The 127,254-nt window shown below is 33.4% G+C and overlaps 2 protein-coding genes and 2 pseudogenes across 2 annotated transcripts; 3 read left to right on the top strand and 1 right to left on the bottom strand.

The window, feature by feature from the left end:
• The first annotated feature begins 5,164 nt into the window (after positions 1–5,164).
• Positions 5,165–7,226, top strand: LOC134261695 (uncharacterized; annotated as a pseudogene).
• A 343-nt stretch (positions 7,227–7,569) lies between these two features.
• LOC134261692 (uncharacterized) lies at positions 7,570–9,602 on the top strand (annotated as a pseudogene).
• Positions 9,603–15,075: 5,473 nt separating this feature from the next.
• LOC134261693 (uncharacterized) lies at positions 15,076–114,704 on the top strand. Its single transcript, XM_062744104.1, has 16 exons — positions 15,076–15,112; positions 23,956–24,000; positions 43,796–44,020; positions 79,211–79,231; positions 84,014–84,181; positions 85,066–85,542; positions 85,653–85,901; positions 88,465–88,719; positions 104,291–104,509; positions 104,681–104,772; positions 105,374–106,699; positions 106,950–107,027; positions 108,623–108,683; positions 113,339–113,572; positions 113,951–114,195; positions 114,509–114,704. Exons 3-16 carry the CDS (start codon positions 43,807–43,809, stop codon positions 114,578–114,580), a joined length of 3,711 nt encoding a protein of 1,236 aa, XP_062600088.1. The 5' UTR covers positions 15,076–15,112; positions 23,956–24,000; positions 43,796–43,806; the 3' UTR covers positions 114,581–114,704.
• LOC134261694 (uncharacterized) lies at positions 58,566–60,409 on the bottom strand. The gene is made up of 2 exons (XM_062744105.1): positions 60,047–60,409; positions 58,566–59,656 (listed from the first exon to the last, which is right to left on the bottom strand). The coding sequence occupies exons 1-2, from the start codon at positions 60,395–60,397 to the stop codon at positions 58,709–58,711; spliced, it is 1,299 nt and encodes a 432-aa protein (XP_062600089.1). The 5' UTR covers positions 60,398–60,409; the 3' UTR covers positions 58,566–58,708.
• Positions 114,705–127,254: the final 12,550 nt, after the last annotated feature.

Here is a 127,254-nt window from a genome sequence, read left to right as displayed (position 1 = left end):
ATGGAGTACGTCAGAACTTAATCTTTTTTAATATTGTGAAGAAAAAGCAATACCAAGTTAAAAACAAATATTTATTGACGAAACATAAAAACAGTGGTATATACGAGAGTTTGTGTGCGTACAAATTATCTGGTATGTAAATGAGGTTTTTCTTTTATTTAAAAAATATACTTAATTTTGTTGTTTTTAATCGCGATTTTACGAAAACATCGGTGTCCGTTTTTGGTTTTAATATTTATAACAAAGTACTAGTTTTACCGCTTTTTGCAGGTAATACTGCTGATTAAGTAATAAATACGCATGTTTCCTAAAGTTTTTATGCATTAACGAATTCAATTAAACCAAGAAAATGTTCATGAAAAGTTTGAATATGACTAAATTTAACGTTTGCCGTAAGTATGTAGAGTTGTGCTTCGCATCTCTTTCAGTGTATATGACGCTACACTAAAAATGAGTTCCGTTACGAAAAACTTTCATGGTTCTTTATAATTTAGTTTTACATATGCACTTTGAACGAATTCTTATATCCAAAATAAGATTACTTTATCATTACATTTACTTACATTATGGAAATAAGATTAATTCAGGAGAAAATGACATGAACTATTTGTCGCGGATGTTTATGCATGTTTTCTGTTGAATATCATCGGAGTAAATCAGCTGACACAGTAGCCTCGCTTTCGTCTCTATGTAATCAACACAAATTACTGTGCATGTTAAATACGTGATAACCATGGGAGATTGAACATAGTTCAACTCCCAAAAATACGTTGACACCTTGTCAGATTGAAATAATTGTATCAGATTCACGTTAAAGTCGCGTATTGAAAGATTGAGGAGCACTATGAAAACTATTTATCCTTCTGTATTCAATTATCCAGAAATGAAAAAGAATAAAGATTCGTTACATGATCAGTACGTACTGGTCCCTACCAACAAAGCAGGTTACAACATTGTCTTCGTTAATGTAAGGTTCATTATACCAGATCAGATCAGAAAACTTTAGTTAAAGTCGGAGTTTTACAACAATTAACAAAAGCTCTATAGAGCTTTTGACCGACATAATATTAGTACTACAAAAATATATGCATAGATACATAAATGACTTTATACACATAAAACATAATTAAGATTACATTGTCATGCATCACAACAGACATATTTACACATACACATACAAAATAACACAGAACAGCACATATAGCATCATGCATAAAAATAAGACAAAACACAGGAATTGACTATAAATGAATGTCAAAATCGCACTTATGGTCTAAAAGAATAGTCTATGATTTATATATTTTGATAAAAATATAGCAAATTTGTTGAGTAAAAGGTATATGTCTAATATATTAAATTAGATTTATGGTAACTAAGTTTACTCATTATTAAAACAAAAAAGCAAACAGAACTTAAAACAGATTAAAAATACCCTTATAAAAAGAACTAAATAAAAAAATGAATCTAAAAAGAAATTGATCAAAAAGCTGACGATTAAAATATGAAGATTAAGATCTGCAGGAGCCGCACTTACAGGAATCTCAATTCCAATTATTCACTTGACTTTTGAATTGATTAATTGTGGTTGCATTTCTAATTGTTTCAGAGAGTTCATTCCATAGTTCGGCTCGTGCATATCTAAAAGAATGTAGTCCATGTTTTGTAGTTCATACCCTAGGTACCTGTACTGCGTTACTTTTCCTAAAATGATATGGTAAAAGTGAAAAGATCAGATAAATAAGCAGGACTTTCATTCTTTAAAATTTTAAAATCTTCTCTGGCCATAGTCCTTAAGGATATCCGATCCTCAGCCAGGAAGGATAGCCGCAAAAATTAATATTTAATTTGAAATGAATCAAAATGAAGCTTAAAAATGAAATTTTCTCATGCACAAATTTTCATTTTATTCATGGTTATCAGATTCAAGGTTTTTGAAGTCTAAGAAAAGATCGTATCAAAGTTGACACCTGTACCCTATAAAAGGAAAACAATAAATACAGTTTTAGAAAAATAAGATTTTCTTGGATCTAGCCTTAGATTCCAATGCTTAATAACATGATATAAAATAAGAAGTGATTTGTCGTGTCTTGCAATGCTAGCAAAAGCCTTTTATACCATGTATTATAGAAAACATGACGGAAAAAGAAAACAAAAAATAATAAATAAGTATGAAAATTATAGCAATTTCTCTGAATGAATGGATACTTATCGTTTTTTAACCTAGAATACATTTGTTGATCAATTTGTAATTAGAAAATGCATTGCTTATATATTGGAGATTTTACAATTTTCATTATATAATATGATTAACTTTAAACTTAAACTTTAAAAAATACTGTGGATAAGTATACATATCTTTGTTGATTTAGAGATACTTTTATGAGTACTATGAAATACTTAACTGCTTATTCTATAACCCTGAAGATCAGACTACCTTAAGAAGGATATGGAGATAACGAACAGTATTCAGTCTCAATGTCCATGAAACAGTACAAAATAAGAGCAGAGCAAACACGGACCCCGAAACATTGCTGCATAAGTAAGGGAAGTTGATGATAGAAAAGTTAAAGTCATCATGTTTATCATATAGCTTGGTTGTTAGATTACCATTAGAGTCTTTTTCAAGTAAAATATCCAAGAATGAAACAGAAATGTCAGACTCATATGAATATAAAAATAAGTCTGATTATAAAGAAGCACAATTTGTACCCATGGGAATTCCAATAGATTGTTGGAATACCTTGTCTCCAAAAACCACATAGATTATGTCAATCAGAAACTCAAGCATCTTCTTGATGTCGACTTCAGTGTACTTATGTGTGCAATCAAAATCTGTTATAACAAAATAATTTTACAAATGACCATTGACGAGGTAAGTAAATTTACGAGTTCCATTTTTATTGAAGAAGCAGCTATCAATGATATCAAAAGGCCTAGATTTTAATTTTTTGTGGGGAAATGTTGTGTGTAAAGTTCTAATTAAAAAATATGGATTTCAATATCAATATCAATAACAAAAAATAAACTGATTTATTCTGGTGAAAAAATAATATACCGCGCAACTGTGTTAAATAAAGTCATCTTAATAGGTATGAACATCTCCGTCTTTTAATAATCTTTATTTGTTTCTATACATGTACTGTGATTTTCTTCACAGTTCAGAAATGACTGTAGCGGAAGAATTGAAAATATATTTGTTGGAACTACTCAGAAAAGAAAAATTGGGTTAAGAAAAGTAAACGGATATGTAATTTCTGTGAATTCACTCATATTGTAACAGGAGTGAATAGTCCTCTTAATTTTCATAATAATTATCAATCAAAGAACTCTTTAATATTATTTTATAATATTTATTATATGCATATAACAACATTTTTTCATCGATAAATATTCATATATTGAAACATAAAAAATTACAGACTGGCATGAATACATGTATATAATATATATTATATCCAACGGAAGTATATCAAGTCTACAGGTCGACAAATCTACTGGTCTACAGGTCTACTTTTCAACAGTTTGACAGGTCTACGGGTCGACAGGTCTACAGGTTAATAAAGTCGCCGTTAATATATATGGTATGTGGCAACGCACTTTGAAAAAATTACACACTTTGAAAAAACTTTTCAAAGTGCGTTAAAATTGGGACAAAATCAACGCACTTTGAAAATTTTTTTTAAAATTGCGTTGAGAGTCTACATCAAAATATTTTACCATGGAGACACTTAAAGCACTTTAAATCATATTTTAGTAATGGAAAGATTTTATTTGTTATTTATCTTTCAAAAAAAATGTGAATTGATTTTCTCCCGCCGAAAAGAGGAGAAGACGGGTATAAGATCCCTCAGTCCAAATCTTTATCTTTCCAAAACATAGGTGTCGGTAACAAACGGGGGAGGGGAGCAATAAACCCAAAAAGGGTAAGCTGCATTTTCAATGCTTATCCGATATATATCTTTCCAAAGTAGTGGTGGGCTCTTCGCCCGGTCTCGAAGTCTATGTCATAGTTAAAGTACATGTAAATTTTATCGAGTGTATCATGGATAATCAAGGGGGCGGTGACGAGTTTGCGAAGCAAACGAGTCCCCGCCCCCTTGATTATCCATGATTCACGAGATAAAATGTAATTAAACTGACTTGTATCAATGAACCAATAAGAAAGCTTAAAAATTAGGGCGAAAATTTTCCATGAAACAGCGTGGAAATTTATTCCGGAAAATAACCAGCGAAAATATCGGGGGTTTTCGTAATAGGGGAGCGAAAGTATCTTCAGCATTCGATAGATTTCGTTATCATTTCCCGCGCTGCAACCGGCATATTACTGGTTCTATAGACTCTCGGGACATTCCGTAGTTATTTACCGCTAATTCTTCGTGATATTCTACACATTTAGTCATTTACGTTGATTAAGTTGAGGAGGATGGACGTGTTAGGCTTAGACGATTTGCATTTGTCGACTATTAACCTAGGCGATTTAGGCGATTTAGACTTTTTTAACATGTGTGGAGCTACCGACGAAGATATCGAACTCTTGCAGGTATGTGATGAAATTGAAGAAGAAAATGCCATATCCGAGGGTCTATGTGAAGTGCTGAATTTAAATCGTGTCGAAAATATGGACAGTGAAATTGGTACCGAATTTGGGTCTTTCAACCTAGATACAGTGGACCTAGCTGATATTTCCGATGCAAAGCCTCGACCAGTAAATCAGAACCCGGTGATGATAACAGTGAACGGTTCGGAAGACCGGTGACAGATGATGGAATTTCAAAATTGATTGCGTCGAACGAGAATGCTAACACCAAGAAAAATACCACCTGGGCTCTCAAGGTTTTGGAGGAATGGCGAGAAAAACGTAATGGTAATTCCGTTGATGAAATACCACTCTTACATTTAATGACGGCAGAACAGTTGAATTTCTTCCTTGGGCGCTTTATTGTGGAAACTCGGAGAAAAGATGGCATTGAATACCCTCCCCAAACTCTGTACCTTATATCGTGTGGGATATTGCGCCACCTCAAAAATAAAAAAACTTTTCTACAAAAACAATTTGGACAATAATGACCCAAGGTTTAGTGAATTCCGGAAAATTCTTGACAGCAAAATGAAAGACCTTCTGAAGCGCGGGTTTGGAACGGCGATTAAGCAAGCTGAGCCCATTATGCCACAGGATGAGGAAAGCATGTACGCAGTACAGTTAAGGTGCGCAATGGAAATATCGGCTAAATTTTGTATTTAAAAATGTATTCGTAATCGGGATGGCGATTGTTTTAGTACATTATTTATATCGGATAATTGTAATTATAATTAATAACTGCATATCGAGGACAATTATATTTTATATTAAGACTAGTCACGTGATGCGGCAGCCACGCGATTTTAGCACATTGACTTGAAGTATTGATGTTACATATAAATATCACTAGTGCAAGGGCATAACAAAGTTAAATTTCCAAGTTTAGTATATAAATATTTTTAAAATGTATCGTAGTTTCTAAAAAGTGCTGCGATCCTATCTAAATTCTGCAATTTCATTGTTAAAATTGTACTTGTATGACCGAATGCTATATTTTTTGCTGGTCAGCGGCATGAGATACTGATATAATTAAATTGTTTTTAAGATTTCATTAAGATCGCAGCACTTTTCAGATACCTTATTAGTTCTATAGTTGAAATGTAAAAGCTTACTTTGATTTATAGAGTGTATGCCCTTGCACTAGATCGATTTATTAAGACCCCCCACATTACCCTCCGATGAACTTGCATACAAATATACGGCAGTGTCAATTAAATACGTAATGTACAGAAAATATATTAATAAAATAGCAAAGAAGACATTAAATTCAAGTTATTGTCCCATAGAATATCTGTAAATAATATTTTATTTAATTAGAGAATACATATTTTGTTGAGAAAATATTACTTGATCTGTCTCTCACTGCATACAAACTACGTCACGTTGTAAGAAATGACGTCATATTGACAAGTGTATTTCGATCAGTGCCTTGTTTATAACTTGTTATGTGGGATTTAACTAACGACAAAACAACACGCTGTAGTAAGTTTTTATGTAGTTTGATGATTTCTTACTTGTTAAATTAGCAGATAAACTCATTTTGTGGTATTTTAAAGAAATGTTGTGTGACGTATATTGTGTATGATGTCATAGTCAAGTTTTCCCGTACAAATTAGGCTCCGCCTCCTTTTTGTAACCTTAACTGTGCTGCGTAGGAGAAAGGTGTATTTGGGGATGGCAGTTCTGAAAGTCTTCAACATACCATGTCTCTCTATAACTGTAAATTCTTTGGTTTAAGGGGGCAAGACGAGCATCACGAACTTGAGTGTAGTCAGTTTGTTCTTGGGGAGGACAGCTCTGGAAAACACGTGGAATTCATTGACGTGCCAGCAAGACTTACAAGGGTGGGTTGGCCCAAATGCAGCTGACAAACAAGCAGATTCGACATTATAGTCCACCTGGTAAGATACGATTCCATTTAGTATATAATCTTATTTTAATTTCAGAATTATATGTGCATGACTAATTACGTAACGACTCGGAAATATTCATGAATAACATAACCCATAGGGCACCTCAAGTTATTTATAACTATTAATATTAATCATTCAATTTAGATGAACGTTGCATCGTCGACTTTTACAAGACTTATTTGGCTGGCCTTGGCAATGAGGGACCATTTTATCGACGTCCGCTGCAGGGACATCCGCCGAAATACGGAAACCAGGTTGTAGGTGTAAACAAGCTCAAGACCCTGATGAAAACGATCTGCGCAAAAGCTGGACTGTCTGGACAATGCAGTAACCATTCTGGAAAACGCACGTGTGCCACTCAATTATATATGGCGGACGAGCAAGAAATAATGAGGAAAACTGGGCATCGATCTGAGAAAGCAGTCCGTAGATATAAAAAACCTTGTGACGAAATTTCCAGAAAGGTGTCGGAAGTACTCGATCCCGGAGTGCCGCAGTCGCGAGAGAAAAGAAAGCGCGAGGAGTCCGACATGGAAAGTGAAAATGAAGGCCATCTAAAGACAACGGAAGTACTCGATCCCGGAGTGCCACAGTCGTGAGAGAAAAGAAAGAGTGTGGAGTCCGATATGGAAAGTGAAAATGAAGGCCATCTAAAGAAAACACACCGAGTTTTTGGTTCCGATATCACAAATGGGCAACACTTTCATAACTGTAATATTTCTTTCAATTTTTAAGAATTGAGACTTGCTAAAAGAAAGTATGTAAATGCAAGTTTTTGGGCAAAAAAGTTCAGTTGACCGATTAATGTTACAAGAAGTAATAAAAAATGATGTTAAAATTGTTTTCCTATTTTCGAAAGGAGGTGGGGATTCCTAAGACTTGGTATTAAAAGAAGTTATTGTACAGTTTTGAACCTTTTCTGTACAATAACTTCCTGATATTGTAAGTTATTTTATGTTTGGAAGCTCCACCCCCTTGGTGTATCGAGATTTAATGTACTACTGCCAGTAAAGGACAATAAACAGGTTCGTGATACATGTACAAGTTAAAGTTAAAGTACATTTTATCGAGTGTATCATGGATAATCAAGGGGGCGGTGCGTAGCAAACGAGTCTCCACCCCCTTGATTATCCATGATTCACGAGATTAAATGTAATTAAACTGACTTGTATCAATGAACCAATCAGAAAGCTTAAATATTAGGACAAAAATTTTCCATGAAACAGCATGGAAATTTATTCTGGGAAATAACCCGCGAAAATATCGGGGGTTTTGGTAATAGAGGCGCGAAGGTATCGGCAGCATTCGATAGATTTCGTTATCATTTCCCGCGCTGCAATTGGCATATTACTGGTTCTATAGACTCTCGGGACATTCCGTAGTTATTTCCCGCTAATTCTTCGTGATATTCTACACATTTAGTCATTTACGTAGATTAAGTTGAGGTGGATGGACGTGTTAGGCTTAGACGATTTGCATTTGTCGACTATCAACCTGGTCGATTTAGGTTATTTAGACTTTTTTAACATGTGTGGAGTTACCGACGAAGATATCGAACTCTTGCAGGTATGTGATGAAATTGAAGAAGAAAATGCCATATCCGAGGTCTATGTGAAGTGCTGAATTTAAATCGTGTCGAAAATATGGACAGTGAAATTGGTACCGAATTTGGGTCTTTCAACCTAGATACAGTGGACCTAGCTGATATTTTTGATGCAAAGCCTCGACCAGTAAATCAGAACCCGGTGATGATAACAGTGAACGGTTCGGAAGACCGGTGACAGATGATGAAATTTCAAAATTGATTGCGTCGAACGAGAATGCTAACACCAAGAAAAATACCACCTGGGCTCTCAAGGTTTTGGAGGAATGGCAAGAAAAACGTAATGGTAATTCCGTTGATGAAATACCACTCTTACATTTAATGACGGCAGAACAGTTGAATTTCTACTTGGGGCGCTTTATTGCGGAAACTCGGAGAAAAGATGGCATTGAATACCCTCCCCAATCTCTGTACCTTATATCGTGTGGGATATTGCGCCACCTCAGAAATAAAAACGTTTTCGACAAAAACATTTTGGACAATAATGACCCAAGGTTTAGTGAATTCCGGAAAATTCTTGACTGCAAAATGAAAACCTTCTGAAGCGCGGGATTGGTACAGGGATTAAGCAAGCTGAGCCCATTATTCCACGGGATGAGGAAAGCATGTAGGAGAAAGGTGTATTTGGGGATGGCAGTTCCGAAAGTCTTCAACATACCATGTTTTTCTATAACTGTCAACTCTTTGGTTTAAGGGGGCATTACAAACATCACAAACTTGAGTCTAGTCAGTTTGTTCTTGGGGAGGACAGCTCTGGAAAATACGTGGAATTCATTGGACGTGCCAGCAAGACTTACAAGGGTGGGTTGGCCCAAATACAGCTGACAAACAAGCAGATTCGACATTATAGTCCACCTGGTAAGATACGATTTCATTTAGTCTATAATCTAATTTTAATTTCAGAATTATATGTGCATGACTAATAACGTAACGACTCGGAAATATTCATGAATAACATAACCCATATGGCACCTCATGTTATTTATTACTATTAATATTAATCATTCAGCTTAGGTGAACGTTGCATCGTCGACTTTTACAAGACTTATTTGGCTGGCCTTGGCAATGAGGGACCATTTTATCGACGTCCGCTGCAGGGGCATCCGCCGAAATACGGAAACCAGGTTGTAGGTGTAAATAAGCTAAAGACCCTGATGAAAACGATCTGCACAAAAGCTGGACTGTCTGGACAATACAGTAACCATTCTGGAAAACGCACGTGTGCCACTCAATTATATATGGCAGGGGTGGACGAGCAAGAAATAATGAGGAGAACAGGGCATCGATCTGAGAAAGCAGTCCGTAAATATAAAAAGAAACCTTGTGACGAAATTTCCAGAAAGGTGTCGGAAGTACTCGATCCCACAGTCGCGAGAGAAAAGAAAGCGAGGAGTCCGACATGGAAAGTGAAAATGAAGGCAATCTATAGAAAACACTCCGAGTTTTTGGTTCCGATATAACAAATAGACAACACTTTCATAACTGTAATATTTCTTTCAATTTTTGAGAATTGAGACTTGCCTAAAGAAAGTATGTAAATGCAAGTTTTTGGGCAAAAAAGGTTCAGTTGACTGATTAATGTTACAAGAAGTAATAAAATATGTTGTTAAAATTGTTTTCCTATTTTCAAAAGAAGGTGGGGCTTCCTAAAACTTGGTAAGAAGTTATTGTACAGTTTTGAACCTTTTCTGTACAATAACTTCCTGATATTGGAAGTAATTGTATGTTTGGAAGCTCCACCCCCTTGGTGTATCGAGATTTAATGAACTGCTGCCAGTAAAGGAAAATATACAGGTTCGTGATACAAGCTATACTCAAAACATTAATACATGTATAATTATGTATTTACCTAAGTTGTATGACGTTGGAAACTTTCAATATTAAATGAGTTAACTAAAACAGATGAAAGCTAAAAAAAATATGTATAGTAAAACGTATGAGAGAGAAAGAATTTTCATAGATTTGAACAATCAAATTGCCCCTTTTTAATTATGATAAATGCTAAGTTGCTTAAATTTGTCCACTGTTAGTGTCCCTTTACACATTTACATCTACTGACATGTATCAAATTCTAGAATTTAAAAAACGAAACGAATTAATGATCTTAAACAATTGTCACTATTTTTTCAATACTTTTCCCTTTTATTTTATCAAAACCTCAAATATTTAAAACGTCAATATCTCAGGTCCTGAGGTGACTTTATCATAAAAAAAAGTTATCCAACCAGGATCTGTTATTTTTCATACCGATTATTTGTTAGAATATTTATTAATCTTCACATTTTTTTCAAAGTGCGTTAATATGGTCGATATCAACGCACTTTGGAAAAAAATATACTTTTTCAAAGTGCGTTAGCTTAGTCCCAAATTTAACGCACTTTGAATTTTTTTTCAAAGTGCGTTGTAACATATATGGTATTTATAAAATAAACAACTTCACATTCTAGCCAATCACCACAGGAACTTAATCAGGGTTTCTGCATTAGAAACGCCTTAACATGTGGTCCAAGTGTTGAGTCATCATTGAAATTGCTTTAAAAATCTATATTTTTTTTAACTGATGGCAGGCAATAATGGTCAGCTTCCTTTGATGTTCCCCAATGTCTGCGTCAATGCCGTTTGGGCGAATCTTCATAATAAAAGCTCTTTTTCCATTTCTTTCCTTAAATAATTCTAATTTTCGAAATCTAAACCTTTCGAGATACTGTAATTCAACTAAAACTAATTACTGTAATTTTTATTTTTGAAACATATGCATTACCACATACATACATGGGGATATCACTGATAATCTTTTTTTTTTGTAAACTTCAAACGATTCTAAGAAAAATATATTCTTTTAAAAATCTGCCTAGAAAGACAATATAAAAGAGATATACAGGTACTTATTATTTTTCTGAATGAAAAACAGAAGCAATCTAATATTATTTAATTTAAGTCATAAAACTTAACAATTAACTTAGTTTTCATTGTAGTACTAACAAATCTTTGAGTTTTCATGATTGTCTTCCATTTTTTATGTGACATTATGTTCATGGATGTCACAACAGTATCATTATGTCACAATTAATCAAACTAACAATCAGATTCAAAATCAATGATCAAAATCAAATATGGGAAAGAAGCTCTATGTTATTCGATAGTTACAATAACCTGACCGTGAATATTTTCTAAACTTGTGACATGATATTTAATCTTTTTCAAAGAAAAAATTTGTTTGTATCATCTGTCCTTAATTAAAATTTTCACTTTTATCTGATTAAAAAAGTATTAATATTTTAATGTAAATTTTAGTGAATTTATATTTTATCAACTTTTTTGTATTCCGCCTCTCAAAGTCAAAATTTTGCCTCAATGTAGATTAAATATTGAACTTAAAAATCGTATCTCAGATTTTTGATAAATCTTCTTATTCAAAAGTTACATCCATTTGTCTTTCAATGTTACCAATTTATTAGCCCAATTCTACATTTCCCCAATAATTCACGGACTGAGCAAGATATCAAAAATATGAGATACGGTTTTGTGAACACATATTTGAGACGCATTTTGGCCAGTTTTCAGAGAATTTGGTCAATAAATAAGGGAGCTGAATCCTTTGAAATAATACATTACAGTAGAGGGCAAAAACCCATTACACAACAAATTCTGCCAAAGCTAGAAATATATGACACCTTGGAGATTCAGCTTTGGATACCTGTCACTTATCCATATTTCCTATGCATATTAACAAGAATGGGAGGTTCTATTCTTTATTTAGGTGCTTTTAATGAAGTAAAATAGGTTCAATTCTGAATCAGGAAGATTTCCCGGCAAAATGGCAAGAGCTAAGCTCCACCTCCTATTTCATGGTCATTAGTGACCTGTTAGATCTACTTCCCTTAATCTAGAGTCCCTGTAGTTTAATACTGATAACCTCTGAGTGGCTAGTGAAGAATTCCCCAAGTGGTCACAGTGATTTATTGCGCCTTTCAGAAGCAGGCAGTTACAGACCAAATCAGAAGCTCCAATAACGGCACATTCACATGTGTTAGTGTTTATGTTTGATTATTGTTAAATAATTAGAAAATCATTTAATAATCAGCAAGAATTTTTCATGCATTATAAAGCAGTGCTTAGCCTTGTTTTCTATGCCAAAAATCTCCAAATTGGCAAAAATCTTGAAAAAAGCTTTGGTGTATCCTTAAGATGCCGCTGCAAATATGTGATTGACATACAGGTGTTCTTTGACTTGCATAATGACTTAAAGACTCTTTCTCTGAAGGACATAACCGATTCTATTTTTACGTACTTCTTCCTCGAATGCTTTCACTGACTGAAATAACGTTAATTTTACCTGTAGATCTGTCCACCTGTAGACCTATCGATCTGTAGACCTATCGATCTGTCAACCTGCAGACATGCAGATCTGTCGATCTGTAGACCTATCAACCTGCGAACCTGTGCACCTATGATTCTGTCCATATGTAGACCTGTCAATCAGTAGACACGTCGACTCGTAGACCTGTGAACCTCTAGTCTTGTCGAGCTGCATACAAGTCGAACTGCAGACCTGTACATCTGTCAAACTGTAGATCTGTCAGACTATAAATCTGTCGTCTTGTAGACCTGTTGTTCTGTAGACTAGTTAACCCATCTTGATTATCTTGTAAGCTTCTATACTTTTTTGAATATAAATTTATTATAAAACTGTCGTATAATTGCAAATTCCATTGTTTGTAAGGACGTTTGGCATGTACTACAGACACATTCATAATCATATTCATGTTTGATTATTAATAAAATAATTTGTTATGATACATACGTATTTATATACACATTAAATAATTCATAAAATGTACATATAAAATAAAGATTAATTTTGATTTCATTTTTAATTTATAAAAATGAATATTGCTCATTAATGTACACATTTTTTTCTAAATAGTTTTTCGTAAAAACAACTTGGGTCGAAATATTATCATTTTCAACTTTGATAGTAACATAGTTTATTGGTTTTCTCATTTCTCAGTAGGCTCCACCCATTAAATTAATAAACCCCGCTTACTGGGACTGCTTTGACTGATTTCTGGGACAGCTGGAACTGCTTTAGAACCGCTGTTGGGCTGGACTGGTACGTTGGACTGCTTTAGCAGTCACAAAAAGCAGTCACTGGGAATTTATTGTTTCAGGTTGTGTCTGGTTGGTATTGTACGTGATAAGTAATGTTGTGGTCTCTAATTCTTTAAAAGTTTCCTTGACTTATTGCCTTTTTGAATAGAGGTTATTCCAATTTATCTGGGTATAAGCTTACTGACCAACTTTACTGTATTATTAATTTAAGAATATATGAATTAATATTTGTCCAATAAATAGAAAAATTCTGCTGTAAAACATCATTTTCTTTTTTTTATGATTGTTTCAAGATAAAGAACTTGAAATTCTTTCATTATGGTGATTTACGCATCTTGAAATCTTTTCATGCTATTAATTATTTTGGAAACATCATACTTTTAAAGTAAGGGTTTATGTCATCGAGTTCTTGATCTGTATATTTTCGTATAGTTTTTTTTAAATTTTGTTTTGCTTCTTCCAAGAAGTCTTGCTGTTTGTTTCCAAATACACCATCAATATTGATTTAGTAGTTGAAATTTCTATTGGCGTAATTTCTAATTCGAGTGTTTGAAAATATTTTATAGGTTTTTCCACATCTTTTATCCACTTACAATGACCACTTAACAAAAATTAAAGCATACTTTCTAATGTCCTCTAAATCTGTCTCATGATTATTTATCATATCGAAGTACATTAATATGTAGATTGACAAATGGTTATAGGCAAACATACATAATGTATCATGTAAAGATTTAATTGATCCTTGATTTGTCATATCTCCTTTCTCTAGTGCTTTTGCAGACAACTGTACTACCATATCTCTTGTTTTTATCAATAGAATATAAAGAAACAGATAATGGAAAATACGGTTTTCATCATCCATAAACATTAAACTTTTTAACATTAATTGCTTAATAATTTCTGTTGTTTTCAAAAAGAAATAATTAAAAGAATTCTTTTCCACTTTTAAATTAATAGTGATTTCTTATTCTGGAATAGAAATCATTTTTAGCCTGGCTTCTTATAAACATCATTACAATAAATTACAATTGACAGGGTTTTCTCTTATACTAAACAAAGTAAAGTCTAGCTTGTTTACTGGATTGTTCATACTCCATATCTGTAAATGTATATATTGATTTTACATTTGGATTTTTGTTTCTCCAGGAATCTACTAAATTAAATTTTGACTTTTTTTATTTCAAAGTTTGTTCATAGGATTAGTTTCTCTAACATATTATTAGATTTTTTTTCACAATTTGACTGGTAATCTTGTATTGCATTCATTTCAAATAACATGATAATAAAATTGTCTAAAATTTTCTTTAAAAGACTGATTTTAACCATAACAATTAAGCACAGTTTTTTTTATGTTATGCACCCATATATATGATATGATGAAATTTCCTTAACCATCACTATAATCTAGAAATTTTGATTTCATTTACGTTATAAAAAAGGATTAATGTCCCTCTTGCATTTGATTTTCCTGAGCTGATAAGTATATCATTTGCCCATAAGGAAAAGACTGAATTTTTCTCTGATTCTTGTAAACAATAGACAGATGGTTTAAAGTTTCTTTTTAAAACATGTATCCTAAAGAATCATGCAAATCTTTGTATTTAAAAAAATTGCAAATGCATTTTAAAAATTTATTTTCGGTTTGCACACTCTTTTTTTTGCTGCTTTTACTCTACATTCACCGATCACTAACCAGCACGAATATGCGTCTCACCTACCCTCGCCATTTACTCATCGGTCGATCACCGTTCAATTTTGAATACTGAACGATTTAGAGACTGTTTAATTCAAAATATGCGATTTCTTTTTTAGTAAATTGATAATAATAATTTTCTATTGATTTCAACAGAGTCGCCCTAGGGGTGGTAGCGACGGGAGTAGTGTTGATTATACTGTGCACAGGTAAGTGAATTAATCTATTCCCAAAAATGACAAAGTATCCACCACAAGAACTTACTTGATTGAAGAGTGCACGAAAAAAATCACATACGTTGTTATTGGCGTTTACCCCACAACATTGAATGTTTTTTACAATCAATATTTTATGCAATAGAAAGAATGTAGATTTAATAATAAAAAATTACGGGAATTTTTTGGGGGAAACATCATGGGAAAACGGGGTTTTTGAAAATTCGTGCTAGCGGCTATATGTACTAAATCAAACAAATCTTGTAGCCCTGTAACTAGTACAATTAAATATATACATTTTCTAGTATTCAAACAGTCACTTTTTGTACTAAAATGTTCTCTTTGGACGCATTAAAAACGATTTAAAATAAATCATCTTTGGACTGTATTACAAAGACACTAAGCACATTGCTAATAAAAATGTTTAAGTATAACGACATGGAAACAAGTTCATTGCTATATTATTTATTGATTGTCTTTTGTTTCCCATCTGATACTAGAATTTTTTACTCGTCATATATTACATGTACCCATGACGAACTTTAATTTTTTTGCCTCCGTTTTTTTCTTTCGCCATTTTCGCCCTAATATGGTTGGGCGAATTTTTAAAAGGGGCGAATTTAAAGAGTATAATTTCTGAAACAAAACTGTGACTGGACAAATTTAAAACGGGTTTAAACTGTTTTCAAAGGTGAAAAGATGAAAATAAAGCGGCAGCGAAGGTAACCTTGTATACAATAATAAAATAAAAGTATCTTCATCAGGTAGCATACATTCAAGTTCGTACAAATCCTGACCCCTGGGAGTAGGGTGGGGCCACAACTGAGGATCAAAGTTTTACATAGGAATGCATAGGATAACTTTTTAAAACATCTTCTCAAGATCAGCAAAGCCAAGATTGGCCAAAGTTATATTGAAGCATCTTCGTATAGTGTGGATTCAATTTTGTTCAAATCATGACCCATTGGACAAGGGTGGGGCCATAATAGCTGATCAAGTTTTAAGTAGGATTGGAAAGAAAATTTCATCGAAATTATTCTTCTCGAGAATAGAAAAGCTTCAATTGTTTATATATTATTGATATGAAAGCATCCTCGGGTAATGTAGATTCAAGTTTGTTCAAATCATGACCTGCGCGGTTAAGTGTTGCCACAATGGGTGATCAATAATTATGTAGGAATACATAGAAAAAATCGTGAAAATTCTTCACAAGAACAAGAAAGCCATTATGATCATAGATATAAAGCATTGAAAAAGGTAATGAAGACTTAAATTTGTTCCAATCATGTCCAATCAGGAGAATAGCAGAGAAAATAATGTGGATCATAGTTAAACAACGGAAATCAATATAAAGGATATATCAATAAAGAATTAAATCTTATAAATAATAAAAATAAACATTATGTATCACCTCTTGTCCTTGGAGTTTGACTCGCAATTGAAAAACTTTAACCTTCGCTAAGAGCTGACATAGTGGGGGGGAGCATCATTATTTCACATTCAAATCCGTCGCAGCCACAGATGGAACTCACGACCTTCCAAACACAATGAGCTATGGTTACAGTGCTGTTATTGAAGTAGGAAGCAATGATGCACTGTATAGTTTTAGAATTAAAATTTTCTAGGGAATAGACAAGGTTAAAAGGTCATAAAAGAACAAAAAAAAAATTAAAACGAAAACGTCTAGTACTGCGTACAGAACAACACTACAAACTGTAAATTTAATGAATAATTAATAAATTTAAAACAATACAAGAGGATCAGGAAAAGGTGATTGTGCAAAGGCCTATTAACGCGGGGTGGTGGTTACTGTTTTACTCGGTTTAGTTTCTATTAATAGTAAATGTTTATTTAGGTGCCCCCCATACCCCATTTTTATTGTTGTAAGTTGAAACACTTGCAAGTATTTGTTTTTTATTTTGGAAAAGCTAAATAAAAAGTAAGACAACCCCTTTTGTGTTCGGAACATCGAACCAATTTAGGTTTATTCGAGCATTTGCTAATATGCAAGATCTACGATTTAAATATGTATTAAAATGTAAGGGTAAATATATGCATCTTTTTCAAGTCCGACTTAATTTCAATGCTGAATCACGAAAACCTGCAAGTACTTAATTATGCATATGTTTTAATTACACTGCATTCGTAAATTTTTTAAACTTTATTCGTTTTCGTTAGTTATGTGCATTATATATATGAACCACAGGTACTTGACATTACATATAAAATCATATTTCTTATTTTTAAAAAAACAAACCAGAAACCCCATCCTTATCTACATTGCTAAAAAAAAAATAGTTTTAGCATATATTTTGTATGTTGTGTAAATGTATTTTTTCAAAGGATCCTGTCGATGTAGAATTTATTCTTTATTGTAATTATTTTAACCATTTTCTGCAAAAAGTATTTATACCTTCATTTACTTTGATTGTGACGTCACAGTTACGTTACATCATATATTAAACGTAATAGAAAACTGTCACTGCACTGTATGTAATTTGAAATTGAAATCTGGATGGCAGTGAAAAGGTTAAACAAGAAAACATATTAACAACACATGAAACTCATCATACTGTAGGTAAATAATAAATCACTTTTGGACATAAAAAAGCATGAAAAATTCAAGATGTGCTTGTGAAACACTTGTGCCCCCGTATTGCAACTTTTAGGGTAGGTTAAACTTTCTCAAAAAAACTTGTGAAAAATAAAAGCCTTAGCACAGTCTGTTGAAAAGTTATGAACAAGGTGAAAGTTTTTTAAGTAGGTCAGGGTCAAAGGGTCAAAATTATTGGTTTCAAAAGGAGGGTCTTGTCACAAGGATTGCATAGGTGAATATGAAAATTCTAGCCTTAACCGTTCAAAAGTCATTCACAAGGATAAAGTATTTATAAAAAAAAGTATGTCCAACTTCTTGGTCAAGGTCGAAGGATCAAAGTTATTAATAATAAAGGTCTTGTGACAAGGATTGTATGTGTATAGAATAAAAGCCCAAGCACTAACTGTTAAAGTTATGGCTAAGATTAATTAAAATTGGGTAAAATTTTGTAAAACTTGATCAGATAGCAAGGCCAATGTCAAAATTGATGGTATCCGAAGAAAGGTCTTTTTACAAGGAATACTCATGTGAAATATGAATGCTATAGCCTCAAAAAATCAAATGTTTTGGCCTAGGTTTTTGTGGACAAACAGACAGATAGGCAGACAAAACTACAGGGCAAAAACTATATACAAATACTTGAAATATTTCGACCGTGCTACCGGCATCATCAGTCGTGTTTATTTGAATGCATAGCAACTCAACAACGGACAACGTATTATGACGTCACAAAGAACATGAAAATTAAGAGGCAACGTCATGTCATGAAATTGCGCTAAAACATCTGAAAATATTGCGAGACAATAAATTGTTCATGTGAAATCACAATTTTTATAATACAAATCAAAATACTAACAAACGGGGTATATTTAAAAAGATGATATTTAAGTAAATATAAATGTATATCTATAAAAATAAGTATCACGATATCACACAAATGTTCATAAATGCAAATTAAAGACAGAAGTGTTTCCTCTTGTTGATACCAAATGGTTCATAAGACTTAAACTTTCTCTTCTTAAGATTTTCTCTATATTTACATTAAAATGTCATTCTTATACAGTTTTTAATGCCGATTATATTATAATCTTCTACTTAATGTACATCTGAATTGAAATGGGCAGCCACAGGTACATTCGTGTGCCTTCTAATTAAAGATGTATTCAAAACATGTCTTTGATATAACTTTCACCCGTTTCTTCGACATACATTATTTTGTCACATTTGTTACAAAAAAACATAAAAAACATTCCAAGATTTACAATTAATATAATTCTTTATTTGAAAGATGTTTCCGTTATTATCTTCAAACTGGCTGGTGTTCACAACAAATTAACATAAAATACATTTGTTAGCCCCACGTGGCTCACATGAATTTCCTTTCTTAGAAAATAAATTATGTTTTTTTTTTATACACTAAAATGTCTTTCAATTTTTTCTCTCTTCTGTACGCTACGATTGGGGTCTATTCGAAAGCATAGATCAGGCGATCAGAATTTTCAAGAATTGTTACCTTTAATTTAAAATGTTATGAAAATTCGGTATTCCTTTCGAATAGGTCAACACTATGGGACTAAGGTCACATCTCGATTTTTTCCTATAATTTAGTAGATCTGAGCGATTGAGTTTGTCGACCTTTGTAATTTTTTTTTACTTCATTACTTGAAAATCCTCGTTTTTGCAAGTTCTTTTTTTTTATTTTATCACGTTGGTTTTGATAGTTTTCCTCTGTAGAGAAAATAGACGTGCTTTTAGACCAAGGCCATACGAATTTGAACTTTTTTGTAGATTCGGGATGGCTGGAGGTTTTGTTAAAGTATAAATGTTTGTCAGTTGGTTTGTAGTAAAGATGTGTTGTAAGATATTTGTTTTCCAGAGAAAAAGAAACATGAAGGAGCTCTGTTTTTATTTTTGAAAAACGCAGCTCAAGGTGGATTCTGGGGTGAATATTATTTGCAGTCATATGGAAATAATGTAGTTCATATTCTGTCCCCATCCAGATACAAAAAATGTCGTCAATATATCTTAGACAAAAAGGAAGTTGTTGTGTGCAATTCACCAAAAGGACATTTTTCCCTTTCTCCATCAATAAACAGGCATAGATTCGTTAAAGGTTTGACCCAATAGCGGTGCCTTCAGTTTGTATATAAGGTTTATTGTTGAAACTAAAAAAAATTGGGGGGGGGGGCAATTTCATTGCATGACATTCAATTGTAAAGAATATGTTGCAGGATAAACAAAATGCATGATAACAATCTTAAAATATAAGCGATAGTTGGGCGAGGGTAAGAAAACGTGATAGAGGGCGAGACTTACGTTTTCGACTCGAGTGTATGCATATGAATATCTGCATTTTATTAAGAACTTGAAAATTTCCCGTAATTTTACCTGTACGCAATGAGCTGTTAACTTTGACGTCATAGTTCATTTGACTTCATAATTATGACGTCATATACTCAACCAATTATTGTGTAACATAACTATGTTACTACAGTTGTTTATTTTGTAAAGTTTCCGAAGATAGAATGAAAGGCCTAAAGCTTTACTGGAGTTTTTTTTTTGTTCTTCTTCTTTATTTTAAGTGTATATATATATATATATATATATATATATATATATATATATATATATATATATATATATAAGCGTAAGCGCTTTCTTCATTATTTCTTCAGGCGTTTTACATTTCAAAACAATTCAAAAATGTGTACAATTTAGCTAGAAGAGTCTGCACAATAGTAAGCGACGAAAAAACAAGAGATGAACGTCTAGATGAATTGAAAAAGTATTTTCTTGAACAATGTTATCCTTCCGGAATCATTGAGGACGGGATAAAAAAGGCCACATAAATCGACAGAGAAACACTTCTTAATTCCTCAAAAAGTGACAATCCGGATGCCTCAATATTAACCGCTTTTAAATACCTACAATCCGAAGAACAGAAATATAACCTTAACAACCTTCTACAGACCGATGAGAAAATGTCCAAAGTGCTGGAAAAATATAAATTCATCAACAGTAAAAGACAACCAAAAACCCTCAGGAGAATATTGTGCAAATCTTTATTTCAACAACGAAATTCATACACGGTCAATACATGCTCCGATTCACGTTGTGGAACTTGCCGATATATTAAAGAGGGAAGTACATGTACTTTTACACTTGGAAATAAGAAATTCACCGTAAATGCAGAAATGACCTGTGCATCAAAAAACCTGATTTATTGTATAACATGCGCTGGATGCGGAGAATTATACATAGGAGAAACCGGAACCGCCCTTCGCACTCGTATACGAATACGAATCAACCTACCCGAGTACAGAAAAATAAAACTCAGTGAACATCTTGATATTTGTGGACAGGGACAGTTCATAGTTTATCCCTTATATAAACTCAAAACAGAAAATGTTTTAGAAAGACGGGAAAAAGAAAAACATTTTATAAAGATTTTTAAACCAGTGGTTAGAGCGTCTGCTCTAGAGTCGCGAAGTAAGGAGTCAATCCTTACGTCGCGGGTTCGAATCCCACTGCGGGACGTGGAGACCAGTCCTTCGGATGAGACCGTATAAACCGAGGCCCGGGTCGCAGTAGGTGTTGGCACGAAAAAGATCCTTCACTGCTCAAAGGCCTTGAGCGCCGAGCATAGGACAAAATTTGTAGCCCTCCACCGGCAAGTGGGGGCGTCTCCATATGAGTGAAAAATTCTCGAGAGGGACGTTAAACAATATACAATCAATCAATCAATCAATCAACAGTTTAATATAGACTGTCTCATGACTTAATTATTTATTACGCTATGAATTATGTTATTTTACTTTGACTTTATAATTGTTTCCTCTATAAGCCTTGTGACGTCATTGTATTGTTGTTGGCGTTATCAACAGGTAACGTTTTTACGTCAAATTTTTAATTGTTTTGAAATGTAAAACGTCTGAAGAAATAATGAAGAAAGCGCTTACGTTTTACTAACATTGTTGCCTTATCATTTTTTTCTAATATTTATTACCGGACACTGTGCTATTTCTTTTCATTTTTGGATATATATATATTGTAATGGTTCGGGGCCGTGGATATCGGCCTGGATAGCTCAGTGGTTAGAGCACCTGACCGGAGTTTCAGGGGGCCCGGGTTCGAGTCCCGGTCTGGTCCGCTGCATTTTCTCCTCCCCAGTTACATTTGGGGCCGTGATCGTATAGTGGTAAGTATCCCCGCCTGTCACGCGGGAGACCGGGGTTCGATTCCCGGTCCAGCCATGCATTTTCTCCTTTCCTGTTACAGATTTGGTGCCGTGCCATGCCCTGGAATTGACAGGTGAAAGACCTGCCAGGGATGAGCCTGGGTTGGGGTCTTTGGAGGGCCAAAGACCTTTAAGGAGGGAGGAATGTAATGGTTAGGGCCGTGGATATCGGCCTGGATAGCTCAGTTGGTAGAGCACCTGACTAGAGATGCAGGGGTCCCGGGTTCGATTCCCGGTCCAGCCATGCATTTTCTCCTTTCCTGTTACAGATTTGGTGCCGTTGACCACCCCTGGAATTGCAGGTGAAAGTCCTGCCAGGGGCAATAAGAACTTGGGTTGTGTCTTCGAGGGCGAAGACCATTTAAGGAGGGAGGAATGTAATGGTTAGGGCCGTGGATATCGGCCTGGATAGCTCAATCGGTAGAGCACCTGACTAGAGATACAGGGGTCCCGGGTTCGATTCCCGGTCCAGCCATGCATTTTCTCCTTTCCTGTTACATATATATATATATATATATATATATATATATATATATATATATATATATATATATATATATATATATATATATATCAAAAAATTATTTTTCCTTGGTATAGGGATAAAATAAAATCCAAATTCAAATGATAAACTCAAACTTTTATCTAAAGCGCTTTCGCCCCATGCGGGCTCATCAGTAGATTTGAAATTGTAAACAAGTTACATTATGACGTCATTCTCGTGACGTTATGTAGGCAACGTTAAACATTATGATTGTGACGTAATAATAATCACAGTTAAATGAGGCGCACAGATAAAGTTTTACAGTTCCTCTGATCAAAGTTAAGCGCCTATTATAAATGTACAATAATGGAGACATTTTATATGAAATGTACATAATAAAATAATTTGATATAAATTCCTTTTAACAGTTCAATTTTGGTTTAAACAGATTTATAAAATATTGTTCTTTGGGTTTCCGTAATTGTTCATTTTCCTCTTTTATTTTGTAAAAAGGAAATATATAAAAATGTCCTTTGCAACAAGAATCAAACTGTTCACTATATGGCGTGTTTCGTATGGTCGGATCCTTAATCTGTTGTTTGTGCACGCGAACACGGTCGGCTAATTTGGTTCCTGTTTACATTGTAAGCTTCTGAAGATTGAAAAATGAAAGCGCTAAAGCTTAGCTGAGGATTTTTGTGTTTTCTTTTTTACCTTTTTTTAAATATTGTTATCCGATTACTGAGACATTATTTAAATTTTGGATATATATATATATATATAGATAGATATATATATATATATATATATATATATATATATATATATATATATATATATATATATATATATATATATATATATATATATATATATATATATATATATATATATATATATATATATATATATATATATATATATATATATATATATATATATATATATATATATATATATATATATATATATATATATATATATATACATATCTATATATAATTCTATTAGCAAAAATATAACATTTCAGAAGGAAAATGAATGGGATGTACGTTTGATTTCACCAGGGTTTAATATCTTCAACGCAAACTCCTCTTTTCTTACTTTATTTTAACGGCTGAAATTCACATAACACCAAAGGGCTGTCAGTCCTGTTCCCCATTGCAATTTCAGATATTGATTGGAATGATTTAACAAAAATGAAAATCTGCTTTCGGACTGTCTTCTATAGTAATGACACAGGACGGATTTTGCTATAACCTCACCTGTAAATTCATGACAACGAGCTATTTTCAGTGCTCAACTTTAAAGATTTCTGAAAACGTTACTGTATTGGAACTAAACGTGTTTCTGGCCGTGCGTCAGAATTCCTGCATTATTATCTACTGGTGTTTTTGAAATATTTCCCTAATATTTTTATATGTTTATGAGTGAGAGAGAGAGAGAGAGAGAGAGAGAGCGAGAGCTGTGTAGGACAAATATTTCTTTTAATCTTATCTGTTGGTTTTCTTTTATTGCAGCTCTGGTTTATAGGCAGATTGGCGTAAAAAAAGAAATTAAAATAGGTGAGTTATATATGTGGTATTGTCAACGAGTAGCCGGTCAAATTTCGAACGATACGAGTATTTGTTAATAAAACTGGTGTTACTCGGATAAAATACATTTTACATAGTAAATACACAAATAATAAATGTTATATTGATTATAAACTCATAAAGGTATACTAACACATTACCTTCATGTAAGGTACCGTCAAACTTGATCTTGTTGTTCTAGTGGATCAAATTATTACATATATAATGTTCAAGCATTCAAGTTTCCAAAGTGGATGTGTTTCAGGGGAATTTATATATAAATTTGTACGATGTTTCGACTATACGATTCTACCATAAGTTTTTAACAATTGTAAAAACAAGCTTTCCTAGATTCTATGTAGTTGAAGTTTTTAAATTTTCTTCTTAAAGGTGAGTAGATTTGAAAATTCTTTGTTCATTTACCATACTCCTCTTGGATTTGTCGAAATGTAGCGCCGAAAAAGGATAACATTGCAAAAGGAAACCACACTAAAGGGTATTATAATGAAGTACTGTTAATTTTTTAATAGTAAAGTCCTTTTATGAAAAAGAAAATTCTGCTGCATTTACGGTTTGAAAGGTTGGAATTTTGCAGTGGGGTGAATCTCTCACGAGTCCAGATTTCAGAAGTTGATTCTGAAAAATCCCACCTTATTATCATATAAGACAGTCAAACAGATGAAGTTACAGTAGCTAAAATGTACCCATGTCTACGTTGCTGCAAAGAGCTATTGCTTTCAAAAAACGGATAAAAAGACAGTTGCAATTGGCAAAAAACCACAAGAATTCAAATGAGAGTAGTTGTTATTTTTTCAGCCATGAAAATATCAAAGTTCTATACAAATTGATATGTGTGAATTATGTTTAAGTAAATGTAATACCCCTGGTAAAATTCAAATAATGTAAACAAATACTTTTAAAATGTATTTTGATGCCTCGATACACAATATTACATCATAACAATGTTACCTTAATTTGTGAGAAAAACCATGTGAGCTTAAAAGTGCGTTGAGCTGTACAGCTTCAAATGACACAAAAATATATTTTACATTTTTGCACCGCGGCTTGCAGCATAGCTTATACTGTAACTGTTATTGGCATTTTCACATTAACAAGATCTAGGGTATTATCACGTGGTTCATTTTTAGAGGCCTACATCTTCATTTTAATAACAATACATTCTTATCATTCTTCAATGGTCATTAGTTTTTGTTTTTTTTTTTGACATCGATGAATATATGAGCAAACGCGGTAAAACGTTTTTTTTTCTTTAAAATATTTTGTTTAACTTTGAAAACAGCCTGAAATAAATGATTCAACTAGTCACCTTTGAATATCTTACCGTTCTTTCCTTGTATGGACGCTTTTAAAATTGTAAAGAATTTTTTTTTTTATGTTAAATTTTGTTTGCGGCCGATTTAATGTCTAGTATCAATTTTCTTGTTGCATTTTAATTTAGTATTGACACTTTTTAAGCGGTTGACGTATTCGCTAATCGTTTTATGGCACGTAACCAACACCGGAAACTACCACAAGGCGCTACCAATCGACAACGAAAACTGCGACAAAGCGCTACCTATAATTTGTTTAATGAAATTTTGAGCAGTATTGAAAAATTAAAATCGAAACCTTTAAATCAACATGATATAGATAAAATTACCAGCGATTTTTGTAACATTTTATTGCCTCAGCGGGGAAGACTTTTAGACGAAAAAATCAACCATCCATGAATTCATATAACAAAATTAAACCATGGTTTAATAATACCTGGCGCACAACAAGAGGAAATTTTCATTTGGCCAAACGCTATAATTGATAAAAAAAAATTCAATTGAATCTCATGAGAATCTAAAGAATAATAGTAAAGAGTATTAAAAAAAATATGGAAAAATGTATTAAAGAATTAAATAATGGGATTTTATATAAACTTAAATCATTACAAAAAGGAAAATTGAAAGAATATCAGGATATAATATAATTTTATATAACTTAAATCCAAGAAATAAAACGGGTGTTGATATAGATTCTATATTTGAATTTTAAAGAAAACAAATGAAGGTATTGTCCCAGATAATGACATAGATATTAATGTAGACTTAAGTAAAGATAGTATTCATAATCAGTCTATCACAGGTGAAGAAATAAAGAATGCAGTAAATAAGTTTAAAACAATAAAACCTCAGATGGTGATTTTGTTTTGAATGAGTATATGAAAGCAACTATTTCAAGCTTTCTGCAGCTATATGTAGAATTATTCAACGTGATTTTGATAGTGGCATAATACCAGAAAATTGGTCAATAGGGTTAATTAAACCTATTTATAAGGGTAAAGGTGACAGAAACCATCCTGAAAATTACAGACCAATTACGTTACTTTAGTTAGTTGTTTAGGAAAACTTCTCACCCGTATACTTTGTGAGCTTTTAAATACTTTTGCTGATGAGGAAGAATTAATCAATGAATCTGAAGCAGTCTTTAGAAAAGGTTTTTCCACTTTTGATAATATATTTGTTATTGATTTTCTGAGCAAAATGATCTGAATAATAAAAAAGAAGTTATTTTGTGCAAGCCTTTGATACGGTCTGGAGACATGGTTTATGGACTAAAATTTTACAGAGTGGAATTGATGGAAAATGTTTTAGCACTAGTCTTATCAAATTATTTTATTAGCTCACCTGAACCTAAGGCTCAAGTTAACTTTTCTGATTGAAATGTGTCCGTCGTCTGTCGTTGTCGTTGTTGTCGTTAACTTTTCACATTTTTGACTTCTTCTCAAAAACCACTGGGCCAATTTCAACCAAACTTGGCACAAAGTATCCTTAGATGAAGGGGATTCCAGTTTGTTTAATTGAAGGGCCACGCCCTTCAAGGGGAGATAATTCAGAAATAGTGAAAATTTGATGGTATGTTTTAAAAATCTTCTTCTCAAGAACCACTTGGCCAGGAAAATTGAAACTCATATGGTATCATCCTCAGGTAGTGTAGATTCAAATTTGTTCAAATCATGACCCCCCTGGGTAGGGTGGGGCCAAAATGGCCACCCAAAGTTTTACATAGGAATATATAGGAAAAATCTTTAAAAATCTTCTTCTCAAGAACCACTGTGCCAGGAAAGTTGAATCTCATGTGGAACCATCCTTAGGTATTGAAAGTTCAAGTTAAATCAAATCATAACCCCCCCTGGGTAGGGTGGGGCCAAAATGGCCACCCAAAATTTTACATAGGAATATATAGGAAAAATCTTTAAAAATCTTCTTCTCAAGAACCATTGAGACAGGAAAGATGAAACTCATGTGAAATTATCCTCAGGTAGTGTAGATTCACGTTTGTTCAAATCTTGATCCCCCTGGGCTAGGATGGGGCCAAAATGGCCGACCAAAGTTTTACATAGGAATATATACTCACCGTCAATAGAAACGCAACACCCTAATTTTAGGGGTGAAAATTATATACTGGATATAACTATGTACCAAAAAAGTTAGGACATCTTTTACTTTGCCAAATCAGTTATTCAACGGTTGAATGATTTTCATTCCATTACCAGAAGTTGATTTTTACCCCCCTGAACAGAAATAAAAAATTAGCATTTTAAATAAAATTATTGACAATATTTTGGGTTTTCAAGCTTTTGTACATGTTAATTATAAGTCTTGTACTAAAAGTCCAGAAAAAATATCCTTATTTCTCTTCCGGATGTGATGCCTGTATTTCCTCAAAGTAACTGAAAGCACGCATTTCCATTGCTTTTGTTGGAAATTTTCAAAATAAAGAAAAGGGAGAGCTCCAGATGCAAATATACACTACATAACGACTTTTCGGGCTCATGTGTTTTAAAAGCATGAATGACAGTTCCTTGACCGGAAGTCCAAGGGTTACAACACTATGCCAAGTTAGAGAAAATTCGACCTCAGTATCTGAAAAATAGGCATTTAAAAAAGGACAAGAATATTTATTTCGCTCAGTTTTAGACATTAATAAACTTAATGCATGGTAGAATTCGGGCTGCTTATGTTGTACCTGGCGGACTAGCACGTATTAATTGAATGGTCGGAAGGGGGGATGTTTTAAAAGTTGTGTGTTACTTTCTAAGGTCTAAAGATAATATTTAAAGTTTAAATGAAGTATCTTTGTTTTTTAAATTTACTTTTTACATTTATGTATTCATTCTTAATCTTATCTTTAAACCTTATAAAGTAACACATAACTCTAAATCATCCCCCCTTCCGACCATTCAATTAAAACGTGCTAGTCCGCCAGGTACAACATAAGCAGCCCGAATTCTGAAAACCCAAAATATTGTCAATAATTTTATTAAAAATGCAAATTTTTGATTTCTGTTCAGGGGGCTAAAAATCAACTTCCGGTAATGGAATGAAAATCATTCAACCGTAAAATAACTGATTTGGCAAAGTAAAAGATGTCCTAACTTTTTTGGTACATAGTTATATCCCGTATATAATTTTCACCCCTAAAATTAGGGTGTTGCGTTTCTATTGACGGTGAGTATATAAGGAAATCTTTTAAAATCTTCTTTTCAAGTACTTAAAAGCCATGATTAGTGATATTCCTCACTTGGATTAAACTTTTGGTCAAAAGGCATACACAACCTCTAAAATATTTGTTATAATTTATTTAAAAATTATTTTCAGTGCAAATCCTTTTGTATTTTTATCAAAATTGTTTCGGAGCGATTTTGCAATATCTTGCAACGTTGTGAATATATTGGTGGTATTCTAACTGGGCATATTATTTGAAACATAACTTGATCTGAAAATCTTAAGTGATTTTTATTTTTAGCACCAGTGACAATTCGCAAAAATTTGAAGCGTAAAAATTAATCAACAGCTTTTTGACCCAAATTCGCAAAAATAAATCGACGTAAAAATTTCCAGATTTACGGTATACAAGTCATTCGATGTTTTTGCTGAATACTGTGATGTATGGAAACTCCTTGATAACATAGCAAAAACAAAAGTCCTTATTTTTTTCTTAAGGTCCAATGACAAAACATATTTTTTTATATAATGGTGTGGCTATCGAAAATATGAAAGCATTTTCTTACTTGAGTTTATTCCTGTCAAGAAGTGGAAAGTTTAATAATGCAGAAAAACATTTAACTGAACAAGCTTCAAAAGCAATGTATGGGGTTTTACGTTAAATTCGATATTTTAAAGTCCAGTTAATTGTCAGCAAGACTTGTTTGATATAGTCATCAACCCAATTTTACTTTATTCTTGTGAAGTTTGAGGATATGAAAATTTACACATAATAGAAAAAATATACTCAAAATTTCTGAAATTTATCCTTAATGTTAAATCTTTTCTACTGATATCTTTAAAAGTATTGAGACTCTGTAATACATTAAAGAAGGGGTACCTGTAAAGTGCAAAACGAAATAGAAACGAAACGAACTGAAACGAAACGAAATCTGCCGAAACAAAACGAAATCTACCGTAACGAAACGAAACCTACCGAAACGAAACGCAATCAAAACGAAACCTGCCGAAACGAAACGAAACAAAACTATCATTTTTTCAAATCAAGGTACGTGTATATTATTATATATGTGTAACTGCATATGGACTTTTTTTTTACTTCAAATAAAATTTATAAAGTTCAAGCACTTGTTAATATAAAATTTAATTATTAATAAATTATGCTCCCTTATCAGTCTAATGATGTATTTACATGTTTGCCAGCTGCAAAAATGTACGAGCGTACTACGCATGTATAGTTTCATTATGTGCAATATTTTTTAATTTTTATACCTTACATTAATTTTCAGTCCTTATTTATCTAGATATACCATACCTATCAAAATTGATGTGTTACATGTAAAGGTACGTTTATGTACGGGTCGAAGTAAAGTCACTGTACTGTTCTTTGGCGTCGGAAGCAAATTGAAAGTGGGGGGTTAAGTATAAGAAAAAAAATTATACCTTAAAAAAAAACCACCTGACAAGCAAAAAAAGAGAAGAGAAATGTCCGTCCAAACACGAAAAGCCTATTTCGTGTGGGGGAGTGGGGGGGGGGGGTGTTGAACTTCATTGATTAGCAATTTTTTTTTCCAAACAACACCACTTTTCTCATTATTTTAACTTAAACTACAACGTGTCTGTGGAAAGTGGGGGGGGGGGGGTGTGCTAAACCTACGCAGCGATGTTCAATGTCTATACTAGGTCTATCTTTGAAAAAAAAGGCGGGGGGGGGGGCTAAGCCCCACTAGCCCCCCCCCCCTTCTGGTTCCGACGCCTATGCTGTTGTATTGCGAATGTCTTAAAACATAGGATAAACCAGAAACTTTAGTTTGAGTATTTAGTATTCCATTCCGAGATGTCTGATTTTATCGTTCAATTATACATGTAATTATAACATAGGTGATATCACCTATTCGAATTCGTCCTAGTTTTAGATGTTAGTCCCCCTACTTTTTTTGCAAAGATATATATTATATAGGCATTGAAAATTGGGGGGTTTTTGTTGGTAAAGCCCCCCCCCCCTTTTTCAATTTCCTTCCGACGCCTATGTATGAGCTTGAAACGAAACAATTGCCTGTGGTGCTTGAACTATATAAATTTCATATGGAGTAAAAATAGACCATATTAACATTCTAGTAAGCTTTGTTTCGTTTCGGCAGGTTTCGTTTTGATTTCGTTTCGTTTCATCTTGATTTCGTTTCGTTTCGGTAGATTTCGTTTCGTTTCGGCAGATTTCGTTTCGTTTCAGTTCGTTTCGTTTCGTTTCGTTTCTATTTCGTTTCGCACTTTACAGGTACCCACAGTGTACCTACTTTGTGTTTTTCAACTTTATTCATTTCAATCCATGTTTTCTTTGTTTTTGTCCCATCCCAAATGAAATTGCACCCCCAAATGCTTCTTTAGGCCATGCATGTAAAATCCATATATCATTTAGGCCTATAACTTTATTCAAAATTGTTGTCATTTGAATTACATTCCCTGCAAGAATATCACAATAATTATGACCAAGCATTGCTAACTTAAGCAAGTTTTGAAATTGCTAATGTAATTCCAGATCCTGTGTTCGAGATACATGTAGTTTATTTATTTATAGGTTACATTAACATCTTTTTAAATAAACAGAAATATACGAAGTAAATGCATTTTTATGGATTAGAAAAGTCTATGAATGTACTTGTAGGTACACTGCATTTTTTAGATGTGTTACTTTAATTAATTTTGCTACATTGTGGTGATTATTTTTAGAAATTAGAAAATAAACAATTCATTCAGTCGTACAAAATAAGATGATAATCAAATAATTTTATTCTTGGGTTATCCTTCATTGATCTACCGGAATGTGTAATGTGTTCATGAAAATCATGCTGTAAGTTTTTATGCTCTATGTACATGCTTTCTTCCTTCTATCTTAATAGTATTGAAATTATAAAATTTTGATAGGATTTTTTTTTGTTTTTCTTTTCTTTATCTGTAAGCATTGTTATTTTGATGAATAGTTTAATAAGCAAATTTCATAAACGAACTTTGAACACGATTTGGTGTTTAGAAAGGATTCATTGCTATAATCATTCATTAATTGCAAAGGTCCACATTCTCTAGTAGCTACTATTTCCTGAGCAAGTAGAAATTTAAACTTTTATTCAATTTTTTATGATAATGAAATTAATTCAAATTTAATTTTATGATCGACCCAACCCCTAAAACACACAAACACACCCTAATATAGTTAAAGTTGATGCAATAAAAGTTTTTTTTTTCGAGGGTATATTTGCAAAATTAAGGAAAGGCAACTAAATTTCGTGCAAAGATATATTTTTAACAAAAACCCCTGTGAAATTGAAGAATGAAATTCGTCGTAAGATTTGTCATAAGATTTCTTATACTCAAGATAGTTTTATGAATCAGCAGTGACAAATCTTATGATTGTCATAAATCAGATCTTAATAGGATCTTTAGATCTATCTTAAGACAAATCTTACGATAGTTTTGTGAAACCCAGCCCTGATATATATATATATATATATATTTTAAAATATGCAGAGCACTATTATATATGCATTTATTAAAATTTTTACTCAGAAAATTAATTTTCTTGAAGTATATATAATAATTCATGATAGATCGGTCTAGTTAAATTCATTAATTTTGTTATTATAGCCGATTTCTTTGATCCTTTCTTTCGGCCGGTCTCCTACATGTAATTTTAGGATTTTAATATTTAATTGCGATTTATGGATACACCGCAGATGGTAAGCATTAGACATTAAATACTAACATTGAATTTATTGCGTAAATTTCTTCCGTGAGATTACTTAGTACGTGTAGATAAATTTATTAGGTACACATAATAAATCTATAGAGTTTCATAAATTTATGATAGTACATGTACCTGCATGTGAGAAACAGCACATATCTATGGAATGTTTGTGCAAACATTACATGTATGTTAGAATATTTATAATTAAACGATTCATGGGTCAACCTTAATATGGGAAACCTTGAGTAGAAATAAAAAAAAAAAATTATAACAGTATGCATTTCTTAATAATCCATTAATAAATCATTGTCAAAAAATAAATATTTTTTTTAAAGGATCTTCCGTGAAATAAAGTTGTTTTTTATCATAACACTTTAAATATTACGGAAGCGTATTGCTGCCACTTGTAGAAAAATATTGTAAGTCGTACGTACAAGATAAGAAGTCGTGCGTACGAGATACTTAGTCGTATGTACGAGATACTAAGTCGTACGTACGACATATTAAGTCATACTTACGAGATACTAAGTTGTACTTACGACATACTAAGTCGTACGTACGAGATAATATTAAGTAGTACGTACAACATAATAAGTCGCACGAACGAGATACTAAGTCGTACTTATGACATAATAAGTCGTACTTACGACATAATAAGTCGTACGTACGACATAATAAGTCGTATGTACGACATAATAGCTCGTACGTACGATATAATAAGTCGTACGTACGACATAATAAGTCATACGTACGAGGTACTTAGTCGTACGTAAAAGATAATAAGTATCACGAACGAGATTTTCAGAACATAGCTGCAGAACTGTAGCTATATGGTTTTGTATATTAGTATCTGAACATATATTAAACGCAAATAATTTGCAATCTACGGCGCAAGATTTGAACGCACGTTTGGGAATTTTTTTTTTTAATTTACCAGCATTGGTCTATCCCTAATTCTAAACACATTCTTTAACCAATCTATTTATTTTTTTTTCACCTTCTAGCCCTTATTATTCGTTTCTACAGGTTATAAACTCGCTTAATTTGAATTGTCCGTTGAATTGCAGAAAATTCAGATCAAACAAGTTTAGCACCTCTGCCCGAGCCGAACTTGGGATTTTAAATAGTTTATTTTATTTTTATCTGTAAAACTGTAAGTTTGTTACAATTCATAAATTATAGACTAGGAAGGATAACGATTTATGCAATATAATATATTGATTTTGACCTATGGACTTGCCTAATTTTAAAGCCTTATTAATTTTGAGCTTATAATGGTATCATTAAGAGTAAATAACTAAGTTGCGAGTAGTATAATATTTTTGACCCGTCAGTTAGTCAGTCAGTCCTTTTTTAATTCTATATTTATTTTATCAGAATAATTATTCTTAAACGGCTGCATAGAATTTCATGAAACTTTGTAGATAAATAGTATACAATGTTTAGATGTGCATATTACCAAAACAGGCACGTAGCAATATTATTAATTAAAATTTTCATTGAAAGGCCGGGTATCCCTCCCCCCGCCTTTTTATACAGTAAAGTAAAATAAGGGTAATATACATGCATTATATGGTAGATAATGATACTGAAAGAAGTTGGAACTTTAAAAAGTGCCCCCCCCCCCCCCCCCCCCGAAATAATATTTTCTTGTTCGGGTAATTTTTTTTTTTTGCTTCTCAATATTTATCATGTAAGTTTTTTTTTCTGGCTGTCCACTACCCCCCCCCCCCCCCGCCGTTGAAAAACGATTCTACGTTCCTGCAAGAAATTATAATCTCTTTATTTTTCTTGGAATTTAACCTGTTTGAACTTAAAAAGAACGAGGGCGCTTTTGATTGGCAATCGGCAGGAACCTGGGCGTAATTGAAAAGTGAAAATTTTGTTTGAACTTAAAAAGAACGAGGGCGCTTTTGATTGGCAATCGGCAGGAACCTGGGCGTAATTGAAAAGTGAAAATTTTATTGACATGTCACATGAAATTTTAACATTTTTTTTAATTTATCGGGTTCCTGTGCAGCAGGAACGGAAAATATTTTCCCGAAATTGAGCTTTGATTTGCTAAACAAAACTTGAAAATTGGCCATATCAGACATTTGGTACAAAATTGTATATTTTGAAACCTATTTTCCTAAAAATTTTCTATGTCTGGGTCTTCTCTTCATGACTTTGAAACGTTATCTGTGTGTATTTTAATTCAAAGAAACGATTACACTTTTTTAAAAAATGGAGAGAAGATCCAGAGACCACGATAAATGAACCCCCCCTCCCAAATCCAAATGTGTCAATCTGGTGCGTCTTTGTCCTTTTAAAGACATTTGTACATGTGTAGCGGTGATAGCTCAGAAAGTAAAGCTACCTGTTCAGTGCACTAGAAGAGAAAAGTTTTTGGTTCGAGCCTGGCATGGGGAGTTTATCTTTTTTTATTCAGACAAGCAACCATTTATTTTGTAAGTTTCGTTTTATGTACTGATGTATTAAAATTTTGAATTAGATAAATTTTGGTTCTGTTTGGTTCTCAAGCGAAATCAATTCTAATCTTCTATTTTATAATATACATGTACACGTATCATGCATCCATGCATTGAATATATTTTAGGTTTTATTTTTTGTGAAATATTACCATGTATAGTACCCCTTGGCCATAATGGACATAAATGTTACAATTTCACAATGTCTTTCAAACTTAATGAAAAAAAAACATGGACGTGTTTGTAAAATCTGATCAGGTATGTTCAGCCAACCAAATCATGGACATTTAACCCATAAATGTTTCGTATAAATGATTAAAACATTTCTGTGACGTCATCTTTTGTTAAACCTGGTTCAATAAATTTGTTATTGTCCTACACCCCGTCCAATAAGTTACCTGTAGGTGTCCAATAAGTTTCAACTTATTGGACAGGTACAGGTAACGTTAAAATGAGAACAAAGAGCGAGGCAAATAAGTAAACAGCACTTACATGTAAAAGGCAATGACAAATCTAACAATTTAATATGAACAACGTAGGAAAATAGTAGGCTACCGTTAAATGTTAGTATTTCACAAAAAATCCTATTGAAAATGACACAAAAAATCCAGTGAATTGAATGTCTCAGATTCATTATTGTAGACGCATCCGTGGCTCCGATCATAAAGTTCCTGAATTCACCGTTCATTGCTATATAATAGATTCATTGCCCAATGCTTGATTCACGGAACATAATATAGAATCCAATGGACACAAAGAATTAATGAGAAGAATGCGTTTTCTTAAACACAACCTTGGACTTTTTGTTTATTTAAATATCCATTTTTCTGCATTTAGCACAAAATTTTGCTCACGAAATTCCAACAGAATCTGTAATTTCGTTCAGTGATTTATTACCATTTGTCCAACTAGTCCTGCGTCGAGCGAGTGTCTGTCGTTATTTTAAGGAGTGGCTGGGGTAAAATCCTCCCGAGTTCGAAACCTGCACACAAAAGAGAAAGTGTTGCATTTAAAAAAAATACACCAGAAATAATCTCCCAATTTCAAAGAAAATGCTTAAACAGTTGTAGGATCAAAATACTTCAAATCCTATTGCTTTACAAAAATTACCTGTTAACGGGAAACTCCGAAACATAAGAATATTTATCCGGATTTCATAGTAAAAACTTGAACTGAGACATGTTGGTCTAATCGGTAAATGGCATCGTCAAAACACCCGATTCTGAAGGTATTTTATTCAAAATCAAAATTCACGTCGTCATCCGTGGTCGTTGCGTTGTAAAATGAAACAAAAATTGTCAAGAATTTAGTAGAACTGACTTTTCCGCATGCGTAGTTTAGATAAAAAATGTCGCAATGCGGACAAATAAGACTAAACAAAGTTAATGTTCATATTTATCGATATAAAACACCTCTCGATGAATTCTACAATTAATAAAATCAGAAGAAAAACCAAAACTGGTTTTCTTTGGCCTAACTTGATGAACAGTGCCAGGTAGTCATTCAAGCAGAACGAGACCTTACCTGTAGCTGTCCAATAAGTTAACAATGCCGAAGTGTTCGACTATGGTGAAATGTTTTAAGTAAGTTATAAGCCTCAAACTGTCCATTATGTCAGATATTAGACTCTCCTCGGCGCTAACGCGCCTCGGGTCGTCTAATATCTGACATAATGGACAGTTTTCGTCTTATAACCATTACTTACTGCAGATCACCCGCCAAATGCGCCCATCTTCTTTGGCCATATGTTGAATAGAGAAATGAACACTTTGTAAGCGCATCGTACGTGTATCCTATCGTATCGTGTGTATATCCTATCGTATCGTGCATGTATCCTATCTTATCGTGTATCCTGTAAAGAATAATAATGCGGGTACTGTATCTGTAGTTGAACGTGTTGCATGCAAATTGATAATAGTTAACATTGAAACATGGGAAAAGTGAAAATTCTTTAATTTTGATTTTAAAATCAAAGTACTGAAATTACTGATACGAGTTGATGGTTGTCCAAGCTAAGCTAATGGGTATTGATTATGTGATGAAAAAATGAAAGTCTTGTCCATATACGACATTGCTTGCAATAGCAGACTTTCTTATTATTAATCCCTTTTCATAGTAAACCCCTTGTGGGGATCTGAGTTAGAATAGGTCCTCAGTACCCCCCTTGCTTGTCGTAAAAGGGCGACTAAATGGGGCGGTTCTTCGGATGAGACCGTATAAACCGAGGCTCCGTGTCACAGCAGGTGTGGCGCGATAAATATCCCTCCCTGCTTAAAGGCCGTTGGTGCCGAGCAAAGACCTAAATTTGCAGCCCTTCACCGGCAATGGTGACGTCTCCATATCAGTGAAATATTTTGGAGAGAGGCGTTAAACAGTATATAATCAATCAATCAATCATAGTAAACCTGATTTCTCGGAAACTACTGAACCGATTTCTAAGATTTTTTTCAGGAATTATGCATTGTCGTAATATCTCCAGACATTTCTATTATTTTTTTTCGAAAAATCACTTCCGGTCGCATTTTTTCTCCGATTTAAAAAAAAAAAAAACGTCATTTTGTACACGCATCTTCTTGTAAACCACTCAAGATTGAATAAAAATATTTTGAGGGATGATAAAACGTCTCTTTCAGTTATGCAAGACGTCTTTTGATTTTGCATCCGTCACATTCCATAGACAGAGGAAGTGATGTAAAATTTCGATTTTTTTTTTAAATTTAACCGTCTTGTATGTAGGCAAACCAAACTCATGTTTACATTAACAATCGTCGACAAAAAAACATCCATTTGAAGTACTTCCGGTGTTAACCGGAAGTTGAGGAAAAATAAAACATTCTATCTTAAATCAAAAGAATTTTAAAAATGGTTTAATTTGAGTTTTTTCTGGGCTTGTGACTTTCATGTCAGCCGAAAATGAAGCCTGAATTTTCGAAAGTCGTCAAATCGTGACATGTCCGGCCAAACTGGAAGTAGTCAGAAAATACAATATGTTTTAGGTTTTAGACACGTTTTAGGTTAACTTATGGCACTAAAAGCATCCAACAAAATTTTGTAGACGTCACTTCAGGTCAAAGCAGTACGGAAGACTACTCGTTGCTTTGAAATGAGCTTTGCTCTAGTTATTATCGTTTTTTTCTTACTGATTTTTTGCACGCGATTTCTCAAAAACGGCTCGATGGATTTCCATGAAACTTTCAGGACTAATGTAGAATCTCTTGAACCGGATTCTTTTTTCCGTTTTGATGACGTCACTTCTGGTTTGGAGAAATTGTCGATATTATGATTTTTAAGGGTCATTTTTAATCCAGTAGTAATGTATTGCCAAATACTGTTAAAGTTTGTGTATACAGCAAAACTCGGTTATAACGAAGTCACAGGGACCTCTAAAATTACTTCGCTATATCCGTAATTCGTTATATCCGTATAAGAAATTCATTCAAGTTATATAGCTGGGGATTCCAGATGACTTCGTTATAACCGTAAATTCGCAATATCCGTGTTCGTACTAAACGAGTTTTACACAAACTTTAACAGTATTTGGCAATATATTACTACTGGATTAAAAATAGTTAATCAGAGTCCCCTTAGTGTAGAGCTCATACCATGAAAAGTAATGTGTCAACATATATTTCTATTTAGCATATCCTTTTCCTTAAATGTTATTTAGTAAAAAGAAAACTAGTATTTGAAGATTGAGTCATAATGTTTTTTCAATGACCGAAATTGACCTGTAATAATATATTCTCCTCCTAAATTTTTATACGTTAGCCCAGCAAAGTGCAAATATTTATAATAATTCTTTTAAAAAATGATTATATATGGTTTATTAACAGGTTTCGACTGTATTTTGTGTATTCAAGTTGAATATTTAGTCTTTAATTTATTTGTATACAACAAAATCTAGGAAAGGTAAATTTCAGTACTTTACATTTCGGAGTATTAACTCCGAGAGGCAAAAGCGGAAAAATAAACATGTTGACATATCATTTTTCTTATGACTATCCATTGCTCGGATGTATGACCATCTTTTAAGAGCAGATTTTTTTTAGGATTGACCCCATTTAGTGCCGAGTTTAGGACTAACTTTAAGTAAATATTTTACAGATTGTGTAAGTTTCACAGATTAAAGTGTAAGTTTACAGATTAAAGTGTAAAATTTACAGACTAAGATGTAAAATTCACAATTTATAGGGTAAATTTTACAGATTACATTGTAAATCTTACAGATTTAAGTGTAAAATGTACAGATTAAAATTTGAATTTTAGAGATTAAAATGTAAACTTTACAGGTTATAGTGTACAATTTACAGATTGAAGAGTAGAAAATAAAAACAAGTGTCCAAGTGGCACTAATACGTTTCCGTAAAATACGGTAATAGTTTAGCTCTCATAAATTTAATTGATAAAGTGATCTCCACTGAACCTATATAATTTTGAAAGTTTATCGATAAAATAAAACAATTATTCACACTTGCATTTACAAAATACCTTTTACAAATGACTTACCAAAACTATGGCATTTAGCCTCTTCAGAAAATATCGGGAAATGCTCTGCTAAAAAATTAAACATGCAAGTATTTTGACCACTGAAAGTATATAAATGATTAAATCTCATTCGGAAACAATGCTGAAACTAAAAGTTAAGAACCAAACCAAAAGTTAAACATACCATGACTGGAAATCGAAAAGTCCATAAACTTAACTCACAAACGATACAACCTGCTGTCACAACAGCACGGTGCAAAAATGACCAACAACCCAGAGAAACTCAAAACCTGTCTATGGTCACCAGTCATGTGATAGGTCTACACTATTCGTTCAACTGAGTTTTGGCGGGAAAAAAATGTACATCGTGAAATCGAAATATAAGACAGTTATTCTATAAATGCAAAACATTCTGATATGCTAATGTTTTATGAATGAGGAAGAAGCTATAAACCGAATAGGAATTAAAAGGCAGCGTTACAACGCACTTTGAAAAATTTTTTCAAAGTGCGTTAAATTTGGGACCAAGCTAACACACTTTGAAAACAAAAAAAAATTCAAAGTGTGTTATTATCGATCATATTAACGCACTTTGAAAAAAAAATGTAAAGTTTGATCAATGTTCTCACAAAAAAATCGATATGATAAATAATTGATCATGGTTGGATATGAGAAATAAGTTTTGATAAAAAGTTATAAAAGGGAATATTGGTCTTTAAGAAAAAACAGAGAGATACTTTTTTTTAATATCATTATTTTGTTTCTGTTTAAAAATTCAAGTCCGAATAGATAGATGTAATGAGGGAAGGGGGGGGGGGGCTAAAAGTGAACGACTTAAAACATTGAATTTGTCTTAAGAGAAAGGGGCAATTTGATTTTTCAAAACTATGAAAGTTCTTTCTCTCTTATACGTTTTAATGTACTTACATTTTTTCTTAGTTTTCATCTGTATTGAAAGTTTTTACACATCATACTATTATCTAAATACATATTATACATACATGTACCTGTTTTGGGTATAGTCTAGGCATCTAAACCGGGCTAAAGGCAAAAGGAGGGGGCAAAGCCCCTCCCCCACTTATTTTAGAAAGGAGGATATGGAGATAACGAAGAGTATTCAATCTCAAAGTCCATTAAACAACATACAAAATCAGTGCAGAGCAAACACGGACCTCCGAAACATCAGAGGTGGGATTGAGGAGAGAGCATCCCCTGCCGACCGGTCACACCCGCCGTGTGCTCGTTGTCATGATCAGGAAATAACGGAAAAATCTGTCGTCAATTCAGTGTAGATATACATCATATAAGCATTGAAAATGTGGCTTATCCTTTTTGGGGTTTATTACTTTCCTCCCCCGGTTTTGTTGTTGTTACCGACGCCTATGTATTGGAATGATAAAAAATTGGACTGATTAATCTTCAATCCGTTTCTTCCTCTTCTCGACGGGAGTAAATCAATGCATAAGTGTTTTGAAAGATAAATTACAAATAAAATATTTCCATTGCTAAAATCTGAATCCAGAATTTTTTGTTTTTACATATTTCTTCTAAGTGCGTTAAGTTTCTCCATGATAAAATATATTGATGTAAACTTTTAACGCACTTTCAAAAACTTTTTCAAAGTGCGTTGAGTTAGTCCCAAATTTAACGCACTTTGAAAAATTTTTTTCAAAGTCCGTTGATTTTGTCCCAATTTTAACGCACTTTGAAATTTTTTTTCAAAGTGCGTTGCCACAAGGCAGAGTATTTATGAAAAACTCTCTAGACGATGTTTTATGCTACGATGTTATTATCTGCTATATGGCGACAAATCATGTTGATTTTAAAATTAACAGAACAGGGGTTCTATTCAATCAAATGAAATGATTTGATTGATTGATTGTATATTGTTTAACGTCCTTCTCGAGAATGTTTTACTCATATGGAGACCTCACTGTATGCCGATGAAGGGCTTGAAATTTTGACCTTTACTCGGCACTCAGGGCCATTGGGCAGTGAGAGATCTTTATCGTGCCAACGCTTGCCGCTGACTCTGGGCCTAGGTTTTTAAGGTCTCATCCGAAGGACCTGCAACTTTCACTTCAAAGTGTTTGGCGAAGGAACAGTTGCTACCCATTTCATCGACTAGACCAGTCGCAGCCTAGAAAGGAACTCATGACCTCCCGATCACGGAACGAGCGCTCTACCGACTGGGTAAATGAAATGAAGCTTCAAACACTATTAACATAAATATTTTTTTATATAAACAGCTGATCTTTATTCTTAAAAAAATGATGATGAGAAACATTGTTTTAATTACCCTCCTGTTTAAAGCATTAATTGTATGGCATACATGCATTTGCATGAAATAAATAGATATGATATATTTTTAAAATAATTAACTAAAAATTATTATTTGAATTTAAGAATTTAAATAATAATTCTAAAATTATATAGTTAACATCATAATCATATACCCAGAAATTTGCAATTGAACTGGAATTAAGATGTCAATTAAAAATATTTGAAATATTTTTTTTATTTGTGGCATTCTTTCAAGAACTAAAAAAATTAACTTGATAGAAAAATGATCCATATTATGCTTAGAAAAGTTATAATGACCCTTACTCCATCTGTATATTTTCTTTTTCAATTTTTTTTTTCATTCTTTTGAATACGTCTTTTTTTTGTTACCATGCGGTCAGAAGATAAAGCCTTAGTATTTCACGGCATAAAAAAATCTGTACATTGATTTTTGAGTTCCGCTTTGTCGTGGTTATACCGGAAAATTAAGTATGTAACTTGTTTTTTCTATTGCTAATATACTACGAGAGATGCAACATTTAATTCAATTTTCACTGAAAAGAAAACGTTTAATAAAATCACAATTGAAATAAATCGCCCTCTGTTCTTATTTTGTTAAGAAATAAGCTTAATAAAAAAAAAATGAAAAAAAAAAAAAAAAAAAACATTTGTTAAATTAATGCTTTCAGAAATACATGTACCAGAGACTTTCCTAAAATTCATATAGTACACGATAGTACATGTAGTTTTATCATACCATAGGTCATACACTGTATCGAAGTTTAATTGTTTTGGCAATATTCATTTAAAGTTATATATTTAAATTCAGTGTAATTTTCTTTATAAAATCCATTAGAAATCCATGAGGTTTAAATCTCTATAACACACGCGAAACCTTGTCACCTCGCGTTAGAATACACAGTAGGAACTATATGCAGTTTCAAAACTTTATGAACACCAAAATGTACATTGTTTGATACATTTAATTTAAAAGAATAAGCCTAAAAATACAACATATGTGCATTTAGAATTCATTTGTTTTTGTTTTTTTTATCGCAATGTACGTTTGCCATATTTAACTTTACGTCGTCACAAACGTCACGAACGGCTCTTACGTCCATAAAGCACACCAGTTTTGAAGGGCGCTAAATTCTCCTTAAAAATTACTGAAATAAACAATAATGAATAGGAAAAGTTAAAGAATGTAAATATCAGTATTGAATTCATATTTTGGGATGTCTTCGGTCCTATTATAATATACCTGGCCGTACCGACAAATTATCATACCGCGCTAACCGCGATTTGTCGGCATGGCCAGGTGTGTTATAGGACCGAATACATTCCAAAATATGAAGTCAATGCTAAAACAGATTTAACATGTGGAATTATAATTGAACAAAAATAAATATTGTCATACATGTAGAATAACAATCCATTAAAAGTGATTTTTTATGTTTCCTTTGCGCTTGGCGGCAACAAAGTTCAAACAAGCTATTTTCAGAATAAAGGTCACAGTCAAGGTAGAAAGGTCAATAACCTTGGTGTAGTTTGAAAGAACTTAAGTAGTGGAGTAGTGCATACACGATATGATTGATTGATTGATTGTATATTGTTTAACGTCCCTCTCGAGAATTTTTTACTCATATGGAGACGTCACTGTATGCCGGTGAAGGGCTTCAAATTTTGACCTTTACTCGGCACTCAGGGCCATTGAGCAGTGAGGGATCTTTATCGTGCCAACGCCTACCGCTGACACGGGGCCTCGGTTTTTAAGGTCTCATCCGAAGGACTCGCAACTTTCACTTCTAAGTGCCGGGCGCATGGCGAAGGAACAGTTGCTACCCATTTTTGATCGACTTAGGTCAGTCGCGGCCGAGATTCTAACTCACGATCTCCCGATCATGAAGCGAGCGCTCTACCGAATGAGCTACCGTGAACGGTCTACAAGATATGAAGTCCATCTCTCACGGTTCAAAAGTTATGGCGAAGGTTAAAGTTGAAAAAAGACAGACAAACAGATAATCAGACAAACAGACGGACAGGACAAAATCAATATACGCCCCGCATTGATCGATTTGGGCGCATAAAAATGTATTCTACAATTTTATGTACTAATGATATCATAAAGATTCATTTTACAAACATAGAATTGTTCATATTTAATTTTTAGCTAACTAGTAATAAATAGCCATTATCATAGTAAACGTCAGTGCGACATAGAAGCAAACCATGATTATGTTTTAGTAAAGTATAGTTTGATAAAACTAGCAAATAATATCATATACTGGATTAAAATATTTTTTCTTCTTTAGATGTACTACAAATGAGAAACAGTATATCGCTAGAAGTAAATGAGGGTAGACTGAAATGGAAAAAAGACAACATCTATTGTGATGTGAACGATATGAATAAGTATACAATTGAAAAAAAGAAAATACGCATCAATAATTTTTCGGAGGAGGACTGTGGTGTATACCAGGGTTTTCACGAAACAAGTCGCTTGGTTAGAAAATTCAACACTTACCCTGTTTCTGTTGGTATGTATCTTCGTCATGTTCTCTGTTTAAGTTCCGTTTAGACTCTGGTTGATTTAATAAATAATAAGGCGCCAACAAAAAACATACTTTTACTTAAGCTGAATACATAACAATGACATAGCATACTAAAACGGCAGGATCGACAAAGTCAATCTTTAAATTCTACAACAATGTACATTCCACTGAAATTCATTTCTGAAGATAAAATGGACTTAAAGTATGTCACTCGTTACATTTGTTAAATCAAGGATTTTTTGGGAAGTATATTTTGGATAAGTACTCATATAGTGTGACTCAAAATCACTGAGAAAATAGGGAGTCAGTGTGCATCTTACTGACCTACAGAACAATAAAGTTGACCTTTTTGCACTTAAATTTAAACTCTTTGGTTAATTACTTTAACCATTATCGTATTTTATCACATGTAACAATGGCAATAATAATAATGATATAATTTTATTTTATGGATTTGTTTTCCTCATTTAGGAAAATAAATTCCCTTAGAAAATTAAATTCTCCCATAGTAAATTAAAGTGCTACAGGAAATTTAAAATATCATGCAGGAAATTGTGAAATCCTGCAGGATTTTGATAATATCTCTCAGGATTTACAATTTTCCGACGGAAATTTTATTTTTCCCCTGGGAATTTTTTGTTCAAAGGTGATTATCTCACCTGACAGGTAAAATTTACCTGTAACAAAGGCAGTTATAAACTCTGTGAGTAATGGTCTACCACTTTGTATACATGATTTTTATGTTAAATGTGAATTTGGCGGGCCTTAAGCTTTGTCAAAAAATTTCGCAGTGTCCGTTTTTTTTATATAGGTAAAGTAAAAAAAAAAGCCACACAGGTTAAAACAGCGCTTTCATTATATCTTCAGACGTTTTATAAATGCATACTTTAGCTTGATTGCAATGTCTTACAAAACTATTAATACTTTAGAAATCATCATCTCTAATTGAATCTTTTAGGAGGTTTCATAGTCATTCAGATAGGCAGGGTTTTTTAACGAAACGATCTGCGAGGGCTGGCTATGTATGAAACACCAAATGGTCGTGAAGTACTTGATGTAGGTCGAGAGGCATTTGTCTTGAATTCTTTTTCTGGCAGTGTTTATGTAGGTGACGGTACCTCCTATATGATTACAGGATCATAAAGTCTTTCATTTTCATCAGGATTGAATCATATGTGGATGAAATGTCGCTGTTTGAACAACATGTCTGCGAGCAGTAACTCTGTCCCAAAAGCAACTTTGATACTGATTTTGTCTTCTGAATAGGGCTTGGCAAAAATAGCGATATTTCTGGAATTAAGATGATGGTAAATTGTGGTATATTTCTTTGACTGTTCATTCAAATCTAGTTGCTAACAGGCCCGGCTCAGGTGGAACGTTGACTACTGTTTACCACCTCCTGATATAGCGAATAGATCCTCTGCTTTGGGGATAGGGTAATTGCCAAGCTTAGACACTCTCTTCATACCCACTTTACAGTCCCATCTAATACGCATAATCTTGTCACTTTAAACATTTGGTGACATAGGAATCATCCTCTCTGAAAACCCCAAAGACTTATTCCACAACTGATCAATCTATCTCTTGTTCGATTTTCTCCTTCAATGTAATGGTGGAAAACGGATTTTGAAGTACTGTATCTAGGTTTTTCAAAAGTGTTTACTACATGTATTTTTCTTTCACGGTTCCATATTATCCTCTCTTGAAGAGAACTTAAAACTTCTTCAGAGCATGATCCACATCAGTATACACTTCAGTTTTTACTTGGAATACTTCCTTTTGGCACAGCTTAAAGACAGCCAACCAATCACGACAAAGATATCACGACGTTTTACCTATGCCGACCTCCGCTTTCACGTCATACTGCTTATTTTTGTTGATCATGGTCAATCGCACTGCCCCCGATATGGGAAGAAGTTCTCCACTATACATGTAAGTACGTAGTTTTGGAAATGATTGGTTCGGGTCAAACTGTGGATCGAATTTTAACAAAGTCTTTATGCTTTATCACTAATTACAGTCTTACTGGGTCCACTTTCCAACTTCAGGGACTAGTAAACTTCCAAGTTCAAGGACACCCTGAAAGGTGATTGTCTGCCCGCCACCATCATATGATTCAATGTGGTCTTCTTACATCATCATTAAATGTATCGCATAAATTGTGCACATTTTCCCTTCGGAAATAATCCGTTGAACTGTAATTTTTAAAGTCTTTTGAGTTTTGTGTTGTTTTATATTGGATTTTATTTGCTTTGTGTGTTGAAATTCCTTATCCTCGGCTGGCACAGAAAGAAACAAAACCTTTCAGTTAAATCTTAAAACTGCCGGATTTCAGTGATATTTAAATAGACATTGGGTCCCATAATGACATGTGCATTTAAGAAAATCTTTCATCCACAATTCAGATACCTTCAAGTTATCATTCAGCAGCCCTTTTTGTCCACTTTCTTGGCCGTTTTGTGACCTTTCCGCCGTATGTCAGTTCTTTGTCCGTCGCCTTCTCTGTGACCTTTTTGTTGTCTTTTGATGATCCTTTATTCTCAATTCGATGATTGAAAATCACTAGCTTATCATTATTAAGAAATCAATTATTAATCAGGAAGTGTTTTTGATATATCTTTTAATGTTAATTTTTAAATGTGTTTTATTTTCTTGTCGTGATAAAAGTCGTGTCTATGTCTATGGAACAAGTGATCATTGTTAGATGTTCATCTTTCTTTAAACCATTTACTTAAATCTTAAAGCAATATGAGCTGCAAATAATTTGTTGCAAAAAAAAAAACACAGACACACAAAAAAAATTTCAATGACAGAAAAATATACTTTAATAAACTCCTGTGGTTCACATTTCCGAGTGAAAGAACTAATAAGCATCGGATTCATAAAATTCAAAATAATTTACTAAATTTTAAGTTGTTGCGTGAAGTTGGATTTAGAAAAAAATATTCAAATGATTAAAATTAATGATCCAATACTCTTATCAAAATAGACAAAGCTTTGTCTATTTTTTTTTTATTTCTGTGAAATCTCTAAATCAGGAAAAAAGATTTTTTACGAAGGTTATTTAATTTAGTAATTTGAATAAATAAACAATAAGTCAATCTGAAAACTAAATCAAGGATATTACTTAAGTGTTTAATATAAACAAGAATAATCTTATCCTATTCTTTTTCAGCTTTAAAAATAATAGTTTTATTACGGTCTTCCGCTTCAACGGAAGAATTTCTTATTATTCTGTTGTTTCTTTTCAACTTTTCTTATAATTATTATTTTTACCGATTTTGCACACGCGATTTCTCGTAAATGCGTTGTTGGATGTACATGAAACTTTCAGCAATGATTGCATTTATAATATGAACTTAAGGCGGTTTTTTTTTAATTTGATGACGTCACTTCCAGTCGCGATTTATTTCAGTTTTTCTGTTTTCAAATGAAATTTTATACGTGCCTTTTCTCAAAAACGATTAAAGATTCAGTCATGAAACTTCCTGTGATAAAAGATCTTGATCTTTACATGTGTATCCGGTGCTTTGATTTTTAAGGCATTACTTCCGTTGTCCACCGGAAGTAGTATAAAAATAAGCATTTGTGAATTTTTTTTCAATTCTAAACATTTTTAGTATAAAAGGTATATAAGCATATAGATTGTTTCAAGTCATATTAATTCCACCCGAAGTAGGGTCTTAAAAACCGGAAGTTGGGTCTTATTATGGAAGGTGTTAAAAAATTTGTATTTTTCGTTTAAATTTTTAGAAAATTCATGAAAACACTCATTCTGAATTTCTTCGCCAAGCGCTCGGCACTAGAAGTGAAAGTCACGGGTCTTTCGGATATGACATTAAAAACGTAGGTCCCGTATCACGGTAGGCGCTGGCACGATAAAGAACCCTCACTGCTCAATGGCCCTGAGTGCCGAGTATAGGACTAAATTTGAAGCCCTTCACCGGCATACGGTGACGTCTCCATATCAGTGAAAAATTCTCAAGAGGGACGTTAAACAATATACAATCAATCAATCAATCATTCTGAATTTAAAGTCGTTTTCAGCACTTCATGTAACACCGGAAGTAAATGAAAAAGAACCGGAATATACCAAATATCTCATTTTTTTATGTGTTTTGTCAGCATATTTTAAATAATTTTAGTACTTATTTTATTTATCTTTATTTGCTCTTCAATAGTTAAGTGGAGGTTATCATTATTATTCTATCAATCCAACACATTGTATAATACATTTGAGTTTCAGAGAAAAAATATCTTGTATTGAACGACGAGACAGAATTAATATTTCTTTGACATTTACTTTTTTTCTTGAAGAAATTTAAATTTTTTTTTAATCATTATTATTATTTCAAAAAGTGACATGTCAAGTTACATAATAAGATTTTTAGTCACATTCACACACACAATCACACTTGCCCTCTGTTTTTAAACAAAAATGAAATATTAAATATTAAACAGTATTTCATTCAAGAAATATGTAAAGTTGGTGTTTAAGTAAATGTTAAAACTCAAAAATAGTAATCCATGGTGACCATAGATATTCAAAATTGTTCATTGTACATTCTATTTTGTACTTAAGAGTTAAATGATGTAGCAGCCCAGTAATCATAGGCATTTTGTTCTGCTTTAAACAAGAAAATATATATTGCTTTGTATATAAAATAATGAAATTTATCACTCTATTATAATAAGAAAATGGCATTTCACCTAAAATAATATTGCATGTGTTAAATCCAACTCTTTTAGAAGTTTTTGTAAATATGTGCATGCTAAGATTACTCCATAGTAAAGAAATGTTTCTACAAGTTAAAAATGTATGTTGTATTGTTTCTATATCCTGTTTACAAAAGGTACAATGATCATCAGATAAAATACTTATTTTCTTCAAATTATATTTCACTGAAAGGATTCTATGAAGGATTCTATTCTGTAACCATTGAGCAGAAGTATCCATAGTTGTTCTAATACAAACCTAAAAACATCTTGAACACAAATATCAGATTCTAAAAACACTGATAGTTCCTGGTTCCATCAAAATATTGATGACATTGTTACTATTCAAATATCTATGAATTATTTTAGTACATTTTTCATATACAACTAGTTTTAATTGCAACGGGGATCGTTCCAAATGTTCCCCAAACGCTCCCCAATTCCTTTTTTGTGCCATTTTCCTGTAAGACATTTTTAAAATATGCTCAATATCAAAGGATTTCATAATAAAGTTATTAAAGCTACAATGTTACCGACTTTATGTCATTTAACTCATTGCACGCGCACGCACGTGCATGCACATGCGAGATGATCATGGCATGTTGTCTAAACCATTAACATGTCTTTATGTCGTGAGAATCAATAAGAAAATCCATAAAAATATTAATGTTACCGTTTTTCAAATATATTGGTTATTTTGCGTATTGTGTGCGTGCACCTGCATGCATGCGTGTCCTTGTATGCATTTCTGATATAAGCATAATGTAGCAATCCATCATACCTATCCATATTCTAAATTTCATGCCATTCTGTTGAGAACCAAGAAAGTTATAGGCATTTAAAGTTTCAGCCAATCAGATTGCAGCACATGTGCATGCGCATGCTTTTATGATTTTGTTATATATCGTGCTGTAGATCTTCATAATGTATGACTATTTTCAAAATTTCAAAGGATTTTGTCAAAAAACAAGAAAGATATTGAGACTTTAATTTCAGCCAATCAGAGCGAAGCTTATTTTGACCATGTCATCATGTCTATGCTACTTATATATCCTCACATTATGAGTTTCAAAGCATTTCATCGAAAAAATAGAAAAGTTGCGGCTAATCTTATATATTGGTCATTTCACGTGTTGAATGTGCGCGCTCTTGCAAGCACGTGCGCGCAAAATGACCTTGATTCCGCAAATCTACATAACATGTCTACTGACCCTTAAAAGGTTTTACCTACATCGGACGAACTGTTTACAAGATCATTCCCGGACAAAAAAGTACCCAGGAAGAAGAAGAAGAAAAACTAGAGCAAAGCTCGTTGCAAAGCAACGAGAAGGTCTTCCGTCCAGTTTTGACCGGAAGTGCCGGAAATGACATAAAAAAAGAAAGCAATGAGCTAAGTCATCTCCAGTGACTTTATAATTCAATTTTGCATCAAAAACCTTCAAAATAAGCTATTTTTGGCTACTTCCGGTTTGACCGGAAGTGACGCCGATGGACGAAAAATTACTTTTTATGCTCCCAAAGACATATGTTATCCAAAAACTTGTCAAAAACGGCCAAAATTACACGTTTTCCGACTACTTCCGGTTTGGCCGGAAGTGACGACGTTGTACGTATTTTGACGACTCCAGTAGATAAAGCTTGACATTTTGAACAACTTTGCTTCTTTGACGTATTACAAATTCTCAATACTTTTTGAGATATTAAGGAAAAACTTTCGGCCCCTCTCAGCCCTTTATTGTAGGGGCCAGCCCCTTATCGTTGATATCCTTTGAAAGATTGTCACATTCTCTAAAACTTTTGTTCTATATGTCTTAACAAAATATTTGTAGATGAAAAGATATCGAAGAAAAAGTGTTAAAAATTGTAAAATTCTCGATTTGCCCTTTTTCGGACCATAGCGAGCGTCGGCGTGCAGCACTTCCGGTGAAAATGAAATACGTGTGTCACATCTACATATATCGCTCTATCTTTGCTGAAAAACCCAAGTTTCTATCCAACGCGGGTATGTTAAGGAAGCATATAAGTCAATTTCTTTGGAAATTTTGACTTTTTAAAGAAAATTAAGTTTGATAAATTACCAAAACCACTGATAAAGGTTAACTGTTATTGACTACTGCATACAGATAAAAGAGAGTCTAATGCAAAGGTGTGCACCACGGCCACGGCATCACGTGACTTCTATTAATAGCGAAATTTTCCTTAATAAAAAAGCTAACAGAACAACAATACCCCGGAGTTTAATAACTTCTTTGAGTAAATAATATAGTTGAAAAACATCTATTTTACCTAAAAAGTGCTGCTAGAATCCCACTGTCCTTTCAGTAAAATAATTATTCCACATGTTGGTACGAAACCTTACCCCATGTTTTGAATTTTATACATATGAACCGAGATTTTTCGTAAAACCACGCTTAACTCGGGATTCTAGCAGCACTTTCTAAGTTTGTCAGAAGGCAAACTTTCCATCTGTACAAATCTTATGTTTTGAAATATTCAGTTTATTGTTGTTCTGTTGCATTATTTTTGTCATGAATGACAGAGGAAAGGCCGACCGGGCTGAGCTGACTGTCTTCGAAAGAGAATATAATTTATGAAAATAAATTAGCATACCTGTTTAATTAACTGGATCCCATATGCATTTCACATAATATTCACGATATTTCCTTTTTAACTCCATTTTACGTATCTTTGTACATGCCGTCTTATCCAAATTCTCTTTACACGACATGATCAATTCCCAAGTTACTTGAAGTACACATATGACGTCATCGGTGAAAGATTTTAATCAAAATGACAGATACAGCATAACAAAATAAAAACATTTTATTTTCTTTAATATTTACATGTATCTATTCATTTTCTAGAGTTAAATTACATATGTAGATATCAATATTATGAAAACTTGTGTTATAAAATTGACGTCATCTCGCCTATTGTGACGTCATAATATAGCACTGATCTAGTCAAGGTAGGATATTTTGTATGCTTCCTTATTACCCCTGCGAAAGCCGTTTTTGAGATAACTCGCAGACAAACTGACCCCTTGAATATCACTAAATCGCGAAAATCTCAAAACCGGAAGTGACGTCATCAAAAAAAAAATTATATATCAGCTTTGTTCGATGTTCTATCAGTCCTGAAAGTTTCATGAAAATCGAGCGAGCCGTTTCCGAGAAATCGTGTACACAAAATCGGTAAGAAAAAAAACAATAATAACTAGATGCGTTCTTGTTGCTAGAGCTACAAGCGGTCTTCCGACCGACTTTTCGTAAAAGTTCTATGCTGCGTAATCCCAAGAAATAGATTTCAGAACGTATTTTTTAAGGTTACGTTTATTCACAGCAGTCTCTCAACATACATCATGATAATTACAGGTATTCCTCAAAATATCTCAAAAAATAGCTTTTAAAAATCGGAAAAATATTCCATACGTGTTATAAAAGAAATAAAAGTCATTTGCAACTGAAAAAAGACATAAACAAAGAAAAAAATTTTGAAACGCCTCCAGCGGGATTCGAACCCCCGTCAGTGAGACAAAGTTTGGTTCGGTCAAATCTTTTTAATATGTGCACGCATCAAGATACTGAACACATGTTTGGAATTCTCGTAAGACACACTATAAACCATATAAATCCTAAAGAAAAATATTGAAAAACAAAAAAGTTGAAAATTGGGACGTTTTGAATTCACTTCCGTTTGCGACCGGAAGTGCCGATGACGAAAAATAGAGGTCGTTGCCCAAAACGGAGTTCGATGTTCTATCACCTCAGTGAGTTTCATTTTCATATCTTTAGCCGTTCTCGAGAAAACTGCTGGACAAAATGCCTTTTAAAAAGTACAAAAATCCCCAAAAATCGCGAAAGAAAGTGAATTTTAAAAAAATGAAAAACACGTCTGGAGATATTCACATGATGCATTATCCCTGAGAAAATCTTCGAAATCCGTCGACGCACAGCTGAGATATCGGCTGTACTATGAAGAAAGAATAATAATAATAACTAGATGCGTTCTTGTTGCTGGTGCAACAAGCAGGTCTTCCGACCGATTTTCGTTAGAATTCTTAGTTGCGTCATCCCATAACATTTCAGAATGTATCTTTTTCGTTAAAGTTCATTTACAGCAGACTCTTAACATAGCTCATGATTATTACATGTATTCCTCAAAATATCTCAAAAATATCTTTTTAAAATTAGCAAAATCTTCCATACATGATAAAAAAAGATAGAAAAGTAATTTGCAACTGCAAAAAGACAGAAACAAAGAAAAAAAATTTCAACGCCCACAGCGGGATTCGAACCCCCGACCGTGGGACAAAGTTTGGTTTGGTAATATCTTTTCAATAAATGCACGCATCAAGATACTAAACACATATTTACAATTCTCATACGACACACTATAAACCCTGTAAATACTAAAAAAAAACATTGAAAAACAAAAAAGTTGAGAAATGTGACTTTTTGAATTCACTTCCGTTTACGACCGGAAGTGCCGACGACGAAAAATAAAGGTCGTTGCCCATAATGGAGTTCGATGTTCTATCACCTCAGTTAGTTTCACTTTCATATCTTTAGCCGTTCTCGAGAAAACTGCTGGACAAAATGCCTTTTAAAAAATACAAAAATCCCCAAAAATCACGAACGGAAGTGAATTTTGAAAAAATGAAAAACACGTCTGGAGATATTTTCATGATGCATCTTCCCTGAGAAAATCTTTGAAATCTGTCCACGCATAGCTGAGATATCGGCTGTACTATGAAAAAAGAATAATAATAATAACTAGAGCAAAGCTCGTTGCAAAGCAACGAGTAGGTCTTCCGTCATGTTTGACCGGAAGTGGCTTTCATTTTTAACAGAAATGAGAAATAACGTCCATAAATGGTTTGATTTTTCTAATTCCATGTTAATTATTGCAAAAATAAGCCATTTTTTGTTACTTCCGGTTTAACCGGAAGTGACGACGACGGACGGAACATTAATTATAATGCTCCCAGAGACATATGTTACCAGAAAACTTGTCAAGAACAGCAAAAATACGCGTTTTCCGACTACTTCCGGTTGGACCGGAAGTGACGACGCCGGACGTATTTTGACGACTTCAATAGATAAAGCTTGACATTTTGAACAACTTTGCTTCTTTGACGTATCACAAATTCTCAATAGTTTTTGAGATATAAAGGAAAAACTTTCGGCCCCTCCAGACCCATGATTTAAGGGGCCAGCCCCTTTTCCGAGATGTCATTTGAAAGATCTTGAAATTCTACACCTTTTTTGTTCTACATGCTTTAACAAAATATTTCTAGGTAAAACGTTATCGTTGAAAAATTGCTTAAAAATTTGAAATTCTTGACAGGACTATTTTCGGGCCATAGCGAGCGTCGGCGCTTCGTACTTCCGGTAGTTGAGATATACTTAGTGCACTTCTCCAAAAGTTGCTCTAGCATCACTGAAAATTTCAAGCTTCTGTGTTAAGTGCTTTTTGAGAAAACTGCCGGACAAAGAGACCCTCTAAAAATCACTAAATCGCAGAAAACTCCGAACCGGAAGTGACGTCATCAAAATGAAAAAAATATATGTCTAGATTTTTTGATGTTCTATCAGACCTGAAAGTTTCATGAAAATCAATCGAGCCGTTCTCGAGAAATCGCGCGTACAAAATCGGTAAGAAAAAAAAACAATAATAATAAAAATAGTGGAAAAGAAACCTAAGAAAAAAATAAGGTCTTCCGCTGAAGACGGAAGACCTTAATAACTAGATGCGTTCTTGTTGCTGGTGCAACAAGCAGGTCTTCCGACAGATTTTCGTTAGAATTCTTAGCTGCGTCATTTCAGAATGTATCTTTTTCGTTAAAGTTCATTTACAGCAGACTCTTAACATATCTCATGATTATTACATGTATTCCTCAAAATATCTCACAAATAGCTTTTAAAAATCGGCAAAGTCTTCCATACATGATAAAAACGATTGAAAAGTTATTTGCAACTGAAAAAAGACAGAACCAAAGAAAAAAAATTTCAACGCCCACAGCGGGATTCGAACCCCCGACAGTGGGACAAAGTTTGGTTTGGTCATATCTTTTCAATAAATGCACGCATCAAGATACTAAGCACATATTTAAAATTCTCATAGGACACACTATAAACCCTGTAAATACTAAAGAAAAATATTGAAAAACAAAAAAGTTGAGAAATGTGACTTTTTGAATTCACTTCCGTTTACGACCGGAAGTGCCGACGACGAAAAATGAAGGTCGAAGCCCATAACGTAGTTCGATGTTCTATCACCTCAGTGAGTTTCACTTTCATATCTTTAGCCGTTCTCGAGAAAACTGCTGGGCAAAATGCCTTTTAAAAAATACAAAAATCCCCAAAAATCACGAACGGAAGTGAATTTTGAAAAAATGAAAAACACGTCTGGAGATATTTTCATGATGCATCTTCTCTGAGAAAATCTTTGAAATCTGTCCACGCATAGCTGAGATATCGGCTGTACTATGAAAAAAGAATAATTATAATAATAATAATAATAATAATAATAATAATAATAATAATAATAATAATAATAAACAGAAGGAAAACAATAAGGTCTTCCGAAGGAAGTCGGAAGACCTTAATAATAATAAAAAACAGAAGGAAAACAATAAGGTCTTCCGAAGGAAGTCGGAAGACCTTAATAATAATAATAAAAAACAGAAGGAAAACAATAAGGTCTTCCGAAGGAAGTCGGAAGACCTTAATAATAATAGAAAACAGAAGGAAAACAATAAGGTCTTCCGAAGGAAGTCGGAAGACCATAATAATAATAAAAATAGTGGAAAAGAAACCTAAGAATAACAAGAAGGTCTTCCGCTGAAGACGGAAGACCTTAACTAGTGCTAATTGTAACGGGGACCGTTACAGATGTTCCCCAACTTCCTTTTGCTGCCACATTCCCTGTAAACTTCATTAAATAAGACAAACTCTATGCATTGGAGACTTTAACAACATTTGCCCAGAAAGTACCAAGTTCATTCAAATTCTAGCATTGCACGTGTGCGAATGTGAATGCATGTGCGAATTAACCATATCATCTTGTCTAAACAATCTATATATTTTAATATACTAAATATTAAACTAATTAATCTAAAAGTATTTTTAAAAAATACGCTCATTTAACTGTATTTTTGATTTTACTCATTTCACGTGCAAGCACGTGCATACATGAGCATGATGACCATGCCTTCTTGTAGAAGTCCATTACATCTATCTATGTTCTAAATCCCTACCCGTTTGGTTGAAAACCAAGGGAGTTATAGCTGTTTAAAGTTTCAGCTAATTGGATTGCAGTGCACGTACATGCACGTGTATGCATGTGCATTGTGACAATACCATCTTGTAGAAGTCCATTATATCTATCTATGTTCCAAATCTCATCCTGTTTGGTTGAAAACCAAGTGAGATATAGCTATTTAAAGCATTAGCCAATCAGATTGCAGCGCACGTGCATGCACGCGTTTTCATGATAATTGCTATATATCTTTTTGTAGAATATTCTTATTCATGCCTATGTTTAAAATTTCAAAGGATTTCGTCAAAAAACAAGAAAGATATTGAGACTTTAGTTTCAGCCAATCAAAGCGAAGTGCACGTGCATGCGCGTGAGATCTTGCTTTTTTGACCTTTTAATCTTGTCTATGCTTCTAATACATACTTATAATATGAGTTTCAAAGCATTTCATCAATAATTAAAATAGTTACTTCTGTATCAATTATATTGGACATTTCTCGTGTTGCACGTGCGAGCTCTTGCAAGAACACGTGCATGCACATGTTTTCATGACAATTCTTATACAATAGGCTGTACATCTCTCTAATGTATGACTATGTTCAAAATTCCAAATGATTTTATCAAAAAACAGGAAAGATATTGAGACTTTAATTTCAGCCAATCAGAGCGAAGCGCACGTGCATGCGCGTGAGATCTTCCTATTCTGACCATGTCATCTTGTGCATACTTCTAATATATCCTTAATTTACGAGTTTCAAAATATTCCGTCAAAAAATAGAAAAGTTACGGTTATATCCATTATATATTGGTCATTTTAAGTTTTCCACGTGCGCACTCTTGCAAGCACGTGCGCGCAAAATGACTTTGATTCCGCAAATCTACATAACATGCCTACTTACCCTAAAAAGATTTCACCTAAGTCGGATGTGTACTTTACAAGATCATTCGCGGACAAGATTTTTCCCAGGAAGAAAAATAATAAAAATAACTAGAGCAAAGCTCGTTGCAAAGCAACGAGTAGGTCTTCCGTCCTGTTTGACCGGAAGTAGCTTTCTTTTTTAACAAAAATGAGAAATTACGGTCAAAAATGGTTTAAATCCTCTAAAGCTATGAAAATTATGCAAAAATAAGCTGTTTTTGCTACTTCCGGTTTTACCGGAAGAGACGACGATGGACGGAGAATTAATTTTTATGCTCCTAGAGAGATATGTTGTCCAAAAACTTGTCAAGAAGGGCAAAAATACGCGTTTTCCGACTACTTCCGGTTAGGCCGGAAGAGACGTTGGACGTATTTTGACGACTTTAATAGATTAAACTTGACATTTTAAACAACTTTGCTTCTTTGACGTATTACAAATTCTCAATACGTTTTGAGATATAAAGAAAAAACTTTCGGCCCCTTTAAGCCTTTAATTTTAAGGGCCAGCCCCTTTTTCGAGATATCATTTGAAAGATCTTGGAATTCCACACTTCTTTTGTTCTATATGTTTTAACTAATATTTCTAGGTAAAAAGATATGGAAGAAAAGGTGTTAGAAATTTTGAAATTCATGACAGGACTATTTTCGGACCATAGCGAGCGCCGACGTGCGGCGTTTCCGGAAAAAGCAAAATGCGAAAGGCACATCTACAGACCTACAGTACAGTCAACGCGGATTATGCATCAAACCGCGTTCCCCACGCGGTGTTTTAATCCTTCCCGCGATACACCCCCGCGGTGAGTTCATCGCGGTCCTACCTGTACTTGTCAAGTCAATTCGCATTTTCGGCGAGTGACAAAAATGTAATATTCCAGATTTCTAATTATAGTTCACCGATTTAGAGTAAAGATTTAAGTACATGTAAATAAGAACGAAATTTGATTTTTAATTCATAATCAAACATTGGAAAGAAGTATTCTCATTACAAAAAGAAATTATACACGAAAAATTTCATACAGTATAAATAAATGTGTATACTAGTACTGGCCGTTTCCTGTGTATATGAATTAGCATAATACCTACAGGTAAATTTCAAGCCCCGCAGGCATTCAGTCCTGTAAGTACGGGTCCATGTTCTGTGTACCTTGCACGTGATTTTCACATACAGTCATACTAACGCAATGAGGTAAAATACTTGCCAAAAACTGTCACGAAGCCAACTTTTACAGAAAGAATTTCAAACAGACAACTTGACCTTTTTCTTATTATCTTAACATTTTTCGATCTAAAATTGTGAAGAATTTATTTTTTACATAAAATTTCTTTACATCTAATTTTTCTTGTGAATTATAATATCAATGTTCAATGTATCTGGAGTACACTCTTTTTTTTGGGGGGGGGGGGGGTGGTTAATTTCTCTCTCTCTATTATTACTTATGGTTATATATATATATATATATATATATATATATATATATATATATATATATATATATATATATATATATATATATATATATATATATATATATATTTCTTGGGTTTTTTAATCACATCCACTGGAAAACTTATCATTGCAATTTTTATTTTTAAAATCAGCAAAACAGATATTAAAACAGACAAATAAAATAAAAACAATTGGTACAATTTAAAAAAGTTATTATCTATCCAAAGATTTTACTTTATAAAAGTCTTCAGTATCACAATAAAAATGTTAATGGTTGTCACTGTTAAAACACGGAAAGTAATCGTTGTCACTGTTAAAAATCACATAATCACTCGTGAAAGGTGAACACATCGTTGCACATGTCGACATTTACAGTCGGGATTACCAGTGTGGCAGTGCTGCTTTTCTTCAGTCTTTTGTCGTTTCTGCGGAGCGATTCATTTATCTTTGTCACTATCCTCTCCCTCCAATTTTCCTCTAATTGAAGGTCGGGGTAAAAAAAACACACGTAACGCTTAATCACCGACTTCCTCCGTGGGTCTAATTCCTTCTTCCCCAGCTTTCCGCCTCCAAACCAGTTGTAGTCAAATCTGAGGTTCCCCTCGCCATAGAGTTCAGGAAACAATTTCCTGCACAAATTGACTGCAAAATTACCTGAGTTCCTAGAATCTCTGAGAATTTCCCTGAGTTCTGCATCTGGAATTTGAAATTCCTCGGGAATACCTGTTGATGCACTGTCGGAGTCCGTACTGTTTAACTCACTGATATTGACAGCCTGAGTGGTCGGTTGTTGAAGGCCACCATTCCGTACAAGGTCGATGAGAATATTAATGTTGGTCAAAATTGTATTCATCTGAGCCTCTAGCCCGGACACCCTTGTGTTTGTTGCAGAAACCTTTTTGTTGAAAACATCATCTGATTTCCGGATGTCCCGCAATTCCCGCATGATGGCCTGCATACTGGCCGTGTCTTCCTCGCTTGTGGATGGACGGTAAGTCCGGAACCTGATAAGCGGGGTACTCGTCTGAAGTGACGAATCTGCGGAAGTTGGAGGATGTCTGGTTGGGGTCAAGAGCGTGGGTGTGACAGATGGTGCTGGTTCCTCAGTTTGTTCTGTTAGAATCGCGGGAGGTCGTGTTGGAGTTAGGAACGTGGATGACAGAAGTGGCGCTGTTTCCTGCAAGTTTTCTGCTGGTTCCAGAGTTGTAACTGTGGGACCATCCGGAGGAGGGGATCCTAAGGCTATCACCGTTGTCCTCGGTCTTCCGGATTTAGTCTAAAAAAAAAGTTTTTTTAATTTTCTAAAACAGAAATAAAACTAAATAAAATTATAGTGACAAAATACACATTATATTGAACACAAACGACTTAATTTTTTTTACTTTGAAAATGATATCAACTTACAATATACATATAAATTATATTTATGATTTTTTGTCTCTTTTCCATAAAAAGAAAAGTTACATTGAAATAGCTAAATAAAGCTACCTGAGGTAGGTAAATAAAGCTACGTAGGTAATTCTACCTACGTAGCTAAAAGTACTGATTGTACTGGACCTGTTTAGTAGGAAACATAATATGTATTTAATACTGCTTTGTAAAGATTTATGTTTATTTAATTTTACATCGAAAGTCACACTGCAGGAAATAAACTAAATCTATTTACCAGAGATTTTTCTGTTTTGCGGCGTTTCGGCTGCGGTGGCTCTTCTGGCCTGGGTGGAGTTGGTGATCTGGGAGAATGCGCTGAACGAGGGGAAGAGACGACTGGGGATGTCGGCTGCGACAGCAAATCCTTCAACTTGGAACGCATCCCCAGCTCTGTTCCTGAATGAATAACGACTGCTCTGTCAACTTCCTTTGGTCGCCCCCATTGTACATCATATTCCTCTCCGAGAGTCACAGAGGCACTGTCACACTTAAAAAACATATGAGTTCTCACTTGAAGATTGTCATCACATAAATACCGCACGATAAAGTGTGTATCATCACGCTGTAAACGTCTGGCCATGGTCATACAAAATGTAGAACTTTCTCAGTCGTAGTCTTTCCGTACAATGAGGTGTAATAAATTCTTAACAGATTTTTAAGCATGTTAGTAGGAGCTCTGCTCACTTGTGGTCCTTAGTAATTAACAAAGACAGTCTTGTGTACTGTCAACACACGCGTTGTAAGTAGTAGGTAGAAAAGCCAAAGGCCATGTGTATAATTGACTAATTTGACATACACTTACAAGTAAATTAAAATTCAGACGTTCTGTAAATAATATATTTTTGATATACTTCTTTTTTCTTAAAATATGTTATATCATTTTAATTTAACAAATGTTTCTTAAGTATGTATGAAAATCTGACACACACACACACTAACCTATTTTACAGAATTTTTAAAAACAACCTCTAATAATTATACACATTACAATTAGTCTGAATTACACATCACAATTAGTACAAAACAATGAGACACCTATAAATTCATCATATTCCGCTTAATAAGATTTGAACAGTTAGGTCAATTTGTGCCCGTGAAATAAATTCTAATGAAACCCGATAATTTTAAAAGATTATGTTGTTATTTTATTCGACACAATAACTATAAATACAGAAAATTAATATATTTCATTTAAAAAAAAAATAGTATGAATCTATTTTAACTTTTGGACGCTATAAATTTAATATTTGAAAGGTGGAGCCTCGAGATGAATGAATGTGTGTTGTATGTATTTTTTACACTTACATTTAAATCACTGTTAGTGATTTAACAGTATATTAACAGATTAAGACCCCCCAACAGATGTTAATTTTTTTGTACATTGTGCATTAAATCGCTTCCTTTGTACATGGATTAAGAGAGAAAAGACCACTGGTAGACTGCTAGCACCTAAGGAATTGACACCTGTACAAAATAAACCCACCCTCACCTGGAATTAACCATCCGCTAAAAATAGCTGCACGCGCCATGCATACAGTGGCAAGGACTACGTACGCTACTGTATATCCCCCTATCAGATGTACACATTACGTAATATTACATTTTAGTTGACTATCATCACACACAACACAACCCCCCTTTCCGCTCATTTCAACAGAAACCTATCAAGGGAAAAATCACTTTTCAAAGTAATTCAGCATGGGACGTATTAGGCATGACCTTAAGTTGGAAATCGTGTGGATGCATAGGAATGGCGCTTCCCAGGCAAAGATTAAAAGAAGACTTCAAGAAATGGGCTACACCGTTTCGAGGATCGCAATTTCTTACTGGATCCATAAGTATAATGTTGGACTTTTTGGTGATGTTTGTGAACCTACAGTGCCTATAACGAACACTTCTGTAAGTCAACGAGATGTGGACATTATCAGACACTCTCTCAACAAGGACTCAACTCTTTCCAGTCGGGATCTCCATAGAATTCTTAAGGAAGATGGTGCTACCTTCGGACTGACGACAACGAAGTTCGCGATTGATGCTTGTGGGTTTACACACTCAAAACCTCGGTATGGACAGATGGTGCGAGATGTGAACAAAGTTAAGCGAGTGGAATTTTGTCAGCGGTTGATTGCAACAAATGACAATCTGGATAATGTTATATTCTCAGACGAATGTTCCGTCCAACTTCACCAAAACAAACCAACAAGTTACAGAAGAAAAGAATCATCTTCGCAGGTACTACCCAAACCAAAGCACCCACTGAAGATTCATGTTTGGGCTGCCATTAGTAGAAGAGGTGCCTCCCAGATCCGATTATTTGAGGGTATCATGGACTCAGAGTTCTACATTGACTGCATCTTAAAAGACACTTTAATGCCTTTCATCCAAAGGAAATTCCACGGAGAGGAACATCGCTTCCAGCAAGACAACGACCCAAAGCACACCTCGAAGCGCACTACAGCGTTCATGACAGATAACGGGATCAATTGGTGGAATGCATGGCCGGCAGGTAAATTCAATTTTCAGCTTTTAAATCAGTAATTCTTTAAACTTAATAGTTCAATAGATTAAAAACAATATTAAAGATTTAACGGAGTTGGGGATATATTTTAAACTCATGATTTAAATATGTTCAAATATATTTATTAATTTAATCAAGATTCACATTAATTTTTCTTTTTAAAGGAAGAAAACATTTTTAAATCACATTATTAATGTACACGTATTTTTCAGAGAGTCCAGACCTCAATCCCATTGAGATGGTTTGAAATGAGCTGAAGAGGTGCGTTGCTCGTGAAACACCAAGAACGAAGAAGGAATTGGAGGACTGCATCTTGCGATTCTGGCGGACGGAGATGACTCCAGAGAAATGTTCCACTTACATCGACCACGTTTTCAAGGTTGTTCCAGCGTGTGTCGTTTTGAACGGAAGTGCAACTGGTGATGTTCCAAAGAAACTTTTCACGGAGAGATCTCGAGGAAAAAGCATCCGGTATTTCCAGGACATGCTCGTTTCTGACCCCGAGGTTCGCAACAAGGCCGCCGAACTGGAAACAGTGCCGTCTGTGTAGTGTGGACAGTTTCAGTGTAGATACAGTCATTAATTGTTTTTTGTGTATACTGTACATGTAGTACAATCTACGGTACTATAAACTCGTTTCTGACCCCGAGGTCTGCATCAAGGCCGCCGAACTGGAAACAGTGCCGTCAGTGTAGTGTGGACAGTTTCAATGTAGATACAGTCATTAACTATTTTTTTTTTTGTATACATGTATTACGATCTTTACTATTGTTATAATGGACAATTTGATTATTATGAAAATTAATTTGAATGGAATAAGTAGTATTGTGAAAATACATTTATATTGAAATTAAATGCATTTATAATAATTCATTCTTATAAAGATATTTATTATATTGTCCTTAGTTGTTTTCTTTTTATATGACTTCGAACAATCAATAAAAAATAAATTTCAACAAGCATGACAACAACGAAATTTTGTGTGTGTGGGGGGGTCCTTTTTTTATTTATCGTAATTTATTTTTAAGGGAGGATTTGTAATTAAAATACTTTAAATGTTAATAAATAAAGATATGAAGTTCATGCAGACGGCAGTGGGGGATCGGGGGGGGGGGGGTCAAAAATTATAACCCTCCCGGTTTATGATTGTTTTTAGAACTGTCAAAATGTTGTGAAATTAAAACAAACCTAATCCAACCCCTTTGTCTTTCACAAAAGTGTGAAATTATACCCAGTACAGTGACAGGAAATCTCTCTCCGCTTGAATGCACTCAATACACAGGAATCTAGCAGTTACTAGGGAGACGAAGATTAGTCCGTGCAGCTAAATGTACACTGTGTTTACATGTACTAGATCTACCGAGGACAAAAAGTTTACTAATCAATGCAAAATGCACATAAAATGTTTTTCAGACATTGTTTGTGGTGGAGTTTATGAATTTCTTTTTCAGTCAATTCTTGTTTACACGACGTAAAAACATTTAGACCCAGAATAAACTTAGAAAGGAATGAGACTCCACAGATGACTCGGAGAATGCTGATTACATAAAAATCTTCTGCGTATTTTAATCTTATATTTGAAGATTAATGATTTTAAAACACCTTCATTTAGAGCCCCAATGAAAGTGACACTGCGATAGATCGTTTCTTTAATCAATCCACTATTAAAATAATTAAATAGCTAAAATTTACAAAACACACTACGAAAATATAAATTAATATCGAATGTCATGAATAGCACACTAGGTGTTTTATTTTGCATTGTCGTATAAATATATTACATACTGTAATTTATATCGAAATTTGTGGTTCTAATTGGAATGAACTCATTAAAAGTAGTTCAAGAATTATTAAACGCTATTTGAGAATTGCTTTGACGATTTTTTATAATTATTTAGATACATGAGAGTATATTTTTTAGAAAATTAATTTTCGTTTAGTACTTCAAATATTCTAATATTTTAGCTTCTATATTTCTAAAATTTCATTACTGTTACTTTTTGATTTTGTTTTCAATTCCCTATGTTTTGGTTTCGTTATATTTTGTTTTGCTTTATAATTTCAAAGGGAGGTAACTCGCGTTTGAGACCAAGATTGTTTTTCACCTGTAATCGCTAATGTGCACCGCGACGGTGTGATTTACCTGGATTGTTGAACCGCGGGGGCACGCGGTTTTTACCTGAGACACCTGTACTAACCGCGATGAGATTCACACCGCGGAGGTGCGCGGTAAATGCATAAACCGCGTTGACTGTACTGTAGGTCTATCATACCTGAAAGTTTCATATTTCTATCTTAACCCATTTTCCAGAAAAACTCTGGACAACCTGACCCTTTAAAATTCATAAAATCGGCAATATCTCAGACCGGAAGTGACATCATCAAAAAAGAAAAAAACGCATAAGGTTCAAGTGAAGATACATAAGTCCTGCAAGTTTCATGAAAATTCATCGAGCCGTTTTCGAGAAATCGCGTGCACAAAATCGGTAAGAAAAAAAACAATAATAAAAGTGAAAAAGAAACCTAAGAATAACAAAAAGGTCTTCCGCTGAAGACGGAAGACCTTAATGATAATAAAAGTGAAAAAGAAACAATAGAGTAATAGAAGGGTCTTCCGTTGGAGACGGAAGACCCTAATAATAAAAGTGAAAAAGAAACCTAAGAATAACAAAAAGGTCTTCCACTGAAGACGGAAGACCTTAACTAGATACGATCTCGTTGCGAGCAACGAGTGGGTCTTCCGTCCGATTCTTGATGAGATGAGATAAGACTTTGATTGAGATTTTCATTCTAAAATTACGATTTTCCATAATCTTTAAATTGTCATTGAACATTAAAGACTTAAAAAATTCGACTTTTGGCCCTTCACGGCCCCTAATATTAGAGATCAGCCCTTTTTCTTAATATAATCTTAAAGCTCTCAGGATTTTGATCACATTTTGTTCAACAACTATTCAGGGATTCTTTTTTTGTTTTTAAGTTATTTGCAAAGGAAATATTTAGGAGCCAACCCATCAACTCCTAAACAGGGATGTTTAGCGAAAAATGAATGGTTGCATATTGTTCAGAATATGTTTTTGAACATCTTTTTTTCAATAATACTTATCAAAATATTTCTCACTTTCGAGATATAAAGCGTCAAAGATTTAACATTCTGGCCCCTCGTGGCCCCTAATTATGTAATATAAGACATAAAAATCATAATACATAGTTGTAAATGGTTGAGATAAACATCTTTGCTTCAGTAATATATTACAAAATATTAACTGATAAAGAGTTATCGATAAAAGATTTTTGGCCCCTCTTGGTCCCTCATTTGAGTGCCCAACCCCTTTTTCTTGATTTCGTCTTAAAGCTTGTTGGATTTCAACACTTTTTGTTCAATAACTATTCAGAGATTCTTTTTCATTTTCGAATTATTTGCAAAATTACTCTTATGATTTTATACACTTTTCGTTCAACAACTATTCAGATATTCTTTTTCGTTTTTTGAGTTAATTGGAAAAGAAATATTTAGGGGCCAACCCTTCAACTCCCTAACGGGGGGGTTTACCGAAAAATGAAAGGTTGCATATTATTCAGAACATGATTTTGAACATCATTTGTACAATATTACTTATCAAAATATTACCAACTTTTGAGATCTAAAGCCTCAAAGATTTAGCATTTTGGTCCCTTATGGCCCCTTAATATGTAACATACAACATTTAAATTATAATATATAGCTGTAGATTGTTGAGATTCACATTTTTGCTTCAGTAATATATTGCAAAATATTGACTGCTCAAGAGTTACCGATTGAAGACTTTTAGCCCCTCTTGGTCCCTAAAATTTGAGTGCCTAACCCCTTTTTCTTGATTTCATCTTAAAGCTCTTAGGATTTTGAACACCTTTTGTTCAACAACTATACAGAGATTATTTTTCATTTTCGAGTTATTTGCAAAAGAAATATTTAGGGGCCAACCCTTCAACTCCTTTATGGGGACATTTAGCGAAAAAAGTAAAGGTTGCATATTGTTCAGAACATGATTTTGAACATCTTTTGTTCAATATTACTTATCAAAATATTTCTCATTTTCGAGACATAAAGCGTCAAAGATTGAGCATTCTGGCCTCTTGTGTCCCCTAAGTATGTATCATACGGCATAAAAATCATAATATATAGTTGTAGACTGTTTAGAACAACATTTTTGCTTCAGTAATGTATTACAAAATACTGACTGCTTAAGAGTTATCGATTGAAGACTGTTGGCCCCTCTCGGCCCCTAATTTGAGTGCCCAGCCCCTTTTTCTTGATTTCGTCTTAAAGCTTGTTGGATTTCAACACTTTTTGTTCAATAACTATTCAGAGATTCTTTTTCATTTTCGAATTATTTGCAAAAGAAATATTTAGGGGCCAACCCTACAACTCCCTAATGGGGACGTTTAGCAAAAAGTGAAAGGTTGTATATTGTTTAGAACATTATTTTGAACATCTTTTGTTCAATATTACTTATCAAAATATTTCTCACTTTCGAGATATAAAGCGTCCAAGATTTAACATTCTGGCCCCTTGTGGCCCCTAATTATGTACCATACGACATAAAAATCATTATATATAGTGGCAAATGGTTGAGATAAACATCTTTGCTTCAGTAATGTATTACTAAATATTGACTGCTAAAGAGTTATCGATTGAAGATTTTTGACCCCTTTCGGCCCCTAATTTGAGTGTCTAGCCCCTTTTTTATCTCATCTTAAAGCTCTTAGGATTTTGAACACTTTTTGTTCAACAAGTATTCAGAGATTCTTTTTCATTTTTGAATTATTGGCAAAAGAAATATTTAGGGGCCAACCCTTCAACTCCTTTATGGGGACATTTAGCGAAAAATGAAAGGTTGCATATTGTTCAGAACATGATTTTGAACATCTTTTGTTCAATATTACTTATCAAAATATTTCTCATTTTCGAGATATAAAGCGTCAAAGATTTAACATTCTGGCCCCTTGTGGCCCCTAAGTATGTATCATACGGCATAAAAATCATAATATATAGTTGCAGACTGTTTAGAACAACATTTTTGCTTCAGTAATGTATTACAAAATACTGTCTGCTTAAGAGTTATCGATTGAAGATTGTTGGCCCCTCTTGGCCCCTAATTTGAGTGACCAGCCCTTTTTTCTTGATTTCGTCTTAAAGCTTGTTGCAAAAGAAATATTTAGGGGCCAACCCTAAACTCCCTAATGGGGACGTTTAGCAAAAAGTGAAAGGTTGTATATTGTTTAGATTATTATTTTGAACATCTTTTGTTCAATATTACTTATCAAAATATTTCTCACTTTCGAGATATAAAGCGTCCAAGATTTAACATTCTGGCCCCTTGTGGCTCCTAATTATGTACCATACGACATAAAAATCATAATATATAGTTGTAGACTGTTTAGAATAACATTTTAACTTCAGTAATGTATTACAAAATACTGACTGCTAAAGAGTTATTGATTAAAGAGTTTTGGCCCCTTTTGGTCCTTAATTTGATGAGTCAGCACTTTTTTCTTGATATCATTATAAAGATCTTGTCATTTTGCACAAATGATGTTCAGTATGTCCTAACAAAATATTTATACTTTAAAAGATACAATGCAAAATGTCTAAAAAAAATCAGTCATGATTCGTGTCCTAATTTTTGACCCCTACCGAGCTTCCATACTAGACACTTCCAGAAAATATCCTGAACCAGGTGCAATATGGCATCATGTCCTCTATCATCCCTGAAAATTTCAGCTTTCTAGCTTGAACCGTTTTTGAGTTCCATCACAGACAAGGAGGTCATCTAAATTTCGATCAAAGGGCGATAACTTCCGACCGGAAGTGAATTTTTCAAAATCGAGTTGCGGGTACAAACTTCAGATAGAAACACATAATCTCTGAAAAATTGAACTAAATCGATCGAGCCATCTCTGAGAAATCCTCTGCACAAAATCGGTAAGGAAAAAAAAGAAAAAAAAAAAATAATAATCAAAGTGAAAAAGAAACCGAAGAATAATAGAAGGGTCTTCCGCTGAAGACGGAAGACCCTAATAATAATAATAAGAAACAGAGTAAAAACAATATGTTCCCCAACTTCGTTTGGGGAACATAATAACTAGAAAGTCTGCTAATGCAAGCAATAGCATATGTCGCCCCGTACTGGACAAGACTTTCATTTTTATCATCACTAAAACAATGGTCCATTAGCTATGCTTCGACAACCATCGAGTCGTATCAGTCCTTTCCGTTGGAAACGGAAGACCTTAATTGGGTACATCCCACTTATTATTTTTAGAATCGGTAGGAGAAGAAAGTAGTGCAGGAAAAAATTACAAGTTCCTAAATTTGCAGACTTGCATAAAAGAAATTGGGCAGATGTACTGAACTGAGCCTCATACTTGTTAATTGGAAGTATCTTTCCTAACAAAAAAGCTTGGCAAATGTAATTTATTAAGAAGATCAGCCGAATTATTTTGTGTATTATAATGCCAGTGAGAACTCTGAAATTTCCCTACTTTCACTTTCATTTTTAGAGGCTCTGACGGAAAACGAATCTGACATGCCACCTTCAATTCGAGCATTTCTGCTCTGCACAGGTCTGATGTTTGTTATGAGATGATAAATCATGTGTAAACTTTCTCAGTTTAGCGGAATCATGAACATTTTCGGCGAGATGAATGTTCTGTTTACAGTAGTGATCAAGGCTTCGCGCACCTGTAGGAGCGGATCCAAGGATTTATGAATGAATAAAAACTATGGAAATAACATACCAATTTTCTAATTTATACTTGCACTATCTAATGAAATTAATAATATACAAGAAAACGCTAAATGCTAATAAATGCAGCTGACCATCCTTATTTTATTATATAGATAAAATGAAATAATTATAAAATCTAGAGACAAGACAGAAGAAGAATGAATGTTGGCAAACTATCAAATCACATCAGGAGAATTTAATTTTATGAATGAAACTTTTAAAACGTTACTTGTAAGTTGTATATGTTATATCTGTGTATTCTACCTGGCAGTGCGCTTCAAAAGGGGGGGGGGTCGTCTTGAACATAGTACCTTACGTTTGAACGGTAAGGGCTAGGGCTTTCGTATTTCAAATATGTAATCCTTGTGAAAAGAACTTTTATTGGACACGAAGAACTTTGACCCTTTGACCTAGACCTTGGAGAAGACATGTGTACATCTTAACCTTTTTTTCTGTTTCGTTTCTATGACAACTGTGAGCGACTCATTACAATTATTTTAAAAGTAGACGTCACTTTGACACATTGCAAGGAATTAACGTTGAAAGTTTCAAAACGATTGTTTGAGTAGTTATTGAGAAAATCGAAATTAAAGAATTTTAACATTCCCCTGGTTTCCATGGCAATAATCGATTATTTGAAAATTTAAAATGCAAATCGCACAACTACAGATACTAATCATTAAAATAAAAAAAAGTTTCATGAGGAACGTTTAAGGGACCAGAGAGAACACTCGCGGACAAAATTCGTCGCTTTTTACAGGTTTCCATGGCAACGGTAGACAGATTGGAACTGAACGACCTCACTGCACAACTACAACCAGTGATCGTCCTTTGAGGAAAGTTTCAGGAAGATTTTCCCAGCCATCTCCGAGAAACAGCCTGGATAAAAAAAACATGCGTACAATAGCAATATGTCGTCACCGACTTCGTTCGGAGCGACATAATAAGAATAAGAAGAAACATAGTAAAAACAATAAGACAAATACTAGAGCAGAGCAATGAATGGAACTCTCCGCTTTACATCAACTTCATCGACTTTACAAAAGCTTTTGACAGTGTTAATCGCCTAGCCTTAGAAAAAATTCTCAGTCATTATGGGATCCCAGATAAAATTATCTCCATCATTAAGATGTTGTATACAGACCTAAATGCCAGAGTTATCTGTGGATCAAGCTTATCAGAGGAGTTCGAATTACAGACGGGAGTAAAACAAAGATGTCTGCTCTCCACTCTTCTCTTTACATTCTGCATTGACTGGAGAAACAACCAAGAATAAGCGGACGGGAATTACTTGGGCTATGACAGAGATGTTAGAAGACCTAGATTTTGCAGACGACATAGCACTGCTATCACACCACCATCGTGACATGCAAGAAAAAACAAAACATCTAGCAGAAACAGCAAGGAAGATTGGCCTTAATATCAACAACACCAAGACCAAGATCATGAAGGTCAATACTAAATCAGAGGAGCCCATCACCTTAAATAACGAAGAAATAGAAGAAGTCTCAGAATTTGTCTATCTAGGAAGCAAGATCACCACAGATGGGAACTCAGAGGTAGATGTACTAGCTCGAATTTCAAAAGCCACAGGAGCGTATGTTGCACTAAGAAACATCTGGAGGTCAGCAAAGATCAGCACAAACACCAAAATAAGGATCTTCAAGAGCAACGTGCTTGGGGTCCTCCTATATGGTGCTGAAGCATGGAAAGTTACTAAAACCATCTCAAACAAGCTAGATACCTTCCAGACACGCTGCCTTCGCAGAATACTGCGCATCTTCTGGCCAAATACCATCTCAAATGAGGAGCTATACAAAAAGACCAACACCACCCCTCTATCTCAAGTTATAAAGAGAAGGAAATGGCTGTGGATAGGGCATGTATGTAGAATGCACCCAACTTCCATCCCAAGGGTTGCTTTGAAATGGACACCACCTGGCAAGAGAAAGAGAGGAAGACCAAAAGAAACATGGAGAAGATCTGTAGAGAAAGAGATGGGAAAGAACCGCTGGACATGGGGACAGATACAGAAATGGACACAGGACAGGCCAGCATGGAAGTCTCTGGTGACGGCCTTATGTGCTATCCAGCACGAAGAGGATTAAGTAAGTAAGTAAGTAAGTATAGTAAAAACAATATGTTCCCCAACTTCGTTTGGTGAACATCATAATTTTTTTCAAAATAAAAAGGAATAAAAAGGGTATATTCCCTCTTAACAGATGATTTATCTATAGAAATTGTTTTTAAAAACCTAGATATAGTACAGATAATACTGTTGCATTGCATAATGCAAACATTATACAAATGAAATCTTTTTCTAAAATCAGTGACATTTAAAAAATTCCTTCATTGTCTAAGAAATCACAAACACTTTTAACGCCATTTATATACCAAGTCTTTACAAAGAAATTTAAAGTAAATATTGTAAATTTAAATTCTAATTTGTAATCTGCAGGATATTTCAGCTTTAAAAGATATCGGTTTCAACATTATTTACAAATAAAAGAATTAATCATTTGTTTACTCATTTTGATGAAATAATTGTATATTGTAACTTTTTAAAATAATTATTTCACCAATTTTGTAAATGGAGAACTTCTCCCATGAGATGTTTTCTTTGTTACTAGAACACTAACAGGTATTCGTAGCAAAAACCTGTCATCATCCTGATAATAGATACATGTACCTAATCAAAATCCTGAAACACTCCCGCAAGACGGGGTCAAAATGACCATGGCAGATTTCACAAATGTGATTTTTTTAGATAGTTTTGATAACAACTTAATTTCTATATTATCATACTAAAAACAAAACTGTTAACAATATACCTTCACGTTTTTTATTTACATTGACCTAGAAAAAATGCAATTATTGCTATGTTTAAAAACCTTTTTGAATTTCCCGAATTTCACCGGGTCCGAATTAATATTTTTTCTGAAAGAAAACAATAAAGATCCGTACGCAGTGTAGCAAACTCTAATGATAAAGCGCCGCACAAGGTATCAAACCGGAAATTGACCAATCAAAATGAACTTAGTCAAATGTAGGTCCATACAAATAAAATTGATTTTCCTTTTTTTAAAGATGTTTTTCTATTTTCTTTCATGCCATTTTTACAACTTTGGTACCTGTGCCCTAGTAAATTTTATGTACTTTGTGAAAAAATAAAGGTTTTAGGCAGGAACTATTTTTACAGGGAATAGGAGGCTACTTCCTGTAATGCACTCGAGGTGTTTATAAACACTGTGAAAACACGTGTATTTGAGGGTAGTCCTGTTTGCAGATGGAAAAAGTCCGAAAATGCCGTGTAGGTACCTTGTTTTTTGTTGTCAGCTAATGTGCAAGGAAATGTTTAACAACTCCTGCTAAATATTTTTTCATGTAAACAAATACCTGATTTCTAACAATTTTTTATTCTATATAGAATTATGTAGTGAAAACAATTACCGGTGTGATACCTTGAAGGCGGTTATAAAAAATCATCTAAATCCATATAAGAAACTTTAGAAAATAAACAGGTAAATATTCAAGTAACATTCTATACCTGGAAAATTAAAATATATAATTTATTGATTGATTTAAAATAAGGGGAAGATTGATTGAATGATTGATTGTATATTGTTTAACGTCCCTCTCGAAAATTTTTCATTAATATGAAGACGTCACCGTATGCCGGTGAAGGGCTTAAAATTTTGACTTTTACTCGGCACTCAGAGCAGTGAGGTATCATTATCATGCCAACACCTGCCGCTGACACGGGGCCTCGGTCTTTAAGGTCTCAACAGAAGGACCCACATCTTTCACTTCAAAGTGCCGAGCGCCTGGCGAAGGAACAGTTGCTACCCATTTTATATCGACTTCAGTCAGTCGCAGTCGAAAAACGAACTCACGACCTCCCGATCACGGAGCGAGCGCTCTACCAACGGAGCTATCGTGAACGGTAAAAAAAGAAAGAAAATAAATAAATACAGCCCAATTAAAAAAAAATAAACAAAATTTAAAATAGTCCTTTAATTACTAGTATCAAAATAGATTTACACTGTACATTCACACGCTTTGCTTGTATGTATATGTACAATGATTGGGTTTATATCGAATAACATCACACTTTGATATTTTATCCCAATCGACAGATCAATATGCCATTTTGATAGGATGACTCGTTGATTGGTTAATCGCTAAACCTAATTGACAGCTCTGTAAAGAAATACCGAACGTGCGTTCACCTACTGCGACCGCTCCGAGTTCGCTCGGGGTCCGCTACAGGTTCGCTCGGGGTCAGCCCTAGCGGAACCCGAGCGAACCCGAAGCGGACCCAGAGAGCGAACCCGGGGTCCGCTCCGGGTTCGCTTTCTGTTAGGTTGTGTGCGGTCGGTACTGTAAATGCACAGTGCACATGTATCGATTGCTGCAAAAACAACAATGATCGATTCCACAATTCGATTATTGTATTGGAAAATACAAGATGCGAGGCTTACTGGCGGCGAGATTAGTGCAGGATCCACTTCACGAATCCCAGAAAGTGAACGACGGATTCGCTGTAGCGGACCCAGAGCTGACCCAGAGAAAACGCGGAGCGAACCCGGAGCGCACCTAGAGAGGTCCCAAAATTTCTGAAAGCAAACACGAAGCGAACCCCGAACGAATCTGGCGTCCGCTTCGGATTCGTTCTGGTGTTAGGTGGTGTCCGGTCGGTACTGTAGTTAAATGATAAATTATTTCTCATTTTTATCGTGCGCAGACAGACTACGTATATCGCCCTTCATATAAATCATCCCAATTATCTAAACCGAGATAAGATCTCGAGGTGACCAGAGGTGTTTTACAATGCTCCTCCTTATCAGTAATTACCTGTACTTCTGAATATGATTAATAATGGAGTCAGTCAATTTGAATGAAAATACTAGTTTATTCAAATCTATTCTGGATACCGTTGGACTTTCATTTTCACAAGGAAATTCAAATTCTTTACCTGATGATGAAGATCCATTACTTGATGTCCATGTGCCAGATTTCTTACAAGTAAGATTCAACAAACAGAGTGTTACACTCAACTATAAGAAAGATACATTCGACGACATAGTGACCATTCTTAACAATGATCTAATGTTTGCCAAAACTGGATTTAAAAATGGAAACATCTACAAATCATGTAATGGTAATGTTACTGCTACGCTGTATAAATCTACCCAAACAATCCATATTCAAGGAAGTGAAAGACTCATTTGGCTTAGAGATTTCCTAAATCAAGTAAACCATCTACCAATAACTGAAGTCAGTAAAATCGAAGGAATAGGAATGCCAGATCCACAAAATATGTCTACACCTAAACATTGAAAATCTCAAGAAACGGAAGCTCGGCCATGTCTTAACTGCAATAGTTTTGATGTTATTCAAAAACTAACAAAGACTGTGTCTGATCTCTCCGACGAAGTTGCTAGACTTAAGCTAGACTTAAGCTGGAGCTGCAATCTCTACAGATTAAAAGTACAAATTCTGTAGCCGCAATTACCCAAACAAGGGAACCGGTTACAAAAGCTAAGGCGATTGACACAAGGGACCTAAAGGATTCCAAATTACAAGGTCTAACGAGACACACTCAGTGTTCTAAAGTGGAGACAAAAGATTCTTCAACATCCCCAGAAACTGATCAGAGTAGCCAAATAATTCACACTAAACCCAGCAAGAACCAACAATTGGAGTCAGACGTTCCATCTGGAAAGTCAGTGTTGATAATTGGTGATAATATCCTCCAGCGAATTAGAACCCGTGGATTATTGAGGCATGTTGCTGTCCAAACAAACAGAGGGGCTCGGCTGTCAGACATCAGGAGAATTCTCCAGGAAACTGACCTATCGTCCTTCGGGTCAATAATCCTACTTGCCGGGGGTAATGATGCTGCCAAAGACAGGGAATTGGAGACCAGTGAATGTCATCTCACGGAAATTGTGCTCGAAATCCAGAGGAGGTCCCCAAATACCGAAATATTCATATCGGAGATATCACCACGACGAGATGCAGATGTTACCCACATGAATGAAATGATAAGATTTGTCTGTGAGGAATACAGTGTCAGCATGATTTCTCTACAAGATAAGTTCAAGTCATCAGGTATGTTTGGAAGGATGGGATTCATTTATCCTACAGGGGAACATCTACACTACTGAAATCCTATAATACGCACATTCCGGTCATCAAAGCCCGCCATCAGAATGATACACAAAATGCGACTGTTAATGTGAATATGTGTTATTTTTGCGGTGAAAATGGTCATTCCTCACGAATTGTAGACATGGATGTAAAATTGTTTGCTGGAAATGCAATTCTTCCGGACATTAGACAAAACACTGTTCCTATAAGGAATTCGGCAAAGAGGAAATTGCCAAAAAACCATTCCTCTTGAAATTAAAACCCCTTTAGTGTTTTGGTTAATCGTTGTGGTGAATGTGGTGAAATATCATGCAAATGATCATATCTCAGTAATTCACACAATACTAATATATTACTCAGATCAGGTCATGATAAAGATTTTAAATCCTATACAAATTCTAATAATGAAAATGATGTAAATTGTTCTTTTAAAAATGCATCTCCAAGGGAAATTCATAAATGTACATCCCAAACTACAATTTCATCGAAGAAAAATTCTAACTTACTAAATCCTGAAATCAATGAGAAACCACAGAAGAAAAATTCTAATTCAAATTCATTTAATTTTGGACTCATCAAAAAACGCCTTAGATTTTGGAATCTAAAAATATGTCACATCTCGCCTAAAATTGACCAGCTTAAGCTTCTTTTATCAGGTTTTCATTCTATTGATGTATTTGGTATATGTGAAACTTTTTTAAAAGAACAGACAGATAGTTGTGAATTAGATATCGATGGATTTAATTTTGAGAGAAGAGATAGATTAGGGAAATCGGGAGGAGGAATAATTGTATATATCTCAAATAATTTGTATTACAAACGTCGCAATGATTTTGAAATAGGTGGCATAGAAACAATATGGCTCGAAATTAACATCCCAAATTCAAAACCAATTTTTTATTGTACTGCATATAGGCCCCCATCTGCCACCACCTGCTAGGTAGAAAGTCTAACACGGGAGATAAATTGTGCATCCCGCTGTGACGATGCTGAAATTATTGTAACAGGTGATTTTAATATTGACCTGATGAAAGACACCCCCACCCCACCCCAAGATACTGGACCTCTGCTTGTGAAGAATACGACTTCTCACAGATAATTAATGTACCCACGCGAATAACAAATGTCACCTCAACCCTAATAGTTCATGTATATACATGTACTAACCTACCTGAGAAAATATGTGAATCTGTAGTTCCGCCGATTGCAATCTCTGACCACTATCCTATTTGTTTTACAAGAAAATTACATGATTATGTAAAGAAGCATAAACACACGGAGATAACATGCAGAGACTTCAAACATTTTAATGAAATAACCTTTCTCTCAGACTTGGAAAAAGTTAATTTTCAATCCTTATATTCTCTCTCTAATCCTAATGATGCATTAAATAAATTTTATTCGCTTTTTAATGATGTACTAGACAAACATGCAAAAATAAAATCTAAAGGAGTGAAGTATGATGCAAGACCAAAATGGTTAAAACAAGAAATTCTTGAAGCACAGCACAAGTGCAATAATTTTCATAAAATTAAGGACTTTGAAAACTACAGATTACGGCGAAATAAAGTAACGTCATTAATTGAAAATGCAAAAATTAATTATTATAAATCAACCGTATAGCAAAGCAGAAATCTACCCCAGATGTGGGATGCATTAAACAAACTAGCTTCTACCCCAAAAAATTATAGTCCGACGGCACTTGAACAAAATAATAATGTAACTGAGGATACACAAGAAATTGCAGAGATATTTAATTCTCATTTGATTCTCATTTCTCAAATGTCTCTGCTTAACTCCTTGAAGGAGTAAATAAAGAAGAGTGTGATTTCGATGGCCTATTAAATTTTGTGTAGTTTAAATTGGGAACAGAAATGTTTTATATCCCGCTTATTAGCCCTGATGAAGTGCTTTCCTTACTAAACAAACTAGATATTAATAAATCATTAGGTACGTAGATACCATCGATCCACGTTTATTAAAACTTACTGTACAAATTATACATAAACCTGTAACCCATATAATAAATACTAGTATTACATCAGGTGTTTTCCCGAAAAGTTTTAAACTTGCCAAAGTTACACCTATCTATAAAAAGGGAAACAAGCTAGGTCCAAATAACTACAGACCCATTTCTATATTACGGACATTATCAAAAATTATAGAAAAAACATGTGGCAAAATATGTATGATTACTATTTTGATCTTTTAATAGAATCTCATTCAGGTTTCAGAGAATTGCACTCATGTCAAACAGCCCTTACAAACATTACAGATAAATGGTTAAATGAAATGGACCAAGTCAAACTTACTGGTACTGTCTTTCTCGACTTCAGTAAGGCTTTTGACTTAGTAAATCATGAAATTCTTTTTAAAAAGCTAGAGTGTTATAATTTTAATGAAATAACTTTACACTGGCTTCGATCATATTTAAGTGACAGACTTCAAAGTGTCCATCTGTCTAACAAAAAAATCATCTTATCAGCAGTCACAGCGAGAGTTCCCATGGGTCTATACTAGGACCTCCTTTGTTTTTACTGTACATTAATGATCTTCCACTTTTATATAAAAAATTCAAACATACATTTGTTTGCCGATGATGCCACTTTACATGTCCCCGGCAAAGATCTCCAATCTAAAGTAAATTCATTATCAATGGATATTGCTTGTATAGAAAAATGGTACCATTGTGTTTTGTTTCTATATTTGCAATTTCAGCCAAAGTATATGTTTGTCATCGAAAATGAAGATTCAACAATGTATTTTATGTATAAACTTTATGAAATAAATAGGTTTTAGAAAAAACTTATGGTTAAAAATAATATAGGACCATTTTATCAACATTTTACATAGGAAATGCATTGAGAATTGTAAAAACATTGATTTGACAAATTTTTTTAAGGAAGGCTGGCTTGATGGGTAAAAAGGACCTAAATTGAACATGTTTGATACCATTTAACCTGTACAAAAGTTCTTGAAAAATTCTATACAAAATCCAGAAACGTTGCCAATGTCCTTAATGCCTCAAAAACTAAATGCATGTTAATAGGGACACATCAGAAGATATCAAAATTCTTAGACCATGATTTTCCTTTATACGTTTCGAAGAAGAAATCAGACAATGTAACATATGAAAAAATTCTTGGGGTATATTTAGATAATTCTTTACAATACAATGTACATATCGACCATGTGTATAAAACTCTGTCACGTAAAATATCTGCACTCCGTAGAATTAAAAAATATCTTCCCCTTCAAACACGCAAGTTTTTTTATAACGCATACATCATGCCTAAAATTGATTACTGCCTAACAGTTTGAGGAAAAACATCCAGATCAAATCTTGACAGAGTTCATAAACTTCAAAAACGTGCTGCAAGGTATATTTTAAATGCCCCCCCCCCCCCCCGATGCACCCTCACGACCCCTTTTTGATGAACTTGATTGGCTTACTGTTTGTTTGAACAGCTTACTGTAAATAAATATGTATTGTTATATATATCCCTCTTTAATTATTGTCCTACTTATTTACATGAAAAATTAATTACCAATCTACTCTTCGATCTGAATCCAATGTAGATTTTTTTGTGCCAATTCGTAAATGTTAACTTTTTGAAAATTCATTCCTTCCAGTACTCTGGTGCCATTTTATGGAATGCTTTACCAGTGCACATAAAAATGTCACCAACTCTTAATACTTTCAAGAGACAAGTAAAACAATGTGTAAAACAATGTAAGATTAATTTGTGATTCATGTTTATTTGTATTTGTATATTTATGTATATATTTATAATATGTCTGTATGTGTATAACTATGTATCTTTATATTGTAATTTGTCAGAAGGCCCAGGGGAAGAATAGTGGTTGCACTAATCAGGTTACCTTCTTCAAATAAAGCATTATTATTATTATTATTATTATTATTATTATTATTATTATTATTATTATTATATTTAAGAATCTACAATTCTAGAAAAAAGTGAGTATATTATGCCTATTCAAAATTTAGTTAGCATTGGTTGCATGTTAAAGCCTACGACTTTTGGGACAACCGTGGTATACCATATATACTGAAGATCACTGTATTTTTGCAAAACCTTGTTTTCGCGAACTAGACAATGTCACTCTATTATCAAGATATTTTCATGAATTGTTGTTCCTCTGTTATATTATCTAATGCAATATTATTTATATACATGCGAATGCTATTTTTAGCTATTGCTATCCGTTTTCGTCCGTCGTCGTGCGTCGTGTGTTAACATTTGAACATTTTCAGCTTCTGTTCTAAAACCACTGAACCAATTTCAACCAAATTTGGCATACAGCATCTTGGAGTGAAGGGGAACAAAAACTGTGAATTCCATGGTCCCTGCCCCCCTGGAGCCTTATGTGTGGGGCCAAAACCACTAAAATTAATGAAATCTTTAAAAATCTTCTTCTTTACTCCTGGACATCAAGCAGTCAAACTGTTGTCATCAATGTATCAAGCATTGAGTCCTCTACCAAATTTGTGAAATTCGTGGCCCAGGGTCAAGTGTTCTAGTGCTAGGGTGGGGTCAATTGATTATATAGTGAAAATGCATAATGTCTTTGAAAATATTCCTCTCTGCTCCTTGGTATCAAATAAACAAACTAAGTACATAGTTATGATGAGGAAGAGTGCCTCTTTCAGATTTGTGAATTTTATGGCCCCAGGGTCAGGGGTTCTGGTGTTAGGGCGGGGCTCTATTAATTATATAGTGAAAATGCATAAATTCTTTGAAAATCTTCTTCTCTACTCATGGGTATCAAACAAACAAATGAAGTACAAAGTTATGATAAGCAAGAGTACCTCTTTCAGATTTGTGAATTTTATTGTCCCAGTGGCAGGGATTCCGGTGTTAAGGCGGGGCTCTATTGATTATATAGTGAAAATGCATTGATTCTTTGAAATTATTTTTATGCTCCTGGGTATTGAATAAACTAACAACGTACATTGTTATGATTAGCAAGAGTGTCTCTTTCAAAATCGTGAATTTCCTGGCCCCAGGGGCAGGGGTTCTAGTGTCAGATTGGGCTCTATCAATTGTATAGTAAAAATGCATTTATTCTTTGAAAATCTTATTCTCTGTTCCTGTGTATTGAATAAACTAACTAAGTACATTGGTATGATGAGCAAGAGTGCCTCTTTTTCAAATTCTGAATGTTATTGCCCCAGGGTCAGGGGTTCTGGTGTTTGGGCAGGGCTCTTTTGATTATATTGGAAAAATGCATTAATTCTTTGAAAGTCTTCTTCTCTGCTCCTCGGAATCAAATAAACTAACTAAGTACATTGTTATGATGACCAAGAGTGCCTCTTTCAAAATTTTGAATTCTATTGCCCCAGGGTCAGGGGTTCTGGTTTTAAGGCGGGGCTCTATTGGTTATATTGTGAAAATGCATTTATTATTTAAAAATCTTCTTCTCTGCTTCTGGGTATCAATTAAATAAAGTACATAGTTATGATGAGCAAAAATTGCACCTCAACCAAATTTGTGGTTTTTAATGTCCCCTGTATCAGGGGTTCTGCCATATCCTTTAGGGGGGAAGTGCTCTTTTGATTATATAGTGAAAATGCATTAATTCTTTGAAAATATTTCCCTTTGCTACAGGATATTAAATTATGCCAATTATCTAAGTTTTTATATATTTATGATGAAAAAAGGTGCAATTAGCAATACGATGAATTTTATGCCCCATGGGTCAGGGGTAGGGGGGGGGGGTACTTAGTCTGAAAATAAATTAATGCTTTGAAATCTTCTTTTTGGTATTAATCAACCATTTATGATAAAATGAAATTTATGATTAAATGTTACAAAATTTTGAAACAAATGGCACCAGGGTTAGTGGTTACTTTGGGATGAGGTGCAAAACTGGTTATAAAGTTGAAGCGTATTTTCTCTTTGTTACTCTGATCTACTTCTGGGTATTAAGTAAGTAGAGTAAGCATGCTAAATGTATAATTATGATAAGCAATACTGCCTCTTTCTAAATAATGAATTTCATGAACTCTGGTTTAAAACAAGAAATAAATTCAATTGTCAAAAGTTTTTACATGATCCTAAGGTAACCTATAAGGCACGTGGGCCTCTTGTATTGAGTACACTCTCCCGGGTCATTATCTATCGCGAATATAAAGAAATTTACAGTATGCACATCGCAACTCCTTGATACAATTGACTTTGCTAGAATTCCATTTCGATTTTTACAAATTGATTGTTTTTAATTCATACTCAAAAGATGAAATGTTTCGTTATAGACCGGAAATATGCTTTCTTTCAGTTGCACTGATAAGCTAGTAGTTTCTGAATCAATTTTACGTTGGACCAGTCTCTCTGAGATGTGTTTCGTATGAGATATATTTTTTCTTAGCCAAATGTGGAGAAAATAATTATTTTTATTAGATTGTACGCGGTCTCACAAATCATCAGGATACAATCTTTAGAACAATATTATCAAATTCTCGTATTTAATGGAGATGAATAGTAAAGGTCACATGACACTCTTCTAAGACACCGACAAGGTCTCAATCTTCTCAAAAATCGCTTGGACAGGAAAGATGATACTTATGTGGAAACATCCTCAAGCAGTTTTGATTCAAGCTTTTTCAATGATGACCTTCGCGGTAGGGGGAATCACAGTTGACCACAATTGACGATCAAAGTTTTACATATGAATCTATAGGAAAAAAATGTTTTAACATCTTCTCAAAAACCCTTTGGGCCAGGAGAGATGAAGCTTATGTAAAACATCCTTAGGTATATTATATTCAATTTTGTTCAAATCATGACCCCATGGGTAGGGCGCGGCCATCATCGACCATCAAAGTTTTACAGAGGAATATATAGGAAAAATCTTGAAAGATCTTTTCTCTAGAAAAGCAAAGCCATGATAAGTCACATTAATATAAAAGTATCCTCACGTAGAGTCGATACAAGACTGTTCTATTCATGACCCCTGGGAAAAGGGTTTAGGACACAACGGACAGTCAAATTTTTACATAGGTGTATATAGGCAAAATCTTTTGAAATCTTCTGATGAGAAACATAAAAGTCATGATTGGTCATATTTATATTCTGGAAATGTAGATTCAAGATTGCACAAATCATGACCCCCTCCGTGGGTAAGGTTGGACCACAATGGGGGATCAACGTTTTACATAGGAATATATAGGAAGACATCAATAAAAATCATCTTCATGAGAACAGCAAAGTCATGGTTAGTAGTATTTATATGGAAGTATCCTCAAGTAGAGTAGATTCAAATTTATTCAATGCATGACCACTAGGGTTAGGGCAGGGCTACAAAGGGTGATCAAAGTTTTATATAGGAAAGATCTTCTCATCATGCTCTAGAACAGCAAAGTCATGATTAGTTAAGTTTTTATTGTGTATATGCAGATTTATTAATGACCCTAAGGGGAGGGGGGATAGGGGGACCAAAGTTCAAACTTATATGGAAAAATCAGTTATAGTAATAAAAATGTAATCATCCTTAGTTAGTGTAATTTCAAGTTAACGTAGATTTAAATTGCTAAAATCATACCCCCTTTTAGGGTCAGGACAACTTATGCATTTACTGAATTGATTTTTGCTTGTTCCTAGCCACAGTACTCAGGTGAACGATCTGGCCCAAAAGCCTCTTATTTTTCTTTTGAGCTTTTCTTTCATTTCTGATCTATTGAGCAACTTCTTTTCTTTGGACCATTCGACCTGGAAATATTCATTCTTTGTTTTTCATTTTCGATTCGCAATACAATATTTTTTTTAAACGACAAGCACGTTGTTTAACTTTTAGGGGTGTCCACTTGAATAAGTGACGAATGATGACTCTTGTATGAATACCCCCTTGTATACATGTACATGTACATAAATCCATCTCCCTCATGCTATAAGATAGCTTTTTACTCCATTCTTTGTCACAAGTCAAATTATTTGCAATGCTGTTTTAATCTAGGCGATAACCATGGCGTTCAAATTTGATGTGTCTGTTTAATAATGGGTTATACACCCCGGATAATTTCCTCAAGGGAAACAAATTTTATGGCGCTTTAAACATCAATTGGATTTAAAATGGACTTGCTACCTGGAATTTCGCTTTTGAAGCTTTTAACCTCAGAACGCTTTTATTAATGTTCTTTTGGCTGAGATAGGTCAAGCCATGATGGCGGTTGGATGACAAATAAAAAGTGTGAGGACGATACTTGTTTTATTTATACTTTTGTTGCATATGTACAATCAGCGTTTAAAACATTCCAGTACTCAAACTGTATTGGTTGGAGTCTGTTGACTCAGGTCAACAAAGAGAGAAGCAATGATAGCTTTTTGTTAAGTTCGTTTCAAATGAGGTAGGGTTTCTTCAAACACACTTATTAGAAATTTTCTCTGGGGTTAAAAACAAGACTAAATAATGAGCATTAAAGTATGGAGCGATGCTGTGCTGTGTGATCTAACAAAATAAAATAACAGGAGTTAAGTGATGAGAGGTTTTTCCAGTGTTACACAGTTCGTACAAGTATACATGTATATGGGGCCAATTGGTTTTACAAAGAGCTTCTACAGGTTTATCAAGGCCAATGAGGCCAAAGCTGCAACCAGTTGACCCGGCTCTCCAGGCTTCCTATACAACCATGATTGTGAATAATATATTTTACGGGAACGAATGTGAGATCATCCTCGAGAACAAACATTTATCAATCCTTTATTTGTATGATAATGGTATAGACATTTATTTTCTTTAATAGAAATACAGAAGCTTAAGCTTGTTGGAGAAAGTTTAGATGTCAGCGAAGACACTATCTCAGAGAATACCCAAATCTCAGATTTCTTTCCAATATGGAGGTCAACTACAAATACCTTGGAGATACCGTGTATAGTAATACAGACAGAGACACCATGGAACTCATGTGGAAGTATGTTGATAAGGATTAACATTTATAAAAAATAATTTATAAGTTTATGTTTTTTTCCACAATATGAGACTTTGCCATTAAGCAGGGGTTATAAAGAAGCATACAAAATATTCCACATTGACTAAACCAGTGCTACATTATGACGTCATAGTAGGCGAGATTACGTCAATGTTAGAACAAAGTTTTCGTAACATTGGTATTTAGAGATGTAATTAAACTCTAGAAAATAATACAAACGTGTGAACATTAACAAAAATGAATGTTTTTATTTTGCTGTATCTGTCATTTTGATTAAAATCAAGCACCGATGACGTCATACGTGTATATAAAGTAACTTGGGAATTGAATTGATCATGTCATTCGTGACAGAAATAAAGCAACAGAATAACAATAAGCTGGATATTTCAAAACTTAATATTTGTACAGATTGAAAGATTGCCTTCTAAAATACCACGAAAGTGCTGCTAGAATCCCGAGTTAAGCATGGTTTTACGAAAAATCTCGGTTCAAATGTATAAATTTCAATATATTTGGTAAGGCTTCGTGCGAACGTGATGCCAGCGTGGTGGTGGTGCACGTCTTTGCGATAGACACTCTTTTATCTTAATGCAATAGATAATAAAGTTGACGTTTATCAGCGGTTGTGGTAAATTATCAAACTTAATTTTATTTAAAAAGTCTAAATTTCCCGAGAAATGACTTATATGCTTCCTTAACATACCCGCGTACCTAAAAGATAATAGAAAGATTAATAAATGGCAGAGGTCTGCCATTTTTCATCTTTGCAGACTTTTAGTGACCATACAAATGACTGAATGGCAGAGTTCCATCTAGTGTAAACAGGTATTTATAAATCGTCATTTTAGTGCTTTGATCTGTTTCAGAGAAACTTCAGGATCCTAACAGAAAATCCAGACTCTTTTTTTTCTTAAAATGCGCAGCTTTAATTAGCAGAAATTTTTCAGTTTCATTGCCGAAAGATCGAAAAGTGTTAAGTACAGTTGAAAAATTCCTAGGTGAGATATTTCATGATATGGAAAAATATAGGAAAGTTGCTGGAAACTTACAAGATTCTTCTTCCTACGATTCATCACCCAACTATTTTACATTACGCTCTGACGAAGTAAAGCTCGAGACACTGTGGATATTGTTTACCAGATGTCGATCTCCAATCGAAGTCTTGAAATACATATTTGATCAGAGATTAACCACACTCACGTTGAGATTCTTCAGACTAGAAGGATATAGCCAACATTCAAATGAAACTTACATATCATTACCACGCTCAGTTACACAAATGTACTTAGAAAGTTTGATTGATGAGAAATTCGGAAATGCAGAAACGCATTGGAAGTCAATTGGTAAATATGTCTTATTCAAAGAAAACTTTTTCTGCACAAATAAATTATACTTCAAACTTCCTACATTTAACAACAGTTTACAATAATGTCCGATCTGTTTTTTTTTTCAGTTGCATTTGACCAAAGGACTTGTACAGACTATGAATGTGTCATTCACTATGCACTTCTAACTGATCTTCCTGCGTTTGACATCATTTTGAAATATTTTCGAACGTGTGGTTATGCCAAGAAAGAGGGGGAAAAATGCATTATTGTTCCCGCTGAGTACAATGAGAAAGTCATAGAGAAGATGGGTGTAGATATTATTACTCATAAAACAATCGAAGATTGCACCATCCATAAAGCTGTCATAAAACAATGTGAGTATAGACTTGAAGTCGAGAATTCTTCATATAAAGAAAGCATGCATTATCACAACCTTTCTGTTGTAAATTTAATACTTATTTCTTGTATTAGCCATTTTGAAATTCGTAGATCTCTTTTCTGATTAACTATTCATGACAAGTTCAAGTGACTCTGAGACAGTGGATCTGTTTATATTATCTAAGGCATTCCTTAGTTTTGAAAGAAAGAATAAATATCAAAATAAAAGGAGAAAACAACAATTAAAAAAAATTATTTAAAATGAAATATGAATGCACGAGATGCAATTTTGCAAATTATCTTAAGTATTCATTTATTGACTTTTAATGAAGAACTAGCAAATAGTTTTCTTTAGTTTTTTCATCGAAGATCTGCATAAATTTTCTTTACATTATCATGAATAAAATCCATTTTCTTCTAATACGCAAAAGTACTAACCTCGTTTTTTTCGAAATTGTAGAATTACCAAAATACAACGACATTGCAATTATTTATATTAAGAAACAATACATTTGAAACATACAAATCAAAGTAAATACAGAAAATGCAGAAAGGAAAATACATCAAACGTGACCTTCTAGATTAAGACGCTAAAGTGGCTGGGTAGTTGTGACGATTTTTAGACTATTTTGATCTCTTTTAGAAGAAGAGATCCATATAAAGATATAATAAAATGATCAAACTTTAAAACTAAAATTTAGGAAATTTTTTATTGTCTAATGACAGTTGGCAGCTTAAGATATCATATTTCAAAATTTAAGTAATTACTCTGTATCTGGTGGTTTATCAAAAAAAATTATTTGTTTACCCCCTAGCCTCCTTAGAGTAAATAGGGATCTTCTTATTTAAAGTTCAAAACAAATCAAATATTGTCAGCTGAAAAATATGCAATACGATGCAATAAAAATTTTTGCGTTAGATTATATTGAAAACAAGATCCACGTACTGTGAATAATTCGCCTTAACAATTCCAATAAGAAATATTGAATAAAAAGAACTAGGGAAGCTTTCGAACTCATTTTTCAAAATAATAATTAATACATCATTTAGTTAAAAAAATATAATTGCAAACAAAAATACCGTCAAATTGTGTAAAATTTAAGTAAACTATGTATGATCGGATTGATACGTTTTTGGCGTAAAACAAATTGTGTCAAAGGCAACAAACACTGTAGGAAAGCGGCTGACCGTAGTATATACTACGGTCATCAAAATATGTCGGTCGAGGTCACTGGTTAGAATTTTTCAGTCAAGATTTTAAACATTTGCCAGGTTATCTGTGTTAATTCTTGCAAAAATTAAATGTACGCTAATGAGAACTTGCTATTGGTTATTATAACTTACTTGAATTTAAAGAAATAAAGCTGTAGGACGACCTCAAAGTTTTTGACATTGATGACCGTAACAAAATATTAAGATGACCGTACTATGGATTTTTTCCAATGAAGTAGGATGACCGCAATATATATAAATATAATTTAATGTGTTTTCTTTTCTGTTGTAGAGACAGACATATTATGTTATTTTTGTGTTAAAAAAGACAAAGATTTTTATGTAATTTTGAACCATAGCTATGGCACGCCAAATTTACATAAATAAGATAAACATAGTTTCACAGTCGATAAACTGGGTTTATCGCGTGTAAACTATAGTTAAAAGCGTTAATCTATACATGTATTTTACATCTGTAAATCATAATTAACGCGATTATCTATGTTTTACAACCGTAAACTATACTTAACACCGAAAACAATCATTTGCAAAACATAGATTATCTGATCAATACAGTTTCACTATTTGTAAACCATAGTTTACAATTCTTAACTACATGTATATAGTTAACGATCTGATAAATATAGTTTCACGATTTCACTATGATTAACAATTCTTACCTATAGTTTAGGATTGTAAATTATAGTTTACAAACGTGAATCTATATTCATCAACAAAATCTAATGTAAACGCTTTATTAAAAACAGAAAAACTTAGATTACCATGTCTACATGTATCCTATTAAATGACGCGATGCAACGCAAATCAAGTTATTGTTCTGTACAGGGACGTAGCAACCGGGGCGGGGGGGGGGGGGGGGTGGGGGGGGCAGGGGGGGCCTGCCCCCCCCTTTTTCCCAACATTACCTTTACTATAGAAAATGTTTATTGAAAGGATGGTTGCCCCCCCCCCCCACTTTTTACCATAGTATAGTGATATCAAGGAATTGTACGAAAAAACTGGGAGTGAAAGTAACTTGGCTTTGAAAAAGTTGGCCACTACCCCCACCCCCCGCCCACGAAATAGGATTTTCGAGTTTGGGCAACTTTTAATTCTCCGTTTTTTTTTTGTTTTTTTTTTTTTGCTTTTGTTTTCAGGTAAGTAAAAAAAAATTCTCTGGTTGCCCCCCCCCCCCCACTTTCAAAAACGATGCTACATGCCTGCTGTAACAGAATATTTGCATATGTAATTACACACAAATGTAATATATCTTAGAAATGAAAGCTATCTATACCCTACACGAATTCATGAAATATTCTCTAAGCATTTTATCTTCTATTGTTTTAGTAAGAATCCCAGAAGAAGTAATTGGGTGGAACGTTAAAAGAAAACAACGATTTATTCAAGAACTGAAGCATGGGAAAGCTCGAATTCACCGAGCTAGAGTAATAGTTGTTGGCTGTGCAGGAGCAGGTAAAACAACTTTGGTTGAAAGACTGAAACATCCAGACAGAGATGAGATGCCTACAACTACCACAACTATTGGTCTTGATGTTCACAAAAATGTGTTCCTAGTCGATGGCGGGAAACTAATGTTGATGGGTAAAACATGTTTACATAATTATCTATATTTGTGGTCGTATACTTTTGTCTTATTTCTTATGCTCTTAATTGTATAACCTTCAATTCTCTCTCTAAACAATAAACAAGAGAGGTATATGGTTAACCATAAAACTTTATTGTAATGCACTTCATTATATACTCTTCTTCTTGTTCAAAACCCCAACACTAACAAAAGACGCAAACGAAATAACATGTTGGAAACATAGATTAATTGAAAACCAACAGGAATATGCCCGAAAATTCTGGAAACATGACAATCTTACCCTGTAAGTGTTACTGACATTCTGATACTTCCTTTGAAACAATATGAGGGCTCTCATTATTTTCATTATTCAAATTATGAAAGTTGAAACTGAACAACCGATAGAATGATATATTCATCGACTCTTTCTAATCAAAATAGTGTTTAGTCGTTAAAAATGACTAAATTTAATGTTAAAAATGACTAAATTTAATGAAGAATGTAAAGTAGAATATTTCAGCTTTGACGACTTTATATTGAGCGGTTATATTTAGCTTACACGATTTTGCGCTCAAAAGCTTTGAAATTGAATTCGAAGGTTTCATTTATCCAAATGATTTTAATGGTTTTTGTTTTCAAAGAGGATATTCAAGGGGGCGCTCAAGTACAGAGATAGTGGCAGTTAATGCAATAAATCTTTAAACTTTATCTCAAACGAAGATCTGGTCATCAAATCATAAAACTAATAATAGGATTTGTTTCATTCATTATTTTTGTCAATTCAGACACCAAGATCCATTCTTACTTTTTCCGGTGTGTATTTTTTGCATAATTCATCTTTTTATATTTTTCCGTTTCTTTCTCCTTAAAGAACTAAAAATCTATTTTCCCACGTCAACAGGCTTAACTTTATAGATCGATTTACGCAGCATTGTTAAGGCTTGAATAAGGGGGAAAGGTCTAATTTATACGGGAAATGTTTACTGTGACGTCACACAAAATAGGTTCATGTAGATTTTGTATTCCTCATAATATTAGAAAACCAAATCAAACCATTATTGTTAGTACTACCATCGTCAAAGAAATCATTTCTTACCACAATAAAGAAATGGAAGAACTGTACAAGGAAAGAATAAAATATCTACAAGAAACTATAGATAAGCAAATATCCGACATAGAAAATCTGATAGCAGAAAACAATGAAATAAAAAAAAATTACAAATTCGGCACTAGCCAAATCAAACTTGAACGAACGGTACTCAAGAAAAAATAACATTAAAATATATGGAGTGAAAGAAATTAAAGGAGAAAATGTCTTGGGGGTCGCACAAGAAATTATTCAGGGAGACACAGGGGTGAAAGTTCCGGAGAGTGATATCATCGCTATTACATCGTATTCCAGGAAGACCGGGTTATCAACGGCCGCTTCTGATGAAAATGAGAAACAATACAGCAAAAACCCGGATTATGATCCATAGGTAAACCATGAAGAAAAACACGGATTCTTCGATTCGCCTCAGTGATTATGTGACCTACTTGAACAGCAAACTGATAAACAATCTACTCGAAAACCCCAAGATCAAGACTGCATGGTATTACAACGCGCACATTTATGGCCAAAAAGGGGAACGAAAGGGTGGTGTTTGACATCTTTGACGACATAGAAAAAATATTAAATCCTAAAGACGACCAGGAGTGAACGCTGTAATACTTACGCACGGGTTCTGAGATTACACAGCATAGACAAACAACCGGTATTGAGCTACTACTGGGAAAATTGAGCTACATGTACTACTGGGAAAATTTACTATGACAATTTCAGAAAAATCCTTAGCATCATTTCAAACTTCGTTCTAAGCTCTAACAAAAAATACTGAAAAATATATATGGTCCCATGGCGTTGATAGGTCAAAAATGCAGTTGTTTTCAACTTATAGAGATCCGCAGTAAATAACACGCTACATAAAAAATCAACCCTCACTCCTAAAATCTTCCCTGGTAATTCTGTAGTTTCTGTAATATTTCCTCATCCTATCATTTATTTCAAAGGTCATTAATTTTACTTTAAAATGAAAACAATATTAGATACCTGATTTCAGCCAATGGCGTAACGCCTACCCATTCAATATTCTGTTCAATGTTCCATCACAAACAAAGCCATGTTTCATCCGGGGATTTGGTGCTCTCATTCCTATACCCATGTACCTTACACAGGCGCCTGAACACTGTTATTACCTTGGAAATCTGTCTCGAAGCGGGGAACCCCCGTTTGTTTACAACTTTTGATTCTTACCTTGCACAAGACGAAAGACCACCTTTAAGCAATCGCTTAATGGTAGCTTAATGGTGACTTAATGGTGGCTTAAAGAAGTTAATTCCTTTAAGCCACCATTAAGTCACCATTAAGCTGCAACTTACAGGTGCTTAATGTCCAAACTTCATTAAGCTACCATTAAGCCACCATTAAGCTGAGCTTAATGGTGACTTAATGGTCAAATCTCATTTAACTTTTAAGCATCTTATATAGAATCTTTGAACTATTTTTTAGTTGTTTTAAAATCATTTACGCAAAATTTATACTGACTCATAATTTTTTCTCGATCGTAATTTCTACGAGTTTTTTGACAACATGCATAAACTTGAAAACACTGAGAACAACGTTAGCTAACAGCCACGGGGGCTTGCTTCCAGTGTCTAATTATTATTATTTTTTTAAATCATCTACAGTGATAATGAAATAAAACATCCTTTATCAGTGCCATATATTATTTAAAACAAAAATAATAAATCATTATTACATGCGGTGTTTTTATTTTTAGTGTATATATGATTTTTAAAAATAAACAATTATTACACACCGGGAGCAAGTCCTTGTGCAATATCTAAAATTTTCAATACCCAAAATCCATTTGTTCTTAAATTATCTTTATCCATGAACACAAAATACATTACTTTTTTTGTAAAAATGGTGTATATATTTCATATGTTAAAAGAAACATTCCACTACAGAATTCACGGGAATATAACTTTAAGTCAGATAATCTCGCTGTTTTTTTTTTTGGGGGGGGGGGGGTACTGGTATACAAATATTTAGTTTTCAAAGATTGAAGAAACAAAGAAACATTCCACTACAGAATTCACGGGAATATAACTTTAAGTCAGATAATCTCGCTGTTTTTTTTTTTTTTTTTTGGGGGGGGGGGGTGTACTGGTATACAAATGTTTAGTTTTCAAAGATTGACTTTTACCTGGGACCTATATAGGTCACTGCTTTTACATCATGAATAATTTTAATTAATACGTTATTTTTTTAATTTTTTTTTTTAGATACAACGGTAAGCATGCTAAGTATCTGTCAAAATCTAGATGGTCTTTTATTTCTTTTTTTTTAAATGCAGCGGTAATTATAAGTATCTGTCAAAATCAAGTCGGTCTTGGATGATTGTTACTTCAAAATCAAATTTCAGAAGAACAGCCGATCAGACTAAACATGACATCCGACGAGATTTATACACATTGAGAAACGGATAAGATTAACAGATTATCAGTGTACAGTACACCGACTGGTCAGACAATAGACCTTAATTAGGTGTCCCCCGTCCCCGGTTAACTAACAGGGAACTATACACACACAACGTACACTTAGAACTATATTTTGATGATCAATTATTTTTACAAAATTTAAATTTAACGCAAGCAATTAACAAATTAAAAATTATGATTCATCGTAAAAAGTCAATTATTTTGATACCCATTATGATACAGAAAGAATTGAAACTGAATATGATATTCTAAAAAAAGTTTTTGTAAACGTAATTAACCAGGTAACTCAAGATTACGCGAGGATTGACACTAAATTGTTGACACAGAAACCGTTTATAACCGCAGTACATGTATATATGTTTAAAAAAAACAGGAAAATCTGTTTTTCGTCTTTCTTTTTCGATGATAGATTTTTGCGTTTTATCTGTAATGAATTTATTTTCAATCATGATTTAAATGCTTACATGTATAAATTTTTCGAATAACACAGCGAAGAAATCCATCACATCACATCAATCTAAAATCCGAACTCAATGTAGATATATTAATGTGATAAAAGCCTTTCAAAAAGATCCACAAATAATATTGTTTTTATATTGATGAATTAATTCAAGATTGTTTGAAACGTTCAACAAAATACTACTAATTACTTTTCCTAGTCCAAAAAAAATTTGAAAAAAAATAAAGTTAAATATTGAATATTTTCCTCTACATGCTAGAGCGGCGATAGCCTAATGGATATGGCGTTCGCCTTGAAAACAGAAGTCATGGGATCGCGCCCCCACAGCGGCGATTTTTTTTTTTTTTGGAATTTTGAATTTCGTTCTTTTTACAATATTTTTACCAAATCAAGATATCTGCGAACTCTTCATTTATAATATTGATAACAAATCACTCCAAAAATAATTTTTCACCCATAAAAACAATATTATCGACGGTGTAATGTGAATTAATGGTGGCTTAATGGTGGCTTAATGGTAGCTTAATGGTAGCTTAATGGAGTTTGGACATTAAGCACCTGTAAGTCTACCTTAATGGTGGCTTAATGGTGACTTAATGGTGGTCTAAAAGTAACCATTAAGGACCTGTAAGCCACCATTAAGTAACCATTAAGCCACCATTAAGCTACCATTAAGTTAGAAATTTGGCTTAATGGTGGCTTAATGGTTACTTAATGGAAGCTCACTGGTGGCTTAAAGGTGCTTAATGGTGGCTTAATGGTGGTTTAAAGGCGGCCTTTAAGCTACCATTAAGCACCTATAAGCTACCATTAAGTCAAGCTTAATGGGAGCATTTCATCTTGTGTTGTGTATTTTTATTATACCGAATAGGACCATTCTTTAAAGCCGCTTAATCCGAAACAGGCACATATTATCTTACACAATAAAAGTATGTCATTACATAGATAATATATATAAACTAGAGCAAAGCTCGTTGCAAAGCAACGAGTAGGTCTTCCTTCCTGTTTTGACCGGAACTGACGTCAGCAAAGGAAATCAATGAGCTAAGTCCTCTCCAGTCATTTTAAAATTTCAATTTTGCATCAAAACCTTTAAAAATTAGCTATTTTGGGCTACTTCCGGTTTGACAGGAAGTGACGACGACGCACGAAAAGTTAATTTTTAGGCTCCCAGACGTATGTTGCCCAAAAACTTGTCAAAAACGGCTAAAATATGCATTTTCTGACAACTTCTGGTATGACCGGAAGTGACGTCGCCGGACGTATTTTGATGACTGCAATAGATTTAGCTTGACATTTTGAACAATTTTGCTTCTTTGATGTATTACAAATTCTCAATACTTTTTGAGATATCTGGAAAAAAAACTTTTGGCCCCTGTAGATCCCTTAATTTAGGGGGCAGCCCTTTTTTCGAGATATCAGATCTTGTAATTCTGCACAAATTTTGTTCTATATGTTTTAACAAAATATTTTTAGTTTAGAAGATAAAAAGCAAAATATGAGTAATTTTTGGCTTTTTTAAGCGTTCTAAATTTTGATTCCTATATAGCGCCATTTTGAATAGAGAAATCGAAAAACAAAAACCGATGTGCACAACTTCAATCCTTCTATTATCTAAAATCAGTAGAATTTCTGCTCCAGCTTTAGCCGTCTCTGAGCCTTTGTCTGGAAACGAAAGCCTATAAATTTTCGTTTCAAGGGAAATAACTCAAAACCGGAGGTGACTTTTTGAAAATTTTGATATTATTTTGATAGAGTTTAGTAACTTCTAGTATCTCTGAAAATTTGAGCGAAATCAATTGAGAAATAAGCGAGATATAAGGCTTCAAAGTTGGCGTCTAGGAAGTAGAAGAAAAAAAAAGAATAATAATCTTTACCAACAGAATCAGTAGAAGGTCTTCCGTTGGAAACGGAAGACCTTAATAAATTATAAGATTGATTTAATAGTTTATTACAACAATCTTTACATGGAAAACATAGACGAAAAACCTTATTGACAAACAGTAGTTCCTGACGGAAGTTAAGATCTGTTGTGAAGTCATTTTTTGAAAAAAAATAAATTTATTGGTTATATCTAATAATGAACATAATTCAAACTCGAGCACTTTTTTGCATTAGTAAAAGCCTTAGTAATAATACTCCTTTTAATAAAAATTAAGAAATAATTAATTGAATACAATCCATAGCAATTTTTATATTAATATGCATATTTAAAGAATAAAGTGAAATCAGATATTTCTAAAGATTTTTTTGAAGGAGCTAAAATAGGTATACATGTACTTTGTTGTGAAAAAATGCTCGGGTTTGTTCTTCATGAGACATAAATGTAAGCCATAAATCTGATTTTTCAAAGGTGATTTCACGCGATATAAACATCGGATTATTTCTTGTGTGACCTAACAAATTCTTTTTTTAACTTTTGAATTTTGATATCTTTTAAAAGAAAAAGACTTTGGGGATATATAATTAGATGAAAGTTGAAACAATTTATGGACAATTAATTTTCAAGAAGAAAAACGAATATATATTTTTATCGATTAGAATCGGACCAAGCGGCTTTAAACGTGAGAAGATGTACAATCTGCTTGCATATACATGTAACGACATACAGATGTGTTTGACGGGGAAATTTTATATTTTCGAGGGATTATACACTCTAAATTTTTTTTTTCATTTAAAAAAAGGGGGGGAGTATTATCCACACTTCAGGTGCCTGTGGTATCTTACGGACATTCCATACATGTGGATAATGGTATTAATTATTGCCAGAACAATTCTCTACAGACATTACTGTAACGCAAAATATGTTTTATTTTTCTTTTCATGTTTTCTTTCTCTTACTTTCCTCTTCTTTCTTTTCACGTATGGCATGTTTTCAACAAAGAGATAAATACCAAACATTTAATTTTCAGTCTGAATTCCAGTTGTTGTCAAATGCCTATGTCGGTACATTATTTTGATGGAAGTTAAAATATTATCAATCAACTGTCAAGGGCTGGGTGATGTCGCAAAACGTAGAGATGTTTTTTCATTATTTAAAAACACTGAAATATTACATATACTGCTGACAAGACACTCACTTCTCACCTGAAATAGAGAATGAAGTGAGAAACATGTTTGTTATACATGCATTTTTAGTTCTTTTACAAGTAACTCCAGAGATGTTGCATTTTTTGTAAAGAAAAACTTTGATTTTAAGGTCATATCAGAAAAAGGTGATTAAGATTGAAATTTCCATATCATTAAAGCTTGTCCAAGGTCAAGAATTAGTTATATGTACTGTATATCGTGCAAAAATTGATGCTCCAATTTTTTTTTTTTTTTTTTTTTTTTTGAGAACATTGAAATATATTTAGAGGACATGAATTGTAGTAATGTTATATGGTGCGGGGATTTTAACTTGGTGTTTAAACCTGAACTAGATTTTTTTAATTATAAACATGTAACGTGCGAGAACCCATTATTGCCGATTTTCGTTTTTACGTTTAAAAATCTGTCAAACGGTAGTTATTTGTAATTTTTTCGCAAGATACATAAATTACACAATTTTTTCAGCCCCACCAGTCGTCTCGTAGAAAGACAAAGTTGTCTTGAACTAATAAACTCACCGGTGATATACAAACCTTTGGAAACGCATAAAATAGCGGTCGTGCGACAGGACATGTCATAGAGTTTTCGGCTAGATTTCCATTTTCCTGACAGAATCAGTCATGTTTTGGCGCAAAGCAAATAAATATTCACCTGCATGCAATGATACTAAACGAAATTATCCGTGATAATATTTCTACTTGCAGTATTTCACGAAAATAACAATGAGTAAGAAGCGTCTGCTGTACGACGCCATTTTTGTTTAATACGGGAGCGGATCAAAATCCACCACACGCACCTGTTCTTAATAAATCTGCAAAAGGTTATATTTGCTCATATCGCTTCAAAATGATATGGACGACTTTGTAAATTAACATAAAAAGGTAAAAGTGTCTTATTTATTTCTTTTTAAATAAAAAAAAATATTTATAAAATGGGATATAAGAAAAAAATACACAAGTTCTGGATGACATGAGAGTACAAGGACATATCTTGGATTCATCCTTGAAGAAATAATATACTCACTTAATAACTTGCTCTTAATATTTTTTAATCAAGAGATCACACAAAATAAATAGAACCCAGGTCATTTTAGAGCTACAAAAATTGGAAACTGAAACCTGGGGCTGAAGGGTCCAAAGCCTCTAGTCAAACTTTATAATTGAACAAAATTCTTTCAAATAATAAATACCAGGGTTACCTTTAGCTAATGGCATACTGCAGTATTTATTGAACTATTATGTAGTTATATAATCTATAAATATACAATGACAAATGTACATGTTAAAATTTACAATTTAACAAAAACACTTTAGAAAATTAAAATGCTTTGAAGGTGTTTTATTTGTTTATTTTTCAACTTGTGAAAAAGATGCAATATAGGTAACAAGATAATACCAACCCCAATGATTTAGAGAGTACCTTAAAATTAAAGTTAAACAAATTCAAAATATTGTTTATAGTTTGTAAAATTCGTAATTCCTGGAAATCAAGTGTAAACAATGCAATTCTTATAAGTACGAAGTCTGCTTCTGAAGGAGGAAATAAATTGTTTACTAAAATAATTTTAAAAAAGAACATGCATTGCCAAATATATTGTATACTTCATAGATCATAAAACATTTAATTTCTGGAACTTGATGGACAAACTTACACAATTCTCTGTGTAGGTGATATGCTAATTTAGATTTAAAAAAAAAAATGGAAGGCATAGGGAAAAAAAACAAACCAAAAAATTAGATTTGTATGGCAATCTAATTTTTCTCAGTGGAATTAATGTAAATTCAATATTTAAGAAGGTGGAATACATATGCAACTGAAGATTCCCTGTGTAGAGTGCAGAAGAATTAGAAATGCATGTATTTAAAATTTTTATGGTTTATGATAGATATAAATATTCTACTTACTTAGCCAAATTTAAGTGGAATTAATAATAGTTCAAAAACATTTTTTTCCTTAGAACTAACAGAAAATACAAGGAAACAAACACATGCTAGAAGTCTTTCATTTACAAGCTATATTAACATACATCAGTGTGTAACAGAAAATTTTCAAATTCAACTGATATCTTTTAAATGCATGGAAATAATTTTTCTTGAATTGACATAGATAGTAAATGCCTAAATCCAAATTCTGTATCAAGCTTTGCAAAATGATACTTGTGTATCTGTCAACAATCAGAAGGTACCTTAGGCTAGTATTAACATTAAAATATTTCCATCTCGTGTGAATATGTCTTTGTGTCTGACACTGAGGAGGTCCAATATGTAAATCTAGTGCGGCTGTCTTTGCGTTTAACGTCAATGAGTGGGGACTATATAAAATTGACACTGGGGGCCCCGTGTAATTTGAATCTATTTGTTTATTTTTTTTTAAATCTAAATTTACAATTTTATTTCACAATGAAAAGAAAATATAAGGAATCACTGTCTAGTTACATGTAGCTAGCTTCACTCGTTATGCAAATTATTCCACATTTTCAACTATCATTAATATATATATATATATATATATATATATATATATATATATATATATATATATATATATATATATATATATATATATATATATATATATATATATATATATATATATGGAAACATTTTTTAATGTAGATGAAAATAGAGAAAAAGTTATTTCCATTTACAGTTACAATGTTTCTTTACATACTCCTGTATATATTTTTAATTCTTCACATAAAACCGTCAAGCTATAGTTTAGCAGCCATAGGCAGAGATCTGTATGACATTCAATTTAAGAAATCTTCAGATACTGTAGTCAATCATTTATTTGGTCATTGGCAAGGCACAGTGAGAACAAGTGCTTGATATATGCCTAAAAAAACAAATTTGGGATACAGAACAGTAATCCAAAATAAATAAACTAACAAATAAGTTATTTTATTTGATTAATAATTTAAGTTATAAAAATTCCTATTTTTATTGCTAAAAATATTTCAAACATTGACAGTGCATACTGAAGATTAGTTGTTAAGAACTTTAGTATCTTTAAACACAATTGTAACCAAAAAAAAAATTTACTACTTGAGAGATTCATAGAACCTTTTCGAGTTAATATTATACAGTTATGGACTTCATAAAGGTCAATATGTGGTTATAAGGACTCATGGCAAGTGATATTAACTGAAAACACAGGATGTCATTATACATATTTTACATGGCTTCGTCGGCAGCATACCAGAATATTTCCCCCAAGGTAACAGGAAAGCCCAGGAGTGTTATGCCGCCCAATGCCGAAGGCAGAGGGCGGCATAACATCCAGGGCTTTCCTGTCACCAAGGGGCAAATATTCTGGTATTGCTGCCCGAGAATTGAGCCATGTAATATATGGTATATAACATTTTACGAGGGCTGTTCAATAAATAATGTCCTGAACTATATGACATACATTACAGATATCATATGACATTAAACTTGACTTTCTCTCATTATTGCATCTTTCATAGATTTATAACTGTTTAAGTGACCACTTTCCATCAAATAGTTTCATAGCGAGAAGCTGGGAAACAAGAGCTTTATGAGACACTGCATTATAAATGAATGGTAAAGAATCGGTAAACTAGAGTGAAAATAAAAGCTTCATTAAAGCTGCCGTAAAACTTGTTAAAAATCCCAAAGAAATATTCACTGAAATATGTGACATTTACAGCAACCAATGCCTGTTTTATGGACAAAAGAGCAGGTGGATTTCAATAATAAAAAATTAAATAATGGACATCAAAAATGGGTACCGTCTGTGCCAACAAAAATTATAACAACTTATGTACTGTTCGCCAAATTTCAACAAATAATAGAGAGGTTGAGATTTCAAACGTGTACGTGTATGGGTACGTCTAGTAGGGGAATAACCTAAATTCTGTGTGTATTACGTCATCGATTTAAGTGACGTCAAAATTGCTACACGTTCGTTAAACTTGTAGAATGGAATCTACACGTAAGTGAAAACGTGTAGCTTTAATGATAAAAAATAGCCAATTTAAGTGTGAAAATGTGATTGTTATACATTATATAGGATGTTTACTTTCACGAGCACTTATTTTTATCAAGTTTTGTTTACAAACTGACGACAAAAAACTTTCTAAATAGTTGAAACAGAGACACCGATCGCAGTGTACAAGTACATGTTACACGTCATAAAAATCTCAACAGACAAATTAAAAATAACGTGTATGTGTACGTCAAAATTTCTACAAGTACACGTACGCGTACAAGTTTAAGATCTCAACCTCTCTAAAATTTGATGATGTATGATTGACTTTAAGACACATAGCAAATTTGATAGACATCATATCGGGAGTAGTTTATACTGTTTTTAAGAAATGTTTGACGGTAAAAAAGCTTGGTACTCAAAGGTCACCCTATATTTTGAAAAATGAGTGAAAACGACAGCGTATACGTCGGAATTATCCCGTCCTGTTTCATGGCAAAATGTGTTGTGTTGATAACCTTTGCTGTATTTAAGGAATTTTCTCCTCAATTAAATTATCTTAGACTAATTGCTCTGAATTCAAATAAACAAATTGCAGACGTTGTCCGGACTTTTTAATTTTTGCGGAACTGTTTACGTTTGCCTAGCAACTGCCCTGTCAATTGCCAACCCGACGTTTTTGATATGCCGTATGATGGCACGTGAAAGAACACAACTGTGTTTGGGAGGGCAATATAACTGCTTCCCGTAAAATATGATTATATCCGGTGTGATTCAGCAGTTTTTCAGGGCATATGGATAAAAATATTTTATTTGTGATATAATGAGAAAACTTCTACAAAAATGTTATAAAATTATATTTTAAATGGATCCATTATACCTTTGCACATCTCTCATCTTCCTCAAAGAAGTTCCTCTTGACAGGCACAACATACTCTGCCATCTTGTGCGTATATTCTGGAAAGCACAAACTAGTCTTATGACACTGTTCTTATTCCGAAAACTTCTGAATTCACATGAAAAAGACCTTCAACAAATATAAAGAATCATGATAAATTCTTGAACACATATAAAGTAAATAATTATACCTTCACTGATTCCACATAAATGTGGCTCTCAGTTGCCAAATTATTTTTCTTCAAGGTTGATGGTTTCTTAAAGATTTCTTTCATTGCATGCAGTTTGTTGCAGAATGGTTGGGATGGGGGAGAGGTCTAAGTGATTTGTTTCATAAAAAAATATTACAAATCATACCTAATTCAACAACATTTCATATTACTTATTATTATTAATAACCATCCAAATAACATCCCAGCAGACACACAACATTGAATAAACTTTGAATCAACGTTGTTTATCTATGTTGATTCAACATTGATTTTATGTTAGATTTTGAAAATTTGTATCAACGTTGAGGTCTTAACATTGAATCAACATTGATAATCAACGTTGTTTATGTGTTGAAAAACAGTTGATTCAACATTTATTCAATTATTTATTTTGGAAAAGGGGTGTCATATAGTGTCATATAGTGATAATACACTTACTTGAAATTTCAACCGTTTTATTGCACGCTTGCTGAGATGCCTTCATAACTGTCGAAGGGATAGAGACCTTCTGATAAAACAGATAACTTTCAAAGTACAAAATAGTAATACTACTCACAGTTTCCTGAGACCTCTGAGTAGTCAATTTGATGAGATCATACATATCATACATATGATGGAAACATTACTTTCTATTTCTTTTGCAAATTTCTTTGTAATTGTTTTATTAAATTTAACAATAAAACGTTTAAATCCAACATCAAATGCCTTATAAATTGAATAAGTTGTATTTTTTACGTACGATTTTAAAAAGGTTTAATATTTCAAGTACTTAATACAGTATTTTAATTAGAATTACTTTTTTTCACATGAAGAAATATTTAGAAGAAAGATAACTCCTCATCGCAGATATATTTTTTTTTCTTACAACCCCATAAAACATTGTGATTTTCTGACTTAGGAAACATCGCTCCATGATGATTTCTAACAGGATTTAAATAGATATAATAGTAAGCATTATTTTGAGATGCACCTCATGTATTATATTTAATGTTGTGGTACATGTACACGTACATTAAAATTTTTCATGCCAAATTAAGAAGATCAATAATTTTGGTGTGAATTTTGAATAATTTAAAGGAACATGTAAATTGAAACAAGCAAATTTAAAGAATTGTGGTCCTCCGCTTTCGTGTCTTTGTGGGTGAGATGTCATTTTTTATGATTTATTGTCTCAAATACGAACGCCCTATCATATGTTAAACGTCAAGGTCAAAGTTCTTTGTATACAATGAAAGGTCTTCTCACAAGGATTACCTATGTGAAGTATGAAAACCCTATCCATTAGCATTGCATTCAAAAGTAATGACCGAGGTTAAAGATTTTTTACAAGTACAGAAATCTTCAAGGTGAAAGTCAATAGGTCAAGGTTGTTGGTATCCAATGAAAAGCCTTGTCATAAAAAATACATATGTGAAATATGAAAGTCCTAGTATGTACATGTCGAAAGTTATGATAAAAAAAGTTCGAATTTTTTGTGTAAAAGTGGGTTAAAGTCAAAACGCCAAATTTGGTAGTTATTAAAGAAAGGTATTGTCATAAGAAACACACATTAAGAATGAAAGTCATAGCTCCACTTAATCAAAAATTATGGGCAAAGTTAAAGTTTATGTGAGGACGGACAGCTAGACAGCTAGACCGACAGACGGACAGACGAATGAGATTAATGTCCCCTCGCTTTTGCAAAAGCGGGGGGACAATAACAGAAATAAAATAATTGAATAATGGGCTCGTATATATTCTTGTACTGTATCTTCAGATAATAAAATTATACAATTTGTCATAAAGCAGCTATCTTTCTTTTCTCCTCTTTTTTTCACTAAAAATTGTAATACCAATTATTATCTTATTTTCTTTAGACTGATATACTTACCAAATTTGTATTAGTCGATGGACATTAAATACTGGTATAACAAAAATAAAGAAAATACAAAGGTTAATATTTGTGTAACATTCTACCTGGGAAATTATAAATATATATATAATTTATTTATTGCTTTAGTAAAAAGAAATAAAGAAAAAAGTATGATATAAATATAGCATACAGACCGGATAATTAAAATGAATAAATATAACATAAGTAATTATCATATTAAATATACACTGTACATTGACACGCTTTGCTTGAGTGCAAAATGTTTGGATTTTAAACAGATTTGTTCTTTGATCCCAATCGACGGATCAATATGCCATTTTGATCAATATTGGTCGACGCGATGATTGGTAAATCGTTAATTCTGATTGACAGCTATGTAAAGAAATAACGAACGCGAGTTAGCTTTCTGGAACCCCTACTGAATTTGGGGTTCGCTGTCTGGGTCCGCTTTGGGTTCTCTCGGGGTTCGCTTTGGGTGCGCTTTGGGTGCGCTCCGAGTTCGCTCGGGGTCAGCCCTGGCGGACCCAGAGCGATTCATAAGCGGACCAAGTGCGCTCCGGGTTCGCTTTCTGTCAGACTGTGTCCATTCAGTACTGTAAGAAGCTTGAGTGTACCTATAGTATAATTGAGTTTTTGTATTTTTCGATTGGTTTGCTTAATAAATTAATAAGTGTTTTGAAACACCCATTTGGAGTGTTGCCCTTCGTAACTATTTTCAAATACATTCACAAATCGCTAGCAAACCAAGAGAAATTTATATCGTATCTATAATTTCATTGAGATGTAATATTGGTGTCTAACAATCTTGGTACTATTTGTTACTACATGAAGGATATGGAGATCACGAACAGAATTAAATCTCGAAGTCCATAAAACAATACAAAACAAGAGCAGAGAAAATCGGACCTCCAAAACATCAGATGTGGGACCAGGTGCCATGGAGGAGTGAGCATCCCCTGTAGACCAGTCACACCCGCCGTGTGCTCATTGTCATGATCATGAAATAACGGAAAAATCCGTCGTCAATTCAGTGTTTAAATAATGGATTAACAATTCGTATGAAAAACGACAGTCAGCGTTTGACTCAATGATAAATAGTATTTGCCGACAAGGTCATTGTATCGACCATAGAACTTACGAAATGATGTCTTCAAACGAGACTGCTGATATTCTTGTTTCATTCAACTTGCTTTCCAATAATTTATCTCGTTTTAGAAATTGTTCATACGTAGAGCATGCTCTTGCGTATCGAATCAACTGAGATATATATACTATGTATGCAGGTGATGAAGGTATATTGCTGCATAAGTAAGGGAAGTTGACGATAGAAAAGTTAAAGTCATCACCTTTTTTTCATATAGCTTGGTTGTTTGATTACCATTAGTGTCTTTTTTCAGTAAAATATCCAAGTATGAAACAGAAATGTCAGATTTTGTGGTATCTTTTATACATAAAATTGATAGAAGGTATAACAATACATAAAAAATACATAATACCAAATAAGTGGGGGTTTCTTTTTAACAAATTTACCTGTATATTGTACCTGTTTGTATCATTTTTCACAGCAGATGCAGCTTCTTTGTCATCTTCAAGCAGCAGAGACAAAATGATGACTGTGATGGACTTTGCCGGACAAAGTGCATATTACGCATGTCATCAAGTTTATTTGACAAAGAGGGCAATTTATTTATTAGTCACAGACATGTCAAAATCTATGGAAGAAAAGGTTGGTCAACATGTCTGTGACGCTGATGGAACAATCTTTGCAGACTGGAAATACGGAGGTACGAAGTATGTCTTTGAATACCAAATTATTTACAGTTTAGTCTAATAGTTAGTGAATTAATGTAATGGAATTATTCATTTGAAATGAACAAGGAATCTCTTTTTTGTACACTATATAATGTATTTGACAAAACTCTTGATCAGAAATTGACTGATTATAATTTTTACAGATTATATTAGTTTTTGGCTTCAGAGCATTCGTACATACTGCGGAGAGGAGATGCCAGTAGTTCTGGTGGCAACACACAAGGACAAACTTCAGGTAAATCTAAGTCATTGCCTGTCGAGCATTTTATATTGTAAATCCGTTTTTTTTTATTTAACGAACTGTCAGAATTCAGAACTCGTATATAAACCTTGTCGGTTTTCAAAGGCAAAACATTTTTTGCATGTATTGGAATGAATTGGTGTAAGTGTTGTGGTTTTGCTATTTCACTTTGAAATGATCGGCTTCAAACAAAACAAAATTGAAGAATAAGGCCTCCAAGAGGGTTAACATTAACACCAAAATATATTGATTACATATTAACAAGCTTATATTCAAGACTTATCAAGGTAAAGAGTGAGTTTTTATCAAATCTAATAACGTCAAAGGGCAGACTATTTGAAAGGGTTGATAATTGTGTGTTATATATAGAGATAGTTGGTGCTAAGAATTATGACGAAGTTAATTTTACAGCAAAAACATTTTTAGTCTACTTAAGTGAAAAATAATTGAAATTATATATCGGTATCTACTTGTATTTTAAAATTTTTTTCTTTCCATTAATTAATTCCAAGAAAAATAAAAATGTATAAATTATTCAGTCATTTAGATGTGTGTACTTATTAGATTCTCAACTGTGCTTTATATTTTGATTTAGAAATCGGAAAAGAGCTTTTACGACGAAATTCTACATTCTTTTCCCAAAACTCAAAATCTGATGAAACATTTGTCTACAGAGAGGTACTTTGAAGTTGAAGCGGCTCCTAAGGACAACGAAAAGATATTAAAAATTCAGGATCGTCTAATTGACCTCTTAACGTCAAATAATGAAGAGAAGTCCTACTCACACTGGGGGGAATTTATCCCATCGTTTTGGTTAACCGTTGAAAAAGAATTAGAACAAAACAGAGAAAAAGTCATGCGTGTGTCACAAATAAAAGACAGATTCAATTTAGAGCTTTCTGAAGATATTGATGGATGTCTTGATCTATTTCGTCATTGTTGGTTTCAGTTAAAGGTTAAACTACGAGTAGAAGTATCAAAGGATATGATTAAAATTCGTGACATGCTACAGTTCTTTCATGAAATTGGATATATTCTCTTTTTCAATGAAACGAACTTAAATGAGGTAGCCATTCTAGATGTCCAGTGGTTTATTGATGCATTCAAATCATTAACCATGGATAAAAACCAAGTAGACGTAGCAAAAGCTTCAAATAATTCAAACACAAAAACTCTAACTCTCGAGGACTGTTTCGAAACTACAAAAGATATGGATGAGTTCTACCAATCAGGAAAGCTGCCTTATGAAATTCTGCAACAGTTCTGGGATTCTCATGACGATAAAGATCTGCAAGAAAATAGTGGCTATTTATTAAAATACATGGAACGTCTAGGCCTTCTAGCCACTGGAGAAATCTTTCATTACATTCCGTGTGTCAACAAAAAGGATATAGATATTTCACAACTTGAGAGAATATCTTCAAAACAGCACAAGACATCAGTCTTGCATTTCCTATTCAAGCATTGCCTGCATCATTTCTTTTTCCAAAGAGTTGTCGTTGCTTGTATGCACAAATGGAAATACCTAGAAATAGATGGCAAAATTCAATTATTCAAAAACATTGTTTTGCTAGAACACAAACAAAGGGGAAATGTCATTGTAATCGGCGTAAATAAAACAGCGATACAGTTATTAGTATACAGCAATAGTACTTCAAGATCTCTGCGTCCCGCTGATACGTACAAAGTTCGAAATACTGTCGAAAATATCATAAGATCTGTTGTAAGTACATTTCACAGAGCCGTGAATTATGAAGTAGGATTCAGTTGTTCGGAGAATGACAATATAACGCAGGAATGTGAAGGGCAATTTATTTTAGAGAAGGATGCAGTAGCCTTTTCAAAGCTTGAAGAAGGACGCGAATGTGATTACCATACTGAAACACACTATATACATTGGAGTAAAATGGTCAAACATTGGGTAAGTTAAATTATCTTGCGTTTACTCCAAAGAGAGAGATTCATATTTGAGATCACAAGAAATTTTGGTTAGGTTTTTATTTCGAATTGTATACATTTTTCTTTTTTTGTAAAGCTTCTGAAGATAGAATGAAAGGCCTTAAGCTTTACTGAAGTTTTTCGTGTTTTTCTTTTTTATTTTAAGTATTTAATTCCGACCACTGAGACTTTTTATTGGATTATATATATGTATAGTTATCACATCTTTGTAGAATAAAGACTTTGGTCTGAGATTAGGGTGCCTTTCAAGAGAGACGAGGAATTCTACGGTAGAGGGCATCACCAGACAGGTAAAAATTCCTTATAAACAATATCGAAAGAAAATACCATACCCATTGAACCTTACTATGTTTTATGAATTTCCCAAACTTACATGTTTATTTTCTCATTAAACTTACATAAATTTAGTTTACTTATTCATTTTCAAGCTTAGGGTGATTATGAGCAATATTTCTATACGAAGACCCAATTAACAATGCAGAAGATCACCAAAAATTTATGATACTTTGTTTTTGCAAGAGGGACTTCTTTTATCATCAGGAAGAAATAATTTTTTATTATCGTTAGTAAAGGAAATATACATGAGAATAAAATTTTCGCAAGCAGAAAGACTCGCGTAATAACGCAGAAATAAAGTACTAGCGAATAAACGTTATTTTTAAAGGTGAAATATTAAGTCAAAAATAAAGGTTCGTAAAGATTTAGGGAGTTTAGTAGGTGTCATTTCATGATCTAATATTTAACAATTATTTAAGTAACCAAAAACTCGATTGGAAACTGTTGAAAAGACGTTTGTACATGTACGTCAGACATACAGCCGTCCCGATATCACCAAATTGTCAGATCATAATAAATCTTGAATGGCGATTTTAACTTGCACTCTGTTAACAACGAAAACACAGAGACTTTGAATTTCAAAACTTGTAATTTAAATTTTGTATTCAGTGTATTTGATTTTGAATATCGAATGAACCTTCTGGCCTAGGGACCATAAAACTTTTACTTTTACCAAAGGAAAATATAGTGAAAAAGAGACACTGAGATCAAAAGTGAGCTCGTCTAAGTTTAAAGAGTTTGGGGGGGGGGGGGGTGGCCGTTTTTAGACTATTTTGATCTCCTTTTGAAGAAGAGTTCTATATCAATATATAGAAAATGATAAAATTTTAAACCTAAAATTTTTGAATTTTTTCTTTGCCAAATAATAGTTGACAACTTAAGATATCATATCTAAAAAATTAAGTTAAATCTGGTGGTTAATTTGTGGTTAATTTGTTGAACCCCCAGCCTCCTTAATGGACCCCATTCTATTAAATATACTTGAAGATTTAAATTATATGATTTGTCCGAAATAAATATTTTTTCTCATGCAAGATGATTTCATCTTATTTCTAAGACATTATAAGTAAGTGGCCGACAATAAAAGTATGAAGGGTGCACGTCTTTCCATGAATATGATCAGTTTTGATCACTTTAAATCTTCTTCCGTTCAAAAGAATCCTCTTCAACACGATTTGAATCGCTAAATACTATAAATTTATCACCTATCGGTATTCTTAACACATCCGTGGAGCTGTCATTACAATTAATGCAAATTATTAGGGTTCAGTTATGGACATTTAATTTATAAACTTCTACCTATCTGAAGAAAATTTCCTTATTATATCCATATGCGCCCAATCTATTTGTGAGCATACAAGAAAACGTAGAAAAAATATCGTATGAGATGAAAATCATCTGTAATTCTTATAATGGTTTTATCTCCTTTCTCATATTATGTCCCCCAGTCTGGTTCCTTTATTATATAATTGGAAAAGAAAGAGAAAAGGTCTGAAGTATTGTTAATTTTTACAACTAAAAATGTTGTTTATTATTTATGTTATAATAGAAACAAGAGAATGACTTTGAAACTGAAAGGTTAATCGAGATGAAAGAACAAGTAAGGATTGGTAAGTCTTGGTTCAATTAATTTCAGACTTCTCTCTGTATATTTTCAATAATAAGTATTTTAATCTTGCCTTCTAAATAACTGTAAATAATAAATCATCATGTTGGGAATACGGGTATTTCTTATTTATATACTATTATGCAAAATTATTTTTTCCTCTGTTGATTTTTATCATAATACCTGTAAACTTGCAGTTTTTAAAATTATTATCATAGATTGAAAATGAATCATTTTAATCAAGGATTCTTTTCATTTTTATTGCATTTCAAAATTATATATATATATATATATATATATATATATATATATATATATATATATATATATATATATATATATATATAAATATATAAAGCACAATTTACAACAACTCTGAAACTAATATAACTGCCCTAAGTGAAGAAATATTAATATAGAAAGCACAAAGAAATTCAATTCGCTGTTCCTGCACTGCTAGGAGACAGATTCCGTAGGTCGAGAGTTCAACCCCGGGCTGGGGCAGAAGTGGGTATCCATGTAAAAGTGAATTTCTTTGTGCTTTCTATATTAATATTTCTTCACTTAGGGCAGTTATATTAGTTTCAGAGTTGTTGTAAATTGTGCTTTATAAATAAATTAATTTCATCACAACATGTATTGGTAACAATCCTCTAAAAAAACTAATGTCCAAATAACTGTATCTCACTTCTATTCTCAATGACCGTGTAGTGTAGGGCAGCGTTGTGAGAATTCCATCGGCGTCGAAAGCAAGATTTTAACTTGCCTAGATAGCCGAGCGGTCTAACGCGCTGTTCCTGCACTGCTAGGAGACAGATTCCGTAGGTCGAGAGTTCAACCCCGGGCTGGGGCGGAAGTGGGTATCCATGTAAAAGTGAATTTCTTTGTGCTTTCTATATTAATATTTCTTCACTTAGGGCAGTTATATTAGTTTCAGAGTTGTTGTAAATTGTGCTTTATAAATAAATTAATTTCATCACAACATGTATTGGTAACAATCCTCTAAAAAAACTAATGTCCAAATAACTGTATCTCACTTCTATTCTCAATGACCGTGTAGTGTAGGGCAGCGTTGTGAGAATTCCATCGGCGTCGAAAGCAAGTTTTTAACTTGCCTAGATAGCCGAGCGGTCTAACGCGCTGTTCCTGCACTGCTAGGAGACAGATTCCGTAGGTCGAGAGTTCAACCCCGGGCTGGGGCGGAAGTGGGTATCCATGTAAAAGTGAATTTCTTTGTGCTTTCTATATATATATATATATATATATATATATATATATATATATATATATATTTAAAAAAAGGTAAAAAAGAAAACCTTACCTTTTTTTAAATATTGTTATCCGATTACTGAGACATTATTTAAATTTTGGATATATATATATATATATGTAGGACTCCAAAGTACGATAGGACTCCCAAGTCCGATGGTCACGCCAAAGTCCGATGGTCTGCGCCAAACCCCGATGGTTTGACACGCCAAAGTCCGATGGCACAGAAAACAATTAACGTCTATGACGTCATAGCACTGCTGCATAAGAATTCGATGCCACGGCATGCCAATACATAAATGTATTACAAAATATAAATACAAAGACTTACCCTTGTCTTTTGGATGTATAAGTGCGAAACTAAGACTTATCAGTCGAACAATGAGTATCAACACTAACCTAACTATCATAGGTGGGTACAGGACTAATCTAAATCAGCCCAACAGTGTGCGAGGACTAACCCTATAGTCTCTCGGGTGGGTTCGAAGAAGTACCTTACTGTTCAAGGACTAACCCTTATCACTCCAATGGTGTACGAGGACTAACCCTAATACCTCTGGTGGATGAAAACAAAAAGCAATATCCGTAAAAACGTATGTGAGACGAATACTCAATCAATTAATTTTGAATGCAGAATAACGTCATGACGTCTGACTATTGTGACGTCATAAACGTTAATTGTTCCTCCGCACCATCGGACTTTGGCGCTTCAAACCATCGCACTTTAGCGTCACGCGTCTCACTGGAAACGAGCCATCGGACTTTGGCGTGACCATCGGACTTTGGCGCCCTTAAAGACAAGGAGCCATCAGGGTTTGGCGCAGACCATCGGGGTTTGGCGTGACCATCGGACTTTGGCGTGACCATCGGACCTTGGAGTCTTACACACACACACACACACACACACACATATATATATATATATATATATATATATATATATATATATATATATATATATATATATATATATATATATATATATATATATATATATATATATATATGTTCACAAGCGAAAGAAAAAATTTACTGATTTTTCACTCAGCATATTAATATATTGAGAAAATACAAAAGCTCATGATAGATTGATTGATTTTCACTGTTGAACGTCTCTCTCGAGAATTTTCACTCATATAGAGACTTGCTCAGGATAGGTGAAAATTGATTACAAAATTGTATTTTGTTGATGTGTTTGAAAACATTAAACCCTATGTTTTGTTTCATCCTGTTCAGGAAATCCTAGGAAATTTTGTTCAAAAAAACTAAATTCATAACTTTCTAGATTTAATTACCAAATAGCGTGATACATGTATCTCCTACGCAGCCATTCCGCCAAAAATATAATCCCTTTTTATTTTCTAATCACGTGACTATTTGTATGTTAAGTTAATAAAAAATGAAAATGAAAGAAAAATACGGTCTTTCAAATACTAACATTTCAATATAAAGTACATTTATCCAAATATAAGTTGCAAAATTCATATGATCCGAAAACTGTTTAGAATCCTTCCGTAAAACAATGCAAAGGGTACATGAAAACGTTGATCATGCAGGTTCGTTTTTATGAGACTTTATATTTCTTATAGGGTTAACTTTTATATTATTAAAAAGGAAAACATTAAAACAAAAACTACGTCTAGCAAGCATTATTGTCAATTCAGCTGATCTTATCTTTGGGAATTTGTAATGATGGGGTAGCAATTTTTTGTTAATAAATTGTTTCTAATATTTAGAATTCTAGAGAAGATGAGAGGGAGACTTCTTTAATTCATCTAAAAGAACCTTATCAGAAGTATCTCTTAAATATTTCGCAGCATTGTTAAGGCTTGAAAAAGGGGACTGGGCCTTATTTATACGGGAAAAGTTTACTGTGATGTCACACAAAAAATATGACTTTTATGTATTTCTCATAATACTTGAAAATGAAATTATTTGCAACTTTTAACTGTCGTAGCATAATAAACAACAATAAAACTTATCAATGCGTTAAAAAAAACTTGCTGATAAAATCCCATGTTGCTGATTATAAATAAAGCACTGATCGCGATGAACTTGTAAACATGACGTCATCTTGGTAAAAATGACGTATTCCATGTGCTGTGAGAGGCAGATTGAGGAATTTTTTAACAATGAAAATGCGTTTTATTATTAAACGGAATATTATTTACAGGTTTCAAATAGCCGATTAATACCAATGTATATCCTTTGTTTAGTGCGATTATTCATTAACTATCAAGAGAATGTATTTTATTAATTATGTCGTATTTTTTGTACAGGTTACGTATATTTTACATCGAAATGCCTCATAAAATCGTACTTTTGCAAGTGCATACACTGAATAGATCTTAGCCCTTTTTTGAATATAGATAAAAGATATTTTTCTTAACTTGAAAAGTGCTGCTGCTTTCTTTAAATCGAGGGCGTGATTTTATAAGTACATAAGATATTTGGTAAAACTCAAACATATTTCGACATTGGCTTATTTACCTGAAAATTAAATTAATAAAACGCAAATTCGATTCAAAGCAGCAGCACTTTTCAAAAACTACGAAGTATGCAGAAACAATTAATAGAGTAAATTTTTAATTTTAACTAGGGTATGTCCTTGCGATATTGAAATTTCTTAATGACTTACATTCGGTACACGTACTTATGCATTCATCACGTGACTGTCCATCGATGGGACCAAACTTCATACAATACAGAGTGGGATATACTATGCTATTTCCAAAAGTATTTAAGTTCTGTGATAATAAAACAGCTTAATTAAAATAAATTCAATTTTAAAAACATTCCCCTTTTTGCACGTCTATTTTCCGTTGATTTTTCATAGTAGGCCTTAACAGTGCTGCGTTATGCAGAATCGTAATCCGAAACTTCTGTTTTCTGTGAAATCATATCTAAGGCCATGAAGGTATATATATATATATATATATATATATATATATATATATATATATATATATATATATATATGTAGGTACATACAGCAAGTAATGTAGAAATGAATTTCATATCATCTTTGTCCTTGTGAAAGGGGATTGTATCTAACTTTTAGTCTTTGAGGTGTTATAATTTTACATGTACAATAAGAAATCTGAAGGTGTCAAATGTATTCAGTTATGTTGCATTCTAGTTCACTTGTTTGCTTTCGATAACATATTTCTGTATTAAAAAATCACCCCCTCCCCCAAATAATCAAAACTAAGGATACTAGACTATTAGTCTTAATAAATAAATCCGGACTTTTACAAACGACCTAAGAATATTTGATTAGTTATATTGATAAATTCTTTAACATGTACATGTATTCAACATTTTTATAACAATTTTGATTACGTAAGTATGGATTTGTTGTTAGCATGTTCTTACCATTTGAAAATACAGATATAGACAAACAGACCTCTGGGAATGTAAATATCCATATGACTGACGAAGAGTTGAAAAAACATCATGGGATGCTACTTGACAAGTTGATGAAACTTTCTCGAGATGCATTTCAAATTTACTTTGACGATAAAATGTCTCAACAAGATCTAATACAGCTCATGACCTTTAAGGATGATATGAAAAAAGACCCTTGCAGATTTGCGGAACAACAGATGTCGATTCTGTTTCCTGGTTTGTTCATATTTTGTGCTTGTGAAGTATTTGTCAAGAGATTAAGAAACTACTTTTTTATAAATATGTTACTTTAAAAACGCATATCTTATAAAACTGATTGCAAATTATTTCATTCACTTTTCCTAATGCATATATTTATGCTGCTATAAAAGAAAGACTAATAAATTAACTATTCAGTGAAATTGATAAATAATGTACTTATATAACAAACGACAGAAAGCTAAACATAGAGAAAATTTTCAAAATTCTAGGTTCTGTAAACTCATAATAATCAGTGAGTAAAATGCATATGATTGTGTTTACTTTATTTAAAGCATAAGTCATAGTAGTATGTAAAACGATTGATGTGTATTAAAACAGTACTTTGCATTTAAGGTGACGGCAGTGACCCTTCATCTTCTATGTTTGACATTACGATAATGTACAAACTGCTTAGAAACTATGGTGACGATGTACCTGTACCAAGCCAAGGTTGGGGAAAGAAACCAGAGTTTAAAAACATCAAGGAGACTGACGACTTAGAAAGAATACGGCTTCTCAGAAACATGTTAAATCATGAAGGATCAGACACTGTTGTAGAGAAGGATGTTTTTAAAATGTACTGGATGGAAATCTCACAGGTAATATCTATCTTTTTTTTATTTTTAAATTGTTTATAATCATAAGATAATAAATTAAATAATCTTAATTGAGCTTAAAATTCAAGGAAAAAGAAATAGTAAAAAGTCTTTAAATAAAAACAACAATTCGTGAAAATGAAACTCTTTAATACTCAAATGAATAAAATCAATTATTTTTTTTTAATCAAAGTACGTTTTAGATGTGAATTTCTAAGAATCTATCACTATCATATAAGATAACAATTTTAAATCAGTATTATTTAGTCCTCTGAACGATTATTATATAATACGTGTATATCATTTTTTTACGTAGGCGATAAAGCGATTAAGTAAAGGGAAGCTTCAAACAGAATTAGATGACTTGCAAAAAGAAGCAGGCGTTTAACTGAAGACAATTATGATGTAAAGAGATAAAATAAGATGTTTTATGTCTTGAACAAAGAATAATATGCGTTATACTGCATGTCTTTTCCCCCACAAAAGTCTTTTTTTTTTTTTAATTCTTGAAATGTGCTGAATTCTATAAATTGCATGACAAATATAAATTAACGGAACATATAGTTTCAAAGTAGTTTATTGACAATTTTTGTTTTAATGACGCCACAAACTAGTCCAATTTTATATCAAAATGGACAAAATTTCAAAATTTTATCTTTAAAATTAAAAGAGCGCAAGTTTGCTCAGGAACAATATTTACATATTGTCACAGAGCAATAGCCCGATTTTGCTAATTAATTGTAAATGAGTGAGTGATAGGTTGCAGGTGCGCGGCGCAGGCGTTGCAGCCCTGTATCCCAAGAGTGTGATTTTAGCTTGTTAGAGAGAAAGAGAGTGAGTAAGGAAGGAATTATAATTTGTTTATTTGTCATTTCTGTTATCGTTGTTTATTGTGCGTGATAGAGTTCTGAGAGATGAAAGTGAGCATTAGATTGATTTGTGTGAGAAAGTGGGAAAAAGAGATTTGGTATGGCCATGCCCTGGGAACACGTGTGTGAGAGGGAGAACAAGTCTGAAAGTCAATGAGTGTGGACGTGTCTTTTTATTGTGAACATTGTGCTTTCTTATAAATATATATTGTGTTGTAAATATGTAAATAAACGATGTAAATAAAAACAATCGTCATTATTAACCAGTGCCAGTGACAGGGAGGACCCCCGCCACAATATTTCATTTATATTATTATTCTACACATTATATCAAAATATTGAGCCTGATCAGACCTGCGCTTGGTGACTTTCACAATTTTAAAAATTATCGACGTAATATATAATCTTTTTCTGTCTAAATCATAGAAATTTTAAATTACGTCATTTGTGTGACGTCATTTCAAGTATTTAATTACTGCAAAAAAGTGTTGTTGTTAATGTCTGAAAAAATGAGGTTCTTTGAAAATTTTATTGTATAATGACATTTTCGTGTACATAAATAGGTTACGCTTTTTAAAGATTTGTGGTCATCCTTTGCTAGGACATAGCTTGACATTTCATCACGTGGAAAAAGGATACAGCTACGGTGTCTGTGTAATCATCTGATGTAGCATTAAATTTTATCGTTCTGTATGTATTGTCAGAGGCAACAAAATAACTAACCTTCACTGAACATGTAATTGTCCATTTGTTCATATTGACACTGGCAACAGTGTATGGCGATATGTCTCTTTCTGTATTGAATGAGCGACGAAATATACAGTAAATTTTGAGTAAATTGTGGTCGGCAAAATATCTGGCGAAAGAATGGGCATATTTTGTCACCGAAAGTATTATTTAATAAAGAAGATTATATTACTGGAAGAGAAAAAAATTGAAATATTTATGGTATTTCAATGAATTTGAAAAACCATGTTACTTGCACCAATATTTCTTCACAGTAAAACTTATACTCAGTATTTCAAAAACAGATTTCTTGAATTGCAGTATTAAACACATAAGTGACAATTATGTCTTGAATCATTAATTAATTAGATGACCTATTACTGACGTTGCATTTTCTGTGTCTTCTCTGAAACCACTGAACCAATTTCCACCAATTTTGGCATAAAGCAGTTATTGGTAAAGGAGAGCAGAATTTGTGAATTAAATGATCCTTACACTGTACCCCCTTGGGGCCTGAGGACTGGGACTAAAACAATAACAATAAATACAATCTTTAAAAATCTTCATTTTAACTCCTGCTCATCAAACACCCAAACTGTGAGCATGATTGTAATCAGTTTTGAGCTCTCTACGATGATTGAGAAATTCATGGTCCCTAGGTGAGTGGTTCAGGTATAGGGTGGGGATCTAATGGTTTTATAGTGATTTGAAAATCATCCTCTCTGCTTCAGGGTATTTAACCAGTGAGGTTTCATTGAGATATAATTAGGGAAAATGCCTCATCCAAAATTGTGATTTCTATGGCCCTTGGGTCAGGGGTTCTGGTGTTAGGGTGGTGCTTTAATGATTGTATACTAAATCTACATTAATTCTTGGAAACTCTTCTATGTACCTGACTTATGCTTATGATCTAAGTATGCAGTTATGAAAAAACAAGGATCCTTTTTCTTTTATGAATTTCAAGGCCGAACGGTCAAGGATACCTGACAAGAGGCTCTAATTATAAAATACTGAAAATGAATTTATGCTTCAAAATCTGCCCCTTGGTATTAAACAAACATTTATAAAGAGCAAGGGTGCCTTTTCAAAAATCTATTTGATAAATATGACCCAAATACATGTATCAGGCGTTTCTGTAAAGGTAGAGCACTACTGAACATTACTGATTAACGCATTTTCTTCTTTGTTCACCTAATCTGCCCCTGGGTATAAAGTAATTAAACTTTAAGCATGCTAAGTGCTTGGTTATAATGAGCAATGGTGCCTCTTTCAATGTAAATCTCATGGCCTTTGTTTAAAACACTTACCAAATTCAATTGTTGGATTGTTCCATGATACTCATGTCAACTCAAATGCCCGTGGGACTTTTTTGTGAACATTTAATCTCATTAAGTTCATCATGTAATTCTGGATTCAAAAACCATTTTGTTTATAGTCTTGCATATCAATATATATACAGAGAAGCCCAGATAATTGATCTATATCACGCTTCAACAAAAACATGTATGCTAACGTATCAATTCTGTGTGATTTACACGTATATAACATTTTTAAATCTCCAAAAGGCACCTTATTTTAGTTTCAACGTTAATCAAAGTATCAAAGAATTCACTATTCATAGTAAAGTATGTAATGAATTGAAGCTGAAAACTGTCTTTTACGATAGATATTAGACAATATTATATCAAATTATTTTAATTTGTTGCTTTGAAAATCCATTTTTTTTATCTATTCTGGTAAATATTTGCTATTACATTTGTTTAGACTTTTTATATATTATTGACAGCTGCTTTTTCAATAAAAATGAAACTCGTCGAATAATCTGATCATTGGTCATTTGCAACTCTTAAACTGACATCAAAGAGATGCTTGAAGTTCTGATTTACAATATCTAGGTTATTTTTGGAGACCAGGTCTTCCAACAATCTATTGGATTTCCCATGGGTACCAATTGCGCTCCGTTACTAGCAGACCTCTTTTTTATTCATATGAAGTAGAATTTATGCAAAATCTTATGCGTGAAAAATTGAAAATACTTGCTGTGGCCTTCAACTCGATATTTAGATATATCTACTACGTATTGTCAATTAACAATGGTAATGTCCATTCCTTCGTCGATACGATATATTCTTGTGAGCTTGAGATAAAAGATACCACAGAGTCTGACACATTTATTTCATACTTGGATATTTTACTTCAAAAAGACGTTAATGGCAATCTAACAACCAAACTATATGATAAACGTGATTACTAACTTTTCTATCGTCAACTTCCCTTACTTATGCAGCAATTCATCACCTGCATTCGAAGTGTTTATATCTCAGTTGATCTCAGCATGCCCTACGTATGAACAATATCTAAAAGTAGGTATATTATTGACAAGCAAGTTGAAGAAACAAGAATATCAGCAGTCCCGTTTAAAGTCATCATTTCGTAAGTTCAAGATCAATTCGTTTATTTTACGGCCTAAAACATTTTCCACGGATTTATATTGATGATTCAAATAAAAATAACTTGAAATCAATGGGAGTTTTTTGTGCCGATATTGACATTTAAACTGTGCAATATCAGAGTATGTCCCAGAAATCTTCGTTAAGACATCATTCTCATGACCATACAAAGCGTTAGTATAACCTTATGAAACCTTATACAGTCATGTACGCTCGTAGGTACTGAATGGTTAATTAATAAGTTCAATATTGAGTTGATACAGACAAAACTTACCAACTGTAAATATCCATCATAAATATAACCGTTGAACATTTAACAAGGCGATTTTTTTTACAGTGGTGCGGTTGATATTGAACGGTTGCATTCAATTAGGAATTGAAAATCAAGAAATACTGTAAACAGGGAAATTTTCGCCCCCTTTTATTTTCGCCCCTGTCGCTCTACTTACAGGTGGGCGAATTTCGCAAGTGAGTTAAGGCTACGTATGGAGGTTTCTATGCAAAATTATTAATTAAGACCCATAATTGCTATACATACCGCAAAGAAAATGTTAAAACTTGTTTACAGTACTGCTATCCTATAAGTTGACAATTCTATCCTATCCTATCGTGAATCCTGCATCCACAATCCTATCCTGTGATTTCAGTCTAATCCTATCCTATCCTATCCTGCAACTCTCAGTTTTTTAATATTTAGGAATTAATTTGACAAAACGAAAAAAGAAAGGAATACTTGTAACCAGAAAAAAATCAGATATAGTTATGGTATTCATTTTAATGATATGTATTTTAATGGAGAAAAATAATCGAGATCGGCATTCCATATATCCCGAGCTCATTGCACAAAGTAAATTACGATTATCATTACCATTTTAAAAATTAATGTAAACAAACAGATCGTAATTAAACGTAGGAAAGTACTTATTTTGCGAACATATGTAAAGAAATTGGGCTTCCAGAAGAATTAAAGAAAAAATATAATAAGTGTTTTAATTTTCCTACTAACAGTGATCGGGAGACCCGCCGGGGATCGCGACTTCCGTCCGGCGTGTTATAATTATTTTTTTTTAAAATCATTGGCCTATACGGTCATAATGTTAAAGTATATGTTTCATTTCATATTTTATTTTTTCCTAAACTTAGCACCATGAAAATAACATTCATGTACATGTGTAGTCTAACTGTGCCTGTATAACAGGTTTTTTGTATGCAATTTTAAAAAAAGAAGATATGACTAGACCATAAACCAAACAGACAAGTCAAAATGTAGACCTAGAATATCATGACTATCACATAATAAACATTTTAAATGTGAAATTTTTATGATTTTTTTTTTAAATTCATAATTTATTCTCATTTAAAATTTCAGTTCATCATCTGTTGTATGTGATATTTTTCAAACATTCAAAATATATAGTTGCTAAATAAAATTCAAGATAATCGAAAGGTTTTTTTTTTTTCATTAACTTCAGTTTCTTCTCAGTTTATGGTGTGTGAGCTCAGTGCCGTAAAAATGAATTTCAATTTCCAATTTTATTTTATGTATGAAAATTTAACAATTTATGTTTAAAAGAATATATTTTCTAAATTGTTATTGTCTAACAGATTGACAGTAATAAATACAGTAGTGAGGTCACACATGTTCCTTAGATCTTATAAAACTACATTAGAAATTAAGAATTCACTGTATTTACAGTATTTTTAACTCATTCTTGAGTAAGCCAGGTTTGTATTTGACCTTGGCATTTGATCTTGAATGTTAATCAGTGTCTGATTGAGAAATATTAAAATGCTCCACACATATTACAGTTGTATAATGTTTTACATGCATATGATTTGGCTTCCTTATCAGTTAATCAAATTGAAATTCAAATGTCAGAGTTATTGTCAGAGAGATGGTCATAAACCTAACAGTTCCACAATTTGAACTTGAATGTTAATCAGTGTCTGATTGAGAAATATTAAAATGCTCCAAACATGTTCCTTAGATCTTATAAAACATGCATAAGAATTCACAGTATTTAGAGCATTTATAACACATTCTTTTGTAAACCTTGTATTTGACCTTGACATTTGATCTTAAAATTTCAGTGTTTAAATGAGTAAAAATACTTTATCAAGTTCACAATATTTTTATTTAAGGTGATTCCTCAACAATGTTTAACAATTGAGTATTCCATTACCATGAGACAGAGTCATTAAAAGTATCCATGTACAGCATTTATGAATTCAATGCAAAGATCACAGATACATGTACATGAACTTTGTTTAAATTTAAGATTATCAATATTTTTATTAAAGTTGTATAATGTTTTACATGCATATGATTTGGCTTCCTTATCCGTCAATCAAATTGAAATTCAAATGTCAGAGTTATTGTCAGAGAGATGGTCATAAACCGAACAGTTCCACAAATGTTAACAATTCACAGAAAACAAACACTGATCTCTTTAATAAAAACTCCATGATTTCAGACTTGGGACTCTTTGAAACTGGTTTGAACATCTTTCATCATTTACTTTAACAGCATATGGCATGAACTGCATTCTTACAGCTTCAAATGTGCAGGATTTCCTGAAATTAAAAAAAAAACATTATAGGCATGTAAATTGTAAACTTTGTCATACACATTTCATAAAAATTTAAAATTTTGAAAGTTTTTGATTGTACAATTGGCTTTAATTTCACCTTTTTCTCCCCCAAAAGTAATGCATTTAGAAATTATGAAAAATAAAATCTTATACTGCAACCTCAGTCATATAAAATAAAAAAAATCTTATGTAACATAATTAACTTGTACGTTATAATTCAGTTTATCTTGTCAACTTGCTAACAAGTATGAATACATTTGTTTTAGTGACATTTCTCTATTTTCTGCTTGTATTTATCTATTTAATGTTTTTCTTGGTTTTCTGTTTTTTTGGTCTTGAAATTTGAATATGAAAAAAGAAGAAGAAAATATCTATGTAACAACAACATGATGACCAGAAAAATTCAACATTTCTTTCAGTTTTACTCTCAAGATTTTTGAAAGAAGAAATCACTTGTTCCGAGAAACTGCATACATGTCACCTCAACTCAGATAATGATGTTTATGTACATGTATTTTAATGACCATGTCAAAATACAGGTAGACAGACCACTCGGCCCAACGACACCTCGGCCCGTGCTGGTTGATACCTCGGCCCTGACAGGTCTGCTCAAAATCATTGACACCTCGGCCTATACCTAAGACTGCTCGGCCCATCAGGAATAAAATTAAATTTAGTTTGCTTTAATTAGTTTTTTTATTATTTTTTTTTATGTCATGGTAATGTAAATGTATACTATATGTATTTTTAATCACTATACGTTTACTATAAATATACGATAATTTCAGTATTTTCTAACAAACCACAGCACAACATCAAATTACAATCCGTTGATTGGGAGGTAACAGGTCTATTTATTTATTGACTTTGTTGTTTATTACAATGCAACATTATACATTATTAATATATTTATTAGCCATTTAAAAAAAAATTTAAATGTTTGGTTGCCCTCTCCCAATAGACTGATGAATTATTAATTATGTTTAAACCAATAGGTCTACACAGAAGTTTATGTCCTGGTCCACAAGATTTATTGATTTGCACACCCTTGACACACATATTTTAATGTTTAATTTTAAAAGCTCATATTTTTTTTCAAATCAATTCAATAATATCAACAACGGTTTCTTAAAAGAACATTTCATTAACATTAACTCCCAATTATGGCTTCTCGTAATTAACTCCTCGTAGTCACCATGCACCCCCTATGACACGCGCTCAAGACTCTAAAGGATGCACTGCGTCTTCTTGTTTGTTTAATGATTAGCACTTATAATCAAGTTACTAATGGATCGTCTTTCTTTAATTACCGTCAATTTGCCGTCTTGGAAGATTGCAAATGTATCAAATTAATTTTCTTTTGCATTTCATAGATATATAACAACATAAATAATAAATGTATTTAATTAAAATAATACATTTCTGTTTGGACCGAGGTGTTTTTTATGTGAGCGGAGGTGTCTGCAAATTTGGGCCGAGCCGTCGGAGCCGAGGTGTCAATGGGCTGAGGTATCGTTGGGCCGAGCAGTCTGACATTCAAAATACATGATAAAAATAAAATCATACATACTTTTTAGATTAAAATCCTTTATACTGTGATGACGCATGAGTCCAGGCAAATCCATTCTCTGTAATGATGAATATTAAAAGATTAACTTAGGTTTCATAACTCACAATACATCATACATACATGTACAATCTGTAAGTGCACTGCTGAGTGAGCTTATTAAACATTTAAGCAGTAGCATTAGAAATGGTCATGTTGATTCTACATTCATTTATTATAAATAACACTGAAACAAAAGAAACTTTTTTCTGACCTTATTAGGGAAATTATAAGAGTAACAACCTGATTAAGGCATACTACATATAATTGTTTTAGTCTTAGCAGAGACATGGTTTTATATGTCTCTGGTCTTAGAGCTCATTGATAGCTGATTGAATCATATGACAGAGTATTTGTAAATATTTATCCCCCTTCCGTCTACACTACTTCTTTTTTCCGCACCCAATTTTTGTTTATATTAAATAGAATAAAATGTTTATAGTTTAATACATTAGAACATTGTTTAAAGGGATAAATATGAATAAAAATATAAACATTTACAGTGTACAGTTTGTAGTATACTTACATGATCTCGCACATCTTCTATTGTTGACAGTTCCTGTGGAATTATCCAAATAAACAGAGCATATTTAACAGAAAAAGATGTTATTACACTTTTACACAAGTAGAATCGGTTAAATCATCCAAACAAGCTGAAGAAATACGGTTTTTCGATGACTGGCCTCTTCGTTGTTTACATTCCCGAATTCTTCCGGTAATCGTTCACGGTTAGATCGTACGCCGTGTTACTCGATGTTTATAATGTTAATCTATTTTTGAGAGAAAAGAATGTTTTATTTTCTATTGTAATTTTATAAATATTTCCTTTTTAAACATTTTATATCGTATTTCGTTTTTGTAATTTATTCTGAAATATGAATGAACCTTTGCTCGATTCTGATTGGCTGTGGGATACAGGATAGGATAGGATAGGATAGGATTAGATTAACTTCTATATGTTTCTATCGTGAATCCTCAATCCTGAATCCTATCCAATCCCATCCCATGTCAACTTGTGGGATAGCAGCACTGTACCAATACATTCTTGGTACCCACGATATGCGGTTTCCAGTACACATTATGACGTCATATTATGACGTCATCGACCTTTACTACACAAGTTTATAAGAAACATCAACAAAATCGCTTCGGCGCAAGGGCTTACCCTACTTTGTTTTACAGAAATAAGGTATAAAGAGAAGCAAAATAATCCAAGGATTTAAGATATTGCTGCACAAATGTCGACACTGCAATTGATAAGTTCCTATTCGTACAGTTCTAAGTTGAAACAGTGTAAAAATGCACAGTCCAGTGTAAGTTCAGTAAAATTTTCATCGATTGAAGAAGAGCATAGGATTTGTGCAGCAATTTTATGAATTTTAAGAATATTCTCCTTAATATTATACTTTATTTATTTTAAATTAAATAGGATATGCCCTTGCGCCCACGTTGTTTTGTTGATGTGTTTTATTACCTTAAATGGGAAAGAACTATGACGTCATAATTTGACGTCATAATGTGCACTTGCATTTATTTTCTGTGCGTACTAAGTGTGTATAAGAAAATCAATTTGAACTTTCCCTGTACATAAAATATACAATTTATGCATTTTTGTTAGCTCATTTGCATAGAAAAGCTCATATTTAGCCTTAACTCACTTGCGTTAAAACGCGTCGAGTTAAAATAACCGATATAATTTCTTAAACAAACTGTGACTGGGCGAATTTTAAACGGGATAGAATTGTTTGTAAGAGTGAAAGAGCGAAAATAACAATGGGCGATATTATTCCTGTACACAGAACTTGTTTACGTTATTCAAACTCGGCATACAATCAGAAAAATAAAAATTTGAGCACGAAGAAAAGTATTGTTTGTAATATTTTTTTTAGTCATTCACTGTTCATAACAGTGTATCGTTAACTTTTTTCATAGAATGAATTTTTTAAGCAAAAATTAGTTGTTCGAATGATGGACAACTCTTTTCCAAGAAAGTTGTCCTAAGCACAATTCGCATTAGTCAAAAACAAATAGCCGTAGATCTAACACCAACTCAAAGTAACCCTTACCCAAACGCCAACCCGACATCAAGTCTACTTGACGATTGAACTGAATTTAAAACTATAGAATTGCAATCCAATGTTCTCTCGTCCATCTGCGTCGAATTATACCCACCCATTTCATTGTCTATCATTGAATGTTTTGATTGTAACGGATAGAAATCACATAAGCTGCACATTTCCTATCTTGTCAGTTAATGTTCTGCGGTCTTAATATGCAAGCTGTAATCTTGATCTTATAAAAGCAAGAAACACCTAACACGTATTCAGGGAAATATTCGCCCCCGTTTTATTTTCGCCCTTACATCATTTGGGTGAATTTAAATAGGGGCGAATTCAAAATATACAATGCATTTATGTATTTTCTGAAACAAAACGGTGACAAAACATTGACTGGGCGAATTTAAAAAGGGGCAAAATTGGTTGCAAGTGTGACAATAAAACGGAGCAAAAATAACCCTGTATAACGTATGTAAAACTACATAAGTTATGTAATAAGCATGCATATTTACAAAAGATAATAATTCTTGAAGGATGTTCTTCACTTATCTCTGAATGAAAGGTTCACAAATTTAATTGTCTAATATGGAAAATAAAATTTATTATAAGTGGTGTTGCTATATATTGGACTTTTAGGAGAAGGAGAATAAGGGACTTTTACAGTTGACTGTTTAAGTATAAGTCACATTATCTAACGATGGGGTATACGATGACAAACCGATGCGTTTTTTGATGAAAATGGCGTGGTTGCCGGCCGAGCACCACTAGTGATCGGACGGTGACTGAGTCTTTTTTGCGAATCGGTGGGGTCATCGGTAGGAAATAATTCGTAGTTAAAATTCAGCGATGTCTCCAACGATGCCTCACGTCGCTCCTCATCGGCAACCCATCATTAACACATTTTTCAAGGATCGGCCGATGTATGGCCGAGCATCGTCCAATATCTGTTGAATCTGAGGTCATCGGGGAGTTTAGTGGTGTACAACAGATTACGACCGATCATCGGTCGATGTTCGACCAAATATTGGCCCGTAGTCGACCGATGTACGAACAATGTTCACCAATGTATGAGCGATGTAATATACATCGGCCAATTATCCTGGAACATCGTTTTTTGTTATACCTTTAGAAATTTGTTCCTATACAATTCTATACAAAAAAAGTCTAACATTTTTAATGTTTTGCTGAGCGGGCATAAAAAAATCGATGTTGGACCGCTGAGTGAGATGTTGGACCGCTCGGAGAGATGTTGGACCGCTTACGTCACAGAGTGGGCGGAGCTTAATCTCATTTTCATTCGCTGGTGTTAAACAGTAATAGATCTGATGTTACATCACGGAATTAAGTACAAAAATACATGTAAATATATATATAAAAGAAAATAAAATGAAAGGTATAACAAAACATTTATTGACAGAGTTCTCGGGCAAAATGCGTTTTGTCGAACCCTCGAACCAAACTGTCTGCCTTCGGCCTAACGGCCTCAGGCAGACAGTTTGGTTCTTGGGTCCGACAAAACGCATGTTGCCCTCGAACTCAGTCAATAAATGTATAATGATTAGCCATGCATCGCTGGGCCTTTGTAAGTCCGGCCGGCAACCACGCCATTTTTCTCATAAAAAGCATTGGTTGTCCATCGTATAGCCCATCGCTGGATAATGTGACTGATACTTTAAGGACTACTTGGCCACTGTGGACCGATGTTAGGGCATCGTTAACACCACGGATTACTACCGATTACCACCGGTCTACGGCTACCGGCCGGGAAATGTGACCTAGGCATTACTTGGGCATGTAAACCTGTATCATCTACAGAGGTACATAATTGATATGGATAAGAAAACCTTTCTAGTGTTCATAGTAATGGTGTTATATTTAAGGGCACTTATCCATGTAAGCGAACGCCTGGCTTTGAGGGTACATGTAGGATGGTTGTCGTTTTCTTCAAAAACAACTTACCAGTGCTTTGATATAGCTTGTGATTTTCGTTTAAATAAATGCTGCGCTAAATATTTACAAAGAGCTTCCAGACAATGTCTTATGCCTAGGTCACATTCCCCGGCCGGTGGCCGTAGACCGGTGGTAATCGGTGGTAATCCGTGGAGTTAACGATGCCCGAACATCGGTCCACATCGGCCTAGTAGTCCTTAAAGAATCAGTCACATTATCCAGCGATGGATATACGATGGGCAACCGATGCGTTTTATGATAAAAATGGCGTGGTTGCCGGCCGGACTTACAAAGGCCCAGCGAAGCATTGATAATCGGCCGATGTATATTACATCGCTCATACGTTGGTGAACATAGTTCGAACATCGGTTGACTACGGGCCAATGTTTGGTCGAACATCGACCGATGATCGGCCGTTATCTGTTGAACACTACTTAAACCCCCGATGACCTCAGATTCAACAGACGTTTGACGATGCTCGGCCATACATCGGCCGATCCGTGTAAGATGTTTTAATGATGGGTTGCCGATGAGGAGCGATGTGAGGCATCGTTGGAGACATCGCTGAATTTTAACTACGAATTATTTCCTACCGATGACCCCACCGATTCGCAAAATCGCCTCAGTCACCGTCCGATCACTAGTGGTGCCCGGCTGGCAACCACGCCATTTTCATCAAAAAACGCATCGGTTTCTCAACGTATACCCCATCGCTGGATAATGTGACTGATACTTTAGTGTGAGAGTAATTTGTCAACCGTAAAGGTCAGCGCTTTTCGTAAAAGACCAATACAAACAGGGTCCAACGAAGAT

This window comes from Saccostrea cucullata, unplaced genomic scaffold (genome assembly GCF_032062105.1).
Source record: "Saccostrea cucullata isolate Sc308-1 unplaced genomic scaffold, CSIRO_AGI_Scuc_v1 ctg1775, whole genome shotgun sequence".
Classification (NCBI taxonomy): Eukaryota; Metazoa; Mollusca; class Bivalvia; order Ostreida; family Ostreidae; genus Saccostrea; species Saccostrea cuccullata.
The sequence above is the reverse complement of the archived record's forward strand: the minus strand, read 5'-3'. Positions and strand labels throughout refer to the sequence as shown.

Excerpts from the sequence above, each read along its gene's own strand:
- LOC134261693 (XM_062744104.1), top strand. The coding sequence starts at position 43,807 with ATGAGAAACAGTATATCGCTAGAAGTAAATGAGGGTAGACTGAAATGG. Across the intron at positions 85,902-88,464 it reads TAAAGCTGTCATAAAACAAT|TAAGAATCCCAGAAGAAGTA; the intron begins GTGAGTATAGAC and ends CTATTGTTTTAG. Across the intron at positions 104,510-104,680 it reads TGCAGACTGGAAATACGGAG|ATTATATTAGTTTTTGGCTT; the intron begins GTACGAAGTATG and ends TAATTTTTACAG.
- LOC134261694 (XM_062744105.1), bottom strand. The coding sequence starts at position 60,397 with ATGACCATGGCCAGACGTTTACAGCGTGATGATACACACTTTATCGTG. Across the intron at positions 59,657-60,046 it reads GCAAAACAGAAAAATCTCTG|ACTAAATCCGGAAGACCGAG; the intron begins GTAAATAGATTT and ends CTTTTTTTTTAG.